This window comes from Melospiza melodia, chromosome 1, assembly GCF_035770615.1.
Source record: "Melospiza melodia melodia isolate bMelMel2 chromosome 1, bMelMel2.pri, whole genome shotgun sequence".
NCBI classification, from domain to species: Eukaryota; Metazoa; Chordata; class Aves; order Passeriformes; family Passerellidae; genus Melospiza; species Melospiza melodia.
Window position 1 is genome coordinate 107,565,722 of NC_086194.1, and position 144,179 is coordinate 107,709,900.

The 144,179-nt window shown below is 38.9% G+C and overlaps 2 protein-coding genes across 4 annotated transcripts; one reads left to right on the forward strand and one right to left on the reverse strand.

The window, feature by feature from the left end:
• Nucleotides 1–1,495: 1,495 nt before the first annotated feature.
• On the reverse strand, nucleotides 1,496–87,827 carry GALNT1 (polypeptide N-acetylgalactosaminyltransferase 1). 3 transcript variants are annotated; one of them, XM_063163670.1, is made up of 13 exons: nucleotides 87,756–87,827; nucleotides 62,662–62,837; nucleotides 46,118–46,347; nucleotides 39,143–39,317; nucleotides 25,724–25,890; nucleotides 18,725–18,932; nucleotides 17,054–17,224; nucleotides 15,488–15,605; nucleotides 14,361–14,541; nucleotides 7,176–7,315; nucleotides 6,104–6,202; nucleotides 5,201–5,335; nucleotides 1,496–2,858 (listed from the first exon to the last, which is right to left on the reverse strand). In XM_063163670.1, the coding sequence occupies exons 3-13, from the start codon at nucleotides 46,254–46,256 to the stop codon at nucleotides 2,712–2,714; spliced, it is 1,680 nt and encodes a 559-aa protein (XP_063019740.1). In that variant the 5' UTR covers nucleotides 46,257–46,347; nucleotides 62,662–62,837; nucleotides 87,756–87,827; the 3' UTR covers nucleotides 1,496–2,711. The 3 variants fall into 3 exon arrangements, with proteins under 3 accessions (XP_063019740.1, XP_063019732.1, XP_063019749.1); XM_063163662.1 differs by lacking the exon at nucleotides 87,756–87,827 and adding an exon at nucleotides 68,230–68,345; XM_063163679.1 differs by lacking the exons at nucleotides 39,143–39,317; nucleotides 46,118–46,347; nucleotides 62,662–62,837; nucleotides 87,756–87,827 and adding an exon at nucleotides 33,200–33,217.
• A 25,291-nt stretch (nucleotides 87,828–113,118) lies between these two features.
• Nucleotides 113,119–143,670, forward strand: INO80C (INO80 complex subunit C). Its single transcript, XM_063163694.1, has 5 exons — nucleotides 113,119–113,268; nucleotides 133,699–133,809; nucleotides 136,731–136,842; nucleotides 138,543–138,610; nucleotides 142,955–143,670. Exons 1-5 carry the CDS (start codon nucleotides 113,134–113,136, stop codon nucleotides 143,084–143,086), a joined length of 558 nt encoding a protein of 185 aa, XP_063019764.1. The 5' UTR covers nucleotides 113,119–113,133; the 3' UTR covers nucleotides 143,087–143,670.
• The last annotated feature ends 509 nt before the right edge of the window (nucleotides 143,671–144,179 follow it).

Below are 144,179 nucleotides of genomic sequence, written 5' to 3' on the forward strand. Positions count from 1 at the left end.
GAGGTCCTTAAAATTCTTTCTGAAGACTCAAGTACAAGAAGACAGACTAGATGGGAAGGAATTAAGTATGTCCGCAACTGATAGAGCCAACTAATACTCCCACTCAAAGCACAGCCCCCGGCCCCTAAGCAGCCCCAGTTACCCACCATGGGACTGGCTGAGCTGAGGGCTTTGGAGCCAAACACCTCAGGGCTGCAGCCACTCTTGGGACTGCTGCTTCCCCTGCTCATGCTCAGCAGGAAGGAAATGGCAACATATAGGCTGGAAATCTGACTGCTCCTTCAGCTTGCTGACAACTTGATACATGCATTTTAAGTCGTGCAATTATTTGTACTGCAGCTCTATGTGACCAACATGTAAAATGACTTGTTGAACTAAGAAAGGCAGAATCACAGTAACACTGAGGCCTGCCTACAAGTTTAGTTAGCTCCCAAGCTGTGGTACTTCGGTTTTGTTAACAGGAGATCACAGCAGGGATCATAAAAGTGGAAAATACAAAGTGAAAATTTGCTTTGTGTGTTCAGTGATGTGCTGTGTGCTTATGCAATCCGAAACAAATTAAGAAATTTTTAAAACTTACAGGAATTTCCCACTGCATTTCTGATGCTCCTGCTTCTCACTCCCTGAAAGCTTACCCAACTCTGATAGAGAGTCTCTTTGCTGGAAATGTTTTTAAAATAATGTTTTCTGTTTGGGAAATTGTTCCTGAAGTAAAAGATAACACATTCTTAGGCACCACTACACACACACCCTAAAAATTGCTAGTTTGCTAAGATTTAAAAAAAAAAAAAAAAAAAGTTGGCACTGTCACCCACCTTGTCCTCTTCATTGACCATAAGAAAGGAATAAGTCTTCTCACATAACCATTAAGATGGACTTTTTCCCTTTTTTTAAGTCTTCTTGGCATACTTCAATATATTTCTCATAAATTACTTTCATAAATCCCCTTCAATCTCATAAGATTTGCAGGGCTATCCAGACAAAGGGGTCAGTAAAAGATAGTTCGATATTTGGATGTTTTATCTAATATTAAACCCACATTGTCTCATCCTATGTATTTTAAAGTAGCAATGTAATAGTACAAATTTTTAACCTTTCTCCTGTATTCTGTATGAAACTCTTGTGTACTGCAGCAGAAATAATGGAGATAACACTGACAAGAGAAACTTGGGATAGTAAATCTAAATGGCCTTAACAGCCAAATATAATTTCACACAACTTTTGCATGAGTCTAGGTTTAATTTGATTTACAGGACAGTTGGCCAAAGAATGACATTTATCATAAAAATATCCTCTCCATTAAGCAAATCTCATTTTTCTTTCCAAAAGAAAATTCAATGTATACTCTGAGCAGTCAGTGGCTCATTTTCAAGATCAGCCCACACAGATTTTTCTTAACAAAACAAAGCAATTCAGTTAAAAAATGCAGACCAATGTAATGACATAGTCATATTGCTTTTGGCTATGTTAACTTTAAAAACCATGCCAATTTCACTATTTTTCTTTAGGTTTTATTAGAAAAAAGCAGCAGATCAACATTACAATTCAGAGTCTAATCTAAATATGCACTTGACAATGAAGCACATCTGAATATGAAGTGAAAAAGGATTCCAGAAAACCTTCAGTTTTGCCAATCTTCTACCCAAATCATGTGTCTTTTCTTCTGGCTTTCTGATGACTGAAATCAAACGAGGAACAAAAGATTTATTGCTATGAAAACAAAACTGTAGTACAGTAGTAGAAGTCTTGGGCGCTAAAGCATACTGAAGTTAACTTAATCTCAAAGTGTACTTAAATCTTTTGTTTGGCCATGAAAGTCCATAAGCTGACTGACCCAAGTATAAATTGAAATGGCAGGTCTGGAAAAAAAAAAAGAGTTAGACAGCATGTTAACCTCCAGTTTTCAGACAGTAATAAAAAGATACAATTCCAACAGCCAAGAAATTAAAATTAAAAGGAAAGTGGATCTGACATTCAAGAGCTCAATTTATTCTTATGCTCATTTTGTTTGCGCCCAAAATAATTTTAGACTCACCAGGACAAAAAAAAGTATTTATGGACTATCACACAATTGAAAAAGAGAAACAATTGCCTTTTGACTTGGTTATTTTCCCCCACTGAGGTATAAAATCTACATATAAATTTGATACTTCACTATAACAAATTGTACTTTTCATAGTTCTGATTTAGCTTCATTAAACCCTGTTTACTTTTTGCTTTTAAACCACAGAATTCTTATGTCATGATACTGAATCTGGTTTGCAGCTCTCTCATTTATTTGTGGATCTATACTTAGTAGTCTGGTTACCACTGCTAACCAGGAAAAAAAGAATTCTTGAAACTTTCTTCATTACAACAGCACTTTCAGCAGAGGTTACTGATGTGCAAGCAAACTAAAACGATATGCAGCTCTTCAGAGAGACTATTTCATTGATTATGTTTCCACTGTCCAAATGTTCTCTAAATTATTTGCTGGAAGAAACTCTTTCGATCTTGTAAACATCAGTGGGCACAGTTTCACTGCTATGTGTGGTAGTTTCACATCCTTATACAGGAAGGCTGGTTCACAGATACTGAGAAGCTGCAGGAGTTCTAACAGCTGAGGAGCTGTGGATTCTGCCGAGCAGAAGTTTCTCCTGTTGCTACTTGACAGCGTAGCCAAAGAATCAGCCGAGGTAGCCCAGTCAATCCTTGCTCTTCTCGAGAACCTCTCAGAATATTTCTGGAAGGGTGACGTTGCGGAGCAGCCACTGCTGCGAGCGGCTGCCCGTGCAGTCTCTGATGCTGGGTACCTGGCTGTCCTCTTCCGTGGCTTTGTCCAGGCACTGGTTACTGTTCACATGCAACAGGGTTAGTTTCTTGAAGAGAAAATAAAAAGAAATTAGCTTGATAAAAATCACCAGGCATAAGGTAACCAAAAAATTTCTAGTTGGCATCAAAACTTTTCCATAGGCAAGTTGGAACTAGATAAGACTATGTTGTTATTGACTGCAGATCCCTATCCTAAAAACACTTAAACATGCTATATGACATGGTAGACACTAAAAACAGTGCTTTGTGAAAAACAAAACAGTCTTAACTTGTACATGATGTTCTTTGTCAACACCCACCATTCTATAAACAGGGCTACAGATATTTGAAGAGTCAGAAATTACAAGTAGGTAAGATATACAACTTCAGTTATTACTTATAATAGTAGCTTTTATCAGATCAGAATGAACACATTGAATATGTTTTCAAAACTATTTTTTTTCCTCAGCTGGGGACACAATACTGACCTTACACTACGTTCCTTCAGCACTTTTTGGGCTCTTTTTAAAAAGTATGTTCTTTAATGAAAAGTACCTGCAACTTCATATAAGTGTATATCTTCTGCAATACCTACTAATCCCACTTATGCAATCTTTGGTAAACCACTCCATCTACACCTCATGGAGAAGAGATCCTCAGAAGCTGCATTCCCTGCCACAGATACTCCTTCTACAGTTACTCCCCAGTGCACCAACTCGCCTACAGCACCAGAGGCATTTCTACCTGTATTTCCTCTCTCATTCAGCAGCTCAGCCAGGACATGGGAATGACTGAGAAGTAGTGGCCTTATGTGCACAAGTAGCAAAGGGTAATTAAAAAATCAAATTCAAAAACCTGAGCATATCAATTTCCTGCACTCATAGAGGTGCTGAAGAATGAAGGAAGGAGTTGAACAGAGGAAGAAAGAAAAAAAACCCAAAGGAAAAACAAAAATCACTCAGCTATGTGAGCGGGAGTTCTTTTTAAGTGCCCTATAACTTTTTTTTGTGCTTTATTAGCCAGCTTTCAGTTACGTTCTGAAGACTATGCCTAGATTTTCTACGGACAAAATAGAGAGATAAAATACATATAACCAAATTTATGGCTGAGGATCAACAAAGGGGAAGTCTGTGACAATCACTGCAAGACAGATTATTGCATTTACATGTCTAAAGATGCATTTTTATTATCACTGATAAGGTAGAAACCGAATGAAAAGCACTTGCTCTTTGGTAAATCACTGTAGGTGGTAGTATTATTTATATTATCTGCTTAAGTCAGGTAAACTAACTTCATTAAAACCAAAAATGAATGGTTCCCAAGACTAACTTAATCCTGCAAACCTTCAGCTTTCTTCAGTGTCCCATCAACAACTGCCAGCAATGTGCAGAAATCCTAGCAGAGATCCATTGTCTTCCACATTAACTGCCATCCTAATCACAAAATCATCATTCACACATATTTGCTCTTGGTCTAAAAGTCCGCAGGATTTGTTAACACCTCAGCTACTGAAGTCTACAGCAAGTGTATTTAGTCAGAAATAACCTCCACCTTGCTTTTTAATTAGTAGTAATTATGACTTTTTAGTAGCTAAACATCTGAAAGTTCTTTTTAAAAACAGTCACTGCAAATACTGGCAAGATTCTTCATACAAATTGTCTCAAAACTGTCGTTTGGAATGACTGATATTAAATTAAAAAGCACGAGAGCTACTTTTTTTCTAATTATCCATCAAGTCAGAGTTCTTGATGCATTACTCAATCACAAAATCATTTCTAGAGCTGGCAAATCAAATTAATGATGAATTGATCTCTGGACAATGATTTCTAGATCTGGCACTTCAACATATGAACTTCAAAGTAAATTTGAGCACCTTGTAGAATCAAGAACATGATTTAAGTAAAGGTGTTTTAAGGTATATCTAAGTATAGATATATCTTAGATGTAACATTATTAGAAATGTAAAATCACCTTTATCAGTTTGCAATGCTCATTTTTCACTTGGAAATGTATTTCCTTTTAACTTTGTGAAAGACAAAATACTGAGTGCTAAATTTGTCACCACTTTATTATTTTCATTACTCTTATTTCTCCAATGGATACCTGGAATACTTCTCCATTTTTGATCTGATTGTAACATGACATTACACTGTCAGATAGTATTTCTCCATAGGGTCCCACAGCACATGCAAAATGCTCTTCCAAAAGCTCCCTCAAACTCCCCAGGTAATTAACACAGATGCCCACTGTGTGACTACATAGTGAATTACTAACAGAGGGACCATAATCCTGACTTTGTTTCCAATTTTGTCTGTCCAGTAGTGGTCCACACTGGAATATGTTGCTCTGCAGGCTCATGTAAAAGCCAAAGTTGCCTCATTTTACAGTCAAAAGTCCTTAGAAGACTTACCACTGGATCATATTCCCAAAGCTGGTTTCCTTTTAGATGGTGGCACTTGAGCATCGTGACTGGGCCGTTAAGTTTGGATACATCTAAACACAAATCATCTGTTCGAATTTCTTTGTTGGCAGTATATGAGAAAACCTAGAGAGAAAAAGAATGAGAGGAACTGAAAAAGAACTGCTTCAACCAAAAGATTCCTGGAGTGAGGGGAAAGGGGAGCATTTGTGCATTACTTCATTTATTCCCACTATTTTTTTTTCTTTTGCTTTCTGTTCCCTTCATAATAGCAAGGCATGGAAAGACTTTTTAAATTTTTTGGGGGGGGATCAAGTATTAACACAATCACAAGCTGTTCAGTCAAAACAGACTTTTTTTGAATTGAAGATTACTTGCTGTGAAGGAACAGGAGACTCCCCAAACAGACGTAATCTCTGTTTATGTGAAAACAATTCATCACGAATCATTAAGAAAGTAGAACAGAAAAACCAGATGAAACATAATTCCCACAGCTGACACCCAGAAAAAGATATATTGAAATATATTTCAGGCACAGGCCTGTTTTTGTTTTTTTAAGTAACAATGCCAATCAGGAGTTCTAACCAGAATGCATTTCCAAAGAACCTACAGGGGGTGAAGTCTAGCTCATAGAAGTATTTTCCTCCCATGATTTTTTTTTTTTTTACTTTAAAGTTGATCTAAAATGTATTGCAATCAGGTCTGAAAAACATACAAGCAGAAACCAACACCAAATCTTCTCATGCATTTCCTCTTACAGGTATTTTCTTTCATGAGGGTTTCCTAAGTATACTTTGAAGATAACTACTGAAAAGATCCAAGAATTGTCACAATAAGCAGTAGGGCCTCAAATAATTCAATACATTAAGAAAATTCCTTTTTAAAAATTGTCACCTGATTGCCACCCATTCCATGGCAGTTAAAGATTCCAACTTTCTCATTTTCTTTTCTTGCCATGTTATCCAGACATTGATTTGTCTCCACATTTCTTATCTAGGAGGGAAAAAAGAGCACATCACTAAAGGCTAATATTTTTAGGAGAAAATTAGGTCCTTATCAAACCACAGTGGGCACCAGTTCTCTCCATGCACCAGAGGTTATGTGAAATAAATGACCCATATTAGCAATGAGGCATCACTGTCCAAACTCTCAAGCAAATGTTCAAGCTACCAGGTTACAGAACCATGATTGTTTCTTTGCTTTCTTTGGGGGATCCTTCCACTTTGGGGCCCTTTTTGCTCAAAGATTCAGCTATAACAGAATGGACACAATTGAGTCTGCAGCCCAAAACCTTCAAAAGTACCAGTCTCTATATCACTATAGTGAGCAGGCATGAATACCAAGTCTCTTGATAGTCATGAAGAAGCACATTCTGCTAAAAGTGTTTCTTTTAAAATCAACAGTACAAAATCACTCTACAGAAAACTTGATATTTAGTTCAACATGACTTGTACAGGAGAAGGTGCCTACTTATTTAGGACAGCATCATCTGTTAAAAAGGTTAAAGAAAAAAGAGAAATGCTCAGCAAGGCTTAGAAGTCACCAGAATTTGCTGGTCACTGGTGAGGGTTCTGGGGATAAAGTTCAGGACAGCTTTTAGGCAAAAACCTTGCTTGACCTTGTATAGCTTTCAAGCAAAACTTCACTCATACTCTATATAGAGAACATTATACAGAATGTTATGCACAACTATATTTCTGAAGGATTATTTCTAAAGCCATTTATATGACATTTTGCACTACAGTAGAAAAAAAGGAAAACATTCAAATTACAGTACTGTATACCAAAGTTCAATTGTCTGCCCCGCTGAGAAGCCAGATTTGTCATTCTACATGGGACAGAAACACAGGTGCAAGATACTTGAACTTTGCTAGAGACAACTTGCATGCACTACTCAGTTCAAACCACAACTTACTGCACAATATACTTTACACAGGGAAGATGCATATAAAAGATGAAATCTCACCTCTCCCAGAGAAAAGTAATGGCGTGGGATTTGGGAATCAGGATAAACATTCTCCAGGTACCAGGAGAAAGGCTTGCACTGGAGCTTGCGCCTTAGCCCAAGTCGTGACGATATGTCCCCATAATCAACTTTAGTAACTCCTGAAAAAAAAAAGAAGTTGTATTCAATGTCTGCCAATAAATACCATTTAAACATAAGAAAATCCATCAGTATAATTTACTACTTCCATGAAAGACTTTGTCTTTGAAAAGTCATCTCTATTCAAAGGGAGTTTTGCTTAATATAGCATTATGAACATGTCTGACAAGACCTGTGACTTCTTTTTCCACAACAGATAGAATCACTCTATCTGGGCTGTGCATGACAATTTCTTACCTGTGGTTTGTGGAACAATTTGAGTCTAGTTGCTTACTAAGTTAATAGAGGAGCAAGGCTGAAACCTTTTTAGTAACTAATGCCATTCTATCCCCAGTGGTAACTGGAGTGCGTATCTATGCAGCATAACACAGCAGTCTCCTTCTGTGGAGCAAGCAGAATTCCAATTTAATTTATTTCTGTAAGCCAGGTACCACCTGCTGGACTCTTCATCATCTATCTAACTGCACAAAGAAGCAGGCAGAAAGCAGCCTTCATACAGAGCACTAAACCTTAAATAATTCAGCATTTGTTCAATATAACCGCAGCATTTGCAGGAAGTATGCTCACCATTATGACTGTTATCATTTTTTTGTGGTAGTTTGCTTGCCTTTTTATTCCTTTGCTCCTCATTTATCAAAGTGCTCCTTCTTCCTGTACCTTCCCACTCCTTTATGGTTGATTTAATTCCCTCTGAAAATTAATTTGTGCAAGTCCCATCTGCAGATGGGTTGAGGATAGTGTGCATGAACAGTAGATATTTTAGCTTCACCTGAATTCAGCACTACTGTAATTAATATTCTATTATTATTATTATTACTACTACTATTATATAATTTCTACTTTTCAAGCATCATGTCTTTTCTTCTGTTTCCCACACCACACTCCATATCACACAGGTCAAATGCAGTACACTACCAAAAAACTCAAATAAAAAAAAAGAACAAAAACTGGCCCCAGCAATTTAAATTCCTCTAACAGACTACAAATATGGCTCAGCTGGCCACCACACTAGAGACCTCCAGCTGCACACATTTTTCAGAAATCTCTCCACTTGGAGGACTACAAGTTACCTTGAAAATTCTTGACCTTGGAAAGAGTTTGAGACATTTCTAAGCTGGCATACTGTGTGTTAAATGGACTTGCCAGCAGATGGTGTCTTTCTACTCACTTGAGATAGATAATTGGATCAAACTTTAGCTAACTGTCTGTAAATGCCAATGACAAACATAATATTTGAGAAAGAAAAAAATGTTAGCCAGGTTTTTAGGATTTTATATTTAATGAAAGACTTTATTTTCATAAATATATTGGAAAGCTATACTGGTAAAGGAATGAAAGCAAAGAAAATCTTGTTTGTATAGAATCCCAGAAAACTTCTGACCGGGCTTTCAAATCACAGAAGAAATCCCAGAACTGAGAAATACAAGACAAATTTTAAAAAACCAAAAAAACAAACCACAGAATGCTGCTCCATCTTCATGAAAGCAAATATTTGCTCTACAAGAAAGCAATACTCCCTCAAAAGCTAATGAGAGAACAGAAAGGTTCCGACCACAGCTAAGTACTGGATTCTTCATTTTCCAGTGATGAAAAAGCAGCTGATGGATGAAGGAGTTATCATGCCCCTCTCACAACAACTTTACAAACAACATCCAACAAGACTCAAAACATACTCAGGTTGCTACACTGACCTCCCAAAACCAGCACTGTTACGGCTGTGTCACATCACTGAATGGCAATAAGAATTAAAGTCACATCTATAAATAATTAAATGTAAAGTGAGACTTAATAGCATACAAACAAGCTGTTTCTTAAAGTCATTTTAAATGTCACCACACACAAAAAAAGTGCCAGCTGATTTTTCTCTTACATTGTATTCCATTAAACCATTTTTATTCAGAAAGGTTTTCAAAAAATCCTCTCTGAAGTCAGGTCTGCCCCAAACCATACACAAAGAATACAGTTAGCAGCAGGTTAGCAGCAGGACTGGAGAGCAGAACAGTTAGAGTTGCCCTTGGGGTGTCCTCTAGTAAGGCTGAATTTTTCTGTTTCCAAGATTTTTGGTACCTTATCAATATTACTGTAAACCAGCTTGAGTATTTCTCTCCAGTGCAGTGCCAGTTACTTATGGGGAATTTCTTTTGGGGGGAAAAAAGAATGGAAGAAAACAAGGAAAACTGCAGCAAAGTATAAAGCATACCAAAAATTAGGTACAGGTTTAAATCATTATTTCCTCCACATACTGGTAAAATTTATATGTATACCTACAACAGGGACATATAAGCTTCTAGGGGCTTTGGGCATTTGATCAAAGGCTCAGCTAAAAACAAAAACCAAATGGCAAAATGTAAATTATATCAGATTTCCTCTGAGGAGAAAATTATGCCAGATTCCAAAGGGATCATAAGGAATACAGAAAAAACATCCACTTGTTTTTTTCAAACTTTTTGTCCATTAAAAAAAATATATATAGGAAAGAATCATATAATTACAGAATAGTTTGGGTTGTAAGGGACTTCAGGATCATCTCATTCTAACCCCTCTGCCATGGGCAGGGACACCTTGGTCTACACCAGGCTGCTCAAAGATGCATCTAACCTGACCTTGAACATTTTCAGGGATGGAGTATCCATATCACACAAATCAGAAATAGTATTTAAGAAACCTTGCTACTGTTGTCTTTATTTGACCATAACTATATTTTTCCTCAACCTCCCTGCCCCTACCCCTAATTACATTTAAAAGTTTGGGCCTCCCTGATGATTCTATTTGTCACACAGCTTGCTGTTAGCTGTGAGATAATCACATGCTTTTTTTTCCACACACCTGTTTAAAGACAATCAAAATATATAAAATTTTAAAATATATAATACATAAAATATTGGTAATGCAAAAAACATCTCCAAATCATCCAGCCACACCAGCCATGTTGCAACAGTTGTGCCATCCTCAAATTTTCAGGAGCTGAAGATCTCCTTGCCCAAGTTTAATGTGTGTCAATATATTTATGCTAAAATCCTTTGAAAAAAATAGCATGTTATCATCATGATTATAAATTGCTCAGTCATTTGCAAAAACAGAGTATGAAAACTATTTCATCTAAATCTAGCCTTCTGATAAAAATAATATAACTTGTTTTTATTTAGTATTATGAAACTCTATAAGCAATAATTATTTAAAACCAATTTGAATAGCTACATGCTTTGCATTCTCAATTAATGCTAATAGGGACTGGTATCTGAACACAAAACCACATGGAAACATTTATTATATACTTTGAACACAGGCTTAGCTACACTGCAAGATGTGGACTCAGTCCCTCTTCTGTCCTCCCTATCAACCATAAATAAAGTTTTCCATTTCCAGTCTCTACATACTGAACCCTGACGTGCTGTGCCTGGCTAGAGACCAGGGCATGCAGCGATGAGATACAAGGCCTACAGAGCCAGCCCAGCTTTCAGACCCAGAGACAGACCCCACAGACCCTGTCTCTGTCTAGGCAACTCTTGCTTAGGTAATTCCACAGTGCTGTCTATCCAGGCTTTCTGCCTGCCCAGCACAATACACCTCCTGACTACATCCCAAAATATATCTCAGAATACACCCTTTAGGGCAAAGCTGTCCAGTCTAATGCTTTGCAGCTGCTGCTGCTGCCAAAGGGGCAGCTTTCCCTTGCTCACCTTCAGACTCCTGCTGTACCTCCTGCGCTGACAGATTCTAACTCAACCCCAGGGAGCCAGCCCACAGGAGGAACACCCCTGAGAAATCCACAAAGTCCTAAAAGCAGCTGATGCAGATGAAGGATCAGCAGGTGAGGGGAGATGAAGCCCTATTACCTTCCCTACACCTGCCAGGAAAAGCAAGGCAGTCCCTTCACAGCAAGCTGTGAGACAGACATCAACATCTCGTGAAGCCTCCTCACCCTGGACAAGACAGTCCTAAGCTTTTAGCCTGGAGAAAGCGATGAATGACCAGCACTAGAAATAAAGTGGCAGAGTCCACAGAAAGAATGACTGGAGCCAGGAAACAGATTATTCACATGTTGGATTTGTTTTCTGAAAGCTGAAGTGAAAATGGTCTGGGAAACAGGGCCCTGGTGTAAGACATGACTGCAAGGAAAGCCAGCAGCTCATGAGCAGGGCCTGCAGCCAGTGCCTGCACTGCTGGGGAGAGGAGCTGCTGCCTGCAAAGAGACAGGCTCCATTCTGGCCAAGCAGCAGCTGCAACAAGTTCCTGCCCAGCCTCCATCTGTACCTAACCACTCCTAAGCAGACGGGTGGCTTCTAAAATTCACATAAGCTTAGTACAGACAAGTAGCAGTTTCTATTGGGTTATACTTATAAAAGAAGGAAAGAATTTCAGGCTTACTTTTCAAGTGGGCAGCTTTCCATTTAACTACATTGCATCAATAGTAAAAAGTCTCTTGAGTTCCTATCATTCAAGCAGCAAGACTTTTTTTCCCAGACAAAACAGATCACACAAAGTGCAAAAGCTACCTGAGAATCTTACATTTGCTTCCCTGGATGAATCCCTCTGTGATTCACTATCTTAGGGGAAGAGGAAAGAAAACGTAAAGAAGGAAACAAGTGTGTCTTGTTAGCTAGGCTCAGTGATGCTTGTCAGTATATTCTCTCCTCCAAAATGCAATTTTTTGTATCCATATTAACTAGTGAGAAAAATCCTAGGTGCACAGAGGATTGCTTGTTTTCCTCATTCATCTGCACCAAAGGCTTGCAAACCAGCATCAGCCTAAGAATCCTCACCTCTCTCCTTGCAAGGGCTTGTGACACTGTCACAGTAATACTGAAAGTACACATTTGTACCAGCAAACAGTTTCACAGGCTGCACACTGTGTTCTGCCTGAAGATTACTACACCAGCACTCTGTAAGAATGATACATTTAAATTTTTATATTAGAAGCATATCTGGAAAAGCTAAGTGAGCCAAGCTAGCAGAGATTCACTAAACAACTAGCAGAGTTCCTAAACAACTAAGAGACTTACTGAAACCTGTACTGATGCTATTTGCTGTCAACGGGCAAAGTCACAATCTGCAACACTCAGCTAAAATTGGAGATGCCAGAATTACAAGAATAAGCTGTTTGTGAACTTCCCAAAATGGTAATCCTTGTTAGTTGATACCTACTGGCTCTCACAACTTATGGGGATTTGGGAGGGTGACAAGCATGAGTGGCTCCGAGTACATTTGTGTGTTCACACTCTGAACAACAAGTTTTCATCAGAGCTAAAGAATGACCCACAGTACTGGGCATCCTCCTCACAGCCCCAGGCAACCAATCAATTTCAGAATAACCCAACTTATTCAGATACACTATTATCCTGTTCCTGAGACACTTGAAACTTTTGGCATCAAACTTCAGTGCCTGGCCAACACAGTCACAGGGGCACAAAGGGGAGCATGTGACAGGGGGCAGATGCTCTAAGAGCAGCTTAGCCAGAGCACATCCCTATCCAACAATCACTCAGGCCATTAGCATACAAATTATGCAGACATGCATCTTTTGAAAGGAAAGAAAATATACAGTGCAGTTACAGATAACTGCTGAACTTACTTTCACCGTTTCAGAATTTTTACTGTCTTTGGGGAATGCATGCATGTTCTACAGTACTGCAATGCTGTGAAAGTCATATCAAAAACCCCTAATCCTACAAAAGTCAAAGAGTGTAACTCCTTTTCTAGGTTACACTTACCTCACAAAATGGAAAGAATATAGAAGTGACATATAAAGTAACAGAGCCTCATCACATCTTATCAGTAACTTACATTTTTAGAAGAACTTGGTTATTTTTTATAATTAAGTCTTCCTGTAACTTTGTACCTTTTAAAATCTAGCTTGACATGGATGCATAAGAGCAATCTTTACCAAAAAAGACTGCACCTATTTATATCCAACTTTTCTGAACGTTTCTACATGTTCATGTTTGAATTCATAATGCTGTATTAATTACATAACAGGGCAATAACAATAAGCTGTTAGCTTCTGATTTGCACCTAAAAAAGCTTTGAATAGTAGCCAGACTTTTTTTAATTAAAAGTCTTATACAGTCTCATTTGAGTAAAGCATTCTTTTAAGAAAAAACCACTGTGAATCCACAATGTCAGTTGCTTTCAGAAGCGTCTGTAAAATCCATAATCTAAAATTTGACACTGTTCAGACCCATATTACATTGTATTACAGCTTTTAAATGTCAACAGTAATGCAGGTTTAATAAGCAGGTCATAAGGAAATACTAGTTTTAAAGAAATTTCTTTGGAAAAACAGATGTGGTATATAAAACTACCACTTAGTACATAAAGTCTAATGGCTCAAGTATTTAGAAAGGTTGGCTTTTGCTACCTGAAGCTTGTCTTTTTATGCAACAACAAAAATAGCCTGTAGATGAAACTAATAATTCAATATTTCCCAGGCTTCCTTTCTTCTCCTGAATTTTTTGCAGAAAATCTGATTTTACAGGAAATTTTCCCACATCTTTTACATCCTCTTGTTTTGCTAACAGCCACATAAAAAACCAATAATAAATATCATCACAGTCAATTATATTGGCAACTTGCCCCTATACTCTAGATAGTGAAATGGAAATTCTATCAAGACAGAAGATATTCACTTTTGCCACTCCTTCTCTGTTTCACTTAAATCACTTGTGATGCATTCAACATGGAATGCCTACAACATGGGAGCCAGAGCCCAAAATTCAGCACATCTCAATATGACTTAGGATGGCTAATTTTCAGCACTACAGCTGAGCTCTTTGATGTTCCACTGAGCTTCAATTCTATTGCATAGGAAGCTCATTCATAAATCATGTTCATGTTAAAAAGCAAACAAACAAAAACCCCTTCAGGGCATGTCTCTGGCTAACAAAATTATTTTTCAATTAAGACCTTACTTTTTGTACACCTCAAGTGAGTTCTGTCTTAACAAACTTCAAAGCAATAACATTCTTATACAAATACTCACTTTATTTCCCAGTAGTAGCAATATTTTAATTCTTAATAAGTATTTCTCATAACCAAAGACCTGCTCACCTGGGGAAATAATGTAGAAAAAGTTTTTGAATTCATCCATCCAGACTTCTGCAAGCCGCCTGTTATTTTTGTTGATTATCTGCCCTGTACCTCCTGGGAAAGTGTATGGTGTTGCTTTCCTGAACACATGCCCAACATGTGAACAAGTTACAATTTCCAAAGTGCCACCACACTGCCAGATCTGGAAGCAACAGAACAATTATTGCATAGTTACAAGTTACTAAAAAAAGTTCCAAAACATTAATCACTTGCTTCTGCTCAAGGTGGGGAAACAACATTAGCTGAGGTCTTGAACAAATGCATGCTGCTTGGAAGAGAACTGCATGTTTTTTCCTGCTCAACAGCTAAAGATGCTCACAAGCTCAAGCAAGGCAGCATATGAAAGTACTTCAGCCCCTGAGGCAACACCACATCAGCCAGAGATTACTTTAAAGAACAGGGCAAGCTGACCACAAAGGAAGGAAAAGGCTCACATGAATCACAGGAACTAACAGGTGTCTAAACTAGTCCATTATAAAACAGAATATCCACGTAAAAGAACCCACACACTTCCCAAGTCTCTGAGAATACTTTCAGTTTTATCTTGGATCTTGAAAAATAGATTCAGAAAGCTGAAGTACTTCAGAATTCCCACCTATGTACCTTCTGCTAACAAAATTAAAGGAAATGGTGCCATTTGGTAGGAACAAAAATGAGAATACCACTGGTTAGGTCCACAAGCAAACGAACCCCTGAAGTTAGTAAGGAGCAAGAAGAGAGGGTTTGTAACAGAGGTGCTCACATGTCACTGGCACATGAAACAATGCACTGACGACATCACCCTTAACTGCTGCTCCCACAACAGCTTTTCTACCTGAATTCCTTTCAACACACAAACACTCACTCTTCAGAATAACCATCTTAATCTTTTAATCACAAAGCTATACCAACAATTCATCATGCATTTTTTACTGGCAGATACAGTCTTTGTGTATCTCTGCTGGAGGAACTTAACAGGGAAGGGAAGTGCCAGCTGCAACAGAAGAGGACGCTGGTGCAGGTGGCAGATCTGTGTTTTACAGAACTCCAGATGCACTGTCCTGATTAATAAACAAATGATTAATAAAGCCCAGCAGAGTTTTACCTACCCTGAAGGAAATTTCTAAGTTTTCTCCACCCCAAATATCCATTCCAGCATCATATGTTCCAATTTCCTGAAAGTAATCTCTGTCTATTGAAAAAAGGCCTCCTGCCATTGTAGGTGTCCTGGGGGGAGAAAAAAAAAAACACATTGGTCACTGTAAAAACATGCTGAGATACATTTCACACTTACACTGACAAAATAGCTGTTTATTTCCCAAGTTCCTAGCATATTCCTTCTCAGTAAGCTTTCCTTCAAACTCTGTTACTGTTGGTGTAGTTGCTAGCTCAAAATTTTTCAGAGATGGAATTAGGTAGTGGCAGTTCTCCTTATCTTCTCACTTCAAACTGATGTCTGGATAGAGAAACAGTCCCTAGAAAGCTGCTGTCATTACTTAGAAAGACTTCTGTCTTCAATGCTGGTAACTCATAAAAAGGAAACCAGTTCCACACAGGAAAATTGTACATCAGGCTACTGCCCCTGAAAAATTTTGGGAAGGCCATTAAGCAGCCTGCTTGCTTTCATTTTTATTGCTTCATGCAAGAAAATTGTACAGTCAAGGTTGCATCCAGATTTTCCTTACAGATTCCTTATTGGTACAAAAACTACAACTCTGCTAGTACTTTCTCAGAGCTTTAGAAACATCTCCCAAATTTCAACTTTTTTAGACAACAAACATACAATAAGTAAATCACATGTTAGACCAATGACATAACTTTATAGTTCAATTATTTACACTTTTAGCATAAATGATTAAATATCTCTAGCTATTTTCCTGAAATGTTTAGGGCTTTTTCTGAAAGACACATTAAATACAAGCTAGGTCACAACCTAACTAAAAACTTATGGGTCTTTACCCCTGCTAAAAGCAAACAGAGGGAAGAGAGCAATATCCTGAGCAGACCTCTTAATTTCTTAAACTAAAGACAAACAAAAATCAGCAAATGCTGGATCCTGAGCTTTACTGTAAGTAAATAATGCCCAGTTTTCAGAAAAGTAAGGACAGAAAATGTAAGTTTGCAATTGTTAAAAGGTACACATTACACACAGACTATCTTCCTCATTACTTTTCTTATAAACCTACATGACATCCAAGTATAAATTTACCTCCCCTACCACCTTTTAAGACTTAAAGTTTGCATATAAATGCACACACAACAATATATATATACACACATAAATATACCGAAAAATCAATGCATCTTTACAAAATACAGTTTACGTTGTCATAATAAAAGATAAAAACAAGGTTCAATTAGAAAAAAGAAAAAAAAGTTGTATTAAAATCTTGCGCATCATTGTAAGTGTTACCTGAAAACTAGTAATTCTGCAGTAATTAGCACAGAACTGAAAAATATTTTCAAAGTGACAAAGTGATAGATTCCCTTACTTCTACCAAAAGTTACTGACAACCACGCCATGCTAGAACTGTTATGTTGTTCCTTCAATCAGACAAAAAAGATGCTATAACATTTGACTAAGTACTTAACAACCTTAAGTACTTATTTTTGAGTATATCATAAAAAGTAGATATCAGACAAGGATATTAAGCCATTTAATAATTTCTCATTACCTAACGGGGAGGGTTCGGTCTCCTTTCCGTCGGTCCATCTCTCTCTGAGGAACAGGGTACCAACGAAAATTCAGCTTCCAGTTGAATCCACCGTAGGTCATGTCAGAACCTGCCATATATTCGAAGGTGTCATCACTGATTACATCAATGATGGGACACACTACTGTCCTCCTAGGAAAAGGAAAGAAACAAAATTGTTAAATTTTGAACTAATAAAAATCTATTAATCAAAAGGGTAAAAAAGATTTTTGTTTTTTTTTTTTTTTAATTATTGCTTTTACACATGTAGTTGAAATTTTCATACCATCTCTTAACAACATTATTAAATAAATTAACAGGAATCATACTAAAATTCTGTCTTATAATTAAAAATCTGATACAATTTTGGCCATGCCAGATCTTTTTTTAAATCATATTTTCATTATCACCAGTAATAAATATTCATCCCTCTGCAGACAGAAATAATGATACCAACTTTCTCATTGCTACAGAGTGATTAGATAGAAAACAAGAGGTTCTTGTTTCGAGTTGAGTGGTAAAAGTAATTTGCATGTTTTGAAATGAAAACTTGGATATTAAGTCTGGGTATTTTTATGCATCCTCAGGACTAAGAGATGACAGTAACTGTTAACAATGTACAACTACTGCATCACAGTTGACAGAAAGTGGCCTCGTTGTCCACTGTTCTGACATTATTAACACACATATTCAGAAACCAATTCTAATCATCCTAAAGACACTTAAGTAACCATGCTCAAAGCACGCTTCTTCTCATGGGAAGCTCTGTAAAAAGATTCAGAGGCAGCTTGCAACTCAATTCAAAGGACTTAAGTCGAGATATTTACACAAATTGTAACAATGTATGTATTGTAGTCTCACAAGCCTGATTAATGATAACAAAGTTTACTTTGTCTTTGAACAGTGCTGAACAAAGATTCTTCGCTATTTGTAGCTCGCTCATGTAATGCTACATTTTGTAGCATCAAATTTTAAGCGTGATTTTTATCTATAAAAAAAAAAACTAGGGATTTTTAGCACCATGTTGTATTCTATTTAATATGTAGACTAAGAGCCTAGTGCACAACTACAGCTACTGTTCAGAGGTAGGGATATTTTATAAAGCAGACAATTCTCTCATCTTCATCCCCAATACAATTTCCATTGTGTATATAAGTGCAGATCAGCATGATTCCAGTAATTATTCTAACTTTAGAATATACATCCCAGAAGACCAAGACACAGCCCAGATTTCCACAATCAAAACCATTATGTAATAAAGAAATCACAACAAGAGCCTGAAAACAGTTCTTGTTCACAATGTTGGTGCTACACAAAATCAGGGCTTGATTCCTTTCTCAAGAATATCTACTGAAATTCATGAAGGAATAGGCCAAGCTGCAGAATGAACACCTCAATTTCCCCCAGTTCCTCAATTTCATTCATTGCTCCTGCTATTTAACACATTATTCCATGCACCCCAATATAGACTTCGCTTGAAACAGAGTTTTACTTTTAAAAAAGTTTAACTGAATTAGCCTTTTATCCTTATACCAATGACAATTTATTCAGCTCTTCAGAAAGTAGATATTTGCTTGTAGGCTATTTTGTAATACTTGGAAAATTTCTTAATAAGTAAAAAAACTGAAGATGGGTGAATAGATGGATAATTACCTGTCAGCTTTGATCCTTGCCAGCAGAGGTTCAAGCCAGCCTACTGTACATTCACAATGAGCATCTAGGAAGGTGATGACCTGGCCTTTAGAAGCAGCAGCCCCCTTTAATCTTGCTCTGATCAATCCAGAACGCTGTTCCATTCGAATCACATGAACAGGTACTTTTAATTTTTTCACATAACTCTCCAGTGGTCTTTTCAAGAAGTCTGTAAAGAATGATCAAAACTATTAGTTATGTAGTTCAGCTTTTTTTTTTTTTAATGGAGAGACTTGAATCAAGATACATTTCCCCTGTTCTTGTCTATCCTTTTTCTACTTTCTCAGATAGTTTCCTCTACACTTCACAATACTCCTTTTTACATCTTCCAAGTGTTTCACTTGATAGCACAGAAAGTTCTTCCTCCTCTTTATTTCTTCATTATGGAAAACCCAAAAAGGAAGAGAGGGTTAGACACTTAGACAAAACCAAGATGGAATTCACAAGTATTTACAGCAGAGAAGATGTGACGCTTATTTTCAAAAACATGCATAAGTGCTCTTGGACTTCTCTACCAAGGAAATACAGAAATGTTTTGACCAGCTGAATGTAATGAATTGCCTCTGACAGTAATGCAACTTACAGATAATTTCTTTGTGAGAAGTTTAAAACACAATCAAACGGATATTTCAATTGTGCTTTCTCTAGGGTTTTCTGGTTAATATTTTTATATTAGATTATCACCGTAACAGCTAAAAAAAAAAGATAATAAGCTATACATAAATGAGAATCTGTAACACCAACAAATCTCAAAGTAGCACAAATTATGAAGAACAGCAGTCAGTTACCATACACCCAGAGAGTCAAAATTAGTTGCACTGCAAAGAGCTATTGGGTTGTGATGATTGATGCCAAAGGAAGAGCAAAGAAGTGAGGGAGAACGCAATGGACGGTCACAGAAACAGACTTCTGCAATAACTTACAGTTTCAAAATGTGTAAAAAAGGCAAAATAGCCTTACTGCTCAGCTATGGAATATTAGATTGTACACTCAAAGCACATGGGAGTAGAAAGTTGTACCACAACAGTGCATGGCCTGTATCAGGATTTCAGTACCTCATACAAAAATAAGTGTGACATTGCAGGGGTGGGGGGGAAGCTCAGCATGAACTCTTAGTGACACTTTTGTAAGCCTCAAGAGGGAGGGTTGACTTAAAGGTGATTACCAATCCTTACCACTTCTCCAGATGAATGAGTTCTAATTGCCTTCTCGTGTTTTTCTGTGCATTGTTGGACTGCCACTAAAACCCACAGAAATAAGTTCTGATGTGTCTTGAAAGCTAAACTGTGCTAAAAGTACATAAGAGTTTGATACATCTAAATATTTGTCTCCAGAAAAACTCAAAGCATCTTAATTCTTATTTTGCATATGAGCAGAGACTCAAATTATTACATGTTTCTTACTACCAACCAAGTGTACACGTCAGAACATTTTGCAAGGCTTTTGGGGTGGAGCACAGAGATCATAACTGAGTCTGTAGCAAATAGAGCCTCATCTCTTTACAGTGTAGCTTTCCAAAGCCACTATTTTAAAAGAACTATTATCAGGGCTATGTTTATAGCTTTAATGTACACATGATGTACATAGAGAGTGTATGCAGCATTTCTCTCTATGCTCATGAGCAAATTACACAAATCAATATGTTTCTCTGCACATCTCAGGTGTAATACTGATAAGCTTTCAAAGTAGTTCCATCTACTTTAAACTTAGAATGAATTACTATGGCCTGTGACATTGGTTCTTGAATGTAGTTACATTAACAGAATGGTAAAATTCTGGCAGAGGGAAGAGAGAAAGATTGCAATAATACAACTGCAGCCAGTCAAGAACTTGCATAAAACACAAACTTAAATACAGAAAGTCATGCTCAATGTATTGCATTTGAAAATCTTGAGTCCTACCTACATTTTATCAGTAAAGTATTTAAAATTTCAATTTATCAAGTACTTTTAATTTCTTTTTCTCTGTGAAAGAATCAGAGATGTGTGCAGTGTTTTCACTACAGAGGGAAAAAGGTTAAGAACAGTCTTTCTCTCATGTTTAACCATGTCCATAAGAACATTCTTATGAACTACCACCTGGTTCAAAACTGCAGAAGGGACTATTCCCAGAAACAAAACATTGTGACAGACCTCCAGTAACTTGGTCCTTAAAATATCACTAGAGCTCCAGCAAAATATGCAGAAAAGATAAAGCTTGATCTCTCATCCCTATAAAAGCATAGTAAATAATTCAGGCATCCAGATTTCTGAAGTTCCTCTGCTACCAGCAGTTAGGGTAAAAAGTTCAAATCTAAGCAGCTATTTTCCCTCCAGAACACTCTAAGAGCAATACACATCCCTTACAAATTGCTGCCTTTGTTTAAGTAGCAGGAAACTAGCTTTTTTGATTAGTCATGCATCCAGAAACTAGTAATAGTTTTTTTAAGGAAGACTTGATTTTTTCCCTTAGAGAAAAAAAACCCCAAATATTTGCATAATCTTTTAATTAATGTAATACACTTTGACCTACAAGAAACATTAGGATAGAGCCATGAAGATGACTTTTTATTCAAATCTACTGAGGATACTAAATTCTACACTGAACACTGAGATGAGAAGTTTCATGCATTACAGAGTCAGCTGCTTATAAACGACCCAGGATTAGAGCTGACTAATTTTTTAGCATTGCTTCATATACTTCACAACAGAGTGAGGTTTGATAATATTTAAAAAAAACCCAAACATCTCCACAATACTTCTAATTTGGAACATTAAGAATTCATGTAGTTTCACAGGTATAACTATAACTCTTTGTGGTGGATATTCTTTTCAAGCCTTTTCTCTGTCAAAAGGGTGCATAGTTTCACCTAGGACTGAGAACGTTCTGTGGAAGTAGCAGAACAAAGGAAGACAAAAGAGCAAATATATTCAGTTCAAGTCAACTAAGTGCATTAGTTGAAAAATACCTTGCCAATTCTATTACCAAGTCACACTTATATGAATATAAATGAAAAATTATATTTCAACCCCTTTTTTATTATTAAACTATACTAAACCACAGGTTTATCATTTTTATAAGTATGCAAACATGTTTTCTTAAGAAGTACAAATATTTTTGCAAGCATTGGTGGCAGGACTTAGTTGCAGTCACTTTGCTTTGACCTGCATCTCTGTAGCTAAGTTCTGTGGATGTGGTCTATCCTGATGCCACACTTGGCTACTGGGTGCTGATCTAGCCAGAGGTACCAGCTAATCGTGATTTCTCCTGTTAACTGTGTCAGACTAGTTACCAAAGATCAATACTTCAAAATTAAAGTTGCAATTGTGATAAGTAACTAGAGAACAATTTTACAGATACATCTTGTTTCTCCAATGCTTTTCTTTTGGGTGTAAATAAATGCATGCTATTATGCAAATTCATTCTTCTAAGAGCATGACACTAGCAGGTACAAAGTGTGCTTCAGGCAGACTGAATGCTCACTTTATTCCAATTAAAATGACTCTGATGTTAGAATTCAATATACAATACTCAGGCTGAACATTGTATTTTTCTGGAAAAGTACGCTGGTTTAATTCAACACAAACAGAATGCTTAAGTAGCAAACACAAACCCTTCACATCTTCAGGCATCGTACCCTTCTGTTTTGTTTAATGTAAAAGCATGCTTGATGGAACCATAACAAGCTCTTGGAAAACAGAACAAAAATAACCCCTCTCAGTAATTGTTGAAAATAACAACAAATAGAAGATGCCTAAGTGATCTGAAATGAAGATCACAGGCTTCAAAAAGAAATGCTGGAACAGGTTCAGTAACAGCACCAAAGGAAGTATGAAATGCTCTATCTTTCAGCCTGGAATTCAGTTAATATGTTTTTACTACCAAACCCAGAAAGAGAAAATTTATCTAGAGAAAACCGCATGCTTTTTTAAGTGGACTAAAATCCTGTGATTCATAGTGAGGACATCTTATTTCTTATTGCTTATTGAAATAGATTTTTTTCTAAAACAGAAACTGAAGAGGCAAAATATAAGTAATATGATGTCTACATATTCTAATGTTAGCTTGCTCTTTATTTCTAGGTCATACTGAAAGCTGACCCGTCACAACTAATAATTAGCACTGATTTGAATTAGTGCTAAGAATTGTTTTGATAAATAAAATATAGAATTTTTTACATGAAGGTTTTTAACAACAAATCAAGAAGCATAATTACAAATTACCCACAAGTGCAAAAAGCAAAAATTTGATGTTGTGCCTTTGAAAAGGCAAAATTTGATCATGCCTCTCATTTAATCTGGAACACGTTTCTGTGGCACTTTGCATAGGCATTTCTCCTCTGCTGCCGGAATGTAATTGTATTTAATGCTTCTGTTCTTTCTTCCAAATTGCACTGGAATTAGCTGAAGTACTTAGAGTTGGGTAAAAAAGGAAAAGAAAAGCAAGAGGGTGCCCAAGAGAGGAAAGGAGCAGAGACAAGTGCAAACACAACCCGAGTGTGTGTGCTGTGCTTCCCCAGGAAAGCAGAGCGGTGGGAGCTCAGCGGCTGATGGGATCTGTCCATGCTCCACAGGCAGCTGTGCCCCACACCGACCCAGCCAACCAGCCAGGCATCAGGCACACACACAGAACCTGGAGGGGCAGCTCAGTGTGTTTGTTACTAAGTGGCAGAGCAAACATCCCTTTCTAATGCTCTTCAGATACAAAAGCTCCCCTTAACCACGGTAAGTACCCTAAAACCTTCCCTTACACTGTGACCTGTGTATCATGGGGCTACTTGGGGCAAATCCAGCTCCTCTCTTCATATGCACAGGTCTTGGGCAGATCTTGTCACCTGGACAACAGTCAGACATCTTACTCTGAAGCTGGAATTACCATAGGCAGCAAAACATGAATTTTGCATCACTAGAATGAGAAGCAACAGGCTGAGATGTCAGCATGCCGTAAAACCCTTCTATGTCTTATACACGGGAATTCCTTCTGCCTACAACTGGTGACTGTCAAGACTTTTTCTCTAGTGGCCTACTACATTGGTTCCAGTAGAAAACATTCAAAATAGAAATAGAATGAAAAAAGGGTGGATCAATATAAAAATACAGACAGGTTTTATTTAGTAAACCTGTACTACGCTCTCAACTCCATTTGCCAACACAAGGAAAAAAAGTACTTCATAACCCATACCATCAAGAAATATTAAGAACAAGCCAAATATCAAGTATTAACCAAAATTAAATGTAAAGTATTATATAGAATATTATTTTAATTTCTAATATATTGCAATTAAAATACTATGAAAATTAAAATCTAAATAATATTATTATATTTTACCAAAAAATCAGCTTCAGGTTTTGTGTATTACACATGGCAAATGTCATTCTGTAGCATGGAGGTTTCATTTGGAGCACTATTTATTAAGAAATGGAACCTCCTGCAGCACAGAAACTGAATTTTAACTTCCCATGAATGGAATAATCAAAATTGATCCCTCTGAACACCGAGCCTACGGTGGCAGTGACAGTAAATTTAAATGTGTGCAACAAACAGAGCTGCCTTTGCTATTATTCACCAGGTGATTCAACTATTAAACACCCTCAAGCTGTATGAATGTGATCGAATTCTAAATGCAAAATGCAAAAACTGTAGCAAAACACAAAGTCCATGCTGCCAACAGAAAAGCAAGCAGACAGATGAAGTTACACCAGCTTTCAGCATAGAATGATCCATCTGTATTTCAAAATGGGCATTGCTCCCTCTGCCTTCCCCTGCCCCAGGTGCTGTGTTTTGCTAAGGAGAGCTAAGCTCACATCAAGGATGTCAGAACCCAGGAAATTCCTCTGACTGCCCTGGAGGACTCGAGACCCTGACAGGGGGCTTGGAGACCTTGACACAGAGCCCAAGATCCCTGTGCCTTTGATCTTGACCATGGAAAAAAATTACCACCTTTATATGAGGAATTACAAGCCATGAAAGTTAAAGTAGAATGATAGTGAATTCATCACAGGGTGAGAATGTAGAATTTTGGGGTTTTTAGAATGAGGGTTCAGGAGGCAAGATGGAGGAATCTGGGTGTGTCCAGTCTTTCTCCTTCTTCTTCTTGGCCTCCATCTTCTGCCGTGATGGTGGCACTTTTGGATTGGTTAAGAGTAGAAACACATGGTCTAACATAGGTGATAGGTATTGGTAAGTTATGGTAAATAATATACACATAGTTATTAGTATAAAAAGATAACACTGCCCCAAGGGCAGCCAGTGTGCCTCAACCCGACCTGCCAGACAGACCTGCGGCGGGTCAGAGACAGAAATAGATAAGAAAGAAACTGTAGCAAGCACAGGCCCTGCAAGGGGCAAACAGAGGCCTAAAGATAGGAAATGTCAAGCCATGGTGAATAGCTAGAAGCCCCTCTCTTCCACCTTCAGACCCCTGCTTAGCTCTCTGTAACCCTATAGGTTACCCTCCTTTAAGCCCTGCTATTGGACAATTTCTGATCCCCCTGTATCCTATATAATGGGCTGGTTTAGCCTCTTCTGGTTGGAAGAGCTGTCACTGGAACCTTCGCAGACCACCCAACAAAGACATCGCTGTGGAACATCAGAACTGCCTTCTCCTCTCTCCCCTGTGTCTGCCTGCCTGGGCACCTAGCAAGCTAAGAGCTGAAATCACAATGAGCTGATCATCACTAAAGAGCTGATATCACTGAAGCATGCTAGGTTGCCAGAGGCTGAGAACTGCTCCAGTATTCGAGCAGTCTGTCCTGTAGGAGGACTAAGCTATCCGGACCCGGGCAGCCAGCTCGGGATCAAACTTGAACCCAGCGGGAGGCTGCATAAATAAACAACCTTGAGAATGAGAACAAAAGAATCCTGACTCCTTCTTCGACTGCCAGTCTGGGAAAAGAGACTTGTAGCAGAGATTCTGAGAGCAGCCAGCTTCAGCGTTGGAAGCGCAAGGAGCATCGGGTTGGGCGCGGGCGCCGTCCTTACCTCTCTCGCTGGCGTCGTCGACGAGCACGATCTCCTCGAGCATGTGCCGCGGGGAGCGGTTGATGACGCTGTGCACCGTGCGCAGCAGCGTGCTCCACGCCTCGTTGTGGAACACGATCACCACGCTCGTCGTGGGAAGGTTGTCTGCGTACACCTTCGTCTTACACCTGCAAACCAAGGTAAAGCAGGTATTTGTAAAGGTCAAGGCTCCAGTTAGAGCTGCAAGTCTGAGGTTGCCTACTAACATCCCGGATATATCAGTTTTATGCAGAGTGTGACAAAGGAGCACACAGTGCACGTTTCATACATGCTCAAAGTGCTGTAAAGTTCACCAAATAAAAAGAGAATTATATTCACTTTCAAAAGTTAGCATGGAAAATCATAGGTTTACCTCTCCTAACAGCATATTTAGGGCATTTATGTAAACTATGACATACACTTCAAGTGATCCCACATGGCCACCCCACACCCCAAATTTTTACATTCTGCAATGCAATTTTGAAACAAATGATGTTTTCCTTATCTTCTAGAAAAATCGATGCACTGTACATAAAGTACTGATCACAATTTTGAAAAAAATCCAATTCTGCTCTAAAAAACAACCACACAACTACAAGTGTTCTCTGAACAGATCTGCTCCTCCTGTACATTTAAAAATTACAGTTACTTATGTAAGCTTTGATGTTATTAATTCTTTAAGAATCCAAATTAAAGGGATATATGCAGATCTCAAACGACAGGAAAACACCGAGGTGGAAAAAGAAATATATTCAACAGAGCTCCATTCCAACAAAAAAGCTTTTATTAGATCCCAAATTGTTGAGTCAGTTCACTCTAATGTAACCTGATCTAAATGCTACAATACATTAACACGTATTCATGACTATCACCCTAACAGCAGCACTGTCCAAGGGCTTGAGAAGCACAGAGTGCATATCCTCTACCCTAAATATCCAAAAGCAGAGCTTAAGGAGCAGCCTGCCAACACAACAGATCACGGTGTCAGCATCCAGTACCATGCCAAACAGTGACACGAGGAATGTCAGCCAGAACTAGGCTCCCAACTTCAATATTTTATTAGCTGGATAACTCATTTAGCCAGAGCTCTTCTCAGAGCAGCTCTCACAGCAAACCAGCATTTCAGCTCTGAGGTGGTGACAAAAGCACAGCATGCACAGACATCTCAGAAAGGATCAGTAAGTCCAGGTGCAAATGAAGAAATACCTGGAACGGCTTCTGTGAAACCATTTCTGACAATTGAAGCAGTCAGATCAGGCACTATCTGCCTTCAATATTATGCCTACTTATTATACAACTATGCCAAATTTAATTATTCATCACACTGAACTGAACATTATAAAATCTTTATGGAAAGCTCCCATATATCCCTACGTTATCCTGATTTATTTCACATGTTAAAAAAAAACCAAAAACTTGCACAGCATGCCAACTGAAAAAGCTACTTCTTTGGTATACCTTGAAAAATAAAACAGCTTTTCACAAAAACACGACGAATTTCAGATGAAAAATTCAATCATAAGCCAAATAATTTTATCGCCATGTTTGCCATTTGTTCAGTCTACTTTGCTACTTTAAACCCAAAATGTTTTATTCCTTCTGCTGCACTGCTCCCTAGACCAGAAAATAAATTTCTGATTGTAGACCTTCAGCTACAATAGTAATACAAATCTACCAATTGCTCCTCTTCTTTTTTGGAAGAATATTTGTAAAAAAAGTTGAGAGAAGCCTGTTAGCAGTTCTCTATGAAAAACAGTAACAATGTGTCATTCTCCAGGAATATCATGCTGGGATAGCCACAGGATCTACTATTGTAGTATGAAATCTCTCATCTTCAGCCTTACCTTTTATCATGGTTTTACAGAAGATTTTATTTTACTGAGCTCAAATCAATGAGCTGGTATAAACATCAGCCAAGTGATCAGGGCCTACAATGTTTATACAGCATTGCACTGTCTGAAGCACAAATAAATCAAAACATTTGAAATCTGTCATTGAGGGGAAGCTTTTTAGCACTAACAGGAAGGCTTACAGGAGTTTTTTGGGGACCCTCGTCCCCAACTGCAAGGCATTCCTCCTGCTCTGTCCTACAGAAGGTGAATCTCCACCTTGCCAAAATGGAGTGTGTCTATTCTCACCCTCCAGAGAACAGAATTTTTGCTCCATTTTGCTCAGCCCTTCCTGGGGTAAGAGTTTAGAAGTGACCCTGCACTGGCACGTGGCTGCTGGCTGGGTTTAACTGATGGCATGTGTTTACCAAAGTGTAAAAGGCAGCCAGGACTAACACAGGGGTGGTTTCCAACCAAAACTGGCTGGGCATTTTTAAATGTTATTCTCAACAAAGTGTTTGGTATGAAATGATTCTGGATTCATTGATGCAGGCAAGACAAATGAAAGGGTTGAAATATAAGACCTTGTTTTTAATATTCCTTTTACCTGCCCTTCTATATATACCTTTTAGCTATATCTGTACAAATTGCTATGAATACATACAAATTAAGCCTCCTGTTTTGAATTTGGAAAACACTGGTAACTCCTTCCTCCCCAGGAATATATTGCTGCAGAACATAAGACAAATAAAATAGAACACTTGATGCCCATGATTAGACATTAGCCTTCTAAGGAAACCTCATGTTTTATTCTATTAACAAACATTTAAATTAAGAATTCTTTTGTCTTTCATTTGAAAACAAATTACCCCAGAAAGGAGTACTATAGAATTTAAAATTAAGCATTAGCTTCAACCAAGTTATGCAACATTAGAAGCAGAATAAAACCATGAGGGGTATGACACACAGGCTATGAATTAAGGACAATTTGCATTCTAATGAGCTACTAATACATTATGTTCCTTTTGTTGGATCATGCCTCAAACTGTTTTAAAATTGAGTGCATAACATCAGGAAGGCATACCATCCCCCAGTAATTTAATGAAGACTCCAAACAGCAGCTGAGAATGTCTACTCCTCATGGAATGCATCATCCTTCCTTTAATCTACAGCATTCACTGTAGATTATGCAAACTCTCAACTAATGTGACTCCATATATTATTTATACTGTGGAAACTCCCCACAAACATCATATATTTTAAATACAGACACAGAAAAAAAATAGCTCAGATTGTTAAAATACAGAGTAATGGCATTTGTCTTCCCAAGTCACTGTTACAGGTGATGGAGCCCTGCTTCCCTGGAGATGGGTGAACACCTGCCTGCCCATGGGCAGTGGTGCATGAATTCCTTGTACCACTTTCCTTTCCATACATGTGACTTTTGCTTTCCTGATTAAACTGAATATCTCAACCCATGAGTTTTTTCACTTCTACTCTTCTGATTCTCTCTGTCAGCACACTGTGGGGGCAGTGAGCAAGTGGCTGCATGGGGCTTAGTTGCCAGTCGGGGTCAAACCACAACAGAAATAAAGGAGAAAATTACATAAGAAATAGAATTTAAATTATCAAAGATTTTTAATGCCCCATCAAAATCAGATGTGAGAAAAAAACATTAAGTTTAGTACCAAGCTTTTTAAAGCTGTTTTACAAAAACACCACTATAAAGACATGACTCTGCATCTGCAGACCTTTTTAAGGTGCTCACAGAATTTTATCTTTTTGCAATCTTGCATCACACATTCAGAATATTGAGTACTGCATTCTGGTCTGGGGTCCTCAACATAAGAAGGACATGCACTTGTTGAAGCAAGTCCAGAGGAAATCCACAAAGATGTCTGAGGGCACCTCTCCTATGCAGACAGGCAGAGAGAGCTGGGGTTGTTCAGCCTGGAGAAGAGAAGGTTCTGGAGAGACCTTATGGCACCTTCCAGAACCTAGAGCAGGTATAAATGAACTGGAGAGGGACTTCTTACAAGAGTCTGTAATGACATGACAAGGGAGAATGGCTTTAAACTGAAATAGGGCCAGTTTAGATTAGATTTTAGGAATAAATCCTTTACTGTGAGGGTGATGAGACACTGGAACAAGTTGCCCAGGTTGTGGATGACCCTGGGAAGTGTTCACAGCCAGGCTGGATGGGACTTTCAGCAATCCAGTCTAGGAGAAAGTGTCCACAGCAGAGGGGCTGGAACTAGGCGATCTTTAAGGTTCCTTTTCAACCCAAACCATACTGTTCCATGATTCCATGAGAATAGATTGGCCCAGTTCATTACAACTACATACTTAGTCCACATCTCCCCAAGAACAGGGCAGTGTTAGAAGCCAGAATACTTTATAACTTGAAATCAAATTTAATGGACTAAAAGCAAAGAAAGGTGGACAGATCCTAGCATTTATCTGTAACACTGCTAAAGAAGATCAATGACAATAAAATAAACACATGTTGTCCCTGACCACCTGTAGCCAGAATCCAAAGTTATAAGTCCATTACAAAAGCTTTTTAAATGAAAGGCTAAAAGCTACTATGAATTTTGTTTGCCTTGTTCATTATTGTGACTCTTTGTGAAGGTAATTTGAATCTTTCATAGAGAAGCTTTGCAGGTTTTACATGGGAAAATGTTCAGACAAAAAACCGGAGAGTATTTTATTCAGTGGACTAAGTATAACCACTTGAAAACTACCTGATGCTACTTCAAATGCATCTGAAGAGCCTCTAAATAAACTGCTTTCCTACATTCTCTTTCAACCCAGAGTACAAATAGTCCACAGGAGACATTACAAAAATAATCAGAAGAGACAACAAGTACGGCAATTATGTCCAAATAAAATTAAGCCATTAAATCTCAGAGTTTAATTGTTGCTTCAGCACAAACTTGCAGGCAAAGAAGACAAGTTTTCATTTTGCACTTTCTACAACATCACAACCATACACACTCAATCCTTCTCCACATCTGACAGAACTGGAAGCTTCTCTTCTCTCATACAGTGAGGGAATAAGGGAACAAATGTACTTCACTACTGCAAGGGTAGAAGAAATCTATGAGATGATCCTACAAGATGCTCCAATTGAATTCATTAGAAGGTGATATTCTTCTGATCCCTGTCTGATATCCTCAGTGTCCAATCAGAGATAAAAACACTACTCACTCTGTCCACAGCCAGGCATGCAGAGACTCCAGAAACTTGGGACAACACCTGTGCTGTCCTCATGCTGTCTCTCTCATTTTACTGTTGGGTCTTTGACAAGTATTCCAAATATGACATTAGAAAAACTTTGCAACTGTGCAGCCATCTTATTACAGAATAGCACTTGGCATTTTATCAATATTTTAAAATTGCATTCATGGATCAATTGACTTAGAAATTATTCCTGAAACTCAAGATTGAGTGCTACGTGTCTAATGTTAGCAAGTCTTGAAAGACAGATATTTACAATGCTAGTAGTGATCTCTGCACACCCTTCAAAGGCATACTAAATCATTTCTGAAAGAGAAAAATAAGGATTTACTATTTGGATGGTTCTTAAATACCTTTTCATAGACTGAAAAAAAAAATCACATCCCAAACAAAGCTACAAGCAGGGAAGAGATCTTATAGGAAATCAGTTACACACTACCATAATGCTTATGCAGCAAGACACAATGAGGAAAACCTCATTCACTGAGGCAAAATACGAAATAAATTTCAGATCATTTTATAGGAAGATGAGGCCATAATTATAGTCTGCATTAGAAATAAATGCTAAATTTCTAAAGTACAACAAGGCAGATTTCTACCCCTTCTGATGCTGCCAACATGTTATTCTCCACAGAGGAGAAATAAGAGAACAAGATACACATTGGAACTTTTTTTTAATATGGATGCTTCAAAACAATAATCATGAAAATTAACAGAGTCAGACACTACCTGAGCTATGACCTGCTCTACTTCTTTCCAGTTTTATTCCCTGTTCCACCAGCCTTTCAAAGGAACAAGCCATGAGCAATAATTTACAATGGCTCAAAAACATTAACAGCAGTAAAACATGTATGCAATCCTTGTTTTCTAGCCCAGTGCACAGAGCCCAAAGCACTCTGATAAAGGACAGAGATGGAACACAAGTAGAAGTGTCTCCTGTGCACTGAGCAGCTCAGCTGGGAAATCCCAGTGGAGCTCAGATTGGTGCTTGTACGTGCAGCACGATAACACAGTGCCAATGCATTTCTGAAAGCTGAACCAGCAACAGACTGGGGCAGGAAGGGAAGCATGTTTAGTCATCTTACAAATTTAATACAATCTTTCATCTCGGATACTACAAACAACAGTTATAAATAAAAACTGCAGTTATAAATAAACTGCATCTCAGGACTTAAATTTGACAATGACACATAGGAATAATCCAAGTCTTGCTGAAAATCAGGTTAGAGCTGAAGTATTGAGGAAATACTACACAGCACAGCTTCTGTAATAAATTTGTTTAATATTACTGATGCAGTACAAACAACTCACATTTCAGTATTAAAATACATTGAGAGTCTCTAGAAAGTAAGCATCAGTATCCTTTGACTTGAAACCACACATTTATTTTACTTTGAGGTTACAAAAGTTAATTCCAGATCGATAGAAAACAAAATCAGAAAATCTGAACTCCCCTCATGAAACTTCAGGTTTAATTACTGATATCTGATGAATATCACTGCAGAGCTATAAAATGTCAGTATTCCATTGCTTACCTGTTCATATGCTTTAAGTTATAGCCTGCAATAAAGTTAATGTTACAGAGCTGAGGCACAGCTATGCCCAACAAGAAACCTCCTCTCTACTTAAATCCAGGTGAAAACAAGTTTTGAAATAAGACTCTGAGAGTCACCCTGAAGCTGCTGAGACTGACTTATATTTCCATCAAGAGAGAACGCCCTGTAGCAGGGTGTCAGAGAAAATGTAAAAACAACACATCAAGAACCACCAGGACTCAAGTCATGTGGTGTTTTTCTGGTAAACACTGACTTAGTCTTTCCTGGATCACAGAATGTGCTGAGTTGGAAGGGACCCACAAAGATCATTGAGTATAAGCAGCAGCCTCATAATATCATTTAAGAGGGGGTGCTAATAAATCTGCTTTTTCCATAACTTTTAAGAACACTCCAAGCTCCTAAATTGAAGACAATCAAGCTGAATAAAGATCTGATTTTCACATAGAAGCAATACAGCTAAGAGGACTAAAAGCAAGTCTTTTGAGAGATATGGGATCACTAGCTTTTGCAACATGCCAAACCACATTTCACTACTCAGATTTTGCATACCACACACCTTTAACTTGCAACTGAACAAAGAGAAAGCGCTGCAGATAAGGTTGCAACAAAACTTCACACTACCCTGAATCTGGTTCTTCCAATCAAATCAGAACAATTCCTTTTAGGAAGAGAACTCTTTTCTGTAGTTCAGAATTCTTTTCTGTAATTCATATCACAACTTCAATTATTCTTTCTGAACAGGTGCCCTGGATGCAGGCAAATCCCTTATCCTTATTTAAACATTTTAACACAGCCTGCTTAATATCTGCCTTCAATAGTATTACATAATTTACCTGACATCAAGAGTATGAAATTTTCCTTTCTTCTGATCTCAAAGATTTGGATATAAGAAAGGTCGCATTATCTCATGAGTCAAGTAGAAATCTTCTTAAACCCTGAAAACAAAATCCAAAATGGTTCTTAAAACCATTGTGGTTACAGAATTCAAGCAGAACTTCACAAAAATAATACTATTTTCCTTATCCTGAAAGCGATCACAGAAAAGCATCTCTTGACAGAAGCAAAACCAATTCTGTCCTCAGAGACTGAAATTGCACCTAGATCTCTAGACCAATTATTTTCCATACCTGACCTAACAATCTGAATAAATTTCGGGATACGGTAGCTCATCCAAAATGGATGAGCATGAATAAGAAGATTGCAATTAAGAATGAGACTGTGAGACTGCCAAGTGTTTGTGCACATATACATCTGGGTATATATATATATATCTGTGTGTGTATAGTGTAACCCCCTCCCACCACCAAAATAAAACCAAAATGGTTTACAGGAAGTAAGGTGATTTTTAATGCTATTTTTTTCCCCTCTAAGCTTTCTCTAGAGAAAAGGTTTATAGGGAATTCTTTCAGCTAACTCACTAAATCAATGTGAGCAAGAACAATTCCAAACATTGATTCTGCAAGGGGCCAGTAGCAAGCTATAGGCACCATAAAAGCTTGATGAAAAAACATTCCTGCTTGAAAGAATGGTAAAGTCTTTAATACCTCACGTGCTTTCAGACTTCCATGACATTGCTGAAAGTTACACTGCTGGTGATGAGGTCAGCAGATTTCTTTAGAGATGCCAGGTTAATTAACAGCCTGGATTTCTAGCTTAAGTCAAAAGCTCCTGAGTCTTCCACCACTTACGTTGACAATTTTACTCTTTTTTTATTGTCTTTACATTACTATGACCTGAGCTAAATGATTACCCAAAGTTCACAAAGTATATCACAATTTATGGAGCTTAAATCCCCATGGCCTTATGGGGATTTTAATGCTCAGGTTCTATAAGAAAGCTTTTCTTCCCACCACATTCCACATAATCCAGTGCAACTGTGGGCTGCTGCCAAAAGCAATAAACCTACCTTTTGCCATTACAGTTTTGTCCCATCCCCTTCTTTCCACCAGATCTGGTAAGCCACATGGCTGCTGTGTATGGATTCAGTTTGCTGAATCAACAAACTATACTTTTTTTCCACTTTTTGGTGTCCATCAAGTCAGTGAACACCCAGGCCACACAATCATCAGATTAGTATCAACAGAAGTGATGAGAAAACATCTTTGATCTGCAGTCCACATTTATACCAAATTATATGTAGTATAAAACTACCCCTTAGCTATTCTCCTAAATTAAATAACTAAGTAGAAAGCACACTTACACAAGCCTCATATAGAAGCAAATACCTTGAGTGCTGTCTTTTAAAAAACACTGAAATATCACACTTGAGTCCCAAGACTACGCTCTTGCATGTGTGCCTTCATTTGTTTTACTATGAATACTTCTACTCAAGCTATTTTCCTCACATTGAGATTGAGTTAATTTTATAGATGTGTTATATTTTGATTCAACTATAGTAACCTAAAGTATAGAGCAAATAGATTTGCTTTGAGAAGCTAAAATTCTGAATTCCAGTATATTCTCACATGCATATGTCATACTTAAAATTAACATTACATTTTTAAAGCACAGATATGAAATCCACATTGTGGTAACTGAAAAAAATTATATTGTATCATCTAATTAACAGTACTGAAATCTAAATTCTGTTCTTTCCAACCAAAGATATGACAGAATCAGTCAGAATTACTATTTTACTAGATTTACTCAAGAGGACCAGCATAATCGTCATGAACTCCACAACTTACACGTAACAGAGAAGAATGGCTTTTAACTTGGAAAATTGTCTACTTCCTCCCAGTTGTGGAAGCAAGCTTGCCAGCAGGAACTGAGAAGGGTAGTTTGATCCAGAAAAAAACCCTTCAATAATAACAATCTGACAACATTAATGTACCAGTAAAACATGAAGGTCTCAGAGACATGCACCTTTCTTTTTTCCATGAAGTGGCTGAAGTTGTAATTTGTATGGATTTAAACACAGTTGACTCAAAATATGTAGGGTCATCTAGCTAAAAACTCTGATTACACCTTAACATGATTTATAGCACTCAAAATACCAGTACACCTACCTTCCTAAGTACAGACAGTTTGAGAAAATGATAGTTAAAAGATCCAAGACACTCTGCAGAACTAAATGAGGTATAATAAGATGCCTGATACCCTTAATTCTGGCAAAATTATACCAATTGGAAAAAAGGAAAAGGAAAATCTTTTATGATAAATTGTATAGATCACGTAGCCTTGGAAAAAGGATTGCTGAGGGATCAGCAAGGAGCATGGATATTCCTGCTTGCTGCAGGTCTGCTTGGGGAAGCCCATCACCAATCCAAGAAATATCAACCTGCAAATATGACACCCTGCTAGCACTGCATCACAAGCTCCAGTGGGGACCAGAGCCCACATGAACACAAAATCATTCTGCTGCAGCTATGCCTTCAGTGTTTGAAGACTTGATTGCTTGTGCCTAGAAAAAAAGTGTTTGAAGCAGCTCTTTCCAAGAGAAAAAAAATCTCAGAATTTGGTTTAAACTCTCACAACAGGGAACAAATGTCTACTTAAAAGTTTTATATATTCCACAAATTGCTAACTAATGAGTTCAGGCTGGAAAGCTCAGCCTTAGAACACAATACTCATTCTTCATTTTGCAAAGCAGTTTCTGAAGTCACCTCCAACAGCACTGAGAGCCAAACCAAGTCATACAACATGTGCAAATTTCATACTTTCAACCTCCCCACTTTCCTGCCTGAACATCAATCTAAGGCACACAGCCACAGCTGAACATGTACTTTACTCACTGGCACCTATTTTATTCATTGCCTCCCTCATCTTCAGCAAAATCAAGGCAAGACACCAGTGTTCCTGATCATCCATCTTTTACTCTCTGCTGTCATGTCAAACCCACAGCTGCATATTTTCCTGGCAACTGTGAATCAACTCCCACTTTGATGATTGATTCACAGGCTAGAAATAAGACATGCTTGCAAGAATAATTCTATTAACAACTTCAAACCAATCTGGTATGTACAGCTGCTTCTTCCCCTGCAACAGCTTTCCTCCAGAGGTTGTAGCCTAGTCCATCATATTAGTTTGTTATACTAACGTGTCCCAATCCAGATTCAGGGAAGTATCCAGGCTAAAAAAAATTGTTCTGGTTTAGCTTTTTCTGTTGAGCAAATCACACTCAGCTGGGATAAAGAGAAGTAGAGCAGTGTTTCTGGTTACAGACACAAAGTGACCAGCAATTCAGGCACACATCAATGATTTTATAGGTGTCTGTGTGCATCAGTAATTTTGTGCCAAATAATAAAAATAGATATAAACCTGTAAATACAGCTGGGCACACTTGGCAGAGCAGAGATGCCAACTTCTGTAGACGTCTTGTACTGAGGAGTTCCCTTAGCTGGAGAAGTGCCTAGGAGCTATTAAAGAAGCTCACATTTTTGTTCTTCTAGTAAGGGAACAAAATTTCTTGGCCAAAACAGAAACAGGGTGCCCAGAGTGGATCAACTGCAGAGATTATCCTATGAGCACTCCGGGACAAACACACTTGTTTTTGCACAGGTCATAGGGGTTTGGCAGAACTAGAAACTAATTGAAGGATGAAGCACTCTACTTCAAAAACTGCTCTCAAGCTGACATGTCAAGCCATTCCCATTAAATAGATGTGGCAAATTGGTCCTGGCACTCTTAATTCCACCAGCTTTCCAATGATTAACCGCTAGGCAAAACCTCTGCAGGCTTCTGTACTTCAGAAAAACTGACATGCTGGAGAATTAGAGGACTTGAAATAATCACTTCTTCCCGCCACACCACATTAAAGGAAGCAACCCACAAAACTTGTGAAGAAAATAATTACATGCTTGAACAGCTAAGCGTGCCTTTGAACATATCCTGCTTTTTCAAAACCTTGATTGAAAGTGCTACTGGCAGCTGTGCTGTAGGCACAAAAATGTGGTAAGGAATGATTAAAAATTATCCATTCTCCTTCCCCACAAACTATTTCCATATTACCAGGGACATAGATAGAACAAATTATAACAGAAGTAATTCCACTAATGCAGCACAGAGTGTTTCCGACTTTGGAGTATTTTGACTAATCAGATAAATAGTTTCATCAGACATACACACAACACCAGAGTGTATTTATAGTGTTCACAATTCTGAAAATGGTTACAGCGTTCTCAAAGAGTAATACTGAGCCACACATACAGATTAAGACACCCTTGCATTGTAAACACAGTATTGTTCTCAAATTTGACAGAGAAAGGTTAACGTTCTCCATGACTTCTTAATTACCATGACCTTATAAAGTACACGTTGAAAAGATGACAAATGGAAGAGATTTTTGGGAGGCATTTTTCTCTCAAAAATACTAAAAATGCACACACACATAAATGTTAAAATTTTGGCAGGAACTTACAAGAACAGAAAAACCAACTCTGTCCTGAGGCTATACCTAAAATTTTATACTAAGATTCCACTTTCACACACTGAGTATAGTGAGAGTATTGTACACAGAAAAAAAACGGAAAAGAGAAGCAAATGCAACACTACAAAACTTATAGCACATGTCTCACTGTGAAACACAATAACTGCAGAGCATAGCCAAATGTGAAAGACAAAAATTTCTATTTCGCTAAACTGGATTTTGAAATAGCAATTTCAATTGCCTGCAAACTTGAGTTATGCCTAGGTAATAATTTTTTAATAGTTTATAACAATTTCTTTTTCCATTTTTGTCTAATTCAAAGTCTAGACCTCACAAAGGTTACAATTAAGTCAACTTTTTAGAGCCACAAAAGTATGTTTTCATATTTGAAAATCTATTAAAAATTAAAATACATTATTTCAATCTTGTGAAATCATATTTTGAAAAATATGCCTTCATTATTAGGAACACCAGCAATGCATCAAGAACACCAGCCCTACCAGGAACTCACAGAATCACTTTCATCACAACAGATGAAGGCACCTACAAACCAGTTCTTTATTACTCATTAAAAATGAAAAGCAGCAAGAGCTTCATCTCACTCTGCTAATATTATCTTCTGACAGAAGAGATGAAAACAATTCATCCAGGAGCTAGGCCTTGTATATACAGCAGCAAAGCAGAGCTTCTAAAGAAATTGTTCTTGCAAGAAGATAATGTAGATAATTAGGAAAATTTTGTTTCATAAGTTTCATTCAACCCGAATGCCCCTTTCATAAAGAAGAGGGGCTGAGGTGGGGGGAGTCATCATCTATCCTGTCATAGTCCCAGGAGAGTAAAGCAATCTTATTTTTTGTTAAAACAAGGCTACAATTTTCTTTTTAATTACTTATGACTCAAATAGCTCTGAAAGGATCAATATTCTAGAGGCAAGATCAAAACCAAACCAGATGGATATTAGAAAACATTATAATGCAATCCAAATGAGCCTTTGCACATTTCATTAGGTAAGAAAATTTTTGAAGTATTTCTCTCATCACCCAATCTCTTTTATTTTATATAATGTAGGATTTTAGTCTGCCTTATTCAAGCAATGCATGAATTTTTCAAACAAGTGATTTTCTCCTGAAATGCCGATGCTTAAGTTAACTTTCCTTCAGCCAAATTAATTTCCATTCCCTGAATAGGCTTCATACTTGTAATCAGATTCAAAGTTAAATAACACTGAAGAAAACTGGTTCCTGTTGGTCCATCTTATTTTACTAATAAGTATCTTATAAACAGGAAATCCTCCAACTGTTTCCTCAAATGGTAATATCTTAGAGACCTGTACTGTTCTTTTGGCTTAGTCTTCACACATTCTTCATTTAAAGAGAGTACATTTTTAAATACAAGAGAAAGTACTTACCCTTCTAACCTGACATCAGGTAAAGATCTGTTGAGTGCAATCATTTCACTTGCCATTAAATTAAATTGATTTATTTTAAACATTTCTTTCATTTTCTCTTGCTCCTCTTTTGGAATGACCACAGGCTTCCCCATCTCTCCAGGTCCTTCATGAGGTTTTTGCATGGGTTCTGGAACTTTGAAAAAATAAAATATTACTAACTCCTTTTAAGCTTGTTTTTGTTTGTTTATAAATTAATTTACACTGTAGGAGTGCAATCATTTAGAACAGTCCTAAACCCACCAGGTTTTGAAAGTGAAAACAAATCTTCACATTTGGGAGTTTAACAGAAATAGTTAAGTGCTTCTCTTACACACCAGAATTCATGTAAAAAACCAATAAGGATTTATTTCTATCCACTTTATAAAGTTCCTGTAAAGGAAAATTCAACTTTTCCAGGAAAGCCTGCATGTGCAAAAAAATCTGGGATATAAATGAGGGGAGACCTCAGTGCAGTCTGCAACTTCTTCACGAGGGGAAGAGGAGGGGCAGGCACTGATCTCTTCTCTGTGCTGACAGTGACAGGGCCCAAGGGAATGGCCTGAAGTTGTGTCTGGGGAGGTTTAGGTTTGATATTAGAAAAGGTTTTCCATCCAGAGGCTGCTGGGGCACTGGAACAGGCTCCCCAGGGAAATGGTCACAGCAGCAGCCTGACAGAGTTCAAGAAGTCTTTGAACAAGAGTGCCAAGCACACGGTGAGACTCTTAGGGTGTCCTATGCAGGGCCAGAGGTGGGCTCAATTACCCTGATGGGACCCTTCCAACTCAGCTTATTCTGTGACTCTGTAATAAATAATGTCCCAGAACAGTAAAGGTTCAATTAAAGTAAAAGTGGAGCTTTACATCTATTTCCACATTTTTATTTTGACAGAATGACATTGGCAGCAACAGTTTAGAAAGAATTTCTCTTGTTTATACTAATGTTATTTTTATGCAACAAAATTACATTAGTAATTAGTTTAACATTAGTACTCAAAACAGTAACAATACACATCCTAAACCCAAAGAAATTTAAATAACAAATATCTGATCAAACTGAAGAGGAAAAATGGGAGAAAAGTAATTCAGACCCTTGAATTATTTAGGGTTTTATATCAAATACATATAAAAATCAGAACAGTTTTTAAAAAGTTACACTTCTCTTTACAAGTACCATTCACTTTTCCCCAAACAGAAATTCCCAAATACTGAATTTGAACTATATTACTGCTTTACAAATTCAGCAAAAGTTTAAATTTAAATAATAGCAATTTAAGATCTAAACAGAGGAATGGAAAGTATTTTAAATTAAAGACACCAAATCCCCAAGAAACAAACCTAGCTTGAAATTATCTTTAATTTGCATCTAGGATAGCACAGTGTAATTAAACCTTAGGCAGAGAGTAAACAGGCATGTAAAGAATAAAAAGAAAATAAAAAAAAAATTAGCCTTCCATCCTTGCTGAAACACTAAGACTTAAATATATATTACTAATAAATGAGGCTTTTTGCTGGTCTGCATTTAGTCCTAACAGGGAACAAGCATCACATCCTCCTTGAGAAACTTTCATTTTCAAGTACCTGAAGCGATTGCATTAGTTGCATTCACACAGGAGCATTTAGCAGAGAAAATCCTCCCATCCTCCTCCCATCACAGGGGTGCTTTCTTTTAACCAAACTCCCCTTGATGGCCAGTTGAGCTATAAAACCCTAGAAGTTGCCAGCCAGCTACTCAACCAGTGAAAATTGATGGAGTAAGTGTGTTCCAGCAGATCCTGAGCAGATGGGCCACAGGCTAAGCTGAGCAAGCAGTCTGCTTTGCATCTCTGCCTCTTCAGAAGGTATGGCTGGACCCTGCATCAAACTGCTGACTTGCAATTGCATAACCTTTTCAACTAGAATTCGTGCCTTCCAGGGGGTAATTAACTTAAAATTATGGTATACAATAAAGTAATTATTTGGGCTTAATTTCATACATACAGTGTGCTATTATTATCTGGGCTATCACAGCAACTTTTGTTAAGTGTGTAGCAGTGAGTACATAGGTTCATTTAGACAGAAAGTGATTTAACAATGGGTGTTCCACATAATTTAAACAATTTAAAAAACCCCATCAGAATATAGTTGTATGCAGTATTCTGAGTTCTGAAGAGCAAGTGTCTTAATACCAAATGACCTATTTAAAAGAAAAAAATAATTTCCTGTTTCATTTACACTTCCAGTTCTTTCTTAACTTTCACTAAACCAGTTAAACTGAATAGCTAAATCAGCCAAAAGCTCATCTCTCACATTTGCAGATCTTCCTGTTAAGATGAGAGTTTAGCACATACTGGATACTGGTGTACAAATCTCACAATTTAATCAGTTAATTTTTTAAATTTCATTAGTAAATACATACTGCTTGATTACATATTTTACCTCAGTACTTCATTCTCCTTGCAGAAAAAATCCAGCAACAACTAACTAAATCCAGATATTTTGTGCAACTCACAGTCAAGCTGAGGCACAGGCAGGGCAATGACTTTCCAAGAAAAGTTAATTCATCAGAAGATGTTCTCTCAAGTTTCTGAGAACCATCTTCTCTTGGTTTTTTTTATGTTTATCTGTTTTCCCACAGAAGCATGTAGGTTTCACACAAACACCAACCAACAACGTTCTCCCCAAATTACTAATAAATGCATCATTAAGAATTCAGACCACAGTGTTCTTTTGTCAGTTAAACACAGAAAAAAATTTCCTTTGAAGGACTCTATGTACTGATGGCATTCTTCTAACAAAGGGAAATGAAATTTATAGCTACAGGTTTCAGAACTAAATGGATGACTGAATCACTACCTGATTAAATAAGAGATCTAGTAATGTATTTCCAGATACTTCTTATTTGTATCAGCAAACCCTTAGTTTCAAAGAAGGCTTGATCTCTTCCAGATCTTCATTTAAAAATCAGGAACTATTTCTGTGGACTAGAAATTTCTTTTTACCAGGCAATATGCCTGATGAAAATCAGATAATTCAAAATCTAAGACCATCTAAAGCCAGGAAAAAGGGGTGGATTTTTCTGGTGAGATGTTTTTACAGCCTACATAAACCAATGCAAAGTGTCCAATCACCTTTGGATGCATGACCATAATTACAAGAAGCTGTTTGGACATGTAAAAGTTCAGAGCAGTTCTGCCTCTTACACACCCCTCAACCTTAATACAACAAGATTGATTTATGACAAATGGTTCACATTTTCAATAATTAAATCTTGAAATTGCTCCCTTTTCTTAGGATTTTTTTCATGCAGATGAGATTATTTAGAACCAAGACACAATTTAGAGATTCCATCTTTATCAGAGGTCCAAATTCAGAATGCAAGGTCTTGATTGGCAATTGACAAAAATGACTGGTCCTAGTTTAACTTTGTCATTGTAAATGCCAAGGAGCTGAGATTCCATGACTCTTGCAATTCACCAGTCCTAATTTTGAAAGATTCCCCAGCATCCAGGGCTTCTAATCATTACATAAGGGGAATGCACCTTCAGGTCAGAAAAAAAAAAAAAAAAGGAGAAAGAGGATGAATTAAGCTTATTTAGAAACCACATCAAGTGCCAAAGCTGGAAGTTGTTTTTTTTTTTTGCAATCAGACCTTTAGGAAGCCTATAACTGGGGGTAAAGAATGACTCATTCCATCTCCATTTAAGTCAAGACCAGAGGGATGACGTTCAGGGTTCTTACAGAAATAAGACAGAACTACACAAAAAAAACCCTTTATTATTTTATTAGTAAAACCACACTACCACCTAGGTATATTTTGTTTACAAGAATGGTCCCTAATTGTACTGTTAGAGAACAGCTTGAGCCCTCTCTTTAAGTCTGGAACTTGTTTACATTTTTTAAGTAAGCTCTGTTCCAGGCTGTGAAATCTAAATTGCAATGCCAATCCCCAAATGAAAACAATAAGGCTCAAGTAACTATGCTATGAATATTAGATTTGGAAAAAAATACTACATGGATGATGCTTACTAAAGTTAAGTGATTTTCTTTCCAATTCACAGCAACATTTAAACTTACATCAGCCACCTTCCTTAGACAACAATTAATTACTCTTTGTGGGTTTTACTGAGTAATCCTCAGGAATTACAAACAGGGAGCCACAACCCAGAAGATATGGCAATAGGAAGAACACGCGTGGTGTTTTGGATAAGGGGTGTGCACCATCCACGTCAGCGGAGGTGAGACAGCCTCAGAGCTGAGCACTGGGAGAAGGCTTCCCCCAGTTTTCTCCCAGCCCCTCTGGGGTGGTCATGGCAGGGAGAAGAAAGAGCAGCAGTATCAGTCAGCATAGCACAGGCTCCTCCCAGCTCAGGGATTGCTGCTGGAAACAACTCTGCTGGGTGTTCTGATCCCAGCTCCCCAGGTTACCTGGGGAAGCCACTGCAGGTGTCTTCTGCCATGGTGGAGGGGGTGGGCCACCATGGCAGTGGTGGCAGCAAAGGTTAAGTCCACAGAAAAACCATCCCACACAACTACAGTCACTGGATTACAACTATCCCTCCCCTCTGGTACAACCTTAGTTACTCAGTCTTGTACTCTGCAGACCCCAAGCCAGGCCCCCTTTTCCCAAGGCACCTCCACCTCAGCTGGCTAGTGGCCTGTCCCCTTTCTACCTCACCTTTTGTGCCCTCAACTCCACACCTGTGTCACTTCAACTCCCAGCTTTAATCCCTGTCAGAGCAGACACCAAAGCTTCTATCTCATGCGCCTTACAGTTCCCTATAACCATGTACACTGAGTTTTCCACAGTTGCACATTCCTTTACTATTCCTTTACTATTCCTTTACTATTACTGATTTAAGATTATGGTATCTTATGCCATCAATACCAATGAAAAAGAGCCCAAAGACAATTTTGGCTATGGCTCTTGCCTAATTCTATAAAAAGAAAATCCTTCCATTTTCTGTGTTAAAGACCCATGGAAAACATCCTTCAAACTTCATGAAAGCCCAAACTGTCCAAAGTTGTCCTCAAAATCCTTTGCTCCTGATGAAATAGCTAAAGAATGGTTTTTCCAACTGGACAAGCACAACCTGAAATAAACATAAACTCCTCAGAAAAACTTGCTCCTATGTTGAGTAAGTTCATCAAATGGCATGGAATTCTTCCATGAATTGCAGAGATAAAGCAGAGTGACATGGACAAGAGGATATTAAATTCAGAACACTAGCATAATTTATGCTGAATCAAGGAAACTAATTCAATTATGGAAATTAAAAGCAGCGGAAAAAGTGAAGTGAAAAAGCAGATTTTGATAAAAGCTTCACAGACAAAATAGCCTCAATGTTATCTGAGATGACTCCAGGCACTCTGAGCAGGAGTAAACCCACTAGAGATTCCCAATCAGTAAACTACTGGAACAAGTAAAAATATCTATAATCAGGCATGCAGCTTGGTTAAAAGGAAATGTCACAGGGTCAACCAAGGTTTCTAGCAGACCTATTCCTGAACCTTACTACAAATCAGCCATTAAAAAAAAAACCCTACCAAAAAAAAAAAAAAAAAAAAAAAACACCCAGAAAAAACCCCCCACCCCCCAAACAAGAAAATGTACAAAGCTATATACAAGGTTTTGTTTGTTTACCAGCCAGCTATAAGATCTTAAAAATATATCAGGAATTTCAACACACACAGGTTTGGATAAAGGTCAGAATGAAGGCTGTACTCAACTAAGTAAAATTAGTGTTGCATAGGGAAAATCATAATACTAATATGTCAAAACTGAAGACTTTCCCTCACCTGAAGGTTCCCCCAATGACTTCATACGTAAACTCATCTGAAATTTCAACATTATCAATATATCACAGTAAGTTGATAGATATTGACTTCACCTGCTGTTTTCTGGCATAAGTTATCTGCTTTATGGGAAGCCAAAAATTGGATCTAATCCTACATAATACCACATCAGTCACTGTCTTACCATATAAAAATTTCCAAATTTCTGGAGGGGAAAAAAAAAAAAGGAAAAAAAAGGACAAAAAAAGACTGAGTTCCTGTAGAAGATGTACTTTCTACATACACAGCCTTTTCAGAGGGAGAGACCCCAAACTACAGAATGAGATGCTTCACAAACAAACTGGAGGTGGCAGCTGCCTGCAGTTCTAAATGCATACACTGAGACATTGCAGGGATGAAAAATCTCCCTGCACCAGTCCTTTCTCCCATGTGATCAACTATGCTAACTTCCTAAAAATAAGGTTGGCAACATCAATAGTAGTGCTGTCAAAAAAGCCCAAAACAAAACAACCCCACATTCAGCTCATTTAATTGGTGCTCAAAACCCTAAGATGGCAATAACAAAACTGAAAGCTTATCTGAAAACCTTCAGTATTGAAAAATACAGTTCTCACTTAAAAGTTATCTAGATAAGCATGGACTCACATTTGTCATTTTACATCCAAGTTCATTCTATTATCATAAACCTTACAATATTTACTGTGTCTTATTGCTACAGTCTTTGTCCAAATTTTGGGTTAGGTGGGTTGTAGGGCAGGGAGTCTTTTTCAATTTGGCTGGTTGAAGTCTTTTTTTGCAGCAAGAGGCAGACAAGCGAGCTTGGTTGTTGGCTTGGTTTGTTTTATTAGCAGGTCTGATGAAGTTAATAGCACCTCTGCTTCCTTACTCATGAAAATTTAAAATATGCTTTAGACTGCATTAACATGGCTTAGATTTCTGCATTTCTTATTGCACAGTTTTTTAGGGTTATTTCATATACATTAGTGCTTAAAATTCTACATCTTATGTGCTTTGAGTCTGCAACGTATATCTTAAGCAACGTGGTTATTCTCTAATCATTCAAAGAAACACGGAATATTCTGTGACTCCTAAATGCTGACACAATGCTAGATTGTTGAAAAAAAAAAATCCCAAATCTTTAAAAAGAGTGCAATTTTAAAGAATACTTAGGCAGAAAACTTACCATCTCCAGCTGGCAGGCCTCGTTCCTTTTTCTCATCACATTTATTGCATTCACTGAAGTACAGCAATAGAAACATATCCAGAAGGACCCAAACCAAAGAGGTGGCAAGGACCACCTTGCAATATGCAAATTTTTTCATGGCACTTTAAGTCAAATACAAAAATAAAAAAGTATAAATAAAAATGTCAACAGGGTTTTTTTAATCCAGTTTGAGAGACAATGTTCTATATCTGGAAAAAAAAAAGAAAAAGAAAAAGAAGTCACAACATTTACCTGAGATGCTAAAAGCAGAAATTTTAACTCCATTTGAAAGGTAACAATTTAGTTATGTTATGATGTATGCAAGAAAATTAATGTCCTATGCATTTCAGTGAGATAAGGGAATAGGGTCAGTTTTAGCAGCATTATTCCAATCCTTTATAATGTTAACATTCATCACCTGAAACATCAAAATGAGTGACCAAAACAGAGTCCTCTGCTGAGCCACTGGAAAAGAAGGTAGGCACATCTAATGACATCAGAAGAAACTCTCTGGATCCTCTGGAAACCAGGACAACACCAATGAATGAAAACCAGGAACATCTTGGGAAGCAGGGTATCACTCTCTACTGTGTGAATCCCATGGCTAATATTTCTCATGCTTCTCCCATGTAGCACACACTGACATTCTGGGTCCATCACTAGGAATGCTGGCCTACAAATGCCAGGATTTTACACAGGGTCTAATTGCCTATTACAAAAGCATCACAAAGACAAATGCTTTTCACTTCCAGCAAACCAAAACCAAACATCCCTTTTGGTAAAATAAAACAGTAGGCAAGGTTAACAAAGTACCCATAAGCCACCAGGATCATTTACTAGGTATTCAAAGCTAAAGTTAGCAAGTCTGACACTTTATGCCTTTATTAGTTTAATGTTTGATTATAGAGCAAATCTCTATATATTTTTTCAGTGTGTATACATTACAATTTTAGAATGCCAACCTTTGAAATTCTCTTTTGCCCAACTCAAATTACAGATTTTGTTACAAAGACTACATATTTCCATGACTAGTAGGGCAGAATCAAGAACAGCTTTGAGCTTCCTTACACGAAAATACAGAGAGTTTAATTTTTAATTTTTTTTAACCACTACTGACATATTTCAACTCAAAGTACTCCTGAAATGTTTACCAGTGGGAACAGAATACCAGTTAAAACCAGAATTGCAGACACTCTTGACATAGAAAATGAAGGGAATAAAATAAGGAGACTTTAAAGACATGCTAGGATTTTACAAATTACATACATTAAATTTTTCTTACATGCTTTCAGTGAAAACTGAAGAATTTATTGAAAAGGGAACTTTAATCTCAAGTGTTTGTGCTGGTTTGGACTGGTGTAATTTCCTTCACTGTGACCAGCAGAGGCCATGTTTTGTATTTGTGCTGGAAACAGCATTGATAATTCAGGGATGTTTTTGTCACTGCTAATCAGTGCTTACACACTGTTGAGGCCTTTTCTGCTTTTCACCCCACCCCACCAGTGAGGAGGCTGGGGGTGCACAAGAAACTGGAAGGGAACACAGCAAGGACAGCTGACCTCAACTGACTCAAAAGATATTCCATATCATATAAAGCTCAGTATATAAAGGTGGGGCAAGAAAAACAAAGGAGGGGACGTTTGGAGTGATGGCTTTTGTTTCCCCAAGCAATCGCTGCATGTGATGGAGCCCTGCTCTCCTGGGGGTGGCTGAACATCTGCTTGTCCATGGGAAATGGTGAATAAACTCCTTGTTTTGTTTTACTTGTTTGTGCAGCTCTTGCTTTAACTCAACTCATTTTTCATTTTTATTCCTCCCATTCTCTCCTCCATTCCACTGGGGTGGTGGGGAGTGAGTGAGTGGCTGCTGCATGGGGCTTGGAAGCCAGCTGGGGTTAACGCACATCAGTTGTGACTACACAAAAACCTCATTAAAGGCCTGCATCGTTAAGACTGCATTTCCTTTACTATTTCATTGCCATAATTTGACCCCTGCCTCCCCCCACCCTTCTTAAGGCAAAATATCATGACATCCCTTTTCTAAATACAGCTTATTTCTTCTTATTGGCAGCAGACACATTCCTATCTCCCTGCACTCCTTTACACTGAAGTCACACAGCTCTGGATGGCACAGCAAGAGAGGAGCCTGTGACCTTCCACTTGTACAAGGCTAGAAGGGTATACAACCCTCTGCTTCCTGCAGAGGTGCATATCAAATGACAAGAATGAATTATTTTTGGGATCTCAGCTTGCATCTATATAGTTTTGGTGTACAGGGATGACTGTAAAAGAATTAGGAACTGCAGAAGGATCTGTAACTAACAACCTGATGATAAAGTAACAGATGAAATTACCACAAGGAAACATTAAGTGACATACATTATGAAAAAATCCCAGGGGTTGTTCGGTTGGAAGTTTTTTGGTTGTTTTTTTCAGTTTTTTTTTTTTTAATAGATAGAAGGATAGACCTGAACTCTATCCCCCTATCTATTAAAAAAATATTGGGAGCTGTACTATGAAATTCTGTAAAACCATCAGCAGCAGTGAAAGAATAATAAATTTGTTACAGACTACTATGTAGAAAACAGAAACCAAACCATCACTACTCCATTACACAGTACCTGCTCTCTCATCTTGAGTGCTGTGTGAACATCCAGTCTTATAATTTCAAAAAGGATATAGGAGGATTAGAAGGAACAAGAGAGAACTGCAAAAGGATGAATACAACAAAAAGCCGCTTTATTATAAGACAAAAGTAGCACTTTTTCTGGCTGGAAAAGATGTAACCTAAATCAAGTGGCAGGTCTATAAAATCAAAAGCTGTACAGAGATGGTAAATAGAGATCAACAGTTGCCTTTTACTCTTACTTCCTATATTGGCAGAAATCAAGTGAATTTAGCAGCAAGACGTTAAAATCCAGAACAGGAATTTATTCCCTACAGTGTGCAGTCATCCAGGGGAGCTGCCTGCCACCATCCCCTGCCAGCACTGCAAGCCTCCTCATCAACTAACAAATACCAAATCCTCACCCTACTTTGGCCAGTCCCCGACTGTGAACTTCAAGTCACCGCATTCCAGGAGAGTACAGCAAGGAAGAATCATTCCAGTTTCCTCTATTCTCTGCCCTAGATATGCATATCAACCACTGGCAGAGAAAAATACTGTATACAGACAAAATTTGTCTGACATAGTGCATGACTGCCCTTAAATTCTTCATACAATAGGTTTCTTCTGGTCCAACCCAGACACCACAGAAATTGTTTGGCAAAGAATGAAGTCACACCACCACCCTGTTTGTTCTTAAAGAACACAAATGCTAATAAATTAGGTGTTTTGAAAGAAAACTCTACCAATTCTTTTAATTTCACATTTCTTGAAGTTCAGACTTGTGAGACATGAGGCTGTAAAACAGTGTAAAACCCACAGGAGCACAGAGCTTTGGGGTCCTCAGATTAGAAAGACAAAGGAGAACCACACTCTAGACTTGCTGCTCTATATCAAGTGCTTTGGAATGTATAGCCTGGCGGTATATCTGCCTCTAACAAAAGAAAATTCCTTTGTCACTTCAGTGAAATGTCAAAAAGACACTTTGTGAACTCTTTGAACCCTTTGAGCGTTTGGGGAAGTGATGAAAAGACAGTGATGCAAAAGTTCAACACGCAGTTTTCCATTGATAAGGTCCTTCCCTGTACCTTTTGATGAAGGCTCTCATTCCCTTGGGCAGTCTATCATCTCATGGATTACACTGCATTTTTACCACCGCTTTTATGACAGCACTCCCCCATCTGCTTCCCCAGCAGAGGGGCCCAGAAACCCAGATGAAGCAACTGCTCTTAGCATACCAGAGCCTTGACCCAGAGCTCAGGGCTTGGTTCCTCCTGCTGCTGCTGGAAGGTGGTGGTGGCCTCAACCACGGGAGGAACGCTCTGCCTGAGTGCTGCTTCTTCAGTGGAAGAGGCTAAGGAGCAAAGTGAGCAAGGATGAACAGCAGGTGGGTGCTGGTCTCCACAGAGACCTTGAAGTGCCATGAGAGTCTGTGCCCCATGATGAAAAAAAAGAGAAAAGACAGCTAAGCATTGCACTCAAAGGATAAGTGGATGGAAACTCCCAAAAATGGAGGCTGAGAGAGACAAACCCAGGAAATTGTGGCAACAGAAGGAAAGCCTGCAGATGTGCCCTTCCACAGCAATTATACTGCCAGGGATGCTGTTGAAAGACTGATGAATAAGCCTGAGTTACATTTCCTGAGCATGTGAGGAGGTTCTCATATAATCCAGGAGTACAAGCTGGAACAAAGCAAAAGCAGCAACAAGAACGGCACTTTAAGGATAGCAAAAAAAAAAAAAAAAACTCAAAAAGACTGAGAATAACATAGATCCAGTGCTCAGCATGCAAAGGCTAAGATACTCAATGCCTTTTCCAGTCCCTTTGTTATTGGAGGCAGAGTCTGCAAGAGTGAAATGAAACTTCATTAGGTAGGGGACAGACTAGGTCAGAGATCTCTTCCATGGCACCAGAAAGTTGGCATGGAGGGTGCTGAAGGATCAGGCTGATCTTACTGCAGGGCCATTCTCCATCATCTGTGAAATGTCTGAAATGGTGATCCAGAGATTCCCAATCCTCAAGATTAGGAAAAAAGTTATCATCAAGTAGGAAAGGAGATTCTGGAGAACCATCTGCTAAGTCAGTCTCACTTCAGTCCTTGCAAAGATTATGTAAGAAATCTTACATACAAACACACAAAACACCAAACCAAAAAACAAATAACAAAATAAAGCAAACCCAATCCCTACCAGATCACCACAACACAAAAAGTAAAAGGGAAACAGGCAGTACAGATACATCAAAGCCATACCATACTTTTAACAATTTGGCAACTCACTTCAAGGAGAGCATTGGTTTGGTGAACAAGGGAAGAGCAGTGAATGGTGTTTGCATTAACTTCAGCAGGGACTGTGATAGTCTTCCAGAGTACTTTTTCACAACTTAGTGAGATTTAATCTAAAGAAGTGGGTTTTCAGTGGGGTGGACAGCTAGCTGGAGCACCAGGCTTTATGGGTTCTGTCCAGCCATACAAAGTTCAGCTGACAGACAACCACTGGTGACAGCTCTCTGAGGCCAAAGCTGGAGCTCACACTTGCTGGTGCCTTCACTGAGAAGCTGAGGGACAGCACTGAAAGCACGCTCTGCAAGGTGGCTGGTGACACCCAGCTGGGCTGGAGCATGCCGGCAATACCCTGAAACAACATGCAGGAATGGGTCTGGGTGGCCAATTCAAGGGACATTCAAAGGCTACAAAAACAGGCAGGTAAAAACCTTGAATATTCAGTAACTAAAAAGTACAAATTCCTCTTCTTAAAGGTCAAGTTGGATAAGGCCCTGAGCAACTTGATCTAGCTGGTGGCATCCCTGCCCATGGCAGGGGCTTGGGACTAGAATATGACCTTTTAAGTTCCTTCCAACTCAAACTATCTTATGATTCTACGAGTATTATCTATATAGGCTGGGTACTACCATGCTAGGAAGCTGCTCTGCAGGAAGAAACCTTTGGAGCCTGAGAGCAAATTCAAAATTAATCAGTAGTGTTTTCTTATGGCAAAGAAAGTCAACTGCATCTAAAAACCACCCTAACAACCACAGAAATAAATCCTCAAATGCATAGACTTAATAACTGCATTTACCTACAGAGTAATGAAATAGAATTGAAGATTTTTGCAAAACCAAGTACTTTTCATTCCTTCAAAATACTGGATTATAGATTACAAAACCCTTTTACTATGGAAGAAAAAAGAGTATTAAAAGCACCTTGGAAAAGGTAGGAACAAAGGCTGTACTTTATCAAGAATAAAGCGAAAAGAGGAAAAATGGGTACATTCAAGTCTTGTTATTTCTGAAGGTCAAGTGAATTTTTCTTCCCCGTGACAAAATCCATGATATATTTGACACTACAGGAAAAGGTCATCTTTAAAATTACTGCTCATATAAAGAACATTGTTGCACTTAACAACCTCTTTTACAAACACAGTTGGCATGGGAAAGAAAACCTACTCTTTTTCAGTATAGCACACAAATACTCAGTCATTTTTGTCTTTGGATCAACTTTATCTGTGTTTATACCAGTGATCAGTCTTCAATATGACTTTGTGGCAGACTTGACAAAGGATTTCATTGCTGTTATTCAGCTAAATCAGGATTCTACACTGGATGCAGCACGTAACCAGACAAAGCTGATGTAAAGTTTGTTTTCCAGAATTTCAAATATGAACAAACAGAAGCTGGCACAAAATAAGGGCTCATCAAAATCCTGACACAACATTTACTATGTTTAAGCTATTAATATCAATTTATACCAAATGGAAAATGATTAACTGAACAGCATCTAAGGAAAGATTGATGGCCTACACAAAACTGAATTTTCAGCTTCTCAGTCTACTTAGTAGCGAAGGAGAAAAACTGGCATACTGTAAGGTAACATATCAGGCATGCGTATGGATTTTTGAGCAAATTTCTAAAAAATTGAGCCAATACAAATTGTAGTGAGCATTGTCTACAGCTCTGTATCTCTGAACTATTAGTGAGTCCAATCCCATTGGTTACATTCATATTTGAAACCAGAAGTGATGCCAACACTACAATCAGGTTCCAGAATTACTTTTGCTGCTGTGCTGATGTGTTTTGTTTTGGTTTTTTTTTTTTTTTCTTTTTTACTGGCCCATGCTCTAAATTGGTTGTGGTGCATGTTTGCAGAGAGCTCATTACCATCAGAACATCAGTAAACAGGCTGATTTGAGGATAAACAAAGCCCTACCTTTCAATGCTATGAAAGCAAGTGATAAAAAACCATTTAAATTAGGTCAGCCCATCGCCTGTGGAAAACCGATTATTCTTCATCTTTTTCACAGTAACACCAATGCATCCGGTAAATTTCAACAGGCTAAAGAGTTTTAGGATGCCAGTAGTCTTCTTCTCAGAAGTTAATATAAGAGAAGAATATTTCATGGGGCTATGCTTATTTGATGGATTTTGAAAGGTTTTATTATTCATCTGTTCGGTACAATTCAGCAAGAAAGTTCTGAGGAGGTGATGAGAGAAAGCAGATCATACTAGTCTGAAAACAATTCATTAAAAGCAAACCTGCACTTCAGAAAAATCTGAGAAATGTAGGTCAGCACAATAAATTTCTATTCTTCTCTCTCTGAGTAGGAAGACTACACTTTTAATTCATCAGAAGCAACTTTTTAATTCATAAGTCAATTTTTAATTGACCATTTGAAAAAAATATAATTATGTTTCTAAAAATGGTGGGCCTTGGAATAAAGGCAGAATAACAAACATAGAAGTGGCTGACTACAGCTGAAAAACAAGGATGAACTTCATACACAAAGGCAGAAGCTATTGGTTCATGCTTCCTTTCCAACAAATTAACACAATGCATTATACTTACAAAAGTAGAAGCTCTTGTGAGGTTAAAATCTCTCATTACATAGAAAAGCAATACCAAAAATGGAACAACAGTGATGCACTCCAACTACAACTCTGTCAAACTGCTTACAACTGTATGGAACTACGTGATTGTGTACTTGAACCTCTGATTCTCCCTATTTTCAGAATCACAGAATCATAGAATATTTCAAGTAGGAAGGGACCTTCTTACTCAGGCAGTCTTTACTTAACCTTTAAACTTTTAAGATTAGCTCTAAATACTTCTACGTAGTAAGGAAATAACATTTCTGAATTGAAAAAAATGGCTTTTGTAAAGTTTGGCTTTTAAAACAAGTTCTTACAGTTAATGCAAGAAAGTTAATTGAAAATGCAATGTTATTTTGGTACCTATAATTTTCAGAAACAACTATAGTCACTGAACTTCTGAAAACAGTTTATAATTTCACAAATCGGTGCTTAATGGTTTCTCAAATGAGTTTGTAAAAATGCCAAATTCCCTCAATACAGCATTTTTAAGAATGGAACAAAAGATTATTTACACAACTGCTCAAATGAAAACCTTTGAAAACCCTTAAATCACATTTAGATTGACTTTATGAAAACCCTGTCTTGCTTGCAGGAAGAAACTGCAGTGGCAAAGGTTTCAAAGGACCAGAAGAACAATATTTTAATCAAATAATAAAAAATCAAACCAATTGAATCCACAGATTTTGGATTTACATGCTTTTATTCACAGCAATTTTTGCTATGCAAGAAAAGGAATAAATTGATCCAGGAGGGAGATGAAATATTCCCTATCAGAATATAACTGTAAATATTGCAAGAGCTCAAGAGGATAGCAAAACTTTGGAAATTAAGAACACAATAAAAGTACAAAGACTACTGCTGTCATATAACCAGCTGAGATTCACTAGATGTCTATTCTATGACTTTGAAGTAGATTTCAAATGTCTGAGGCAACAACTTCATTTCTCTTTTGTTCCACAGGTTGCATAAAAATTATCTAAAACCAGACATCTCATTCAGGGATTCTTCACATATTCCTATTTTCTTAACTGCTCTAAAATTTAAAATATACTTCTATTATGTCCAGTGAGAAATCAAATTACATTACTTAATATTGCCAATCTGATAACAAAAACCAACTATACATCTTTATACAGAACTGCTTCAAATATTTGGAGCACATCATTATCCCAGGTTAACTGCAACACATAAGAAAATGAATACACAGATATATAACACCCTGAAGCAAAGAGAAGTAGGTGTTTGCATGGCCATTAAGTTATTGGCTGTTATTACAGTCCTGGCAGGTAAGTTCAAATCACTGCTAATCAAATCTTTCCCTCTTAGACTGAACCACAGAACTGCCTCTCAGGAGAGATGCAGAACAGGCAATCCTTTTTGGAAAGCAGATTTATAAGCCAAAAGACAGTTATTTCTTCTCCTGAAACAACTGCATCTTAAATTGGGTTACTGACACCTCAGATGCTCACAGAGAGTAAACATTCCTCTTCCAAACCATAGCTACTATGCATGCACACTCTGGGAGGGCTACTGAAGGTGCCTGACTAAGAGAAACACTCAGCTTGAGAATACAGGCAGTATTTTCATCACTGAGTATCAGAGGCAGCACAAAGACAATGAGCAATTCATGAGTGAAAAGCTTTTGTTGCTAACAGAGGCAAGAGATGATTTAAGCACTGAGCTCATAAAGCCTTGACATGCAATAATTAATGGCTGAAGATGCATCAGTAAGACCTATTTGAGCCTTCTGCTACCCTTCACAGCAGCCTGGAAGGCTGAAGTGGTCTAGGACCACTGGAATAGTTTTTCTTTTTGGAAGACTCACAGATAGTGACCCAGCACTTAGCTTTTTCAGCACAGCAACACTCCTGCCAATCAGCATCCCAGAGCTATAAACTGACTCCAGTTTTTAATAACTCCCTGAAGAGCTGTGTTAGCTGGACTTTCAACCCCAACACTACAGGACTTTTGGAGAAAAATTGAGGTCACATCAACACAGGTGTTCTAGGTGAGGACCTCCATTTCCTCAAGAAAAACAATGTCATGTGAGGCACAGACTGTGCAAGCTTACCATTACTCAGAGGAAACAGCTTAAAACAAAGTAATTTTAGGCTCCCTGTTGGATCTAAATGGTCTTTTAAGAAATTAAAAGCTGAACTACCGAAAATTTATATTGCAGTGGAGTAGTGTCACAGTAGCAGAGATTGGGCTATTAGTACACTATTAGCTGTCTGCAAGGAAAAGCTGTAAACACCTCCACAAGTTTCAGGCTCTCAGTCTTGTGACAGGATGTAACACAGTGTGAAGGCTTCGAGACAAAAGCAGCATCACCTGGCCTTACAAGGCATGGGTTCTCTAAGAAACAAAGCATGAAAGCAGTCAAGGATTTCTAATAATCAAAAATTCATACATTTCCAAAAATTATTTTAAATAACTTGGCAACTGTCAGTTGAGCTGTAAGTAGAATAAGCTACCTGATAGGACTTTTTTTAAAGTTAAATTTCTTTCTGAAAAAAATTTAATTTAGTATTGTGAGCAAGCTTCTTTTACACTAGATTAGACTATGTGGAAGTAAAACCACAGTAAGCTGTTTCATATTCTCAATGCTCATATTTTCCGTCTTCCTTTACCATGTTTCTGCACAGTTCAGAAAATCAAATTGACTTCCAAAATGTTTTAAAAGTTCAACCTCAAAATGTCCAACAAACTCAGAATTTACCAGCTGAGACAGAGCTAAAATGGATACTATACTTATCAATAGGTTGCTCTTCAAACAAATGTGTCAAATAATAGAATTTTCTGCAGATTTTATGATATTCAGTCTGCACATGTCAACACTCAAAAATGTCAGGCCGCATTTGCTTTTGAAGTATTTTGAGGAAATAAGCAAATTCTTCTCAAAAACAGTGATAAGCACAGACAAAAGGGTCTCAAACTGTCTCTCTACTTTGCTATTAAGTTAGAAGAGAAGAAAACTAGAAACTCAGGAGTCAGTATGAAAGAATTACAAACTTCAAGGAGAAATCCTTCACTACTTGAAGGTCAGGTGAATTCACCATCACAAAACTAGCTACATATTTTTCATAGACAAAAACTGATACAGACTCTGAACAATCAAATGAATAAATCTTATACAAGATATCCATGACACCTTCCTTTTATGTTGTAAGAAATTATTAAATCTTTCAAGCTAAGTCTCAAATGTTCAAAGATATCAAATCTCCATAAAGCTTCTGATTATTTTTTAGGTATGTATCAAAGCCACAAGCTAGAGTGGAATAAAATTGTTCATTAATTCTTCAAACACTTAAAGATGGCAGAAAACAACATAGGAAAATAGTCATCATTAAGGATGAATCACCAATGGGCAAGAATGTGATTTAAAGAAAAGCAGAGTAAGCTAATTAGAGAAAAAAAATTATTATAGAGGAGACTTCTGGAAACATTGGGTAAATTGCAGTCAATAGATTCAATCATCCTTTTGTGAGTAAGTGCAGAAAACTCTAATCCTGAAAACTTTCTACTGTAGATGAAAAATCCAGCAGGGAAAATTGAAAAAATACCAAATAACTTTGAAGAACATTTTTTCTCTGCCTTCAGCATATGTGAAAAATATTTAAAATAGAGTTTTAGAAGAAAAGCTTTGAAATAAGCACAGGTAAAGAAAAAAATCATCATACATGCTGGGGCTATAGGGTGTTTATCATAGAGAAGGTGGCTGAATTCTGCCTAGAGTAACAGCAGAACTTGCTGAAAAATCAAATGCAGATATCAAGTTAAAAACTGCTGAAAGGATAACATGTATGACTAATGGTGAAGACTTGAAGAATTACAATATATAATTTGAAAACATGGGTGACAATCACTTAACACACAGTGGGTTCTATCACCACAAGTAAAATGAAGAATGATATTGCAAGTAGAATGAAGAAAGGCAAAGAATTCAAACAAGTTAACAAGTTTTATCTCCCATTCCTTTAAAAGTGCCACTGCAGATGGTTTAAAGTAAAAATCAAAAAGTACCACACCTTGTCATGTCTAGGGAAACACCCAAATTCTAACCAAAATAAGCCTGCACTTTTGCAGGGCTAAACACTTTTTGAAATACAGAGAAAACATCAGATCTCCATCAACAAAAGTCTAGCAACAAAAACCCAAACAAAACAAACAAAAAAACCCCCATGTGCGTGTTTCTCTTTCTCTAGAAAGAAATGACAGATTAGATATGGAGAAAAAAAAGAAAAGCTATTTCTGTCAAATTTTGGGATACAATAAAGTTTTGCAAAGCTTCCCCCAAAAACTTGTGCTCCTTTGGTTTATATCCATAGGCAAATAAAAAGTCTACCTAGAGAGCAAAAAGGCAGTATTTATAGAGAAAGGCAATGTAGCTTTTAAGCACACAATCCCAGCTAAGCCTGTTCTCACATCACAAGGCTGTGTGCTCAGCAGGTAGCTTCTGCTGCTAACAACTGTTCTGTGCTTAATTAACACACAGTACTGCACTAAACATTAGATTCTTCACATCCATTCTTCCCTCTTCCTCTTAGACTCACTTGTTTTAGAGGCAGTTTTGCTTAATTCTGTCTTTTCAGAGATCACTGATAACAAAAATTTGACAAATATCACACTTTTATATCCTTTGTTTTAATTGTTAATCCATGCAAATGTACACATGGTATAAAAAGAGCAACTATGGGATTTTCTTCAACCATGAGATTCATCAATTTTTCCATGTAAAGTTTATTTCTAAAATAGGCAATATCCAAATTTTGAGTTGTACACTGAAGAGGGGAACAAGAAAAGAACTCTCAGATAAAAAGCTAAAAAGGCAGAATAATAAATGCAGAGTTCTGGAAATTCTTTAGAACTTGAGAATACTTTCCAGACTGGACAAGACAAGAAGAATCTGATAGGGAGAAGTTGCTAGAATAGCTTTCAAGCAGACTTTTATTGCAATGGCTCTTCTTCAGGACTGAAGTCCTGGATCTTTGTCCATGTGGAATCCTGGTCTTAAGCACTGGTACTGGTATCTCCACAGGAACTGAGCCTAAACTCTTGAATTCAGACTTCAGGTGAGCTTCAGAGGTTCATATGCTGACATCACAAGAGAATTCACAGAAGTATCAGTACTTTTGAGCAAAGCCTTGCAAAGGGGCTGGTTTCGCACTGAGACATTCTCACCACAGAGTTCTGCCCTCCCTTTCCTTTTCAGTGCCTTTTTCCTTTGTTGCTCAAGCACGCAAAGTATCCCTAACTCTGGCAGGGAGCAGCCATGACCAATTCAGGTCCCTGCAAGCAGATGCCCCCTCCCACCCCATTGCTCTTACACTGCATCTCCTAGTTTGCTGTCACACCAACAAAAATCAAGATAACAGGTAATGTAGAGACAGGATAGAAAATTATCTGCTACTGCTGGACTCAAAACTCCAAAAGAAGAGCAGGAGAAAGTGACAGAAGAACCCACCTAAGAAATATAATTCAGCACATATAATTCAAAAAGCCAGGGGCACACAGTATCCACCCATCCAATAAATCTGTATTTGTAATTGTAAAAGTGGATAAATATGGGCCAAATCACAGAGATTTTAATTGATCATGCACATACTACTTCTCAGCTTTCAACTTAATTGAAAAATAAATATAAACTTTACATTCAAGGTCACATTTGGTCAAAAGCAGCACTATGGAAAAGATAAACTGAGTTCCACAGAAATAGAAGTCCTATTTCATTAACAGCTTCAAAAATCCGCACTTTTTTTTTTAAAAAAAAAGAACAAACTGATCATGCTTTGAGTTCATTTATGGGAGAAAACACTAAAAAAGCAAAAATCAATAAAAGAAAAAAAGTAGTTTTTACTTAAGCCCTGGAAATTATTTAAACAAGGTCATTTTCAAAAGAAAATGCTACATTTTCATTATTCTATAAGAAATGCTTTTTAAACGTTGCTGCATTTTATTTCTTGAATATTTCTTTTTCTTTCTTAAATATTCCTTAGAAAAAAAAAATGGCAATTCTCTCAGACATTAAACTTCAAGATTATTCTCTTAAAGCTAGTGATTCCAAAACATGTTTTTCATCTAGCCTAACTTGTATGCTTTCATCCTAGTTTGACAAATTTAAATAAAATAGCCATATCATGATATGGAGAATACATCAGTAAGGTAAAGGAGCAAATAAAATTTAGAATTTTTTATTTGTTGTGCTGTACAGCAGTCCAGAGAAGTCTGAAGAGTGGGATATGCAATTTGAGGCAGAAAGATTATTTTGTGGAAGAGTTCATTGTTTCCCCAGTTACCTGTAAGTGTGATGATAACAATTTTCTGCATAGTTGCATAGGGAAAAAAATCAGCAGAACATTCAGGAAGGCAGGTAGGCATCAGACTTCGGTGAAGCACTTCAATTTCTTCAATACTTTGGTGCTTATTACTTTGCTTTTTTTTTCCCCAGAAACTGTCAGGCACTTCATGAAAAAACAGCTAGTGTATTTAATTTGACATAAAATGATTTTTGAAGGTATAAAGCTTGTAGCAACTTGAGCTGTTTTACAATTCAAAATTAATTCCTGACTAGAAGCCAAGAGACAAACAGGTCACCATAAAAAAGGTCAATCTGTCAGACAATATTAAAGAAAGGAATGTGATGGAGCTGTTTTGGAAATTCAACTATATAATAATTGAAAATCACAGAATTTGAGAAATAAAATCACTGCTACAATTTAAATTAAATCAGAGATCAGATATTTTTTAAAACATCTTCTAAAATTCTGTGCTCCAAGACAATTGAAATTACTCTTCAATACCTTTCCTGAAATATTTTCACCTTCTCTGAAAGCTCTAGAATTTTTACAAGGAGAGATAGTAGAGATGCCTTAGAAGCCAGAGCATGGTTAAAGATTTATCAGCACACTATTCCTGTGTAAGTAGCTGCTACTCCAACACACCAGCCTTCTGCTCTGCCAGCAAAAATCTACACAGCAACAAAGAAACTTAATCAGAGAACTGACACAGATGAAAAAGAACCAAGAACAATTGTGTTTATTCATCCACATTAGTCTCTCAGTGCAGACTCAGACCAATTGGGTATTCTCTCCAAAAGAAGTTATTTCTACTCAAATCTGTGTTCTCACTAAACTCAACATTAGTCAGCAACCACAGAAGAGGTAATTGGGCCATCATGAAAAAAAATAGTGAAGATACCATTTGAGTGGCCAAAAGAAGTAAACCCAGAAGTAAAAAACTGCTCTACTGTTTTTTACCCTAGATTTTTTTTTTCTTATCAGCCTCTGCTACTAAAGAGTATTAGGTAGTAATTTTGGATATACTTTTTCCTCTCCTCTAAACTGATACTTGTTCCAGTTATACTCATACATATATATATATTTATATATTCTGAAGGACTGAATTTAAGACTACATGTTAGATCTTTTGAAGTTGACTGGAAAAGGACCCACTCAAACATGAAACACACTTTTCCCATTTTACAATGCTGAACCCGAACCTCAGAATTGGACCCAAAGAGTCCTTCAAAACTCAGTCTGTAAAAACTAATCTATGAAAACTACTAATAGGTTTCAGGAAAGAAAAAAATCAGGATGAAAAATTAGCACGAAATGTCAATACCAGTGACTCCAAGTGCAGGACACCATTTAACACGCTAAATACAACTGCACTGGTTCAACTTTTCTGCCAAAGGAAGTGGACCTGTCACAGCACATCTTTGCCTGTCCATCCCACTAAACTTTGGCTTTCCATCTTGCTTCAATCAAGCTTTAAAAAAGCGTAGGAGAGGCACACAGAGAGGAGGCTTCAGGAGTGCTCAGTTGTTAAACACCTCACTGCACAGCCAATGACTACACAGTGGTGGTTTAATAAATCATCTCTTGTCTGACAAGGATGCTTTAAGGGGACTGTGTTTGTTGTAGAAACACAGAAAATAAAACTCGGGCTTTCTTAGGTCATCTGGATGGAAAGTGGATCTGAATTTCAGTTCACTGGACTAAATAACTCTTTTCAAGATATTCTGAGAGGGTAAAGGTGAATTTAGAAAAACTAATAATGAGGTCCTTTATCCACTTGGACACTGTGCTTCCCAATACTCAGAGAAAACCACAGGAACAGTTTAATTAGGTCTGCACTAACATCTAAAGGGATTCTTAAGGAAACTTGTTTAATAGCTGCAGACAACTGAACTGGTGGAACAGGATACAGAAGGAACAGTAAAATATGGAATATGCATGCAGACTATTGACCCTGGCTGGACTCCAGGTGCCCAAAGTCACTGTCCAATCCTTCCTCAGCTGGACAAGGGAAAGAAAATATGACACAGGGTTTGTGAGTCAAGATAAGGGCAGGGAGAAATCTCTCACTATCACAGGCCAAACAGATTCAAGATGGGGAAATCAGTTCAGTTTATTACCAATCAAATCAGACTAGGATAAGAAATAAAACCAAATCTTTAAAAAACTTTCCTCATGCCCCTCCCAGCTTCCCAGGCTCAACTTCTCTCCCAGTCTTCTTAACCTTCTCCTCCCCCTAGCAGCACAGGGGAACAGGGAATGAGGGTTAAAATCAGTTCATCCTGGCTCTGCCTCTCCTTCCTCCACAGAGGGAGGATTACTCACACTTCTCCCCTGCTCCCACAGGAAGCAGCCCTTGACAAACTTCTCCAACCTGAGTCCTTCCCATGAGCTGCAGTCCTTCATGAACTGCTTCCATAGGGTGCAGCCCTTCAGGAACACTGCTCCAGCATGGGTTTCCTGCGCAGTACCCCAGAGACTCCACCTCTGTCAGGGATAGGCTCAGCCTTGGCCAGTGGCAGGTCCCTCTGGGAGATAACTGCCATGGGTTCCACTGGACACAGGGGAAGTTTCTAGCAGCTTCCCAGAGAAGATGCCTCTAAGTAAGTCACTGGCAAAACCCTGCCACACAAGCCCAGTGCAATCCAGTGACAAAGCACACGTGCAGTCTAAGTGGTCCCTTTGCTCTGAAACACACCCAAAGCAGACAGACCTGACCAAAGCACCAAAAACTCCTGGAACACATTTTGTACTCACCTCCTCTGCAGGTTTACAGCCATCTGGATGGTCCAGCAGCACTGGTGGCAAAATCCTGACCCATTGCTGCAGAGCACCTGTAGCAGGAACCGTACAGCAACAGACTGGCCTAGGCCATTCCAACATGGACGTAGGAAGCAAAAGAGGTATTCCACCAGAAAGGTCTTAAGGCTGTCCTAGAGGAAAAACAGAAAGTTCCCAGCTCAGTTCTGGCAGAGCTTGAGGTGCAAGGGGAAGAAAGTTTCCCATTTAAGATTTCAAAATCTAAAATCCCATGCAAGGGAGAAGGAGTCAAAGACTGTTTCTAAAAAGAGGCAGTGAACTGTGCTTGTGAGGAAAACAACATATGCAGAGAAGAGTGGAGAGGTGGAACAAGTCATCAACATTTTTTAGCCTTCCAGATGATATGATTTAAGTGGGAGGACTGCCTGTCCTCCCAAATAAGCTGTTATCTATTTTTGAGTTCTATATATGTCGTTCTCTATCCAATCATGAATACTTAGCACAACAAACTATGAATTGTTCTCAATAAGGCAAGAAAACAGCCTCCTCAAAAACAGCACACATTCACATGAGCAGCTCCCCAGATGATCACTCTTTTGGACAAAATCTTCCTATACATATTCTAGTTTATAGATGTAGGGGTTTTTACATTCTTTCATCTCTCGCCCACAAGTTAAACATTAGCATTTATAATGACAGCTTTTGGGAAAAAAAAAGGTGTTATTACAGTAACACAGACTTGACGCTTAAGAAGCAACGTTTTTTCACTTCTAGAAAAAAAAAGTGACACCTGAAAAATGATGTCTGAGCCTTTCCAAGTCTTTTCCATTAAAACTGTAGCAATAGTGAATGAATTCCTTCAAATCTCTGCCTTTGCCCAGTTAACACAGCAATGTCTGAAGGAAATTCTAAACAGCTGAAAACTAAAGAATGTGTCTTAACATTCAAGAGAGATTTGTTCAATTTTTAATGCAATTGAAATTTGTCTACACTTGGGTAATATTTACCATACATTATTCAAGCTTGTATCTTGCACTTGCCATATTATATCTGAACCTATTGAACTAGTCAAGTTTCTTGCTCTGCATGTTTAAACTGTTACCTCTAGGTATCTATCCAGGTGAAAAACTTTGTACAAAGGAGGGAAAAAAAAAATTGCTGATACTATGGTAACACAACAGTATGGAGAAAGGGTAAAGAAGGTTAAGATTGGCAGTGATAGAAAAGGTGTTTGTCAACCACTTAATTATTAATTATTACCCCAATACTGAAGCAGATAAAATTAGTGTAATACTTGGTAGTTTCTCTCTTTTTTTTTTTTTTGCATACCAAAGTAGAAGGGGAAAATGTCTTGGCTTAAAGTCTGAATATTAATAGAACTGGCTAAAGAGCTCCTTGAAATGATACCAATTTGTACCAAATCTGAAAAAAACAGGGAAGTTTCAAGGGCCCGAAAAAAATGATCCAAGATACATCCAGCAGGAAACTTAACATAAATAATGTTTTTTTATTTTCTGAACATGTTAATATAATAGATTGTGACATCATGCTGAAGAGACCCAGCCTCCTTTATCAAAGCCAATTAGCTGTTGCCTTCAAGAGGTTAAACAGATTTCCAAGATATATCTGACTAGGCTCTACACACTGCAGTGTAGCATGCAATACACCCACACAAAAAAAAAAAAAGAATGTTGCTTATGTTAAATTAGCCTTTTGTGTAGCACTTTTCTTCACTAAAACACAGGTGTCTTACAGAGGTGGGTGGAGAACATGATCCATTTTTACTGATGAGGAAACAGGTCTGTTCCTGGCCAAGTGGCTGGCAAGTCTGGGAGCTAATTTCTTCTACCTGCTCTAAAGTTTAAACTGAAGTATCTCTCTCTACATTTGCCTGGTTGGATGAAGAGCCTTACTTTAGTGATTTTGCTAATTTATATATTTTTTTCAAAGGATCCTAAGATTCTTTGCTCAGTGCTGTCCAGACCCTGAAGTAGCCCCTACAAAACACAAAACCAGAGCCAAACAGTAAGAGGAGGACACAGGGAATGGCCCATGTTGCCATTAGTAAGCAAGGCACAGCTACCAAGGGAAGATGTTCACTTATTTGTAGTGAGCTTCCACACACTTAAAAGCTTATTATTTCCCTTGATCTTTTCTCTGGGTTACAAAAATGCCAATTCAATCATGCCTTCTGCACACAGCACCTTTTCTAAATCATCAGTCATTACACTCCTGAGACAAATTAAGTGTGCCTACATCTTTCTTGAAGTACACTGGCCAAAACAGATACAGCACTTGAATTTCATAATATAGAACAAAGCAAAAGGTTCAACTCCACATCCTCCAGATTATACCACCAATTAGTCATGTCAATACATACACACAGTTCTTCTTTGTCAACCATACTGCAGTGTCAGCTCTCATTTTATAATCCATGGTGAGGAATGGAGTGGCAGGAGAAACTTAACAGATGTTCTCCATATTTTATTTTGACCTAAATATAAAGCATTCAACTTATTCTTCTAAATTAAATCCTCTTCTCCCAGGCCATCTTTCCAATATTTAAGATTTTTCTGAATTGCCATTCCACCTTTGTGTAACTGCATTTATTCCCAAACACATCTTTAGATTTCATAACCATATGCTAATTAGCCAGTATGAACAAGAACAGTTAACTGAAACAATTTTACAAAATCCCATACAATATGCTTTCCTTGCTACTAAAGAGAACTACTGAAAAACCTCTGGCTACTGTTAACCTAATGAGTTTACACATATCCTAAAATAGCTTTTTTTATCTAGGCCATATTTCCTTAGTTTGCTCTGTAAGAGTATCACAGTTTCAGAAAGCTTGTGGCTTTCTCCAGTCCACAAGCTTCCTGTTAGAGAGGATATTACATGGCCTTCATTATGCATTTCTGATCTTCTCAGAATCATAACATGGTTTGGATTGGAAGGAAACTTTAAAGACCATCCAGTTCCAGCCCCCCACCACAGGAAGGGACACCTTCCACCACAACGGGTTGCTGAAGCCCCATCCAATCTGGCTGTGAATACTTCCAGGGACTGAGCATCCATAACATCTCCATAACACCCATAACCTATTCTCATGCCTCACCACCCTCACAATAAAGTTCTTTTTATATCTAATCTGTATCTACCTTCTTTCAGTTTAAAGCAGTTACCCATTGTCCTATAATTATGTGTCCTTGTAAAAATCCCCTCCCCAACTCTCTTTTAGCCTGCTTTAGGTAGCGGAAGGTCTAAGGTCTCCCTGGAGCCCTCTCTCCTCCAGGCAGAAATCTCTCAGCCTGTCTGCACAGGAGATGTGCTCCAGCCCTCTGACCATCTCGGTGTCCCTGCTCTGGACTCTCCAGCAGGTGCCCATGGTTTCTTTGCTGGAGGCCCAGAGCTGGGCACTGCACTGCAGCTGGGCTCTCACCAGAGCAGAGCAGAGCCCCCCACCCCTTGCCCTGCTGCCCATGCTGCTTTGGATGCAGCCCAGGGCATGCTCATCCTTCTGGGCTGGGAGTGCACATTGCTGGGTCATCTCGAGCTTCTCATCCACCAAAAAACCACTCCCCACCCAACCTGCAATTGTAGGCCAGGCCAATTCCCCATCCCCCCACTCCTGCTCACATACAGGGCAGGATGTTCTGTGGTATGGAACATCCCTTTGGCCAGTTTGGCTCAGCTGAACCAGCCGTGCTCCCTCCCAGCTTTTTGCACACCCCCTCACCATGAAGAGCATGAGGCACTAAAAATTCCTGGCCTTGGAGTAAGTCCTACTTAGCAACAACTAAAACATCAGTGTGTTATCAACATAATTCTCATACTGAATCCAAAACGCAACTCTCTGCCAGCTACTAAGAAGAAAATAAATTCTATCACAGCCAAAACCAGGACATCACTTAAAAATGAAGAAAGGTTTATTTGAAACTTATTTAAACCTAAACAAATTTTAGCCAGTCAATCTAAAATACTGACCAGATTCACAGCCACAATGTTTGTAGAGTGCAAAATATAACTCATATACAAGCAAGTGGCTAAACTGAATAGTCTCAATATTTGCATTGCTATTATGCAGAGAACTTTCTTCTGATACATTTAATGTTTAAAACAGCAACAATCATGCAGGGCTATCTATGCCAAATGAAATAGCTATCCCTACTTGTCACACTCCACTTACCACTTTTACCTCTTCCTAAATAATACAGATTGACCGTATGATTTTTTTGGCCACGCATTACCTTTCTAGTCTGTGCAGTCAATTTCTTTTGTATTCAGTAAAACACTTCCCCACACATACAAATCATGCATGCGCCATAAAATATGGAGCCAACCCCATTGCATCAACTTTTTTTTCTACAAACTCATTACAATGGTATGATCCCACACAAGGTCAGAAAAATCAGTGCTAGAGACTGAACAGAAAAGCATTACTAGGGTGGCATTAAGCTCTGAAGGAAACAAATTTGTAACACTGAGAAAACCACATCATCTTCCTGTTATTCCTGAAGTGACCAAAAATACATAAAAAACCCAGAGCACAACAAAACAACCACAATTTTGTTTCATAAGTCTCCATGGTTTTATCTGATACAGAAAGACAGCAAGGGCGAAAAAAAATTATTTGAGTAAATCTTTCTTAAGGGAGACAATTAAAAGATTTTTTTTTCTGCTCTTTATTTCAAAAAAAAAAAAAAAGATTCATAGGCATCATTTATAACAGAAGCAGCAAAACCATAAAGACAGGTATTATGTTGAACAGCTGTTAAGTACACACTGCTATCATAGTATCTCACCAAAACTTAGGGAAAAACTGTCAAGGTAACAGAGGCTTTGATCAGACTGACATCTAAAATGCATGTCACTGCTTTTCTTGGCCTTCACTAACAAGTTGTTCACCAACCAAGCAATGATTCTGGCACACACAGCCATGCAAACAGTGCAGCAGCACCTTCTTCTCACAGGTCTCCTGCTGCCCATGGGGACAGGGACTCAAAGCAGCACAAGCCAACACAAGCAGTGTGTGAAAGGGAGCAAAAGTGGTTGATCCAACAGAGGTATTTTGAAGTAAATATGATTTTTAGAAGTCAACTGTAAATAACACCCCAACTGTAAAATACACCCCAACCAAATCAAGACTACTGAAAAGCTCTATTTCATGTTGCTTGAGAGCACTACACCGCTGGAAAGAACCAGAAAAAAACCCAAAAACACAGGACAGTCTACTGCTCTCACCAGTGAAGTGTATACTGTCATATTCTGCATCACTACTAAATCCCTTTGGACTGTAAGAAATAGCTTTTTCATATTATGAACTACCTACACAGAATTGTTCAATTCACCCCAAAAAATAAAATAAAATAAAATAATAGAGAAAAAGCTATCTTTCATAACCTCACAACTGCTCTCCAAAAAGACAAAACCCCAAATTCTTCAAAAATCAGGAGAAGCACTGCAGGTTTGTAAAGATGATATAAATCTTTCTAAAATGTCATGATTCAAAAACATTAGTAAGGCAATCAGCAAAACCAGTTTATTTTGATAGCATTAACTTACATCAGCTTTAAGTAGGAGCACAGAGCATCAATCCAGACATGCTTGCCTCCAGTGGGACTATCAACAAAGAGTTGTGTGTTGACTGCTGCGAGCTGGCAGACACCCTCTGCACCTTCTCTTCAGCCACCAGGAAACACTACCCTCATTGTTCCACAAGCATGCAAAGCAACCAGCACTGGTGTGTATGGAGGATGTGAGCCACAGTGACAAATGCATCAGACTCCTCTCAGCCCCTTCAGCTGACAAAACATTCACTATGAAGGAATCCAGAAGCCAAAAAAAAAATTAATGTTTGTGTCAACTAAAGTGTTTTGTTTGCATTTGTTTGTTTATAAAGAGTGGGTAGCGTAGTTTTCCAGTAATGTTTCCATTGTAATAGGCTATAAAAACAAAGACTGAGCTGTACTTTGCTCTAAAAATTCCACTTTCCTATCCAATTTCAAATGCAGTCTTGTCCTCTCACGCTTGCTGGGAAGAGCTCAGGTGGGCCCAGCAGCAGATGCACATCCCTGCCACTGCAGACAAGACATTTCCTGTGCAAAGAGCACTGACTCTGGACCTCACACGCAACTCTTCACCACAGGCTACACGAAGCTCAGGAGACATCAGATGGTTATCACTCACTCCAACAGATAAGTCATCTCCCCAAAAAACACCAGCATGGCAGCAGCCTCAGACCCAGCAGCAGCAGTCAGGCAGGATCACCAGCCCATCCAGGGCTCAAACCAGCAACAACCCCAGCTACACATATCTGTGTGCATAGCCATGTACACAACGTTAATTTCTTCACTTAGTTCTTACAAATGTAGCTCAGTTTCCATTTTCAGAATACTGCTCTTTGCTAGAAAAAGTGTACATAATATTAACCCTGGCAAATGCATAAACAAGGGCCTCTTCAGCTGAGAAAGATGGGGCTTTAACATTTTCTAGTCTTCCCCAACTCATGAGAAAAGACCAAATGTTTCCAGACCTACTGAGTAAAAACATCCTATTTAATAATGAATGCAAAATAGCTAAATACATAACTACATTAAAATCAATGACAGCTGCCCTCATAAATTTTACATTCTGTAAAATTGCATGCCCTATGATCAATGTTTTTTTCAACAGCATGCAGAGGGCTTCAGGAGAGTTGCCTGCTTTATTCTAGATTTAATATTCAAATGAATAATCTGTAACCTCCCTTTCTCTGATCTGATGCAAACACCCAGACAGTAGTAAAGCTTACAGGTGTAGATGGCACAGGAGAACGTTTTAGGGGGAAAACATGTATATGAGTTATTCCCATACCCATTTTATTAATTTCCACTGATAATTACTAATGGAACTACAGAGTGAAATAACTGCAAGTACTTCCCATTACCTCAGAGATGATCAGAGGGATCCAAAGGTACAGGTATATATTCAAATATACAGCCTTAATGGTGCTTAAAGGACTACAACCTCTGCCTTCCATGGGCCAAGAAATCAGTTCTCAAGTGTTAACAACTGCAGGATAATAAAGTTACAGCAACTCTATCCTATATGCAGAGAAAGAGAACTGAGTTGTTCTACTTCTAATCAAAGGCTTAGATTTTTTGAGTTCACACACACAGAGTATTATAGCAGGAATGACAGCACATTACTTAAGAGTGAGAAAAGTGGGAGGGGGAAGTAACCAAGCAAGATCCTAAGACTTGCCATTCACAAGAGGCAGTACTTGAAATAAATCATCCAGTAAATTTGCAAAAGCAAATGTCACATTTACACAATGCTTCTCAACATTTACAAAGGGCATCAATAATATTAATATTTTCTCACAAAGATAATAAACAAAGTGCTAAGTGGTAGAAAAATCTCCAAAGTAAAACCACTGCTCCACACAACTAATTATGTCTCTTTGGACACTGAGAAATCATTCCTTGCAGCTCTCTGGCATGAGACAGGCCACTGTCTATTCAGCTCTATAGCTTCATTGCGAAAGAAATATAAATATTGGAGTTCTAAATTAAATCATTTGTGGCTGTACACAAAGCTAAAAAAAGGCTGTTTATATATTTACCAACTTAGGAACCAAATGAAACTATAAAAAAACCCTCACAAATCTAACAGGAAGTAGTTTCTTGCACTATGTAATTAGCACTTGTTAATCAAAGAGGAAAATGAGAAAATTGTATTCTTGTCCACAAGCTTTTACTAAGTCTAAATGATCACACACTACAATATTAGCCTCCAGTATGTAATTGAAATCTTAGAGACAGCTGTTTAAGAGGTGAACAAGCACATCATAACTCCAAAGTCCAAAATAACACATTGCTTATTAGGAGGACTTTAACTCAGGGAACAGATAAGTTTACAGTACACAAGAGTAAACCTTTAGAAAAAAAGTTACCCTAGGGCACAGAAGTAGTACAGACAACCTCCCCTAGGAAAAAAAAAAAAAAAAAAAAAAAAAAAAAAAAAAAAAAAAAAAAAAAAAAAGTAAAAAGTCTGGCCTAGGGACTCAGTCCTTTGAAAATATTAATGTTCTATTTAAAAACAAAATTTTGTGGTGAGGGAAATAAATAGTGAAGAGGGAATGGTTTTCTGCCTTCTGCCAGATTTAAAGCTTTTCAGTAAGACTGTCTGTCAGTGTCAACAGGAGAAAACATACCCAAACCAACAAACTGCTTGGCTGAGCATATGTCTTCATGCACAAATACGAACCCTCCCACAGAAATTCTAGTTTCAGATATATGCATCTGCCTCCAGGCAAAGCTCTGCTGCTTGCAACAGTATCTGAAATTTGGCTGAGCTGACAAATGACTATCATTTCTCACTTGCAAGAGTAGCAAGATCACTTTACACAACAGCAGCGACAAAATATTCCATTTTTCTAAGAAAAATAAAGCAGGCAAACTTTTTCTGGCTTCAGGTGAGATAATGGTCCCTAATTGAGGAAGTTTTGTTTACCATGGAGGAACACAGGAAGCATTACGTTATCAAGTTTCCAAAACAATGGATTCAGTTAGCAATACCAATCCCAATTTTTTTCTTGTCCCTTTTTTGTAAAGACAGTAACTACTTTCAGGTAGTTGAAACAGCATTCTGAGAGCCATTAACACTGTCAAAACAAGGATGAGGAAACTGCGACAATAACCCAATGAATTAGCTCTTCTAAAAAAAGCACTGCTGTTTTAATGCAGCCTTTGGCAATGCAGCAATCCAGCCCACAGTTTCCCAAATCATGCTGCAAACCTTCAGGTTTCTTCCTAGAAATATCCCATTTCATTTGATTTACTAATTGCTGAGTCAGTCAGCTGTTTGCAGCATCTTTCTTTTTACAAACACAAACCCAAAAGATATTTCAGTATGCAGGAAACAAGGTATGCAGTTTAATATACATCATGCTTAAAAGAAGTGGAAAAAAATGTCAAGAAAGCTGAAAATCAGCACTGCAGCTCAAGGACTGCATAATGACACCCCTAGTCCCTAAGCATTTGCTCTATCCCCACACTCCTTTCTGACAACATCAGTCACAGATTCAGAGCTAATTCTGCACAGAAATAAACTGCAATCGAGAAATTTTTGCAATCTATTTCACAATACCTGCCTAAGCAAGGGAAGGAATGCCCAGGAAAAGACTTTACTTCAGCAGCAGAGACAGACACATGATGCTAACAATGTAATTTTAAAATTTTGAGAATTGCCACTTTTCTTTCTCTAAATCTCAACATGTCTATTATGTAGTAACTATTTTGTCCAACTCTGTGGTGTTTTTCAGTTATTCTTTATCAGTTTTCCACCTCAATTTTGCCAGCTCCTGAGCAGCTGGGCCACAAACATTGTTAATTACATCATAACATCATGAGGAAAGGATTATTAATCTGATATTTAGCAGAATGCTTCAGGGAATGAGAAACTTTCATTACTGGAAATCTCCACCAGTTATTCAGATATGAATTTGACCATTTAGCATTTTCAATAACTGGAAAGACATGACTTGCTTCCCTTAACACCTGATTCAAGATTGAGAAATAACTCTTGCTTGAATATTCCAGAAAGAGATGAAACAGGAATCTTGCATAGAGAGGCTCATCCTAGTATACATCATAATCTAGGTAGCAATATGAAAACAAGCAGAATGTTGAAGTTTCAAATCAGCCCCTAAAAACAAAATTACTTAAGACAGATTAGTGCAACAAGCAGGCTAGGCACCCACTGTGCTGAAGGAGAGTCAGGATATTGAGAAATATCACCTACAGAAGAATAAAATCAGAACTTTTTATTTTATGAGTGGATCTGCTATGCTAGAGAACATTTCAGCATGCATCAAAATGAAAGAAGGCACCTTTTAAAAATACAATTAAATGAAAAGCAATGAAAAAATTATCGTACTACTTTTGTTAAGTCAACACTGAATTCCTTTGGACACATGGGAAAAAATTTTGGAAGCACTACACTGTCTTAAACTACTTATCCCAAAATGATTAACTTTCATGCAGCAAAGCAAGCAGGGAGCTCTCAATACTTCTGCCAACGTCATGACAGACCAAAGCAAAGCCTCCCCACTCATTCAGCTCTCAGCTCAACTGTTTGACAGTGTTATATGCTTTGCAAATGACTCCTCAACATTGGCTCAGGTGGAAAGTATCAACTAACTTTTCTGTATGGGTTACGAAATTTACTGTGCTATTTAAAGACTCAAATTCAACTCATCACAAGTAACTAAACTAGAGAAAGCAGTGCCAGCTAAAACAGCATTTCTAAAACCTTCCTCTGCAACTGAAAACCTCCAGCTTGCAAATTCCTCCCTGTGAGGCTCCCACCAAAGAAGACCATCCAGTTGTCAAAATAACTGAGCTGGGTTTACATGATGATAGATGAAAATTTAGCTTCAAAATACTTTGATATAAAATTAAGAATCAACTTATAAGTAGTAGTTCAAGTGCTTCATCAGCTTTGAAAGAAAAGCAAATGCTGAGAATGGATGTTTGCTTTGCAAGCTGAAGTGTTCTACAGACCAAGAATGCTCAAGCCACTGATTTGTCAGCATTGCTCTTACATTTCTAGCAAAAAGTGTTGCAAACTTCCAGAAAGCAAGCTCTAAATAAACTCTAAATAAAAATATGATGATTTAAATACTATCCTTTCAGCAAAAGCCTTATCAGCCTTCCATATTAATGGAAAAATTACATGCAGAATGGAAAATTAAATTTGATTTTCCAAACCATAATGACATTCCGCTAATTCATCAAGAATGAATATAGCAAAAAGATCTGTACAAGACTTACAGTTCAATGTTATCTTCAGCACATGAATGTAAAAGAAAATTACAAGTATTCAAAGAACATGCACATCTAACTTCTTATGCATGGTCCACAGTTTGGAATATCATGTAACTTTTTGACCAAGGGACATCATGTCTTATCCAAATACAGACACTGTCTTTCCCACCTCCCCAACAATTATTCCAGCATATCCCAGGACTATACTGGTGTACCCCATGCTGTAAATGAAAGCAGAGAATGTGATGATTCTATATTTTACTGGGGCATATAAACCCATCCCAGATCTTGCAAAGATCCCACTGCTATTTTCCTGGAAACTAAATCCTATGTCAAGAATAAATTTTGCCCTTTTCAGAGTCCAGAGGGACAGGAAGGAAGAAAGTCAAACTGATGTTTTTCCTATGTGAAATTGGCTGAACAGGCAAACCATGCTAGTCAGAACTTTTATCTGTCAATAGGCAAATTGTTCCAAATCAACACTTCCACATTCCCTTCATAGTTCTGGATTTGCCATCTCTTTTACTAATTACCTTGCTAAACCTTTGTAACGCCACTATTTGACAGAAGAAGTAGTGAAATATTATTTAGCCATTGAAACTTTTTGTTATCTTCTAGAGGAACACATTTCATTCTCTCTTGCCAACTTTTCTGTTCCCTTTTCCTACAGGTTTTATGTTGCCCAGTACCTGTCTGACTTTATTTTGAGCTCCTGATGAACCTGCCAAAGCCTCTGATACCGACACAATGCAAACTACTTTTACCTGCTAAAAGGTGCTTGGAAGCATCACTCTTGCCATCCAATCCCAATTCTCCTCAATCTCGAATATTTGCTCTTTGGGGCAATCTGCTTCTGCAATAGTTCTCCACAAAGCAATGTCTCATGATCAGATTAATTTTTTTCTTAAAGCAGGAGGCCAAGCCTCTAACTACTTATGAGGTACACACTTACTGCTATAATTCCAAGCTGAGGAGCCAACAGTGCACTTTTTCAGTATTGTGACTCAGTGATTTACTTATAATGCTTTGAAAAGCATGTCAGTGACCCATGAACATCACGAGAATGGCAGGAAATTTGAGTGTAGCAGGATGTTTTATATTACATGCAATTTGGAATTTTTTTGCTAACATGCAGAGTGATCCCTGTCAGAAAGACCAAGATAAACATACAATTCAGATACCATTACAAAGAGATTAAAAAATAGATACAATGCACCTTAAGAGAACCTATACTTTTTCTTAGGATTTAGTGATTTCAAGGCTTGATGTAACCAACTCTTTTCACGATTACACTGGTTTGTGCAAGAAAGTTATTATTTATTACATGTACAAAAAGCAGATAATACAGGTAAAAACTGGAATGAAAGTATAGGTAACAGCAATATTAAAAATCTGTCCATTCTTACACTAACATTTCACTTTAGTAACGGTCAAGTCTTTAAAATCATATCAGCTACTAGCATTCATTCAGAAAAGTCAAGAATATTGTTTATTAGAGCAAGGTATATAGGGTATTGTTTATAAGAGTAAGGTACCCAGTTTGATTTTAGTGCAGGAAATATTAGCACAAAGACAGTGAATTATGTTCCTTCCTTTTCCTCATGCAATTCAGAAAGCAAATAACCTGGGTTATCACTCTCCTTAATTACATCAGCTTACACACTTTATATGTATGAACAATACATTAATCTTCTCATCTAGTCTGCTCTCCCGTGCTCCTCTTTGGTTTTCCAACAGAGGAACAGGAGATGTCATACTGACTTAAATACTCACTTTATCAGCTAATTGTCTCTTCTACAAGCAGCTTTCAACTATTCCCATTAAGAATAAAAGATACAAAAATAAGTCTTTCTATAAATTCAGACCAAACGGTTCCTAAGCAAACTGTGGAAATTTTGTTTCAGGGAGAAGAAACATGATCAACCATCCATTAACGTAAGTAAGTAGACCAGTTTAACTTTTACCACTATGCTGTTCTAATAAACTGCCCTGTAGCAGCATCTGGAAACTTTTTTTATAATTTAAAAGGACCAGCTGCAGTACCAGCCACAGCACACTGAGAAAAAAAAAAAAAAAAAAAAAAAAAAAAAGACTGACAGAATGTTGACGCTTAGAAATAAATTGTGGTCTATCTGCAAACAGATCTTGTTAAAACAATTTATCCTGCCTTGTGGACAGCAGAAGTTTTGGGTTTGTCTCCCACAGACAACAATAATCTCAGCACCTTGTGCTGCTGCCTCTTACAAGCTCTCCTTTATTCCTCCACCTCCAAAATGTCCATTCCCCTCACAATTCTAAGACATCTTCCCTATGCCTCTTAATTACCAAATCATCAATGGGTATCAGATGCTAGGTTTGTTCCAAAGTTCAGGTATCCTATCTGGCCAGTCAAAAGCAAGGCTCACTGCTGAATTGGCAGGCTAGAAAACAGGTAAATGTTGAGTTGCCTTTTTTTCAATTTTCTCCAAAATTGTGTCAATTTAATATTTTGGGCGTTTTTGCCTATCAGGTATTACTACAAGCAATCTCCACATTGGAGCAGGAGGGTGGTGGGGGCACAGGGTAACAATGAGGGAGGGCTGAGGGTGAACAGAGCAGGAGATGAAACTGTCTTGAAAAGGGAACTCTTCCTCTCCAGCCAAAATTATTTTTGTTGCCTGACTGGGTCAATCGTCAAGTAAAAACACTATTAACTTTCACAAAAAGGAGTACCACATGTCAATGTCACCACACTTGACATAGGATCAGAAACCAGGCAGACAAACTGTGGGCAGGGAACAGAATCCCAGCCAGAGGTGATACACCCAGGGAAATGCCCCTCGCATCACTTCAGTCTGGACATTTGATCCATACATACGCAGGCAAAGCCAAAAGTTTTCAAGTTTTGTGTATTTACTTTTTGTGTATTAAAGTTTTGTCCTTAACTGTCCTCTCTCTTGAAAGAGCAATACAAAAAAAATTATTTATACATCTTAAGCTTTCTTTTTGAAGCTGAACAGAAAACAGTATTTCCTCCATAAACCTTCATTTACAGTGGACACAAAGATTTTCAGACATATACACAGTTTTAACACAGAAGTGTTTTAAAATTTCCCTAGTCTACACACAGTTGACTTCATAAGCTTGGAGGCTTTTCATTTATGTTCCTCCATAAACATTCAAGCTTTTACGATTTTTTTTGGCTTCTTACCCATCCATCTGAAACAAATCCCTTCTGGAAAAGGAAGATAATTCTTCAACAAGTATGCATAAGACTGGCTAAATTTCTCCAGTTCCAGCCACCACCAAAAGAGCTAAACTCCTTTCCTCAAAACCTAAGACTTGGATATGGAAATCTTCAACACAGTGTTTGTCAGTTGGGCCATTGTGATGATTTCCTCTTCAATAAGCCTGACCATAACTGGACTTCAATCTACTTCAAATACACCAGTCTTCACTTTGCTCTTAAAGCCTCGTCTCACTTCCCTAGCATATCCCAATTTTACCTTTTATGTAACAGTTTAATAAATTGTTAAAACATAAAGAAACTCATTAAGCTATTCAAACTACATTGAAATATCTTTAGTAAATTAAATTATGTCGTTAATAACTCACATGTGAAGGAAAATAAAAGACCTTACATCTTTTCTGGATACTCTCCAAGCACCAGTACAGTAAAATGAACATTCTCAGTTAGCTGACTTTGAGGTAATTTCCTTTTTTTTTTAAATTTAAATTCTTGAGTTACACTAAAAGTGATGATTTTCTGGAAAACACTGAGCTTCACTTTCAGACAGCCAGATCTCTAAGAAATGTGAAACCATGTATCAAAACCCCCAAATTACTCTATTATTTTGACTTCCTTTGGATTCATTTCTCCACTCTCATTCTTGAATCATTACCACGTTCTTCTGAATAAAATTAATGATTCACCCAACCACTCATCACATACCCAGAGAAATGGAAGAAAAGGAGAAATCACAAATCATGAAAACCTAAGGTGGTGTGCTACAATTGATATAAGTAATTGATATAAGCTGTTTTAAACTAACAATTAGCCAGCATTTTACAAGTGACAGATCAAGAAGCAAACAGTCTCTTAGAAGAATGAGAAATTCCTCTTGGGTTTGCTCCCCAGAAATATCCCACGCAGCTCATCCCTGCCGACGGAAGCAGTAGTGAATCAGAGCAGTAAAAAATGGTTTGGCTGTAAGAAAATTGGTTTCAAATATTTTTACAGCCACAGAGTTGAAAACGCAGCTATGAAGATTGCAAGGTCAAACATTTGATTTGGAATAAGTGCCTGATGTGCGTGGTATTTGACTCTTCTGCACAGAAGTGGTCATAAAGAAGGTTTGCTCACCTTAAAAATCATTCCATTGTGAATTCTTTGATTAAAAATGCTCGTGATCCAAACTAGCACATTAGTGCAAACTACTGACCACAACTCACTGCTATCCAACTCTACTGCAAATAACATGAGGTATATATAAAAAAAAAAAAAAAACAAATAAAAGGCGTTGTTTTACTGGCAGAAAGCAAGATGTTTTATGAAGTTTTCCATACAGAGGAAAATGTGGTTAAAAAAGGAGTCCTTAGATGCCTCTCAAATATACATAACACATGCAAAATATAGAGAAACCATTGTTTCAAGCTCTTAGAAGCTCCTACTGTGTTTGGGAAAGAACAATTTGGAGGGAAGAATGAACAGTCATAATAGTCTAAAACTGCCTAAGAAAGCTTTGATATGATCCAAAGCAAGAAAATTACATATTGTTGTACTTTCATGAATCAGATCCCAGCTGAGATTGGGTCAATTGGTTTCTTACACACAGCAGATTTCAAGCATTAACTGCCTGCAGAAGAGTGATTAGTTTTTCTGGACATGGAAAGACAGAATAAAAGATATGATTTGACAGCGCTGCAAGATCCAAAAGCAACTAAAAGAAAGAAACATGAGGAGGAAAGGAAAGAAGATAAATAATGTCTAGTAACAAGGGGGTTGGTTTAATGGTTTTTATAGGGTTTCTTTTTTTAAAGATTTAACAAATTCAATACACAAGATTACTTTGTTTCCTGCGGGCATTGGTTACCATAATTTTTTTTTAATTAACTACTGCAGGTATAAAGATTTTATGATTTAGAACTGCGGCACAAAATTAGATATAGAATCTGGCAAGTATATTTTGCTAGAGAAAAAAGTTTTGTGCTGAGTCTGCATACATAATGTATTAATTACTTTAAAATGTTTTATCCAGCTCAGGTTGCTCACTAGACTCCTTGAATTCTTCATGCTTTCTAAACACTCTTTCATTTGATGACATGACACCATAGCAGAATAATGTGAATAATATTATGAAATAACATTTGAATATGTAATAGCAAAAAAAAAAAAAAGGCTGTACCACATGCCTTTCAATTATCCAAGTTCAGATTTTCTTCCATCTTGCTCTGATGTACCACATTTAAATATCTTCCAACTGCACTCCTGCAAGAGTTGATGGATTGCTTAATATTTTCTGCAGGATTCTGTTAGTGTCACTGGGCAGTAATGGTACCAATGATTTTCTCTTCTTTAACATTTTGTACAACAACAAAGTTAAAATACAAGCAATATTTTAACTACCAACACACAACTTTAGACTTGATAAAATATTAATGCAGCTTCCAGCAATTCAATGAATCTATTCACAGCCAAACATCAAATACAAATTTCAGAGCACACAAAAACCTATAATGAAGACTATTTTTTTCTAAAGCTATACTAAGAACAATTTTAAGCCCTCATAACATCAGTTGTTTTGAAGGCTAGATTATCAGCCATTTACTTCTGGAACTCTGTATAGATCAACATCATCCTTAAGGGCAGCTTAGGCTACACAATTTCAAATTATTTTATTCCAGTGTCCATAAAACCTGTGATATCATACATAAAACCAATTTGATGCTCAAAATAACCCAAAAAACAACCAACTAAAACATTTTTGATGAGTATGCAATCTAACATTGCAGCAGCTGCCCCACTCTGTTCTGTTCTATCAGGGAACTTGACAAAGAATGAAGAATTCCTGATCATCCCTGAGGTCACATGGCTCTCCCTGCTCACTTCAGTGCCCAATTAAACTACAGCAGAAGCTGCAGGAAAGGAACCACTGAGCAGCTTGGAGTTGTTTTCTCACAGCTATCTCAGACCACATTTCCAAAAGGTTGCCAGGCTGTTCTTCTAAGAGGACAGCTAATTAGATTGAAGCTAAGTCTGAAGCAAATGTATGTTTAACTTACTGGACTGTCCTATCTGTAACTCTGCTTGAACACACACAGCACTAGAGCAAGGAACAAGTCCCAGTAAGAATCTAAAGGCCTTTCAAAGACTCTAAGAAGGTACAGAGTGTATTTTTGACCTGTATTAGGACTCATGGAGGTGGTACTGTGCTCTTCTACTTCCTAAAGTTATTGAACAACTTTGTATTTTTCATGCCATTTCTGAGACTTTCAGTTCACAAAAATAAGCCTCAAAATCAAATATTTAGAAACATCAGCCTGAAGAAGTTCTTCAACTATATAACCATTCTTTGCAGACAGAGGGCCTTAAGGGATGACTTTTTTCTTGAAATATGTATTTCAAATAAATCAAAGCACCTCTGCTGCACCTTAGGAAGCTTAATATTTGTTGTATGATGTGTACACATCCACACTATCTTCAGAATTTGAAAACAAAACAAGTTTACTAAACTAGTACTCATTTAAGTACCCAGCTTTCTAAAACTTCTGATCAGCAAGCCCTGAAGAAAAAATTGGAAGAGTATATTGGAAAAGGGGTGAACAAAGTTACAGACTGCTAGCAGGGGTGGGGGTTTTCTTTGCTATTCTAAGTAGAGCTGTTATTCAAGTATCTCTTTGAGACTGCTCTGGTGTGCCCTCTTCAACCATTTTTCAAAGATAAAGATAGCAGATATTTGATTCATTCACATGACACTACAGACTGCAGCCTTTAAAACCACAAAGTCATCTAAAAAAACAAGTTATGTGAAAATGCATACTTAATTTCTTAATGGCAAACTCACAAACTGGACATTCAAATTAATATTCCAATCAGGACAAACAGAAATAATTCCTAACAGAAGTATTGTCTGGAAACAATAGTTAAATAGTAACAGTAGTTAAAGCTGGAGTTTGCACCTAAAATTAGGTTTCAGCTTCTCTGTTTGAAAAGTGTATCAATCCCAATTACCCTAAGTATGTAATGAACTGAAAATTAAATAAATCCATTAGTTTAATTTTAACCTAAATGAGTCCTTAAAGATACTTTAAAAGTGCTCCATCAGTGAATGTTCTCAATTGAATGTATTTAAGGCAGAAACATAATGAACAGGATATGCACATAAGAGCCTGGGCTGCTCTTAATGCTAAATTATTCATAGTGGTAATCAAACTGATAAATGTCACTGAGTGAAAAGACAACTCTGATCAATCTTAATTTTTTGCCCACAACTAATAAGCTTTTGGGCCATCAGAAGATTTGGAAGCCTATTGCACATGGAGCTTGTTTACTCTGTTTTTTAAAAAATTAACACCTAGCAAAGTTAAGAACTGAGCTCATGAAATGACATCTACTTGTTACCCACTTTGGGTTGGGGTGAGAGGCAGCTTTATGCTTGATCTTAGTCCTTGCTCACCCTGGCCATAGTTGTCAAACTCATTTTTGAATGCTGTTGTGGAGACATCTGCTCAAGGGAGGGGATTATCCTGCTCTTGGGCAGCCTCACCTTGATCACTGTGTTTAGTTTTGGGCACCACAATACAAGAAAGACATAGAACTATTAGAGAATGTCCAAAGGAGGACAACAAATATGGTGAAGGAAGGGAAGCTGAATGAGAAGCAGCTGAAGTCACTTGGTCTGTTCAGCCTGGAGGAGACTGAGGGGAGATCCCATCATGGCTACAAATTCCTCATGGGGGGAAGAGGAGGGGCAGGCACTGATCTCTTCTCTGTGGTGACAGTGACAGGACCTGAGGGAGTGGCCTGAAGCTGTGTCTGGGAAGGTCTGGGTTGGACAAGAGGAAAACATTCTTCACACAGAGTGATCAGGCACTGGAAGGGCCTGGGCTCCCCAGAGGAGAGGTCAACCAGCCTGACAAGGTTCTGGAAGTGTTTGGACAAGGTGTGACTCCTGGGGACAATCCTGTGCAGGGACAGGAGTCAGACTCAAAGACCTTTGTGGGTCCTTTCCAACTCAGCATATTCTATAATTCAGATCAATACTAAATATCTCTTTGTCTTTATGGACATACATGGTCATTTGATCAATTTTTCATTCTGTTTTTTAGTCAGCTTCACCATTCAGATATCTAATTAGAATTTTCAAATCTCTATATATATACTGACAATTGATTCCAACCTGTTACCAGTATTTCCATCTTCCCCTAGTTTGTTTCTCATGGACATCTGAAAAACAAATAAAAAACACCAAAACAAACCAAACAAACAAACCCTTTGAAAAAAATGAGGAAAAAAAAAAGGGCAAACTCAAAAGCCCAACCCCAAAATTTGTTTCCTTCTCCCTGGAAGAATCACCTTCTCTTTAATTGTCAGCATAATTCTGGTTCTCATTCACAATTTGCACTAAAGCACTGCTAGCATACTGAGAGCAGGTATGAAAAAGAGATAAGATAACAATAACCTGTGGCTATGGAAAAGTAAACAGATTGGGATTCAAGTTCTTCAGGTTCTGTTGGCCTTTGTCATGTGGTGCCTGTAAAACCAGACCAGTATTCCTGCCTCCTGTCAAACTACTTATTGAGAGATATGTACGTGCTCTGTTATTTTCATCATTCCTGTGGCTGACAGGAAGCACCAGCTGAAATTCTGGAGTCCATTCTAATGCACTGTAAAAATAAAAAGTCAAAGAACATGACATACCCTCTCCCTTGCCTGTAACAAGTTTTCACAAGCAACTTAAATGTTGAATATTATTCTGACTCAACTGTTCCATATAACCAGGATGACAAATTCTGTCATATGACCCCATCTACACATCAAGAACCCTGTTACAGGAAGATATATTGGAACTCAACATGAAAATAGTACTGCATTCCATTACAAAGAAATATTTGCACAAAAAATACTAAGAGTTTACCTACAGTAAGAAATCTCATTAAAAAAATATATAATTCCTAGAGATTCTATCACTTGCACAGTTTAACCAATATTAGTACTAGTGAAAAGTAAAATTTTCCAAAAAATTTACAATATTACACTGGCTTGCAATTTACAGGACAAAGTCTTATAAAGCAAGATAAGAATTAAGGAACACAAGAGCAGTTCACACATTCTGCCTCCAAAGGATGTTAAAGTTCTTTCAGCTAGACAGCAAAACACTGAACTGGATTATCTGTTGGATAAATTTTCTAAAAGAGTAAAGTTTCTAAAAGTTGATACCAGCATGGCACAAGAAAAAAAAAAAAAGTATGAAAACACTTCCCTCCTTAAATAAGAGGTGAATTTCACAGCAGCTTTACATGAGCCAGTCCCAGAGTCTGAATGTCCACAGCAAGCTGCTGCTGCTTTACACTGTTTTTCTCTAGTAGTACCTCCTCACAGGAGAACAAACACAAATGTCTTGAGGACCATCAGATTACACAGAACAGCAACACAACACAAGCAGTGCTCAATTTCCTACCTGTATATTTCTCTTAAATGGTAGTCTGACAATAGAGCTGAAACTATCAATGAGAGTTGCTGTGGTCACTAAACACTGATTCCAATGAGAGAAGGCACCATTACAAAGCTCTTACTCTCGAGGGTAACTTTTTAATTCCAAAGAAATGAAACTGACCACTCTAATGCCAAAACGAAATACTTTATGAAAAAAAAAAAAAACTGTTTTGAAGTATCTTCATAGTCAATTTCCATACCACAGTTTATCGCTTAAAGAGAGGAGAACGAAAAAAAAAAATCAAAACAAAAACATGTTGTGGTAGAGTTTTTCAATAATTGAAAATAAAACTCTGGATCACAAAAACAAGGTTGGCAAATGGTATCAAAAGCCAGCTTAGGAAGACTAACTTGCCAAGGGTACCTTTTCTGAACTAATCAAGTCTCCAAGCACATTTGCTTTCAGTGACAACTGAGGTTATGAGCTAAACACACCTTTTCCATGCTGACTGTTCAGTTCCATTGGTCAAAGACAGGAGGAATCAAAATTGCCTCTCCTGTACTACAAACTGCATACTACAAACCTGCACTCAGTAAGATGCATCGTGAAGGGCTTTAGAATTCAAGCTAATTCTCTTTTGTGGGTTATAAAAAGACCTTAATGTGAACCCAATGGTGAGAATGCCTCCATGAGTTGGGAATTCCTACAACAGCCCATGTATGAGATAATTTATGCAGTGCTCAAAGTCACAAGCTTCCAATTTAGCCGAAAGTAAATGCCCCTAAAGAACCTTCATATTTCATACTGCAAAACTGTATTTAAGTAATCAAAAAGTGAATAATAGAGCAGTTAGCCAGCTCTTTAATACATTAGCTAAAAGTATATCAATTCCATTGATTTTTACAATGGGCTGATTTCACATAATGGATTAAGCTCTCTAGAAAGACTGTAAAGGGGAAAAAATGCTTTGCCAGAATTAGCGGAAGATGGTATCAAAGTGCTTTTATGACAAGCATGCAGTTAAAACATTTTATTTGGGGATGCTAAATTTAGAGTACTTCTGTCAGGAATAGACCTGGTGCTAACAGTTGAGTAAAAGCCATGATTTCAACATTGCAGATATATTTTCAATATTTCTGTCATATTCTCTTTCAAGTATTTTATTCCTATCTAAGAAACAGGAAGTTTGAACTAGGAATATGTAATCAAACTTGCAACACAACAAAAGGTTAACAGCAGGATGCCTCAAGGATCCATAAAGCTAGCAACATTTAAAGGCACTAATTAATGAGCTGAAAAAGAAAGCAGAAAAGTTAACAGCTATATAGGTTGGTCAAGTACATAAGTCCAAAAATGTAACCAGCTGGAAGCTAATCAACCATGATGTACAGGTAATGCACTGGCAGATAAAAGTCAATGTTAATAAATGCAGAAGAAGTGTCACTGAAAGTTAAATAATTACTAGTATGGTCAGCAACCTTCTAAATTAAGAAGGCCTAGTACAAACAAGAGGATTACAAGCATCCCTGTGGAACTCAGGGAAGATCTCTGCTCAATATGAGTACATCACTGCTGATAATTAAAAGTATCAAGATTCAAAAGCAGCAGTGGCAAGCACTAGCTCAACTGCCTTCATATAAAACTACTGCTTCATTCTTAATGATGACCTGAAAAAGGCTGTTGCAGCATTAGACTAGGTAGAGAATTAGAAATCCAACAGAAAGGTTAAGACGACAAGGAATGAAAAAACATAGTTATAAGAAGACTAAATGTAAACAGAAGGGAAATAATTTACACCTCAAAAATTAAGATGCTGCTCAGTGAAAGCAGGAAGTACACAGTCCAGAGATACTCATTTTTTATACAATGCATAATTGAATATTCACTTCTGTCTAGTGCATCTTTATAATAAAGAATCTGTCACTATTCAAAGGAGGACAGAAAAAATTGACTAGGATGAAAAACATCCCATGTAATGATCCAAGCCTACCTCTATTAAGTATGTACAAGACACATACTAGGAGAGAAGTATTCAACATTTACCTTCTTTAACACTTCTTGTATCTGTCATGAGTTATTCAACCACATGAACCCCAGATAAACTCCAGTGTCACAATTTCAATACTAAAATCAGCATGTTGACCCTTCAAAGAGGGTGGGGGGCACCAAAACCACCTCCTTCCAAACAAACTTTAAAAATCAAAGAGCAACACAGAAAAGCAAATTATGCACTATAACTTGGCCTGAAGGAGAGCAAAACATGCTTCCAGATTTTGGTTATAATTTAAGACAGATAAAAGAACTCCAAAATTCTTAATGAGGTGATTGGTTAAGTATGAAACAGCACCATTTTAAATAGCACTACTACAATTATTAAAAGGTATTTTAATGTACCTTACACACCGAAAAAAATCAATTTATTTGAATTTGTGAGTGATTTATTTTCTTTATAAGCAGTGACAGCTCCTGATACAGCTCAACTTAAGTCTAGAGATGGCCCCTGCACTTCCATGAGAAGACATCTAAAGACACAGGCTGGGGAAGACTGCAGAGCCAAAGACCATACCATTTTGGTCCTGTGAATCAAACTTTTGTGCTATGTGGACAGTCTGACACCATATGCCCTAAAATAAAAAAAAAAAAAAAAAAAACAAAACCAAAAAACAAAAACCTACTAGAAATATAAAATCTGTCAAGAATCTCTTGTCTCTTGAACAAAACATGAAAAACATGATGCAAATTACATTCAAAGGATTTAAATATTTGGGAGTACTTTATTTTTAGATGCGTATCTCTGAAGCTACTTTTTGTCCTCTGACCAAAGACAGATTACACTCCTTTTGTTAAAGAATAAAGAAAAAATATTTTAAAAGTTCACAGCTAACATATGGGTTATCACATATGCAACAATGAAAGGACAGCAGAATACTATTTTCCTAAAGCAGCAATACAGTATTGAAATTTATTCTAAATTACCTCCATTCTTTTTCTGTACAGCTTATTCCTGAACTCATTCAAACAAATTCACTTTGAGATGAAGAGTGGGGAGGAATAAATCTTCGTATAAAAGTGAAACAGTACCACCTCACCACTAGACTAAGAAATGACTGTCACATGGTGTTTTCAAAGCATTTTCATGACTTACATTAGTGTCTTTGAATTGCCCTATTCCTATAAGAACAAGAGGAATAAGGTACACTCATTCATGTAGCTTACAATTCTGAGCAGACAGACATCATCCAGTAATAGTCCATGTGCTGCCCTTGCCACCTTGATCTCAAGGGTGACTCGTGTGTGGTGTCCTTGCCAGGTAATGTTTGTATCATTTTTCTGAGGATGACCATGCTGCCACAATTTCCCTACTGACAATAACAATCTCAGGTTTACATTCTTGTTTCACAAGTAAGCCTGAGAAAATGCAGCAAACAAATTCAAAGTGCTAGCAATACCACTTTAAAAAAGGCCAGCATCACAGGAGAACACAGACACAATTCCAAGTCACAGAAAATGATGAAGCTGGCACTAGAAAGTAAAGTGCTATCTTCAAGGTAAGTAATTCTTTGTATTTACAAGAAAAACTAGTTCTGTGGTGCTCCAAGTGCTCAGGGTAGCATGATCTTCAATGTCTTTGCAAAGGAATGAAGTTGAGAACAGCAAGCTATAATAATACATGGTTAGTTACATAGTTTTGGTTTGCACAGCTGTTGGCTATGTTCATTTACAGTTCACGTAGTGCCAACATCATTTATATAAACCGAGGAGGCTGTTAGGCTGTTTTACTCCTGTTCATCGCCATAAAAGTTATTTCTCTCAGGAGCTGCTGCACAAAAATCAGTTTCTATTTCAGGATCTCAGGCTCTAAGTTCACGAAGTGGCAGGTTCCAGAATCTACTAAAAACAAGCGGGACCTAAAGAAACTTGCCCATGCTTAATAGTATAAGAGGGGGGCGGAGGTAGAGGGGGCAGAAGACACGCACTTCTGCTTTCCTAGAGTGGAAGGAGGTAGTAACCCTCTGCTAACACGGCCAAAGTCACATGAAAACCAAGTTCCATTAGGCAACCAATTAGAACGAGAGCTTTGCCGAGCCTCTTCAGCTTTATGAATTAAAATGCAACAAAATAAGACTGATCCGGAGCCCAGCACATAAGAGAAACTCTAAAATATTGGTCACATGTTACATAATAACCATCAACTGAACGAACTTGATGCGACAGCGGTGAAGAAGAGGTAGAGCCGACGATGGTGCCCTGGTACTCCCCCTGCACACACACACACACACGCACAAACAGCCACGCTGCCGGAGGCTGCTGACACACGGCAGCTCTGACCCCTGGCAGCAGCAACAGGACGTCCCCAGCCCCACGACCCTCTCCGCGGCAAGAGCACCGAGCCGAGCCGCCGGAAGGCAGCCGCAGGCGGTGTGTGCCCGTCCCCGGCGCCGGCTGCCTCCGAGCGGGCACCGCGGCGGGGTCACCCCGCTCGGAGGAAGCGGCGGCCGGCCGAGGCGGCGGCTCTCCGCGGGCGGCCGGAGAGGGAAGAAGCCCGGCGCTGCTGAACTTGGAGCTTCCCTTCCCCCGAGACCCAGCGCGGCCGGGAGTGGGGCGGGGGGAAGCGGAACCCGAGGCGCCCGGAGCCCACACTCACCTCGGCCCTCCTCTCCGTCGCTGCGGGGCGGACGTCGGGGCGAGGCGAGGGGCGCCGCCAGCCCCGCCGCTGCCGCCCCGGTCACCGGGCGCCCGAGCACAAGAGTCCCGCAGGGTAAATCCTCCGGGCGGCGGCGGGGACGGGCGCACACGCCGCTCGTCGCGGCGGCCGCTGCCTCGCACCAAGTTGAGGCGCGGCCGCCGCTGCCGCTGCACTGCCGGGCTGCCGGCGGCCGCCGCTACGGCCCCGGGGAGCGGGCGCCTCCGCTCGCCGCCTCGCTCCGCGGCCGGGGAAGCGGCGCTGCACCGCCGCCGCCTCGGCCCCCCTCTTCCTGCGGCTGCCGGGAGCCGCGCTCCGGGCGCAGCAGCGCGGTCACACGGAGCCCCGCGGAGGAGCCGCCGCCTCCCTGGGCGCCTCGGAGCCCGCAGCTGCAGCCCCCCGGCGGCGCCCGCTCCGCATGCCCCGCGCCCCGCCGCTCCCGCTGCTGCCGCCGGCGGCGGCGCCCCCGCCCGCTCTCCCGCGCACCACCGCTGCCGCCCGAGCCCCGCTCAGCGCCGCGTCTCCATCGCCGGCGGCAGCGGCGGCGGCGGCGCGGAGAGGCGGGATCAGGGAAGGGGCGGCGACCGCCCCGCGCGGCCCCGCTCCGCCCCGCCGCTGCCCCGGATGTGCGGGGGTCGCCGCGGCGGGGATGTCGCTACCCGGGGCGGGGGTCGCTGTCGCGGGCGTGCGGGGGCCCGGCGCGGGCGGGAACCGCCGCCCGGCCCGGTGCGGCAAGGCCGGCGGGCTCCGGTGCCCCCGGTGCCAGCCCGCCCCGGGCGAGGGCGGCTGCCTGCTCTGGCGGGCTCCGGTGCAACACGCACCGACCCGGGGCTCCCGGCCGAGGGGGCCGAGCGGCGCTTCGAGCGCGGCCCTGCGGGCTGCGGGTGCGTGGCTGCCAGCCGGGTGGCGGCTCTCCGGGGCCTGCAGGCTTTGTACCGGGGAGCAGGTGTGGTGTTTCCCTGTGTCATCCTGCTGCCCGGGCACCTGCTGCACCCGCGCTTAACGTGTGCTTTTAAAGCAGCTCTGGTCGGCGGAGATGAGCGGGAACCGCGTGGCACCGACTCGTCTTTGCTACGCCTTGTGCTGAGGTCAGCAGCAGCTCCCAGCTCCTTGCTGGGCCACGGCTTTGGCGTAGTTTGTGTGCCGCCAACGTGGTGCCCCAGCAGCGATGTTGGGGCGAATAGCTGAAACAAATGTTGCACTGGATCATTAGGCTGCAATAAGCCTCTTCTTAGCAGTGGCCCCTGGGCAAGGAAACATCAAAATGTTACCTACGTGCCCTAAGACTACGTTTGTTCTAAGGTTATTCCATACAACTAGAAACAACTTCACACACACAGAACAAGATATATTCTGCCACCTAAATTCTGTGAAGTGTTTTATCTTCTCCCTAATCTTAATTTCAGCTTTTTAAAGTTTATAGATCAAAGTTTGTATGTTCCCTTTAGAAAGTCTAACTCACAAAGTTTTAGTGAAGAAAACGCTGGGTTTCCTTGACGAGTGAATCTTAAGTCTCTGAAATGATATATAACTTTAAAGAGGTATTTGTTTACAGAATCCAAAAATCATGCTGTGCTCATTATAAATATTTTTAACAAGTTTCTTGGCAGAAACCCTATATTCAAAATAGAACTTAAACAGAGAAAGGGGGAAAAAAAGTGTGCAGACAAAGTTAGGGGAATGCTGAACACGTCATACTGATGCCTCATCATTTTTAGGGGGATATTGCTGGTGCGTCCATTTATTTCTCTCTTTAAAGACCTTTAAGTTAGGTCACTGTCTGGTTCTAGCCCTTTATCCACAACACATTTGAAGTTGTGGTGTTTTCATTTTATTTAACCCTTAGAGTTAATTTTTATTGTGGTACTTGCTCTTGCTGCCCTCCAAAGTAACTTAGACCTTTTTAAAGGCACTTAGGTTTTCCAGCCATTCATTTGGGATGCTTTTTCTTCAGACAAAACCAGCGAGTTCAGAATCCTCATGTACCCACAGATCTGTTGAGGCTGAGCATTTAATTTGTGAGGTAGCATACAGGAGTCTGTTTCTCCATATATTTTGATGTATATTTTGAAGCTATTTCAGGCCCAGCCTCTTAAAGCAGTGCACTGCAGGCAGCAGCACTGTTGTTGCATTTGAAGTCCATCTGCCTTTTCTCCCCTTGCTGGGCAAGAGTCAAAAGTGCAGGATGGATTCCTGAGAAGACCAGGGTGCACTGAGAATTTGACTAAAAGAGGATTTGACTAATATTGACTGAAACAGTTTGAATATTAAAAAAACAAAAAACAAAACAAAACAAAACAAAACAAAACAAAAAAAAAACAAACAAAAAAACAAAAACATTTTGGAAAATGCCTGAAGGTGTAGTCAGGTGACAGAGTAAACATTCCTGTGAAAATACCAAGGTAGCCAGTGCATAAACAGTAGGACAAGGAGGCATTCTTTGCCCAGTGGAGGGCTCTCACATGTGTTCACCTTCCCTGAGCTGAATGGTATTCCTTGTGTGCTTAAACAACTTAAATGTTTGAGCTTTGCTGCATTGCTCAGCTGATACATCCAGCAGGGAGTGTGTGCACTGACAGGCAGCTTCCCTGTGAGAGGCAATGCACACAGGAGCTGTCGAGCTGCCTTCATTTAGCATTTATAGCCTGGGCACTAAATATGCGTGTACTTATACACAGACAGATAATACAAGAAGTGTCAGGCTTTCCTGTCAAAAAAAAGTGTTAAATTCACACTATTTCTTTTTATGATCTATTGTATGCAAGCAGATTAACACTTGTTCTGTTATGATTGATGGTGCCATAGGATGTATCCCAAGTAGAATGGTGGAATGCCTTTATGACACCTCAATTAATTATTCTATTGCGTTGCTGCCAAGTCCAGGAAACTCACTTAGCAAAAATGCTATTAATTTCATGAAAAGAAAAAGTCAATGTGAGATGTCTAGATACAGCCAGAGACACTTTAAGAAGTGACATGAATTCACTAAACTCTGTAAATAAAAAGATGTAATTTTGAAGTGAACATTCAAAAATGTAGTCTATAATTTAAGGGCTATCTTTATTGCAGTTGTATTTAGAGAATTATACTGAGATTCAGGTTTATGGATTGTGGAGCACTACTGAGTCAACTTTGTAAAATTACTATTGGAGGGATCTTTTACAACATGCATATCTTTAGGTCATGAGAATGAATAAATACTTTTTAAAAATCTTTGTGATGGTTTGTAATTATAGTCAATGCTAGCCTTTTGATTTCATAAGACTCTCAAATTCCTCTAACATACATACTGCAGAATTGCCTGGAGGGAAGCAAGAAAAAGCTTTAAGTATTTTTTCTTACTTTGGTTACATGTTTGCCCAAGCTGTGGCACTCCTTTCATGTGCCCAGAACCCCACCAAACACCAGGTAAGGAAAAGAGCAGAGGAAAGGAGCCCCTCCCTGCCCCATGTAATTTGTACTACACCAGGCACTAATGAGTACAGTTCCCTGCACTGCTCTCCATCCTGTCTGCAGCCCACCTACAGCTGCAGGGGGGTGAATTGACCATGACAAATGCCAAAGCTGCCAGATGAGGAGCTGAAGTGCAGGCTACCTACAAGGTAAAGGGAAGCATCCGTGACCAGATTCCACAGGCAAGGCACATGTAACTATAATACACATCAGCAGCATGACTTAGTGTCCTGAGGACAACAGCCAGCAGTAGCCTTGCCAAAGAATCCTCACAGAAGTGGGATTAAAATACTCCCTAGCTGAAGGAGGTTACAGTGCCAGGGTTTGGCAGTTTGCTGCATCTGAGGCTGCATCCCATTTGAACTGAATGCAAACAGGCAGTACCTTAGTGGAGGTCATTTTGCACTCATTCAGTATTTAGATGGTGCTTAGAAACCTTAGAAGTAAAATGCATACTTATGTGCCAGATACAGTCTGCTTTTTCAAAAGGAAGAAATATGTAAATAGTGTCTTCGCATCAAATTTGGAGAAGTGTTTGTCTCAGCAGAGCTAATTACCAATGAGGATATTGACATTTATTGTTGAGGTTGTTACAAAGGTTGTCATAAACTAACTTCATTATAGCAAAAGTTGAACTGTATTTGCATTATTTCTACTGCATTGTCTTTGCTTTACAAGCTGTCTGAAATAGCTTTTCTTGGAAGGTCTCCAACAAAGCATTCTCTTTGGGGCCACTAACTGCAAATAAGATTAAAGTTTAATATGTCTGGTAATCGGTTTTCTTTTAAAGAGTGCAATCTGATTTCTCATGGTCAGTTGGGATCCCGCACATCCTCATCTGCTCTGTTTTTCAACTTGCTGCTTTCAATAACCCAAAAAAGGGCAATTTGCCAACAGATGTCCTTTCACCACTTTTCCTGAAATGGAGCACCATCTGAGAGGCAGTCATACACGGCTTCTACTCCAGAATCCCAGGCTCCTGTCTTCTAAATGGAGCCTTTTTTTCTTTTTTTTTTTTTTTTTTTCCCTTGAGCCTGAGCAAGAACAAAGTGCTTTATGCCCTCCATTTGTTCCCATGACATGCAGTGAATAAAGGTGGGTAAATCTCCTCTGCTCAAAATCAAACAACAGAAGGAGGTAATATCTATACTCCTCACTCAGACCATTGATTTGCTCCAAAAGAACTGTGACTATACTGAGTGGATTTTCCTTGATATCAATTAAAACATCCTTTGGGGCAAATGGCAAAAAGAAAGAGAGAGCATCACAAAAACTTGTCAGTCTTTCATGAACCCAGTCCTACCTCCCAGCCGGAGCTGATCTTACTCGACTTTGAAGAATGGAAGGAGGGAGCAGCTGGGATCTGTGCTGACACCCAGAGGGAGGGTAAGAACACTGTCTCACCTCCCAAGGTGAGGAGTACAATGATCCCAGCACTCTCACTTCCCATGAATGCACAGCCCTTGTCTGCTTTGATCCTTTGCTGGGAAGGACTAGAGAGAGAACAAGTCTCCTTCACAGAATTCCTTCCCCTCTATTGGACTGGAACTAGCATACTGTCCTGTAAGTGAGAAAATTCAGGACAGAAAAACAGTGAGACTGGACCTGCAAAACTGGACTGAGTAAGCCTAGCCCTAAAGATATCATGTGGGATTGACAACCTAATAATTATTAAATCATTTGGTGCCATGTGCAAGCTGCATAGCAGCCACAAGACTGATACTGTACCTTTCCTATTGGGCCTACTGGAGGAATACCCCAGAGGATAATATTGTCAGACTGTTAGTTCCTCACTGGGAGATAGTTTCTCATGCCCCAGTCCTTAATTTTTTTTTTTTTTGACTCTCCTATTGAACAAGTTGCCCAAAGAGGTTGCAGAGTCTTCCTAACTGGAGATATTCAAGAACCATCTGGACAAAATCCCACACTGTCCTCTAGAATGACCCTGCTTGAGCAGGGAGGTTAAACCAGATGACTCACTGTGATCTCTTCCAAAAAACCCATTCTGTGATGAAAATGAGCTTTAAGGTAAGATAACATCAGAGCATATCAGTATATTCATCAGTTTGATTGTCAGAGGTCCAAGAGGATTTAAACCAAGTTTGCCAAAGTAGGAGGTTGCTTCTAGGTATAAACAATTCAAAGAATGTAAATACCAGTTTTCAAAACATTATTAAAAGGTTTTGGCAGGTATGAAAGTGTTTCCATTTCCATCTACATTAAACCTGGAACATATTCACCACTCTTACACAGCCTGTTGTTATTCCATATGTGGTAAGTTGTTTTGATACTTATTTTTAAGTTCTGTAACAGGAAAAAAAGGTGAGTCCTGTTTTTCTAGCACATTTCTGTCACAGCAATGTTTCAATATATTACAAAACACTTGATCCACAGCTACAAAATGTGGATGTTCAAAAGACAAAAAAAACCAACAACCTATTAGGTTTCATTCAAATACACATGCGACCAAAAGGACTGAAGATTTATCACAAACAGCTCCAGCCTATACAAAGTGGTCCCATTCTGGAAGAAATATGAATGTGCTTTCTCCTAAGAAAAATAGAGGCAGCCTGAGGGCAACATAAAGGTATAGTAAACTTCTAAAAGATGAAGCCTCTATTTTATTTTTTACCACAATAACTTTATGTTATGGATAAACAAAGACAAGATATAATTTTATGCAGCCATTTGAAAGTTCATAAGCCTGGCTAAAGCTTTTCAGGAGCAGCCTTTAAAAACAACAGTAAAGCTAGCAACAAGTAAGTTTGCCTGATATACTGTCTCATCTAGAGGATAGTAAGGTCTGTCTAACACCACCATTCTCCCTGCAGATGGGATCGCAGTGTTCCTATTTCAGCAGGATGTTTTTGTCATTGACTTAAAAACAATAAGCGATTAAAGTGAGAGCAGACACTAAATGTTTTCACATAAAAGCCTGTCACAGATTTCTCACCCAAATGCTTCCATCTATCCTTCACTATTTACCATTGCTGTTCACACAGTGGGTCAGCAGTATAATATTTTTGCCAAAAGTGAAACAAGACAATTTTGTAGGGAATGCTTGAGGCCACTTGGAAACTGATTGCTTGAAGGAGAAGGTACCCTCTGAAAAGGGACTGTTAAAGCAGCACCTGAGGCTTCAACTTTGTACCTTGATGGCTCCTTTAATAAACAGGCTCTGTTTATCACCTACAGAAGAGCAAAGGAGAGGAAATGGGCTTCCCACAGACAGGTCTGCAAGGCGAAGTTACCGTCTGCTTCACACATCATAGATTAAGCAGAATAAAAAGGCTGAATTCATCAGTGTAGAGATACACTGCATCATTAAACTATGCCTTCAGTGACAACTGAATAGTCCATTTGCCCTCAGCAGCTTTCTAGTGAAGGCAATGATTGGAACTTAATAAACAGTTGCGTTAGAAAAACACTATTTGTTATATATATGACTTGTTAAACACAAACAGTAGAAGAAAGCAGGGAACATTGTTTGGTGTTTTTTTGTTACAAGCACCAGAAGAAATTACTGGCAGATAAAGGAACTGGACTGATGTGATAAAAATACACTACTTACCACTCAATTTTCAGGTAGAATAAGCCTTTAAGAAGTATTTGGTAAGTCTTCACTTAGTCTGGTATTCCTAAAGTGTGCATTAAGTAGCATTCCAACATGTTATTTTCAGTAAAGTGCTCCACCCCTAATCTAGATTCCAGTTTGATGTCTCAGCTGGGTTTTTAAAATGATTAATACCCGCAGCAATTCAATAATTTCATTACATTTATAATTTACCTAAATGGCATTGCAAGTGAGCTACACCAGCACCAATGGATGGTTTGGGACAGACCAAAGGTGTGTCTAACTTTGTATCATCTCTGACATCTCCCAAAATGAGTACCCTGGAAAAGATTAAGAAGGCCACTACAAACACATAGTGACACCTCCCCAGTTTCCAGCTGAACTTGTGTTTCCTTCCTCTTTTCAACACAAAGGTGACTTGCTGTTCACTTGTTTTCTACAACTCGTAGGAGTCTGCAGAGGCAATAACCCTGAAGACAATCCTTAGTCAGGTCTCTCCTGAAGTACATGCCTAATTGAAATGTACTAACAATATGCAATTGCTGCAGGTGAGCTTTGTAGACAAGCAAGCTGCTGGCAAAAGCAAAAGGCAAACATCACCTCCATGTGTTAATTCAGTTTCTCCATTGTGATCATTCCTAGAACATGGGAATTCACACACCTTCCCTAGGGGTTTGATTACTGGAAATAGTGGATGATATCAATGTGAATCAAATAATTTATCCAAAGTATAAAGATGTTTTTCTGTGTAACCAAGAAATAACCCATCACTCAGATTTCCCTGTTATCAATTTTCAAGAATTAGGAAGATGTCTAATTTTTTACTGTTCCATTCTTCTTATTAAATCCTCCTACCCCACAATATCAAGGTATATACAAGTATAAAATATTTGGCTCAGGATATGTTTAAGTGATAAGGGCATTCTAACATGCTTCCTTCTGTCTTGTTGTGTAGCAATGATCTTCGATCTTAGTACATTCACTGCCTCCCTTCCAGGCTTGCACTGATTTTAGACAAGGTGGATGAAAATCCCTCCACCTGGAGCTATTTTAATGCTTACTGCCCAATTCTTAAATCCCATACAGGAACAGAGTGCACTGTGGCTGAGCACAAGCCCAGAATGGAGGGATTAGAGAAAAAAAAATCCAGCACCTCAAGGCAGTACTTGGCAGCTGCTGCTTCAGCCTTAGAGCTACAGCAGCTGCCACAGCCAAAACAGCAGTGCTTGGCACAGACAAAATAAGGGAGGTTTGCCTGATGTGCTTCTTCCCTTGTGGAAGAAAGGAAGGCAGGCAAAAACCTTGTGGCTTGCCTTCATTTTTTTAACTCATCCTTTACATGATGCAAACAGTTCTACCTGGAGACTAAACTTGCGCATCCAAGAAAAGGCTATGTTTTCATCCCTATCACACAATACAGCCACAGAAACCTCTCCTATATTCCCCCAGGTAAATATTATGCTAACGTAAAAATAAACCACAATATTTTCAGAAATTATATGTCTCATTAAAATTATATATCAGAAATCCTAGAGGAGGACAGTAAGAAAGATCCTTTCCTCAAATGTAACAAGCATGGAGACTGTGCAAATAATGAACTATACTTTTAGGAAATGGTGAGAAAAAGATTGAGCATATAGTCTAGAACCAACAGAGCAGCATAATGTATTTAATTCTATATGAATCTATTTTCATAGCTTTCTTTTCCTCTAGTCTTTTCCAGAAAAAGGTTTAACTCTCCAGAGTGCCATTTCTGAGACAGCTTCCCATAATGCAAGGGGGAAAAGTCTGTGAGCTTTCCAGTATAATAGGCGAGCAGCAGATATGTGTGAGTACAGCTCAGTAAGTAGGTATTTCCAGAGAGCTTAGATAAAGTGCTTAATACGATGCCCAAATACCACAAGTCCCAGTGGGATAGTGAAGCTTGCTATGGAAAGGAGACAATAGAAGAAAGTCAAAGACAGTGCAGGAATATGACCTTTTTGAACCGTTTCAAAATCCAACAGCCTTTGTGTGAACTTGTCAGTCTGATGCAGTCAACAGAATGATGCAGCACAGGCTGTGGCCATGGAAGGTAAAATAGAACCTGCTCAGGGTTATTAACTGCATTCCAACTGTCCTGTACTAATTCTGGGGTTAACCATCAGAGCCAGGAGCAAGCACACTTTTATAATTTCTGAAGTATGGTTTTAAAGTTGCACCTTTGCATCTAAGCAAAGTCTAGCTTTTTGCTACTCATCTGAACGCACACAAGATCTGAGTTGTATTAAATACTGAAGCATTAGCACTGGTCAGTGCAGGCACTAGGTGAGTAAACATGCACATCCCCCATGCTTTTAACCTGAGGTTCTCACAGCTTTTGCAGATGCAGCTGCCTCAGCCCCATTCCCTTTGGACAGACAGCTACACTTGCGCCAAGGCCAGGAGGCGCCACACGGAATCCCAACGGCACAGCAGGTGACCCTGTAATGCAGGGTGCAACCCTGTGACCTCCCTCCCTGCTTCTTGGGAGGCAAACTGGGGTCTTGCCTCAGGCTGCAAAGCAAGTCTATGACATAGTGCCAAAAGAATTCAAGGTCTCCCCCTGCCTCCCATTCCTGGGCTCCCTTATTAAGTCACGCCTCTGTTTTATTACATGCATCTCACTTTTCATTACAATGTATCACTGTGTAGCAGAGTTTTAACAATAAAACTTACTTTATGATTTTAAGTATCCTTCTTTGGATAAAGAGAAAAGCATTTTCTTCTATAACACACTCCCATCTTGAAATGCAACTGTTAAATCTGTAGCTGAAAGACTATTTATGGTCTGCATAGTTATTCTTTCAGGGTATGACATCATCTTCAGCACATGCATAGCCCAGAACACGTAAATTATTCTTCCTGAAAATTCCTTTCATTACTCTCAGATTGTTAAACATCACCCAGTGGCAAATTTGTGACTGATGTCTCTTGTCTGAAATTGATTTGCATGCTTATTTCTTCTGTTAACTCACTGGGGTCTCTTACCTTTTGCGTCTACAACAGAACAAAGGACGTAAATATTTTAGGATTGGGAGAATAAATTATTCTAGCCTATTTGCCATTTTCTAAACCTGTATTTATTTACTTCTTAAAAATGACTTCTTTTCAGGCAAACAATACTCTTTCACACAGTTACACATCCTCGGCTATTACCTCAGATGCAAAATAGTATTTTCTACCCAACCTTTGATGTAGGACTTCTGCCTCATCTGCAGCCAACTTCTGCCCATGGCTACTCTCCTGACATTGCCAAGGAGTGACCTTTTGAAGTTAACACTGTTTTGTTCATTCAGTATCACTACTCCAACTAGCTGAACATTATCAGGATGATCTGAGGCCTCTGAAAGCATGAAGGTTTAATCAGAGCCCCTCATTCAGTCTTTGGAAGTATTCTTCAGAAAGACAATACAGGCTTAAAATTGATTTCTTGCAGGACCTGTGAGTGGCTGCTGCAGAGAATGAGGAGATAGCACAGATAGGAGTCCCATGAGGAAAATCACTTTAACCTGAAGAACACTGGAATTCCCAAAAGCTGAATGGTGATGAAAGCAATTATCTGAAAATATAGACAGTGTTTTGATATTTTTGCTATTGGGTTTTCTTTATGGCTTTTAGAGCTGTTTTTCTCCTAGTTCCAGTAGTCAAGCCAGCCCTGCAGCTTGCTGTTGTCTATCAGCTAAGCAAGTGGCCAGTATTGCCCTTTTGTTATGGTGGATCAGGCCCTTAATCTGAACAGTACTATCTGTAATGAATCAAAAAACCTCCAGGGCATTCTCCTGTGTATGGCACAGCTATTTGCTCCCATGTAAAACATGCTTTTTAGTCACAAGTGCTGTGCTGCTTCTAATATCCAAATGGTGATAAACTCCTGGTCACATATTCAAACAGAGCAGGAAATACCTCTCTGTCTAAATTTCTTTCCCCTATGCTGTCAGTCAACCAGAGTTTTTATTTTTATTAAATGGGCAGATTTGCCTTCCCTCATGTGTCCAGTAAAAGCAACCTGCTCTAGTGGAAGGTGTCTCTGCCCATGGTACAGGGGTTGGAACTAGCTGTTCTTTAAGGTCTCTTCCAACCCAAACCAGTTTGTGACTATTTTTTTTTTTTTGTTTGAGCTCTCACAGTTAATCTCTTGCTACCAAACAACACACCCTGATCTTCTGACTAGTGCCTTTATCAGGATTGTTGTGCTAGAGACTCTTCCCTATTCAAATTCAAACAAATTTTTGGACATATACAGATACAGAGGTAAAGAATGAAAATGGACGCAACTGATTATTTTTCTATTTGAAAACAAGTTTTCCTGCTGTTCTAGACAGATGGAGAGGAAAAAATATAGTACTTAATGAGGTGGGACATATTGCACTCCTTGACAGTACTGCTGAGCCAGAATACCATCTTTTAACATGAAAACCAATGCAGTAAATAATGTGCCTTTCAAATACAGATTTAAAGTAAAAACCAATACACAAACCAAATCATCTCACCTAATTTTCACATAACATAATGCCTTTATTGCCTATATTTGTATTTATTACTGCTCCCTCTTCCTCCCATTTCTACTCCACTCTTTTTTTCTTGGAAGAGAACAGATGCTAGCAGAGTAACCCTCAAGATAAAAACACCTAAGAAACCATGCACAATTTCCCATTAATTCTTTAAAAGCATGGTCCTAAAGGAATATGCTCATGAACTGCAGCCTCATAACCGAGCTCTGGTCAGTGTGGGACATAGTTTTACACTGCTCGAATAGAAATGCTGCTCTAACTGTATGAAAAAGTTTACAAAGTTTATAAACTTGCAAAATTTTAGAAATTCTCTGCTGGCAAGGTTAAATTACCCCCTGCTCTGAAAGCAATGATTGAAACCATCTGTGAAGAAAAAAAAAATGAGGTATCAGTTATCTAGAATGAGCTTGTGCTTTACATACAGCCACAGCAACTCTACTGAGCCAATCCAGCCTGTAGAAAACTTATTTTAGGCATGTGATTTGGGAAGCATGAAGAGAAGAAGGCTCATCCAGGGCCTCTGCAGTTATTTGGAAGAATGTTGTTAGCTGGAATGGAGTTCAAAGGACTCTGATGGGTAAAAGCAGATATCTTTGGCTGCCAGCATCAGAGTTAACAAAAGCTGGGATCTTTTACACTTACACCCAGCTGAAGAGAAGCCAAAGTTACCTTGACTATCAACATTCATCAGTAGGTTGGAATCTTACCGTCCAAGGTCTACAATCCTTCCTCTCTCAAAAGCCACAAAGATGGCAAAAATGAGATGAGGCCTGGAGCAGCACTCAAAAACATAGCTTTTGAAATTTCAGAAAGCCAACTCAAATTCTTTAAACATGATTTTGGAATAATTCTAATTTAATTGTTGTGTTTTGCCTCAGAGTTTTTGTGCCTATGTGTTTCAATTAACATTTTCAAGCCAAAACCTAAAAGCATTTTGCTGTAAGTAACAGTAGAAGCTAACGTAAAAGCTAATGGAGATTGTTCTTACCATTGAATAAGGCACAAAGGAAAATAAGAGCCCCAAAGAATTTACCATCTAAGGGCTCATTAAATTCAGTGGGACTACTTCCAAGATAAAATGAACACTTCTGGGCTGAGTATTTGTGAGATCAGTTTCATACTGCAGACGTAAGATACAAAGCTTCCCCTTGAGACTGAGAATAATTATGCATAACAGGAGGCATGTACTCACTTACTGTACTCTACAGCAAAGTTTAATGATAATAGGAGAGCCCTCTGTCATCTTCTTCCACACACTCACTCATACCTCTATATATGTGTTTATCTGGATGTTTTATCTTTTTTTAAAAACATAATTGTGTCTGGGTATGTGACGTCCAATCACATAATATTGAAGTATATTTATATTTATACTTACATCTATATTTATGTATATATATATCTTTGTTTATATATATTTATATTTCTATATTTATAAAACTCCAATCTATCACTGCTGTATGGCATACAGTGTAATAAGAATTTGTAAGCTAAGAAAGCAAGGGGGCAATTAGAAACAAAGTCTTTCATACAGGTTGCAACTTCATTCTCATAAGACATCAGAGCTCCAACTCTAGTTTTAGAGAAATATCATCTCATTAAGTACATGAAGTAACTCCTCTTTCTGCAGGAATTCTAGCTCCTGCTATGGTCAATGGAGAGTTTTCCTCTGCTTCCAAGAGGAATTAGACCAGGCCTGCTCCACCCAAACAGATAACACACAGACAAGGCTATGGTGTTCCTTCTGATGCAGGAGTTACATATTTTAAAGCAGTAGATATTTCATGATCACCAATAAAGGAAAGACACTTCAAACAACCCAAAACCCAAACCCCAACCAACCAAGTTTATTTCTTCTATGTATTGTTTCAGATGTAGAAAAAATTCCCTCTTTTTAACCTCATGTGCAATTTTAAACCAACAGAATCATATGAAAGTGGAAAAGTGGATATTCACCACTGCTTTGGGACTAGGCAAGTTAACATTATTATATTATATAACAAAATTTAAGAATTTAAACCTTAAAACTACAAGGGATTTTGATCTTCAGGAAAACCCTTACATCTTGCCAGGCTGTTCAAACTAGTTTCTGGTATTCATACTTAGCTCCTACACGGTAACATTTCTGAAATACAATGAAGTTCTATCTTTTAATCAGGAGATTGAAAACTGCCTACCTGCCTACAAAATCATCATTGCTTCATCAGTAAAATCACATCCTATATTGCTCTCACTTAATCAAAAGCCAGTGTTCTTAAGTTAGAAAAAAGAAGTGGCTTATTGGCATTAGCTAACACCAACCTTAAAAAAATAAAAATAAACTAATAGCTCATTCAAAAATTAAAGCAAGAGTGGGAAGGAAAAAAATAATTGGAGTAGACTCTTTTCTCCAAGAAACATAAAGAAAATACCATCAATTTTCAACAAGCATTGGCAAAGCACACATTTAGAAAATCACTTAAGATTTCATCATGGCAAAAGCAGGATAGCATCAATATTTTAGATTCTGTAACATCTGTTTACAGTCAAGATTTTTTTCTGAAGTACTATAAATTGGCAATTGTTTATGTACAGTAATGGACTCAATTACTCCTAGCCTAGATTATGCAATAAGCATATTCAGTAACTGAGATAATTAAGCAACACATATATACTCCGAGCTACAGCACAGCTTTGACAGCATTAATTCTGCAAAATCAGAAGACATGCACACATTGCAATGTCATTTATTCGCACTTCATTTTTCACTACTTTGTCCTTCACTGTTCTCTTCTGTAATGCTAATGTACCATTGCCTTGCAAATAATTAAAATTATGGTCTGACCACATGCAGTTTGAAGAAATTAATGTGTGACCTTCGACACTACACAGAAACACATACATGCTAGAAAACAAGGTTATGTAGCATTAGGAAAACCACTATGCAAACTTATGCACATTTTAAAAGTCAATACACCAACCAAAATTTTAAGACACCTCTTGATTGCACAAAGATGTGTGTGTTACATCCTTGCTTTACAAAAACGTTTTGTTGGGGGTTTTTCTAAGTGTCCCTCAAAGTCTCATCTGAACCACCATAATTTGTCTCCAAGCTTTAAATCTGTCAGAAATATTCTCCTATTAATTTTTCATTTTTTTTTTTTTTTAGCCAGACACTTAAGTTGCTGATAGTTGCCTTTGAAGGCCTAAACCTCCTTAAATTTACTAAATCCATGGCAGAACAAAAATGCTTCACATCACCAAACTCGCATTATCTAACATCTCTTAGAACTTACTAATTGGGAGAGACTGAATGTCACTGCAGATTAATGCACCTCCTTTCAGTATGAGCACCTGAGTTGAATCTAATCTGCACAAAAGTGACTAAAAATCAATCTAATCTGACAGTGGTGAAATTATTATGTATAATTATATGCATTCTCAGATCCTTAGCTGGAGAAGACAAATTCCTTAAAACACTTCAAGAGAGAAATTTAAATATTTGTAGGGTTTACTTTTAATTTTTTTTAATAAAAAGCCATGCAGATAACATTTTCAATCAGAAAAGATGAAAGGTGATCAAGACAATATCTTCTGTTTATATCAGCCTTCAGTATTTGCTACAGGAAACAACACATTCCCATGCCAGAAGTGTGCTGGAGGAAGGAAGGAATTGGGGGAAGGGAAAAACCTTGAACAGTACTCAGATGCATCATTTTTAATTACCTGAAAATATGCATTACATTTTTAATGATGGGCTCTTTTCCATTAAAGGGGCAGAGATCTTAGTTTGCTCATATAATGACACAATCAGCAACATTTCCTGCTGGCAAAGGGCTGTATACATGCACCTAATACAGGCAAGCAAACTCAGCCTCTTTACCAAATCCAGAGCAATGGACATGACCAGCAGAGCATAACCCTGATTTGAAGCTACTTTTCCTTTTGCCTCCTTCAGTTTGCTGTGTGATATTCAACAACAAAACAGAAAATATAAAAGACAATACATCTATTTTTGTCAATAATGTCAGCCATAACACACCACCAAACAGTACTGAGAAAAAAAATGTAGTTTGTTTCAATGGGCATGATTAGTACTGAAAAGATTTAAATTGTTTTGCAAATTTTTTATTGTACAACATGACACATTCAACAGCACTCAGTTAAACAATGATCTTCATCAAAATCTTTCTTCAAGTAGTAAAATGCATTCATTTATAATGCTAGTATTTAAAAAAATCAAGACAGAAATGATTAAATCATTGTATCTGAGCATTAAAAAGCACAGAAAGGCTATGTGTCAGAACTTGGAACATGACAGTGTGACTAAACCAACAAATTTGCATTTGGTGAGTAGAAAAGTTTCTCATGTCCAAGATAATCACATTTTTTGCTACTACTGTCTTAATTTTATTCCCAAAGGCACACGAGCAGTGGAAATTCAGATGATACAGTCTATCAGGATTTCCAAAAGGCTTAAGGAAGCTAAGGATCTACCAAAAAATAATGGAGGCTCTTGCACAGATGAAGAATTTTTCAAAAATAGAATAAAATCACCTACAAGAGGTAGGGAACTTTACTTTAACAGTTCTCACAGTCCTGGGACTCATGCTGCTCGTCGTATTTATAAGAAAGCCAGAAAAGGAGCAGGAGAATAAAGCTTTCTAAATTTCAAATAAACAATGAGCTGACCAGTATTATTCAGGAAAAGGGACCTTGAGGTTAGGACAGCAGATTATGGAAACATAAGCTTAGTGGTCAACAACAACATCACAAAAATAAAGAAATCACTTACTTGAAAAGGAATTGAGAATAAAACAAAGAACGTATTTTTACTACCTATATAGTGACTGCATCTTAACTTCTATATGACTTTTGTGCCCTCCGTCTGAAAGGATATAGAGCTCAACACATTCCAAAGAAAGCAACAAGGAAAATCCAAGCATCATCTGCCATATAATAAATAGCTATGCAAGCTAGAACTTTTGAATCAAGACACAAAAATGTTTAAGAATGAATGAGGTAGAGGTTGATAAAGTCTTCAGCTGCAACAAAGGGGACGGGTCAATAATGTCTGTCTAAAAGAACAAGAGCCAAGAAGCACCAAATGAAGCTAAAAGAGGGTCAAGTTCAAAACCAAGAGAAAGGTTTTGACGCAGGTGGTGGAGCTGCAAGAGCTTCTGGTTGTGGAATACCATGAACACCAAAAGCTCAGACTTGTTCAAGGGCCACCAGATAAATTCAAGGGACTGGAATCTAACAAAAGCTACTAAATACACAGGAACCATCTACAGAAAAAGTATCACCCTGAGTAGTTGCCCTGTTTGTACAGTATTCCCTGCACATCTGCTTTCAGCTCCCACTGGGATGGTGCACTGGATTAAATACTCTGACCCCATCCAGCCACGCTCACATTCTCACTGCTCCGTGTGAAAGCACATGCCCTTAATGAATAACCATGGAACGGACACAATCACAGAAAACAGAACTGCAAAAATTCTTGAGAGGTCATCTAATCTACTCTCCTGTCTCTGGGTAGAATCAGTTGTGCATGATCTTTTGTGGCAGATGTCTAACCTGTTTTTCAAAACCTTCAAAAGCAAGCTATTCTAGTGTGAAGCAGCCCTTCTCTGAAAAAAAGCTCTTTGTAATACAACCTGAATCTTCCTTGCTGCAAAGTTAATCCCTTCACTTCTTCATTGTTACAGACACAGAGAGAGATGGTCCCTCCCCTTTCACAGTGGCCTTTCATATCCTTGGACTTCTCTACCAAAACCTAGAAAGAAAACTGAAGCCCTCTCAAATTGTTGTCACCTTATCATTGAAAGAAAAAACCAAGCATTGTTCTTTGCAAATATTAAAATTCCTCTATATATTCCCACTTGAGTGCATCACAGAAAGTAACAAAATTGATTCTTCTAGTAGGGACATTATTATTAAAACAAACAAACAAACAAGAAACAAAACAAAACCAAAATCCATATAAACACAAATAAAACCCACAAACACAAAAATGTGTGAAGTCTGTTTAGTATATAAAGAATGACCCTAGCACATAATAGAGTTCATCTACAGCAGGCACAAAGAACTGCTCTTCCTTTCCTGCTGGAACCTCCTCCAGTCCCCTTCTCCTCCTTATCCTTATGTCGCATAGACAACCCAGATTCTCAACCACTTTTCACAGACTGCACTCCCTAGACCTCAGAGGATCCTCTTGGAGAGAGCCCAGAGGTGTAATGCCCAAAGCTAGACATAGCATTCAAATTGAGCCTAAGCAAAGCTTTGACAAGGGAAGGGAATACTGTGTGTGCCTTGCAGGCTTCCTGCTGGTGTGACGTGTGTGTTTCAGGGCTCTGCAATCCCGCTGATTCATAGCCAGCTCATCAATCAGCCAGGCTCTGCAATGCCTTCTACTGCAATTGTTATCCACTCCTTTTTACACCCAGCCCATGATTTATGGGGTTCCAATCATTTTCATTTTTTTTCCTTCACACAGAACAGTTTCTACTAAAGAAGAGACAACCTTTTTAGGAATTCTAGCTTTGCACTGAGGCTAAGCACTATCAATTTACTTCTTCTGGTCACTTCACATGAACTGCAAGGATTTCCCAGGATCAACAGGTGAGGCTTTTAAAATTACTGGATGTGGAAATCTAAGTGTGAATTTGTGCTTGTCTGTGCTGATTCATTTACATATATATATATATATATATATATATATTTTAAGACCAAAAAAAAAAGAGAAGCTCAGAAACATTTTCGCAAAGTTTTAATCTTATGCTCCAACTGGGCTCTTCTTGAGTATCTGCACGTTTGATTAGGGCTTTTTTGTCTTTTTGTCCATCCAATCATCTGGTTTGCACAGCAGCAACTCAGAGCAGACATACGGTGCAGTCTGACTAGTTCTGCACACACCAGAGCAGTTCATCTAGCACTTGAAGTCCTAGCTGGCATTTAGGAAAAAAACAAGTGAGACTGACAAACAACCACCAAAGTCAAGATGTCATCAAGCAGATGCCAGACCTCGGTTGAATTCTGCACCTTCACATTTTGAGTTTTTTTCTTGTGTTGAGAATTAATAGTGAGAAAAGCAAGTAGCACCCACAGATTGCCCACTAACAGTTAGAGACACTGTTGGCACTACTTACTCAAATTTGTATCCCAATTGCAATAAAAATACCACAGGCTTAATGTACAGGCAAATGCAAAGTTACTATAGAATTGAGAGTGCTATAGCACCAGAAGACTTGCTGCAACAAGCAGAGATGCATGAGCTAATCCCTCTGAGCAATTTATTCAGTGACTTCAACCCCTGTTCTGATAATGAATTCAATGGGACAGTTTTATTTCTATGAATTTATTCCTTAGAATTATTAATAAATTAATTATATAACCATGCTCAGTCTCCAGATTGCTTGCAAACTAATAGCAATCCTACCAAGATTTTATGTTCATAAATTAGATTACTTATTCAGCTAATCCACATATTTTTCAGTCTACAAACCCTCAGCATTTTAAAGGTGGTTACTACATTAAAGATTATGCAAATTGATATCATGACATTTTTATCTTTCTCAGCTGAGCCTTTTGGAAATCAAGAACTTGTTCACATGAATAACTGCAGAAAACATTCATCAGACTCTGAATGCAAACTAAATAGGGAAATTCTTAACCCATTTTCACTTTCAAAAAGAAAAGATTAAATTTAATATGATAAACTAATTTCATAAATCTTTTGAGACAGGACCTAAATATATAAAATATTGCTTAATAATTAATTATTTGGGATATACAGAATACAGGATTCCATTAACTTGCACAAGGCCAGTTTCTTCCTTTTATATTGTATGCAAACAGAATCATGTTTAAAATCAAAGTCAAATACTATGTGTAATTTTTTTTTTCCCCAGCATAAAACTCTATTTTACTATAGTGAAATCTGTATTTAACAAAACCTTTTGGGTTGGATTTCCTTGCTTCACAGTATTTTGGTAAAACCTGTCAGGCATAGTATAAATATAATTTTTGGTCAGTAGTCCACACTTCAAGCAACAACACTGATAAATATCAACATAAGTTTACTTAAGATAGTACCAAAAATTCAAGTAAAGTACAACTGAACTGCAAACAGAACAGCACTTTGACTCTTATTGCCCATTTCTGATGTATCAAATTTGTCACACTTTCTAATAAACTTGGAGAAGGAGAGACTACTAGGAAAATGACAAAAGGCATTCCTAAAGACCCTGCTTCTCTTTTTGTGTTACTAAGAATACAGAAACGACTTCAGGAAGATTGCATTGCATGTTAGATGTTTGATGTGTGCAGTAAAAAGGCCTTTAATATTACCAAAGTAGTCTCCTTAAGCCACAGTTCAAATACCTATTTTAAAGGCATTTGGCATTATATTTAAACAAAGCTAGTGCAGTGCCTGCAGCTGCAAATTGCAGGGAACAAATGCAAATCACAAGAGTTCACACTGCAGGCTCTGAAATGTCATCAAAGCCTCCAAGTACTTTTAAAGAGTAAGGTACAAAACACCACCAAGACCCCACAAGCTACCCTGCAGGAATCCATTGCTTTGTACCTGACAGAGCAGTGAACAGAGGAATCCTTCCTTTTTCCAGAGCCTCTATGAAAATTCAAACGATACCAGATACCATACACAACTAAAATGGGAAAAAACAGTTGCTTTTGGTTTTAATACAACTTGAGTCTTTTTGAAGAGTTAAAACCTTACAAATTAGAGCACAAACTGCACCTGTGCAATGCTGCTAAAAATGGCTAAATTAACAAAAATCTTGTCTGAACGTGTTGGATACTGTTGCCAGGAAATTGTAATAGTACAAATCACTATGTAACCATCACTATGAGCTATTTCTTAACTACCACAGCTTCCTATCTTCATTTCAACCTACTGTCCAAGAAAAGGTTATCCCCATTTTGTAGGTACAAAAAACATCACCCAAAAAACGAGGAAGAGGTTATTTAAGAAGTCTAAACTCTTCATTCTAATTCAGTGATATACAGAGGGGTTATACATATTCTCTTGCTTCATTTTAGGTACCTGATTAACTTACAACTGCAATATAGCTAATGAGTAAAGGCACAATTTCACTTTTAATACACACAGTTTTCTGTAGCACAGAAGTAAGAATAATAGGAGTATTGATAGTTAAACAGCAAGGAAGGATGTAAGCTGGGTACTGAGAGAGATTTAAGTTCAAAGCTTGAAATAAAATAAATACACAGTTACACCTACTAGCCTTTTCCTTTTGATGGAGCAGAAGAGTTGCCATGCACTTGAACTGAAAGCACGGAGCACATTTCCTCCCAGGCAGCCTGAATGTGTCAGTCAGAGGCTCCCCCCGCAGCAGCCACCGCACCGGGCCAGCTCAGCGGCAGGAAGAGAGCTGGCACAGCTCTGCCCCGGCTGGGGAGCTGCGCTTGGGGCTGGGGCAGGGAGCAGCTCTGACTCACACGGCTCCTGGGGACCTTCTCTCTCCACTCTGCTTATCCTACCTCACACTAGAGATGTTTCTGCTGGCTTGCCAAACTTCTTTTGTCTCCCAGCACTTTCTTCATCCGTGAAAAAAATTGAATCTTAAATTGTGAGGCACTGTGGGATCTCAGCACCTCAGGACTGATGTGCAGAGTCACCGAGACCACCCTTGGGGGGCTCGGAGGTCCTGGAACGTTGCCAGAAGCGTCTGGTGGCTGGACTTTGATCCTGCACGGGAGACGACACCTGTATGAGGATGGGAGGATTTCACTGGGATAAATGGTGAAGGGATAGGTTAATTAGAGTGTGAGACACAGGTTTTAGAATTTCGGTACAGGGGGGTCTAGAGAAGTAAGATGGAGGAATTGGGGTGTGTCCTGTCCTTCTTCTTCTTCTTCTTGGCCTCCATCTTCTGTGGTGGTGGTGGCACTTTGGGATTGGTTCTTACTAAAAGTGCACTGCTCAATAAGGGTGAAAGGTAAGGGGAAAATAGGTAAATATCTCACACGTAGTTTTGGGTATAAAGATAAGTGACCGCCCCGGGGGCTCTCAGTGTGCTCATGGCTGGCTGCTGTGCAGACCTCTGTCGGGCCGTGAGAAAATATTGTAGATAAAAAACTAATAAACACTGAAGACCGAGAAAAAACCTGAAGACTCTTTTCGTCCTTTGGAGCGCGGACTGCCCAAGGCCATCCCGAGCCTTTCCAGGCCATAAAAACAGCCGAGAAAGAGACAAGGCACTCACCACCCTTCACATTCCTCAAAAAGCTTCACACTGTACTAATCCCCTGTGCATGATGAGAAAATTATTATGGTAAATTTTCATCCAGCCAAAGGGTAAAAAAAGCCAAAACCCCAAACCAGACAAAAAAACCAACACCGCACATCACAAATCTCGGATAGGAGCCTAAGATCTTCTTCCCTAATTCAGGAAATTCCTGCATTTTGCCCCAGCTATTAATAAAAAAAGTACCAGGGGCTTTTCCAGATCCCTAAGACTATCACAAACAGGCATGTTGGAGGCTATTCACATCAGAAAGCATGCAGAGTTGTTGCTTAGCTGTATTTAATTTTCATATCAGCAACGTAGCATATAAAAACACACCTTGCAACACCACTAAGGGAAAGGTATCCAGTTCAAGCCAGGTTCAAAATTAACAGCAGGACGAGCCTTGTTGCACCAAGCCAGGTAAAGAATTGCAATTTGCACTTGTTCAAATGAGCTGTATCACAAAGCAGCCGCTTACTTAAGTGTGTAACAGGAACCTAGCAAGATACATATGACACTTATTCAGCAGAAAAACATCTCTTCATTTTCAGCAGAGCTGGTTATAGACAGCCACTCAAAGGAGCAGGGAGAATGCACCATGCAACTCCCCAGCCCTTCTCTCATCCCTGATTCTATTACTCATCCCCCACAGACACCACCACTGTTTACATTGTCATTGTTCCTATTTCTCAATGAGCTATGGGTGTTCCAGGATTGTGACGTGGATTGAGAACTGGCTGAACAGCAGATCTCAGAGGGTCATAATCAGCGGCACAGGGTCCTGTGGAAGGCCTGTCACTTGTGGTGTCCCCCAAGGTTCAACACTGGAGCCAGTGTTAACGTGTTCATCAATGACTCAGAGGAAGGAGCAGAGGCCTGCTCAGCAAGTTCCCTGATGACACAGAGCTGGGAGGAGAGGGTGACACCCCAGGGGGCTGAGCAGCCCTTCAGAGGGACCTCGACAGGGTGGAGATGGGCAGAGGGGAACTGTCTGAAATTCAACAGAGGCAAATGCAGGGTCCTGCACCTGGGGAGGCACCCCCTGCACCAGCACAGGCTGGGGGCTGAGCTGCTGGAAAGCAGCTCTGTGGAGAAGGACCTGGAGGTCCTGGCAAACACAACAAGCTGTCCATGAGTGAGCTCTCCAGGAGCCATGGCTGAGAAGGCCAATAAGATCCTGAGGTGCACATTAGGAAGAGCATTGCCAGCAGGTGGAGGGAGGTGATCCTGCCCTTGTACTCAGATCAACTGAGGCTGCCTCTGGAGTGCTGTGTCCAGCTCTTGGCTCCTCAGTACAAGGGAAACAGGAGCTCCTGGAGAGGGTCAACATCTCTCTTATGAGGAAAGGCTGAGGGAATTCAGCCTGTCCAGCCTTGGGAAGAGACAACTGAGAGGGGACCTCATGAATGTCTGTCAGTATCTGAAGGGAGGATGCCAAGAAGATGGATCCAGGCTCTGCTCAGCGGTGCTGAGCAATTGGAAAAGAGGTAACAGTGAGAAACTGATGCACAGGAAATTCCACTTGAATATGAGGAAGAACTTTACTGTGCAGGTGACCAAGCACTGGAACAGGGTGCTCAGAGAGGGTGTGGGGTGTCCCTCACCAGAGGTACTCAAGAAGTCTCAGGACACAACCCTGTGTCATATTTCTGGGATGACCCTGCTTGAACAGAGGTTGGACCAGATGACCACTGTGGTCCCTTCAGCCTGACCCATTCTGTGATCCTGCAAAGCACTTGGTACTGTGCAAAATGCTGTTGTACTTAATATTGCTGCAATACACACGGGCCTTGTGATTTTTTTTTAGTAAAGCAATTGATAAAAACGGGTACAGGTAAGAAAATGCCTGGATAAGCACTATTTAAAAAATTTCACTGATGCAGCACGTTAAGTCTCTGCATGATTCACTTGCATGAAAGATTCTCCTCTCAGTGAAAACATCCCTGTGATAAAGTATACTTCCTATTTAATTGGGCATGCCTGGGAGCTGAGCACACAGCATGTGCATGGGAAAGGGATGGGACCCAGCCCTGGGAACAAGAAAAGGCTGACTGAGACAAGATCAACATTTTGAGCACACAGCAAAGCAGATCTGGCTTTACCAAGGGACACAACTCCTCTGTGATTCCCAGTGCCCCTGCTTGTTCCACACTCAGGTCACCCTTTTGAGTGTGCTGTTCACTGAAGTGAGAAGAAAGATGAACTGCAGAGCACACACAAGCCTGAAACACTCACTAAGGGCAAATGCAATCCAGTTTACCAGCTGGCTTTGTGGTGCTGCTGGCAGCCTGTGTGATCAGACAGAAAGACAGCAAGTACAGTTAGAAAGGAGAATATCGGACTTGGATGTTTGTACAAGGCCCTGCTTATGCCCCTGGAAAGCAAATCTTGTCCTGCTTTTCTGCTACATACACAGGTGCCTGGAACACAGCCTGGACGTCCAAGCTTTTGTTTTCAACTCTTTTCCAGGCCACCTTCAAAGTTTTTGTTTTACACAGCACTGCCTGGCACCCCTACTGTGCCCAAGCTCAGCCCTCATTACAGCACCGTCTATAAACGTGACCTAATTTTTATGCCTGAATATCAACTTCCTGGACCTCTGCCTCTCTGCAAGGCATGTGCTGGGACAGGACCGCGTGCAGCTGCAAACCTGGCAGACTGGCACTGCAGAGAAGCAGCTCAAACAGGCATGGCAGTAAGCTGACCAGCATGTTGAATGCAGGTGCACGCAAGCACACAACTCACAAGTTGTCTCAGTCACCAAGCAGTTTAAGAACTGTGCAACATCACCTCGCTACCAACCAGTTCTCTGGGTATGGCGTAAAACAGCACGGACAGTATGAGGACCATGAAAACTCTTTAGAGCACAGTCCAAATCCCCTCAAATCTATTCTGCTATGCTTCTCCAGTGCAAAACTATTCCAGATTCCAAGAAGAGGAAAAACCTATAGACCACGCCACTGGCCACGCCAAAACATTGTAGAAGCAACCAAATCTTATGCAGTATGAATTACCCACAGGCAATCAGTATCAACCAGCTGTAGTCATTTTTAATGTTAACTGTAATAACTGGTATTTTCAAAGGTTACACAGTTAGAACCATAGAATTGTCAAGGTCAGAACAGATCTTTAATATCATTAAGTCCATCTGCAAAAGCCTCTGTGCTATAACTGACTCAGACCCAGCGCCTTTTGCAGTCCCGCTCACCCTTTACGGGGAGGAAGCCTTCACCTCGGCACCTTTGCTACCTCCCATGCACACGGGCTACCCCGGCCCGAGGCTGCCCTCGCAGCCAGGTCTCTGAGTAGGGGCCCAAGGCACTGCAGGGCAACGAGGAGGCGGCAGAGCTGCTTCCTTCCGAGCTCCAGGCCTCACAAACGCCGGCCAAGCCCCGCTCGCCATCGGCCTCCCCGACCAGGCCCGGCCCGGAGCGGCGGAGCCGCGCCATCACTGCGCATGCGCACCAGCCGCACCGCCACAGCTGCCGGGGAACGGGAGCGCTCCCGGCCCGGGCGCGGAGCGGGGCGGCATGGCGAGCCTGGTCCCCGCCGCCGCCTCCTCTCCCGCCGGAGCCGCGTCCCGCAGCAAGAAGCGCCCGGCGAGCCCGGGTACCGGCGGCGGCCCCGCTAAGAAGAAGAAGGCGACAGCGCCTGGCGGCTCACAGGTAATGGGGAGAGGGGGGCGGGGGGCGCGCATGCGCGGTAGCGAGCTGCCTTTCCCCGCCCTTTCCCGCCGTGCTGGGAGCGAGTCCCGCAGCCCCTTCCCCCCCGGGCTGTCCCCGCTCCCAGTGCCGCGGGTATCCCGGGACACACCCGCCTTCCCCGGCACCCCTGCCTCCTCCTCTCTCGTCCCGTCCCGCCCGGGCCGGCGGGGCCCTTGCGAGGTCGGGACGCCGAGTGCCGGGCCTTCCTTCGTGCCGCCGTAGCGTGGAGGTTGTGTCCCGTCCCCGCCATGGGCGCAGCTGGGCCGGTGGCGGCGGTCCCCTCTTCCTCGGGCCGGTGTGCGGCCCGATGAGGCAAAGCTTAAGCTGGATGCCGTGGAAGGAGGCTGCGTGTGTGAGCAGCGAGATACCGCGTGTGGTGGCACCCGTGTGGTGGGTGACACGTCCCGAGCAGCCGCCCCGCAGCTCGCTGTTCCCTCCCTGCGCTCCCTCCAGCAGCAGCAGCAGCTCTGTACGCGGGGCTGTGCCGGCTCTGTACGCGGGGCTGTGCCGGCTCTGTACGCGGGGCTGTGCCTGCTCTGTACGCGGGGCTGTGCCGGCTCTGTTCGCGGGGCTGTGCCGGCTCTGTACGCGGGGCTGTGCCTGCTCTGTACGCGGGGCTGTCTCAGCTCTGTTCGCGGGGCTGTGCCTGCTCTGTACGCGGGGCTGTGCCTGCTCTGTTCGCGGGGCTGTGCCTGCTCTGTACGCGGGGCTGTGCCGGCTCTGTACGCGGGGCTGTGCCTGCTCTGTTCGCGGGGCTGTGCCTGCTCTGTACGCGGGGCTGTGCCTGCTCTGTTCGCGGGGCTGTGCCGGCTCTGTACGCGGGGCTGTGCCGGCTCTGTACGCGGGGCTGTGCCTGCTCTGTACGCGGGGCTGTGCCTGCTCTGTACGCGGGGCTGTGCCTGCTCTGTACGCGGGGCTGTGCCGGCTCTGTTCGCGGGGTTGTGCCGTGCCCGAGCTCCGTGCGTACCCCAGATTCACAAATCTCCCACCCTGCGTGATGCTGATTTGAGTTTGAGGCAGCCGGGCTGTGGCGGAGGAGGGACTAGTGCTGGACAGAGCACAACCCAGGAGCCGCTGGGTCTGCTGTGTGCAGCGCACGTGGCCTTCTCTCAGTTGGACTGAGCGGATAGAAGATTTATCTACATGTGAAATGAAGATATAACCTCAGAGCCTGAGAGTTTTGGGAAACAGAGTCAGTCAGGGAGGGAGAAGGGATACTAATGTCAATTTGTCCTAAACTCCAGAACTCAATCCCAGCGGGTGGTGCAGCCTCACTTTCTGCATTGTGTCACACCAGCACCTATCCCCAGCTGATGTCATCTGCCTCTTGATGATGAGGTGTAGATCACACCATTATAAAAATAAGCAATCATTCAAAAAAGTTCTGTTCTGCATCTGCCTCTTGATGATGAGGTGGCATCTCATGCTCCAAAATGAAGTCCTAGAAGATGTTCAGAGTCAGCATGTATATGACATCTCTACAGACTTGAGATGCTGTTATGTCTTGGATTACTTCCAGAAAGATTTTGGTAGCTACAGTGGTCAAAAGAGGGTTGGAAAAAATGGCAGACTCCTTTCTTCCTCCAAGAAATGATTATTGTCAGTAATATTTCATGAGCTATAACAGTAGCATAGCTACAAAGTCTGCTCTACTGCCAGTTAGGTTGTTTGTTTTCACATCAGGAAAAATGCTCATGCATTTTTCAGCAATCTTCTCTCCAGGCAAATAGAAGCCATTGTGCACACACGAGAGCACAGACACAAACTCTTCCTCCTTGGAATGATGCTCTTGTTTTCACCCCCTGGCAGTTACATGGTTTATTTTCTGGTGGGCTTATCCTAGGACAGGGAGTACACACCACAGTGCTTAATGTCACTAACAAACTGCACCACAACTGTGAAAAATTAAACTGCCTGACATGATCATGTTTGACAGCTTTTTCAAGGTGTGATAGAGATGATGATCTGAATTTTCCAGTGTGGAGCAGTCTGTTCTGTGCATGTGTGTGTGTATGCAGATATAAAGCATTATGTATTGACATATAACTTAAATGTGAATAAAGGAATTCATGCTTAAGACTTCCCCACACCCTTCAGCCTCTAAAACTGTTTTCCAAAGTTCACACCAAACTTAATCTTGTGGACAGCTTCCAGTGTTATGAGACAATCCATGATTTCTTACTCAAGCTGGGTTTCAATACTGTGTGGCAAACAGTTTTTGTAATTCTCCTCACAAGTCATTTCAGTGGAAAAAGAAGTAATTTCTCAACACAACATCCAAGTCATCGTATGCATTCATTGACTTCAGCAGTGCAGATCAATCCCACAAGGAAAATAAAAAAATGCCACAGAAAATGTGTAACCTCAGGAATGGGATGAGAAACAGCTCATTCTAGCAATCTCATTCAATATTGTTGGCTAGCTCTGGAGTTAGCCACTTCAAACAGAAATGAAATGAGGGCTCTGCATGTTTTGAGTTAAAAATGTTGATTATGCCATAGCTCACCAAAATATGTCATGCCATAACTCAGCATTAAATGGTTTGTTTTTTAAGTAAACTGACATTATTTCCTTGGTTAGCTAGCAGACTGCAGGTAAGATAATCCCTACTGGAAGGTTTAAAACCACCTGCAGGGGTCAACTTAGATCTGGGGATCCCCTGTTTTATTAAGTAACAACTTCTGCTAAGAACCTTGTGCTGGCCTATATGACAATACACTTCCCATTGTGCCAACTGTGAACATCCCCGTGTCTCTGATTCCGTCTTTGTGAAATTAAACAAAAAGGGATTTTTGTTAGTTCTGCAAATTGTATACTTAGATTTTTTTCTCATGTGCTCTCTATCACAAGCAGCTGTCACAATGCTCACCCTGAAAGACACTCTGGTCTGGTAAAACTGCAAATTTTAAGAATGTGTTCATTTTTTTTATATAACAAATTTACATAAGAAGAGCAGTGTAATCAACTAGTTTGAGTGACTGTGTGTATCCTACAAGAAGGCACAATTATCACACAGCATGCAGCTTTTTATAAACCACATTTTGATTTTGTTTCTCCAACATGTGAATTGCTACTTTCTCTAAGATACACCTTAGGAACATCATTACCAAAAAACATTCTTCATCTTTTTTTTTTAGAGTGTTGTGCTAGTAACACCAAGGTTCTGGGTTCAATTCCCATATGGGCCATTCACTTGAGAGCTGGAATTGATGATCCTTGTTGGTCCCTTCCAACTCAGAACATTCTGTGTGATTTGTGTGAGTTACCGACCCAAAGGTATTGAGTCATATTTGTTTTGGAAGCACATTCCTCATAGGGCTTGTCAGTCATGTCTGCAGAAGGAGACACATGCTTTTTGGACACAATGCCTGTATTTACCAAATGTAATATTAAAAGTGAGTTTACAGGAAAGCATGATTGCAAATTGATTACTTCACTTTCATCAGCATTACACAATTATTCCTCCCATGTTGTTGTGCCACTGCAAAATACCTCAGTCTGTGCTGCAGCCCTGTTGAGGATTATTATGTATATTAAATGGTAACATGAATCTGTCAAAACCAGTGCTGTGTAGTGATTTATACAGCACCATTCCCTTAGATATCCCTGCCCAGTGGTTCCCAGTAGCTGCTGATTCACCTCCATCCCTGGCTCTTGTTCAGACTTGTTTCTAGGTCTCCTGTCTCATCAATTACTATCACTTAACCTGGGATAGAATCTTTGATACCGATCTTAAAATGCCACCAGTTGCTCTACCTTAATGTTCACACCATTATTTTATAAATTATACTGCAACAGGAAGCTTTTAAAAGAATATATTCTAGATCAAGATGTAAGTAATAAAGAAAAATGCTTTTCTGTGACAGCTGACAATCTTTAAAGATAGAATTTGCAGTAAGATGGGAGAATGATTTGGAAAAAAAGTTTCTGATTTTATCATAGGGAAAATTAAAGAGAGAAATTATGCTAAATAATGTAAATTAAATTTGCTTACCTTATTTGTGAAATAACTTCAGACTTAAACTGGTGAGGTATTTATATTGATTTTATCTATAATTATTATTATAGAAGTACTATTGATATGTCTGCTTAATGCTTTCTGTATTTCTCATTCTATGCTTAAAAGCAAAAGCAACAACAATGTTAGAAAATAAAATCAAAATGGTTTTGTTACTGTCCTGTTAAATAAGCTCATCTAATGCACCACACAAAAATAAATGGAGTGATTCTGACACAATTAGAACTCTATTTTTATTTTAGATGTATCTGGATTATGATGTTTTTATCTTGTAAACTGAAGATCATCAGATTTCACAGTTCTGATAGACAGCTGTAAGTTCAATAAGTGGACTTAAATATATACATATTAACATGGTTACTGTTATGTACTCAAAAGCTGCCCACGAAAGGCAGGGAGCTTATCCTAGTACATAAACAGCACAGAATTTGACCCTAAATTTCAGTAAATTTAATCAATTTTCCTGTCATGCTGTTTTACCAAGCCTAGCACTCTTAGTAGGAAACCATCAAATAAATTTTAAAATAACTTTTTTTAAAGAGCCCATTTGATTTGGCTGTTGGTTCCTGAAAATCAAGGTTAGAGTGAATGAGTTGAACTACAGAATTGGCAAGTACCACTAGAGCTACTGAGCTGAGCTGCTGCTGTCACCATGTTCTGGGACAATCTCCTAGGGGACCTCCTTCAGTGTGCACAGTATGACAACTTTCTGAATGAAAATTAAAAATTACCTACTTACCACTTCAGACCTTGCTTACTGCAATCAGTATGATACCAAACTTATTCTAATTATTTTAGTATTAGGCTTATTAGACTTACAGACTTTCTGCTAGACCATATGAACTTTCTGCTACAGAAAAGCATGATTCTTCTTTATAGTTGGGAGTTTGATAAACAAGTAGCATTTCTCACCAATCCACCTGCCCTAAAAGACAGAAGGAACCTGACACAGTGTACTAGTAGGGAGATATAAGTACATATTATTTGCCAGTTTATTAAAAAGCTGTCATGTCATTATGCTCTAGACTACACTGTTTGTTTTAAAACCTCTCATCCTGTAAGATTGTAACAGTAACCAAAAATACTTGAATTTAACCAGTGAAGCAGTTCCAGTCTGAGGCTACTGCTTGCCTGGAATGGCATCTTTAAAAGATACAGTGTGTTCCCACGGGATGTTAATTCAAAGCTAATGAAATTGATTTAAATGACACTTCCGTTGGATAAAATACAGATACCATGATAGATTATAGGTGATTGCTACTTACTGATAAAAACTGCTAAGGTGAGCTCTTCGAGTTCAGCCACTTGCACAATTGTACCAAACCCTACCCAAGAGTTTTGGCTCTTACAGAACTGGCAGCCAGTCCAAAACAAATTGCCGTGTCTTAACAAGAGTTTTAGCAGGTAGCATTTCAATTGGCTGAGCCATCCCACACATACCAACGTGCTCTGGCCTCACGGTGCATGTCACCAGACCACAGAGAACCCCCCAGACTTGCAGCTCTCAGAGGGTCACTGCTTATATCTAATCCTTTCAGAGTCTGCACCACAAAGATACTTGCTGCAACAAAGCTGATAGTGAATAGCTGCAATACTGTTCCAAAATACATCTTATTTTCAGGCAGTCCACTAAGGAGAAATGGGATTATCCCGAAGCGCCATTTTTTGTCACTTGCACATTTGAAGTTAAATCTGTTAAAGAACGAGAATCCCTCCAGTCCCTGATGAGGAAAAATGGTAATTAAAAGACAAAAAGCAGATTTTCTACAGAAATCTGGCAAAATTTATGTGTGTTTTAAGCTTAGCTGTATTTTAAAAAGGGAATTGCTTTTCTAGAGCAATCTAGGTTAAAATGGAAACTGTCAAAACAGAGCTAAGAATTAACTTTGCTTGACATTTATCACATTTTGAAGGCTTCAGATGGTCTGTAATCATAAAAGTATGTGAATTTCTAAACCAGTCAATGCCAATCTCAAAGAATTACCTACCTCCCCCAACCAAATGTGAATAGGTTTTAGTTTTACAGTAAACACAGATTTGTTATGTTGTAAAAAGGCAAAAGCATATGTGTGTTGCCTTTTACTATGAGCATCAGTATGCTGGTGTCATGGGTTTTTTACTCTTCTTCACTTGTCCTAGCACACAATTTTAATCTCTCCTTAAGCTAACATAAAATTGAGTCTTGCTATGAATACACTTAGTTTTAGGATTCATAATAAACATGTAGGAAATTTAGGAGACTTAATAAAGATGGTTCTCCACTTCTATCATAAGGAGATAAAATAGCATAGGTTATTTTTTTGAAGGAGAAAGAGCAGTCTAAAACACCTCATACATGTACTTTAGCATGAAATTTTCTCTGGAGAGATAGTACCCCTAAAAAGTGATCTCAGAATCCAGTTAGTACTGTAAAATATTCAGATTAACAAAAGAAAATTTGCAGTAACTTAACTGTCTAGATATTGCAGATTTGAAGGGGTGTTGGACTGTTTTTCACATTTTTCTAAAGTGCAATAATTGTGTTTGGTAGTAACTTCAATTCTTGCTGTAGCAAGGCATTTGTAGTTATGTCAATTATATATTATATCTGTTTATTCAACGCGTTCATTTTGGATTAGAAAGGCTAATATTAATTTATTAGCCAGGGAGGGTTGTGAACACATTTTTCAGACATTCCAAGAAAACAGAATGGAGAGATTGGCTGTTTATTTAACCTGCAGAAAGCCATAAAAGCTGTGACACACTGTGTTGGGAAGTATGCCTGGCCCTGACACAAGAGTTCATATCCATAAACAGCGTGTGTTGCCTCACTGCAAAGCACACCTGCAACTTTAAGAGGCTCAATTAGGCAAATGGATTAGTTTCTCATTACTGGAATCCCAGTCTCCTCCTATCTTCCCTCTTATCCACCTCCACAAGTCTCAGCTGCATGCTCCAGCTGTGTGCACATCATGCCAGCTTCGGCTCTCCCCAGACCTGTTCCCACCGACAGAGGTCTGCTGTCAGGATTTGCCAATCATTCCCCCTCCCCTGGAAGCTGCATTGCTGCTGCCCTGGTGAACTGGACTGATTCACAGGGAACTCTGGCAGCTGTGGGGTGTAGCACAAGGAAGAGGCACGACCAAGTGACAAGGAAAACACTTGTCCACTACAAGCAACCTACTTCATGAGCTTTCATACTCTTAATTCCGGATTTCGTGAGTTGACTGTAACAGACTAAATGAAATGCTTGATCCCGTGTCCCTGCCTGCAGGAAGGCCTGGAAAGTAACAGCTTCATCTGTCATATTGCTTGTCTGTCAGCCCCTAAGTCCCTCAGCTGATTCTGCTAACTGTGAGATGCCACCAAAATAAGTTATCAAGAAATATGTACTGGTCCTAATTACACTTCTCCCTGAAGATTTAGGAAACTCATTCTACTTGGGATTCAGAACCATGAACATCTGCCTTTTTGAAAGCAGGTATTATATCCTTTCTTTCAAAAGTAGAAGCACACTTATGCATTGATACTTGCTTTTTATATCATCTGTCCTTACAACTCCCTAATCTGTCCTCCACTTGATGTTACCTGCCACTGCCTGCAGGGATTCAAACCCTTTTTTCCCAAGCACACCCTAACCACTGGGCTAAAAGCAGGTCTGGTGTGGGAGTGTGGAATGATGTTCTCCTCTACAGCCAAGGATGGAGGTTTTCTCTCTGTTCCAAAGAGAACAAATCCGTAGTTTGGTAATGAACATGGTTATCAGAATGGTCTGCTTATGTATTTATAGCCTGCTTATGCATTTTAGGTCTTTATTTCTGTTTCATATTTTGTCTTAAGATAATTTTAATACAAAAAACACAGTTCTGCAAATATCAGAACTAATTCCCTTTCTAAACTCTACTCAAAAAGGGAAATAGTCCTGCCATTTAATAAGATATATTTATGCTGTAGTAAAATACAATACTGTTAATTCAAGAAACAAATTTGAAATGGATAGAAGGAAACTGTTTTGTGAGTAATACATACTTACACTGTGGCAGAGCCATAATTTTGGAAGGGGTTAATATCTGTGGCTACATGTCATGTAATTGTCCTGTCCCAGGATGTAAGTACTGGCTGACTCAGGAAGAAAACCTGACCTTGCTGATTAAAAGAGCCTGCTGTGGATAAGGAGTGTTTTTGAGAATTAAAAGATTAAATTCCTTTTATAAAACATTTTAGGCCATTGCTCAGATACCACATGAAAAGAGACTCTTAGTATCATATTTGCCTTTTTATCATTTATTAAACAGAGAAGTATGATTTGTTGTGTAATTAATCAATTTTCAATAAACATACAAAATTCCATGCTTCTGTGTACAACCTACCTAATATGTGTGCTACATAAAACCTGATGTAATTAAAAAAGATAGCTGATTTTGCAGTCATCCACAGGCCTAGAGGTAAAACCTACACAGTTTTAAGCAACTTTTAGGTTTTTGAGTTCTTGCCCTTGGAGTGTTGACATGCTTGTAGCTTTACTTAGCCTAATGTTCATAAGGATGCAGTGTGATTTTAATGATGGCCTTATTTATTGCTTCCTCAGACTTTTACTTTTCTGAGTTAATGAAAGAACAAGAAGAAAGGCAGGAAAGGCTGAGACACCTGATAGTTTCTGCATAAATTAGACAAGGTTTACAAGTGTGGCTAGTGTCACTTAAGCAGTACAGCTGGAAAGCTCAAATCAAATTTCAGGCATTTAAGTGTTTTCTCATATTTGAAAGTGAAACAGCAACTTCCCAAGCTAAATACAGAAGTACTGCTTAGAGTTTGGTTAGATATGAATCAGGGAGATCATATTTGCAGCAAAGGTTGTTGGCATCTCAGGAGTGTAGGCAATGTTCATCAGGCAAGGGAGAAAGTATTGTGAAAGCACTCATTATTTAGGATAAAGGTGGAGGGAGTTAAAATCCTCTAGGAAGCTGGTGAAAGTTATGTGCCATAAAAAGTCTTTCTGTTGAATCTGTGGTGTATTGGTATGCAGTCCATCCAAAAACTTGTCCTAATTTTCCAGATAAACTGGTACCTTTAATAAGAGATGACTGCTCTGCTTAAAAACTTGGTTACATTTATGCCCTGAAACCATCAGGACTACAGCAAAATACTGCTGAATTGGAACATGCAGAAATTAGGGCAGTAATTAATGTGCATTATGTGACTGCTTAAGACCAAAAGAGCTTTTTGTTACTAAAACCAGTGTTTTCTATTTTAGAAGATACTGATTTCTAGCCGGGGAGATGGAGAGCTGCATGGAGAGTTGTGCAATCCCTGCTCTTGGAAGTGTTTGGGGCCTGCTGGGGCACAGCCCCAAGAATCTAGTCCAAGGTCAGTTTTGACCCTGCTTTGAGCAGGAGGTGAGCTGGTGACCTCCTGAGACCCCTTCCAGCCTCAGTGATTCAGTGTTGCTGTGCCACCTGCCAGCTGTCTGACTGTGTGACTAAGATGGGTGTGTCCTCTCCCTGAACAAACAGTCCCGCACTCCTGTCATGGGCACATTCAAACGCGAAAACTACCACAAAAACCAACTACTCCCTTTAGACAGTATAAAGTCTCTCTGTGCTGTAACAATGGTTATGTTTTAGTAGAACTGCTCTTCCCTTGAAAGGACAGGACAATGTTCTGACAGCAAAATTAGCTGGTAAAGTCAGCAAACTGGAATAGAAGGCCATTTTTCCTTGATGTATGCACAGTGTACTCAGGCTTCTCAAACCAAAGTAGTAATCTGGAAAGGTCTTATTCTTTAAGTTGATTATCTTTATTTACATAGTCTAGAACTAGAAGTGCTAGTTTAAGTCTCACATTAATGACCTTGAATTTCCTCCAGTCAGAAATTCCGTTTTCATCTGACTTTTTGTTAAACCTACTTGTTGCAGCCAGAATTGCCTTTTTTTACAGATACAGACTTGCCCTTTTTATGCTTGTCCTTTTTTTTATCTGTCCAAAAGGTATTTTTTTATTTGCTGAATAATTCATTGTGGGAAATGTCTTAAAACAGGATCCTGTTAAACTTGCCACAAAATGTTAAATACTATGTTTCCCCTTTCACCTACAATTGTGGATGTGATACCAAAACTTCACTGATTCTAATGTAGTGGCAAGTCAAGTCTTTTAATAGTTCTGTTTTATTTCAAGCAAAAAAGGCAGTTGGGATAGGAGTTTATTTGAAAACATGAACTGTCTGGCACTTTTCAGATTTGCTGCAGTTCCTCAACTTCAATATATGGTATCAGGGTGAAGTGCCACAGAACTTGCATAGCTGAGTAAACAACCACCTACTTGTACAAATGTTTCTGCAGAAATATGTCAGAAATTTGCCTTCAAATTAGCTCTACTATACAACCCTGTCTTCCCTTTTTCTCCTGAGCTGCCTCAAAATAGTCTACAAGAGATACTTATATTACCTTATTTTCATCTAAATTAGAATTTGCCATATGTTTATTTTAGTTCAGTTGTCAGGTTGGTTTTTTTTTCATTATCCAGTTAAATGTAGGTATCCATTGGATAATGCAGTTCTGCTGAGTACAGGAACTGGTGCACTATTCAAAGTTGGAATGGTGAGTAGTGAGTTTACTAGAGAGAGTGAATGCAGTATCCAGGGCATGTGCAAGCAGATTTTTTTTTTGTCCCATAATATGAGACAAACAATAAAGATGACAGATTTAGCTTGAAGAAGTTTAAAGTCTGAGGTATAGTTTATTTTCTTGTCTTCTTTAAAAGACCTCTGGAGCATCTGATAAAATTACTGCTCTCTCATGCATTGTACCTTTGATAACTTTTTGAAGATCTTTAGAAAGAATGTATTTGTTCCTGTAGCATTGCAATGTTTCACAGATCAGTGTACCTAAGCTTTGTGTTTCTGACATGGTGTTTCAGTATGGCAATCTTAAATACCTGTGCACAAATGGAAAAACCTTCTTCTAAGTAACTTTAGACTGCAATGCACCATGGCAGAAGTAGTGTGGTTAGCAGAAATGAAATAAAACTACAATTTTAATATCCCTAAAGTGACAAGAAAAACAGAATCAAGTGCTAAAATGTGCAAAAAATAGGGAAAATGCAAACGTGAATATTTGTTTCCTGTATTGGTTTATCCAATAGTCCATAACATTTTAAAGGTAAAATTTAACTGTTCTAATCCAGGTGTGTTTTTTCCTTAGGAAAATAGATAGAGTAGGAGCTCTGAAAGATACCCCCTTTTTTCAGTTGAAACTATTTAATTGCCTTTCCTTGAAGAAATGTTGTTTTGTTTTTCTTTGTTACTCAAGTGTTATTTCCCATCAGAATGGATGATGTTCTACAGAATGAACTACAACGTGGAAACTGAAGGGGGTGTTTTTGTTTGTTTTTTTTCAGAATGAAATTAGTCTCCCATCAATCATAGGAGCTGATAACTTTTTGCTTTCCTTGTCCTTGATTCAGTCACGTGTAGATGAATGGACTTGGATCCTTCTCCTGCCTTGGCTGAAGGCTGTTACTCGCACAGGGATTCTGGGATGCTCCCTGAGCAGCATTACAATGTTAATGGCACATGAGCATATTGGAATATTGTAATCCTCCACTCTTTTCTCCTGAACCACTTTGACCTTAGCTGTTCTGTATCAAATGATGTATTTTTACTTTAAGATGCAGTTTAGACAGAGTCCTTGACTGATTTTTTCTGATAGGGAAAGGAACATACTGGCAGTTTTTTTATAAAAATTCAATTGTGATTTAGTGTAGTCTTTTTTGCTAGTATGCTTCCATCCATTTTCAGTCTTAAAGCCCATCAATTTAGGAGACTTTTTCTATTTAGAGGGATCAAAATATTCTGTTAGCTGAGCTCACTTTTACCCTTGATACAAGTATGACCCAACACCTGCTTTTGGATTCTACATATACTGAAAGTTTTAGCTCTAGGCCCACTTTGGCAATGCCATTCAGCTTATGATTACAAATTTGTCCAAGCTATAATTTTCTTAATAAAGAAAACTGTCAAACTTTATAAACAAGGAGTAGTCCCAATCCACCAAATCTAAAAGTGAGAGATCTCTTGCTATTATTTAAGCCAAAGGGAGCTTTGTGGCAAATGCAAATTAAACCAAGTTTTTTTGGGATAGCGTGAAGCTATTCACAGTTGTGTCCCAATTACATTTTATTTGAGACTTTTCCCCACAGGAAATAGTAATTTTTTTCCTTTAAATATCTGTAAGTTATAAAAATTTGCCTATCACAGTACTTAAATTTCCTTAAATAGGAAAACATATTTGGCATTTGAAATCTCTTGAGACTAAATCCAAGCTTTTTACTGAGGCTTGTCATCTTATTCTGTGTTTGACTGCTTAATAATTTTGAAGAGAAGAAATTGAACTTGAGTTTTTCTAGGTTTGTTTGTTGTTTGTTTGGGTTTTTTTTAAGTGAGCAGTACCATTATGAAAGGAGATCTTGTGTCATGAAATTGCTATGTCTTTTTCCCCCAGGATTTTAAGAAATGCTTGAGAGGTGGGGGATGTAATTAAAATCTTATTCTCCCTTTGGTTGCATTTTTAATTTTGAATTCTAACCCTCGCACATAATAATAGAGCTTTGCATTAGGGTGTTTTATACCTCTATCAAAGTGACTAAAGTAATTAGTATTTTATACATTTTGGTAAGTATTTTGTCACTGGAACCACCAGTGCAGGTGAATGATAATGGTTTTATGCTCAGGCACTGACAGGACCCTAAATGAGAATGTCGCCTTTTAATCAAGAGCACTTGGAGTCTATGGTATTGAAATGCCCTACAGAGAGCATAGAAAAGCCATCCATCACTTTGTGACAGTCCAATCTTTTAGTGCATGAGTAAAATTTTATTCAGCCTTTCTGAGGCAGTTGGAATGTGAGATGTTTAACTCGCCTCTGAACAGCAGAAGTTCAGAAGCATAATGTCGAGATTGCTATCTGGGCAGCTTATGTGGCTTTGTGTATTATCTTTATTTATTTAAATTGCTGTTGAAGTGTTTTCCATGTCCTGCTTTAAACACCTTCCCCCATACTCTTACATCAGCAGAGATTATATCTAAATTTTAGTCATACATTTGAGTTAATTTGCCCAGTTGATTAACTCCTGATGCTCAGTGGAAATACTCAGCAAGTCAGAGGAGAAGAACCACTGCTTTAGGAAAGTCAGGTTTTATAAGTCTTGTGCAGGTAAGTGGTATGTGACTCAAAAATCCTCTGGGAAATGGTTAGAAGAAGTGCATTTAGTGATACGTGTACTTGGAATTGTAAGTTTGAATTATAATAGTCCAACAATCTCATTTCAAACTTTGTGCTGTTATGTTTGTTATTAACAAACCTCTTTCAGCTTTCTTTATAAGTGAAAACAGCAGTAGCATCTGAGGACAATGTGGTAATTTAAGCAAAAATATTTTTGTTGTCAGGCCTTTGGGATATTTACTTGTGATGTCAGTGGAAGCAAAAACCTATGCCAGGACCTTTGTCTTTTAAGATGAGTTGACAGTGATGAAACCCACTGACTTAGATGGATTTACTCCCAATTTAAACTGGATACACAAATGACTTGCCAACCATAGTAGCTGCTTGAAATCAAGGACAAGGATCTGCACTATACTTATTAGCTGGATACTACTCAGGATTTCAAGGTTTTTTAAGTAAATTCAATTTTTCAATGACCTGTGGAACAGAATTTGCTGTGAATGTGCAAGATTAGGGTTTTTTTTTTTTTTTCTTCTTGGCATTTGAACATTTTCAAGCTGAACTGGTTTTTGTCCTATGCCCAAAATAAGGTAGGACCTTCTGTGAAGAGAGAATGTTCCTAAAATACTACCATGTACCCGAATGCTGAGAGAGAAAAGGATGGGGAAGTTGCACTGGGCTTCATTTCAGTGAGTGGAAAGGAAGAGGGAATAAGTTTTTCCTGCTGAATCCAAGAACTAGTAAAATGCAACCAGATGAGGAAGACATGTTTATAGGTCTTACTGAAAAGGTCTTTGCAGCAAACCCTCCTGTCACAGACGTGGATAGAGGTAATCTTGTTCTAGACAGTCCTGCATTGTTACTGAGTCTTCAGTAAGTTTGCTTTCAGAAATGTAGCATGGTTATAATGTTGGCAATGAGAAATTTTTTAACCATCATTTTAACTTGAGCTTAAACACATCTAATTCTGACACCTTTCTCAGTGAATTATTCCCAGCAATGTAAAGAGCTGCATTTTTGTCTGCCAGAGGGTACGTGTACAAGTTTTAATGGCCCCTGTCATGTCATCATGCAAAGTTAAATGATTTAAATATTCAGAATGTGCAAGAGCCCGGGCCAGCCTTGTTATAGTGAGAGCTAATATATTAATCAAACAGCTTAATATATGTTCCAGTATGAGCAGTATTAGCTGGCACTCTGTTAAATAGCTGACATTCAGGTTCTACTCCCAATTTTAAAAAGTCTGCTCATATCATTGCTGCTGTCATCTAGTGACATTCGTGCTCTGTTTCCACATGGCATTCTCACTCACTGTAATTGTCTGCTAGTGAAAATACAGGTATTATCCATCGATTTTATAAATTACCATTTTCTTCCCTGGCTGCATGCCACAGCTCTTGTCAGGATATCACAGAACTTACACACAACTAAAAGCCAAGTAAGTTGCCATAAGCTGGATATCACTGCTTTGGAAGTAACCTACTAGAGGAATAATTAGACATGCACCACTATTGAAGCTGAGTTAAAGAAACATTGTAGTAGTATTGTGATTATGAAAATCAGCTGCCAAAAGAAGGTGAAGGTAATTGAAACTATTGAATTTCACATAGAAAGGTTGAAGACAAGTGGGCTCCTCAGTAAACTGGGTGTTTGGGGCCAGATCCCTCTAATTACTTCATTTTCAATGGTGACATGCAACACTCTCATCATCACTATGAGACAAAGCCAGCATTTCAGAAATACTGAATGCAGAAAAAAAAACCAAACCAAAATCCAACCTGTGCAATCACCTTCATCTACAATTCCTGTACTCAATATATTGTCAAAGCTAACAAATTAATGATTTGCAGAAAACAGAAAGAATCAATGTTTTCAGTATTGTTTTTGCATCCTTAAATTAGTAATTTCCTTTCCAGTTCTCATAGAATTTAGTTATGCATTTGTTTTGATTTACCAACACATTGTTCAGTTACCTTCTGGTTTTAAATGTTTTTTAGCATGTAAAACTGTTAACACCTAGTGAAACTGGCCACTGGTGGTCATAGTATACCTTCAGTGATGTACAAATCCGTTTTTTTTTTCTAAGCCATGACATGCGTGGTATGCAGCAACAGGATGCCAGAAATGCATGTATTTACATCTTGACTTTATGTTTCATATTTTCATGGGGTTTTTAATACATAGTAAAATCCTATTAGTCTAAAGTAATAAAAAAATGTTACAGAATATAATCTGAAAGTAAATAGGTAAGAAATTTTACTTCAGTATACATCAGCTATTCTGATATATACTGATGTTTTGCAATTTTAATCCTTGCTGGGGGAATTAAAAACAAAAAAGAAATTATGTGTGAAACAAGGACTTTCATAATAAGCTAATTTCACCTGGTATTTAGTGTCATTGCAGACACCCATCCCAAATCCCACAATGCTGATTCCACCTAGAAATAGCCAAAACAAAGAAATCAGCTTCCATGGTCTACAAGCTTTGCTTTTCCTCTCTAAATAAAACCAGACAGATGGCTCAGTCTTTGGAAATCATGTGAAAACATCTGCGGTAGGGAATTTGGACCAAAATATATACAAAACATTAATAGATCTACCAAAGCCTAATACTGAAAGTAGTGTGTGAATAGGCAGCCTCCCAGTGTGTTTCCTCCCAGTACAGACAGTGTATACAGCAGGGTCCAAGCTAGGCTCATTCCTGGGGTTTGGCTTCACTCTAAAGAAACCAGTGGAAAGGTAGCAAAGCTTAGCTCAGGTCTCTTCCCCAGACTTGGCTGCTCGTAAAACAAACTTATTGGGACTCCCAAATGTTTGCTGCAGTTTTCAGTCTCTCTCAAATTTTTGCTACCAAGTCCTCTGCCATCTTCCTCCCTTGGGTGACTGTCACCCAGTCTTGGGACATAACAGGGAGGGCATTGTCCCACCCAGCAGGGATGGTCCTGTGAAAAGAACTGCAAACTAGAAGCTCATCCTCTCACGATTTCTCTCATCTATACCAAGAGGGATAGAGGTTGCCAACTTGCCATACTGTGGTTGTAGTTAAAATTCAGCTGCAGCACATAAACACAACTTTACAGAGGGAATAAAATTGCACAAGTGCTCCTGTAAGAAGTATTTGACCTGGTGCTTATGACTTTTAATACATGCCATTCCAGTCAAGGTTGTTCAATGCCTGGAGATACTGGGGGGAGAAGGAGGATGAGAAGAACAGAGGGGCATAACATGAGAAGTGGCAACATGGACTTCAGTGGGGATTAATAGCCACAGAAGGAGGTGCTGGGAGAGGATGAGTTACTGATAGTTACTGATGACTTAGCTGCAGTCTTTACTGCAGTGGTTTTGTCCTTATTTGAGGTAAAACTAGCATAAGCATGTTCAGCTGTACCGACGTCACATTTTCATTTTTCCATGCAGGTGTAGCCTGTAAATGTAAAGCCACCCCAGAATCTTTGTTGCTATGATCTTCAACAGACTATGGAGAAAAACATACTGCTTAGTGACTAATGTAGCACAAATTCCCTGTAGCCCTAGTTACATAAACTACCATTTAAAAGACACAATTTAGTTATAAAGTGCACGGTAAAAGCTGCTGTCTCCTTGAAGTGTATATTGAATTTCCCATAAAGATTGTTTACAAGATCAGTTAAAAAGAAACTTTAAAGAAGCTTTTGAGCATTTCAGCCCATGGCTTCACCTTTTCAGCCCCACAGCAAAGCATTTGAGATTATGCCAGGAGTCTGGGGGTGAGGGAGTTAGCTGAGAGTGGCTCTGTAGGGAAAATGTGCTGGGGATGTGCTGTGGACTGGGCAGGAAGGGGAAGCTGCCCCACACGTGACTGGGGGTTACAGCACACATTGAGCAGAGCGTGTTCCCTGGTGACAGACACTTCCTCACTGTGCTCACGCCACCACCGTCACTCCGCAGGACTACAAAGGGCATTTGAATTCTTCCTGTTTGTTTGTCCCGGCACATGACAGTGAAGGATGAACTGTCTTCCAATCTAAACGACCAAGAGAACAAGCACATTTGGGAGAGATTTGTTCAACTGATATTAAAAGTTAAATATTACCTTTACTGTGCAGTAATTGTTCACTGAGGAATCTCTTTTCAGGCTGTAAATAACAGTTTGTATTATCACTGTATTATTCACTTTCAGGAAATATGTGTTTTGCAGAACAAAGGTAGATCCATATTCCCTGCCATTAAAAAACTTTCACAAAACAAACCTTAAAAATTACATGAAGTTTCCTGTGCTTTAAATCCTAATGTTTAAAACATAGGCCAGTGAGATTTGTAGATTTTATTGGCACTTGCAGTTTGTGGCTATAAAGCTGCAAAGGATATCAGCTGAGACTTCTGCAGGCTACATGGGAAGAGCTTTTCAAAGCTCTGTGCTGCCAGAGTTCATGCCTCTGTGCAATAGCACATTATTCGGGAAGCAGTGCTTCTGCTCAACTCTTTAATGTTTTTCCAGAAAGAGAAGCACATTAGCTGAGCATCTCTCTGCCATGGTCCCGTTGCTAAAAATCAGAGTTTTCATACAAGCAGTGATGAGTGAGGGAACTGGCATGCCTCTGCACTATGTCTTTATCTCAGTTCCCAGCATTTAACTGGAATCATAATCCTCAGTCTTATTTGCTTCCCAGTCTGTCACAGGGCTCTGAAATCATGGTATCAGCTGCATGCCTCAGTGATATGAAAACTGCTTTACAGCCCTGCACCCTTTGCCTTGGACAGGAAACTGCTGCTCTCAAACTGTCCATGACAGATCCAGAGGCAACTGCTGGCATTGTGTCTCACTGGCACTGGAGGATGACTTGGGTGATCCCATGAACCTGATGCCTTGATGGGCAGCAAACCCAAAGAGCAGCAGTTGCTGCTCTAGATCGTGCTGCCTCTGCCACCATGCAAGGGATACTGGCACCAACAAAATCAACATCTGTCCTGAATGAGAACTAGCCTGACTCTTGGCAGCTCTAACACCTGAAATCCCTTAGGAGCTGGTACAGAAAAGAAATTACATATAGTATTTACATTCAGGAATTGTCCTGCCAGGAGCAATTCCTTACCTTCCTTCCCACTGCACCAGCAAGATTAGCACTGAATCCACACAGAAGAAACCACTGAAGACAGTGAGGGTAGTATGTAAGTATATCCAGCTGCAGAAATTACAGACTATATGTATAAGGAAGTTTCTTCCCCTTTACTATTTAACTATTTTTATGTGCTGAGTCTCAAAGTACTAGTTACTATTTTGAGTTATTGTTCAAATACTACTCAAAGCCTGTTTCAGAGAAATCAGAATACTTATGAGAAGATCACTGAAGGGGCAAAAGCGATAAAGTAATTATCTGTAGAACTGGGTTTAAAACCAACCAGATGGTACCAAAGAAAAGGCAAGAATGCTTTGAAGAATAAATCTGAGTGCTGATTCTTCTACTTAAGAGAATTTACACTGATAATGAGCAGTATCAGAGATAATGAATTCATGAAAAATAATCTTGTATTTCAAGTTTTGTCTTTCTCAAGGCTGACTAATGTTTGCTGCTGAAATCTGAAGTGCTGGAAGCATGCATGTACAAGAATATACTTTGAAACCTAGGAACTCAGTGTATAAAGCCACTTTACTCAGGATTGATGAAGATATTTTCTCTGCTCACTGCCACATAATGTACATGTTTCTAAATATCCATCTGCATTTGTTCTGTTTCTCTGACAGTCACTGCCTTTTAATGTTTTCTGTCCTCAATGGAAGAATCAAGTTTAAGCTACAGGCTTCAGTGTTGCTTCTGCTGATGTTATTATTGCCTTATCTCCTGTAACATGAACTTACAGAGGACTGTCTTGTTTTGAAAACAGATTATTTCTAGTCATATTTTTATTTTAGTAAGGCACTAGAAACATTGGTTGTTTTACTTTATACTTCCAATATTCAAGACCTCTCTTTGCTATGTTGAAAACAGGCACTGTAGAATGACTGGAGTATTTCCCCTAAGAAGAGTTCAACTTGCCTAGTCCCTAATCCTATAATTACTTTCACATGTATTAAGAGTAAAAACACTTCCCCTGTAGTCACATGGAGAAAGATATGCTGAATCATGGCCTTTGCTCTATAGCCCAGTTTGTAGAGGTACTCCCAATAAGCCACAAATAATAGCAGTCTTTTTTTTTTCCATATTTAAATGAGTATTGTATCAACACAAAAGGTTTTTACAGGAAAACACTTTTCCCACTGTTATCTCTCTAAACATAACATGAAAAAACATTTTAACCATCCCTGCAGTAAATACTGACTTAGCTTTTAGCCAATCTTTTACTCCAAGTTAAAAAAAAATCAAGGTATGGATTCCTATTGACTAAACTACCAAACTCAGTGGCAAAATTTGCACTGACTTTGGGGTAGATAAGGATTTCAAATAAATATTTATGTGTGTAGCATGGGCTAGTTCTGGTAATGTGGAGCCTTATAGGTCACTAACAGATTTTTAAAAACCCATAAACTCAGCCCTGCAGAATTATCAGAAATTGCTTAGACTGCCACACAACTTTTTTAGCTTTCCAGTCACACTCATCTTTTCTGACTGCTCTTCCTGCTAAATAAATAAACAAACCATAAAGAAAACCTAGAAAATACTAACTAGCACCCATGTAGATTTTGTGAAGCTTGCATGTAAAAATAATATATAATAAAATACCTTTTCTCAGTCCTCATTCAAGCACAGCTGGCACCAAGGATGAAGAATAAAATGATTAATCTATTTTTCTTTAGAAAGTTGATGAAAAACCTTTTCATAAATTTTATATATTCCTGTTAATACTTTATACAGAACATTCTAAAAGAGTGTACAGTTCTGCTGTTTTGGGTTGCACATACTGTCTTGCACTTTATCAAGTGAGATGAGGTGGCTTTTATTAATACTGCACTAAACCCCATGCAGTTTTTACTCAGTGGGCTTTGGCCACTCTATTCCTGTCCTCCCTTTTGTGTGTCAGTTGTAAATTGATTGAGAAATACTCTGTTTCATGCTTCCCCACTCTTGGCATACAACATCTTTAGATGCAAAAGAGACAGGAGAGCAAAAAGGCAACAGGTAGGTAGTACAGCAGATGCCTACATCTCCAGATAAACTTGCTCAGAGTAACAAGCACTAAGACTGTATTTTTTCTGCAGAGTGCAGGTGGAGAGGCTGTGAGTGAAAATAAGCTTCTGAACACAGACTCCAGCACAGGATCAGTGGAAACTACTGCCAAGCCGTTACCATTCAAAGACCCAAACTTTGTCGTAAGTATATTATTTGAACAATTTGAAATTTCAAACTTTTCTCATAAAAGACTTACTAGGATTCTATTTAACCATGTTCCTAGTGTAAATATTAAGAAAATAAGCTTGGTAGCCAAATAAAAGGTTGACAGTTTTTAAGAAATTCACCTCAATCCATGTTACACCACAGTCTAAAGTGCACACTGTATTATAGCATGAGAATGGCATTGGTCCAGAGGCAGAACTGTTCTATTAAATTCTGGAACAGGGTGAGGAAACCTGTTATGTATAGGTAAGTGTGGAAGTTTTATGATATGGTATCTCACAAACTACCACAGCTGGAGAGGAATAATTAATACTATGAATGTATGAATCCTATGTTCCAGTTCTAACTCAAGGCAGGCTGCAAAGCAGTTGAGCTAGAAATTAGCCAGAGAGTCATTAGCAAATGGCATTTTGCTCTTCTTCTGGTCCCTGAAACTCTTAACACATTTGTGGTGTCTTCTCCCAGTCATGGCTAGATTTAGAAGCAAAATGCTCTGTGCCCCCTAGAAGTCTGGCCTACCAGCATTCAGTCATGTAAACACTGACAGCTCATGAAATGAAGGCTCCAAACACTCTGAGGGTTAAACTGGGAGAGAAGGTGAAGAAGATTAAATTAGTAATGCTGGGTTTGGTTTTGATATCTTTTTATCTTGCTGTGCCAAGGCCAACTCATTGGCACACTGTACAAATGCTTTCTAGACAAGCAAAACTCTCAGACTGCTGGTCCTAAGCCAGTACTTAGAAAGAAGGATTTTATCCCAGATTTCACTCTGCATGAACAAGATACAATATCCCCCAGCACATAACGAGTAATCGGGCAACGCACAGCTCGCTAAGCACAGGTTTGGCAGGGGCTATGAAATTAATCTCTGACATGTGAGTTGCTCTACATCTGCTTTGCAGACAACTTCAGTCATGAGAGGGGCATTCAAACGACCCTATACTTTGCTCACTAATCCTCCAGCAAGCATCAGCATCTTTGAGAAACGGGGCTTACTGCAAAAGCTCCTTTTGTGCCCAGAGGCATCCCATGTAGCTTCCACATAGGATTTAAATATCTGTGAAGCCCTGAGCTGATCCTTCCGTTCTTAGAGGGATGTCACCATTTCCAAAGAGGCAATACTAATGTCTGCATGCTTGAAATAATAATGAATGTACAGGGTCTTTGGCAGCCCCTGCAGAAATAATAGGCAGTTATAATAAAAACCATGAAATTGTCCCCTCCAATACAGTAACTAATTTGAGAAGAAATGCATTGCATGTTAATCAGCATTTCATTGGTATGATCTGGCAGTAACAATTTGGATGGATTTTTGCATCTTTCCATCCTAATTTGCCCTTAAAGGAAGAAAATAAATCAAATAGTGTCTCTCTCTCATATGTATGCCCAAGTTTGAACCATTAGCTCGCTGCAGAGGACAGACTTAAGAGAAGAGAAGGAGGAAGAAATTACCTTTTCCTAAACTTTCCGATTGGAATTTACATCCATTGGCAAAGGGTGAGGGGAAAAAGACTTTCTGACACTTGTGTAGAGCAACAGCTGCTGTAAAGCAGTAGCTCCACCTGTCCTACCTCCAGCTTTCTCTGAACTTCGTTTGGTTCATATGTGCTTGGCAGTTGTTGCCTTTTCATTGTAGGGGTGTGAGGTGATGCTCAGCCCCATTTTTAGGAGGCATAAGTTCATATAAAAATAGTTGGTTTTGAGAGTACCGAACAAAAAAATAATTTTGCAGTGATTTGGGGGACAATTCATGCATTGAATTTGAATCAGTGGTGTGGAAGTACATGTAGTTTCATCTCATGCTGTATCAGTCTCTATTATGCAGTGATCTTTAGATGACTAAGGTGTTACCCTAAGAGCAAATATTTGCTTCTGTCTTTTAAATCAGATATCCATCACTAAAACCCAGTATATCATCAGCTTGTGAGCATCTTTTCTGAATATATCTTATGTCTACAAAACAAAAAGCTTTCTCATTGAGTCCTTCCTCCTGTCATCCTCATCAATTTAAGTGGTTAATTTATAAACATTCAAAGCAAAAGTGTGTTTACGGAACTTCGCTGAGTTTCAATGAGACTCATGGGGCAAGTAGTAATTTTTAACAGAAATAGCAACTTCTCAATTGTAAGAACATTTTCTTTTTCTGAAGTTAAGCTGTAAATCTGTGTCCTTTGATCATTTAGAAGTAGTACAGTATGCTGTGCAGCTTCTGTCTCTGGAGGGACATAAATAAATTACTCTGTAGCAATCGCATTTGATAACTGCAGCTGCCATTATAGTACCTGTGGCAAGCCTTCCATTAGTGTTCCTTTCAAAATGCAAAATTGTCTTGGCAGCCAACATTTTGTTTATTATTCTTTTTTTATTATTCTGTCTTTTAGCCTTTGAAAGAAAAATAAAATTTCCAGAAAGTTTCTCAGTATTCATTACATTTTGAAAGATCAGTTGTGTTTTCTGCAGTTATGGATAATTTGTAAAAGAGCTGCACCTGTAATATGCCATAAAAAGGAGAGAGAAAATGTAGCTGTATAATCACAATTTTAGAAACAACTTCATTGTAATAACTTCTAATATGATAGGAAGTACATACAGAATCCTGTAATCTCAGGCTAAGCCAAACCACATTGATTTTCTATTTCCATGTAAAAAACAGATTTTAATTTCCTTCAGTTAATGGGAAACATAGAAGCTTTGACACAGTCCAAAAAGCTTTGCTTTTGCTTGCAACCAAGATTAGAGTGTACAGTATAGTAGTCTGCTGATGAAATAAGTGAGAATAACAAATGGTTCACGACAAGATGAGACATATCAAAAAGACTATGAAATAGAAGTGTCATGCTCTGAAAGAGTATTCTTTATTTATTTTTTTCTCTAAACACCATATTTTTAATTCTAGCACTCTGGCATTGGTGGAGCAGCAGCTGGCAAGAAGAACAGAACATGGAAGAACCTAAAACAAATTCTTGCTTCTGAAAGGGCATTGCCATGGCAACTAAATGATCCTAGCTGTAAGCTGCTTAGACGCTTTGCATGTATTTATAAATAATAGAATCCACACAAATAAGTTTCTTTAAAACTAACCTAAATTATTTCATCAGTGCATGCAGTATCCTGCTTGGACAGGGTCCAGTGGTACATTTAAGATTTCTCCAATTGCACTCATCAGCCCTAAGTGGAAAGTAGGGGGAAGCAAATAATTTGGAGTATCACGGCAAAGTTCAAATACATCTGAGGGGAGAGTTTAATAAGGAAAAAATATTTATCCAAACCAAGTCAGAAACTCTTATTCCCAAGAGATTTTTGTCACCTTTTCACTGGTTAGGCACCTCTTCCTCTGTACAGTCCAGAGGTCTTTTGGTGGGTGGCTGCTACTTGATTAGCTATATTTGAGTACTTTTCAAATAGTTTCTGCTAAGCCACATACCTGCAGTAGCTTAGACCTCAGCCCAAGCTTCCTATCTAGCTCCTTATCCTAGATTCTTGGGAGATTTAAATCCTACATCCTCTCTTTAGTGCATCACAGCTGAAACTACATTATTAGCAGTGCTGATTAGCAGTCCTAGCTGGTTACATCCACAGAGTTACAGCAGTGGTCTTAATCTAGATACTCTTCAAGTCTGCTTGTAAAGCAGGATACTATTGAATGTAGCTACCAGCAGAATGCAATCCTCAAATTTTATTTGGGCAAGTAGAGGCATTTCAAAACTGAGAATATGCATTCACTTTTTGTCAGACTTGGTGCTTTATCCAAAAATAGCTTGCTGTTTTTGAAGTGTTTTAGACACAACTGTTACAGAAAAATGCAGACTACTGTGCGTTCCTGGCCATTGTAACTGACAATCTGCTGATGTTGCTATTTCTACTGTGCTCTGTTTGCAACCAGAAATTTGCAGTATTTTTTATAAGAAGGAGGGAAAAGAAATTCAGTTTCCTATTTAAAACCAGTTGTCTGTGGCATTAGGGTCTTTTGAATTATGAGATGATGGTTTAAAAATTTGATATGGATGGAGTGTTTGAACTGAACATAGCATCTGAATGAATTGCAAGGGGGATCAGGAAAGAGGAAAGAAATAATTCAGGTACAAGATATTTTGTAAACATCCAAAATTGAGGATTTAACTACTTAAGCATACCAACTGTATCTTAAAAATGTTTATGAATGATAATTGCTATCTAAAGGGCACCAAAGAACAGCAATTTCCAACCCTCAGTTTAAACATTCAGACAATTTTCTAGGTCATTGACTGGGCTTAAAGTGGTACATGCTTAAAGATTTAACTGATTTAAAAGATTACTTTGCTTTTCTGGATTATAGTATTTCAGAGCTGCAATCTTGAGCAATGTTTCACGGTCTTAACATACAGTATGCATTTGATAATGGGTATTCTTTGCACGTGACTGACTGCAAGGGAATTCATTAAGACTTGGAAGAAATGGACACATTTCAAAGGTCTGGCATTTTCCTTCTGGGGAGGGCAGTTCTGCTTGCTGAACTCTATTAATAGATGAGCAGGATCAGGCTGTGATTTACATGCTAACAGGGTAAATGTTTTAGAGGTGATTCTGCTTCATATTTCTTTGCTAGTTAATAGAGACCTCAAGCAGTAGGTTTATGTTATAGAATATATATATATATATATATATATATATATATATGTGTGTGTGTGTGTGTGTGAGACACTGAGTTTATGCCTTTGTTTCTCTCTAGATTTTAATATTGATGCTCCTCCTTCTTTTAAACCTGCTAAGAAATACTCAGACATCTCAGGACTTCCGGTAAGTATTTTTTTTCCTCTCAAAAATGACATCTCACCTTCCACAATGAAATAGTGCTGGTGCCTTGTTTTGTAAAAGATGTATATGCTGAAGTTCCTATTCAGAATTGGGCTTAATAATTATCCAGTGATTTATGACCAAACGCCAAATACTTGTCACTACATCACAAAATCCTTAGGTTGGTAATAGATGTCAGGACAGACTAAATACCTTGTCCTGCCAAGTAACTCCTGTGACAACTCTTTCTCACCTGTAGAATCTACAGGTGCCCATGATTTCTAATTCTTAAGATAGCTGCAGGGAAAGCTGGTAGTCCAGAGTCTCCATTGCTGTTGACTTTGCCAAGGTGTACCCACACTGACTGAAACTATCCATGCTGTTTGCCTGGTGTGGATTTATTTCATTGTATCTTGTAGAGGAAGTTTTAAAAAGATGGCTCAACAATTTTCAATAATGTGATTAGGCAAAATTTTGTAGTTTGTCCTCTTTTCCACCAGGTTAAAAAAAACCCCAGCCTTGTTATCATTGCTCTCAAACTTTGCCTCAAACAAATCAGCCTGAAACACACTTGGAATAAAGTGTTTAGAATTTCAGATACCCCTATGCTTCAGAGCTGGAAGTTGGAGTTTGGCAGGTGTATAGCCTGTGTGTCACAGATAGGCTCTTTTACATGCTTCTGTTAAAGAAAGAGGAGAAAGGGAAAAAAAAACCCAAACCACAATTGACTTAGATACAGTTTGCACATGCTCCAGAAAGTCTTGGTAGTTACAATTTGGTGCCTGAATTCCCCAAAGTTGCTGTTGACACAAAACAGGAGTAAAATCATTGAATTCTGCCCAACAAAAATTTTCTATCTCCTGTTGAAACTGTTCCTGTGTTACATGAATAATTTTACTTACAACAAAACAGGTATTAGTAACAGCATATCTTTTCACCTTTAAATTCCAGTGATTTATTTTGCAGAAGTCTGTGCATTTCTTACAATTGAAATGAATGGGAATGTTGTATTTTGGAAAAAAAATGCTTAAGTAGTGGTTACATTAAATAGATACACTAATGAAAACTTTGTAATATCAAAGAGCCTTGCACAGAATTTCTGTGTCACTTCCCTCAGTTTAAACTGCTTCTCACCCATAGGGCACTAGCACACCTTCACAGGCTTAATATCACTTCCTGGAGATGTCCTTAGAGGTACATATTTGTTATGCAGGTTAGCATACCACCTTGCATTCTGTGCACTGAATTAGGCAAAAAGTCCTCATTAGGACAGAAAATGGGTGAACACTTAACTAAGGGCTGCCTTATAGTGAATATTTAGTGTAAGGCATCAAACAATAGCTTTAGCTCCAACTGTAATCCTGCACATCCAAGCATTTGATCTTGATTTGGTAGAATAGTTTTTCTTAGACTTTATTTTTAAGAAACACATTTAGATGAGGCACCTATGAGGTGGCATGTGTCCAGCCTGTGCCTCTGCATGTGGTTTGGAAATGGAGTAGGTTGCTCAGATAAAGGCTGGTAGCCCTTAGTGTTCAAGAGGGAGTGGAAAAGCAACATCTCCCTCACAGATGAACTGGCAGACAGCAAATGGAAGAGAATGCTCACAAACCCAGGGAAGGTAATTCCCTCCAGCAAGACAGACTCCTGCCCCATCTCCAAGGAACCAGATAATGCTTTCCAGCACTAACCTTTGATGTATTTCAAAACTAATCAGTCATTGCACCTATAGTGAGCTGATGCTGCAGGGTATAGATGGGAGTGGAGACCACATCCCTACCAGTTAAAGGTCAGTTAAACCTTAGGAAATTCTCTCAGTTCCTCAGCTTCTCTTTACCAGCACCTCTTTTCCATCAGTGTTGTAAGTACTGTAACTATTCTAGCTTAGTATAGATACTCTCTATACAAATCCATTCAGGGCTGCTTTTGTTTTCTTTTCTTCTCTTTCCACTTTTTTCCCCTTAATTTTCTGTCCTCTAATTGCATTGTGAGTCAAGTTTCCTATTTTACCTGGCCTGCAAAGTTTCTCCAGACTATGATAAAATTACCACATTTAAAAAAACCCTTTGTTATTAAAATAGCTGAGACAGTGTGCCCTTTAAATTGCTAGGCTAGAAATGTTTCATAAGAAGCACTAAATATGCTTTCAAGATCATGTCCTAGTAGGAGCATATGTGGGACAATAGAATATTGTAGGAATGTAGTATTATAAAAATGCCCCTGTATTTTCTGTGTAAAATATAAAAGCATTTGTGTAAGAATATATTTTCTGTGGGAATGCTGGATTCCCCTTGTGGGGGGGAAAAGTATTCCTTAGCATTACCCATTTAGGGAAGAATTAAATTGTCTACTAGGTACAAAAAGAGAAGTATATTAAAACATTCTCAATCAGCATACTTGCTCTCATATTAGATGCCACAATTAAATTCTACTGATCCCCTTCTCTTTCTGTGTGTAGCACAAATGGAATTAAATTTACCAATGGTCTCAGCAGAGCAGCCAATTTATATCTGTAAGGCAGCCTAGAATTCTAAAGCTATTATATACTGTATTGACACTGCAAAATAAACCTATTATTTCCAACTTGCAAAATGAATATTTAGATATTTTAACATTCAAAACTGAGTAATTTATTGTAAAGCAGATTAAAAAAAAAACCAAACAAGAAACTCAAATCTTCAAATGTTACCATTTCTCTTCCTTTTCTGAAAATGGATCAGACCTGTTACTATAGAAACAGATTGAGATACCTAGTTTATTGTATTTTAAGAGCATGTCTCCATGGCCTTTGATTTAGTTTTTAAACATGACAGAGTTTTTTCTTTGCAAATTAATCTTAATTTAATATTCTAATCTCTAATTATTGCTGGAGTATTGATAAAGTTTGTTTTCAAGCTGAAGCCATGGCATGAATGGCTGGTTATGATACATGAGTGTCTGAAAACAGTACAGCCCAATACATAATACAGAAAAGTCAAGAGCTGCCATAATATTGTTAACCTAGATCAGTGCACAATACAAATTGCAGATATTGCTTGGTTACTCCATTACAGAATTGTGCACATTTGAAAAGCAGTCTAATTGCTTAGCTTTTTCTTACATGAGGCCAGGTGTAAAGAGTGAAATAAAAGTAAATTTATAACTGCTGTATAAATTTGTACCTCCTAATGTTCTAACTTTGTCATTTGTTTGAAACTTAATTGATGGCTTGAACTGTTAGCTGACTACATTTAATTAACCTGGCAGCATTTCTTTGTAAAGAAAACAAAGCTACAAATAACACTAAATTTTCCAAGTCATATCAGACCAAATGATTGGCTGGATTGTTACCATGGTCAACAGGTGCTTTCCAACAAAAAAATGTAGAGAGCTCTGCACTATAACTGTATGGCATAGGGGACTACTCCAGCTCTTCCTGGCCTTTCCTGTTTTTAGTATCAATGCCTTGAGGGATCTCAACTGCCTTTGCCTTGCAGCCTGCCACCCTCTCGTGCTAAAGAAAGGCACAGAAGACATTTTGGAGCCTTGGCAAGCACTTGGTAGTCCAATGCTGAAGGGGCAGGGATTGTCCTGGAGGCTGAGTGTGGAGAGGCAATGCCCTGATGCCTGCCTTCCCCCAGTGCAGCCTCCTGGCCTACCCCTGAGCTCAGCCAAGCTCCAGGTTTCTGTAGCAACAAGGAAGGGGAGAGGATAGAAGGAAACTGGCACTGCTCCCAGGCACCCAGGCTCCAAATATAGCAGAGGATAGGAGCGTAGCCCAGGGTGAGCTGGCCAGGCTGCTCTCCTGAAAGCAGGCATCTGGAGCAAACCACAATGCTGGGTTCAAATCTCTTATCAGTTCAGTCACAGAACCATAAGCTGAGACTCCCTAGCTTTAACAACCACTTTAAAGTAAATTAAAACCTAAGTTGTATGCATCAAGAGAAAGGCAGTCCAAAGCTATCAGAGCACCCATAATTCAGCCTCTTTGTGGGTAATTTATTGGCAACAGCCTGACTCTTTGGAGAGCTGCCTTGAGAGAGACTGCACAAGGCACAGAGTTGCTAGGGTGAGTTTAGAGAGTTGAGGAATTTTTTTTGCACTGTGTTTTATAGGAAGGTTACTTCAGCCCTCTGTTATGTTTAATGCATTTCTAATCTGATTTTATAGGGGGTCTGTTAACTTCTCATAAGTCCTCACATGAGAAGAAAGAAAAAAACACAGACTTGTGGCCACATGGTAGAACAGCAGTGCTGTTGTTAGGAAGAGAAACTCACTGCTTTGTGGTCTTGTAATTAAGATACTTATTTTGCTTTTATGATTAGAAATTTTATTTGAATCATATCTCTACCATTCTTTCTTTTTCAGGCAAATTACACAGACCCACAGAGCAAGCTGAGATTTAGTACTATCGAAGAATTTGCCTATATTCGGATGCTCCCTTCAGATGTGGTTACAGGATACCTGGCTCTAAGGAAAGCAACAAGTATTGTTTCCTGAACAGACTAAATATTCTTGTATATTGCTTGTGAACAGTGCTCATTTGGTAGAAACTGACCGTGGGACTGAGATTTTTAAAACTACCCATGGATTTTTACATCTGGAAGTAGTTGATGATACAGACATTTGAAGAACATATGGATTTAATTTGCACAAATGCTGATATTTGTTAGTTTGCCAATTTGTTAGCAATTTAGTTTGGTGAACAGAATATCTTAGACCGTAAGGATATGTATCTGTACTAAAATGTCTCATGTACTATAATTTATATTAATTTCTGTAAAGACAGGATTTCATCTCCACCCTGTATATTTTATGTACTACCTTGGCACAGAAGAAACTGTCATTTGATTTAAGGAAAAGGTAACACGATATCCAAATGTCTAAACCTGCCTTACCAGATGTGCTTGCCACTTGGCTATAAAGTTGTCCCATCTGTAAAATGAAGCTAAAATACCCAGCAAGTGCTGCTGTTGTGATGACTTTTCAGGGTTCTGTGGCACTGTGGAAATGAAGACACAAATGTTTGTATTTAATTAACTGCCAACATAAATAAAGTTGGACTCAAACTTGCTTGTAAAATACATTGCTTGTTACACGTTCATCTGTGAACATGTGTAACGGGATTCAGTCAAATCACTGTGTAACTCTTAATCATGAGACTTTGCAGTTTTTGAATGCTTCATTTCACAGCCTAAATATTCTTCTACCTTTCCTAGTGATTACAGTATTTATATTAATTAGTATGAAGAAAGTACTAATTTCCCAGTGTTTAAAACAAAAAGGTAAGAAGCAGGAGTTCCACTCTCCATTGGCATTCTGACACCCAGAGGGCCTTCAACAGTGTTCTACATTAGAACACTGAACTTAGCACCATGAGACACCAAAAGAACACCTGAGAGCAAAAGAACATTGTCATACTTTAGAAGAAGGAGACTAAAAGAAAGTTTGGAGTCTTGCTGGGGGGATGGCTGACAGGTACATGCCAACACACCAGCATAAGAATGACCATGACCTCCTGAAACTAAGTCTAGGGGCAAAGGGCCAGAGGGTTTTCTGCCCATTCTTTCTTTCTCTCCTCTTTCTTATGACA

Bases quoted from the DNA above. Each gene is read 5' to 3' on its own strand.
- INO80C (XM_063163694.1), top strand. From the start codon at position 113,134: ATGGCGAGCCTGGTCCCCGCCGCCGCCTCCTCTCCCGCCGGAGCCGCG. The intron at 113,269-133,698 runs GTAATGGGGAGA...TTTTTTCTGCAG, and splicing joins CAGCGCCTGGCGGCTCACAG to AGTGCAGGTGGAGAGGCTGT. The intron at 136,843-138,542 runs GTAAGCTGCTTA...GTTTCTCTCTAG, and splicing joins GCAACTAAATGATCCTAGCT to ATTTTAATATTGATGCTCCT.
- GALNT1 (XM_063163670.1), bottom strand. From the start codon at position 46,256: ATGAAAAAATTTGCATATTGCAAGGTGGTCCTTGCCACCTCTTTGGTT. The intron at 25,891-39,142 runs GTAAGTACTTTC...CTTGGTTTGCAG, and splicing joins CCTGATGTCAGGTTAGAAGG to GTGTAAGACGAAGGTGTACG. The intron at 6,203-7,175 runs GTGAGATTTCAT...TTTCCCTCCTAG, and splicing joins ATTACTTTTCTCTGGGAGAG to ATAAGAAATGTGGAGACAAA.